This window comes from Xyrauchen texanus, chromosome 32 (assembly GCF_025860055.1).
Source record: "Xyrauchen texanus isolate HMW12.3.18 chromosome 32, RBS_HiC_50CHRs, whole genome shotgun sequence".
Classification (NCBI taxonomy): Eukaryota; Metazoa; Chordata; class Actinopteri; order Cypriniformes; family Catostomidae; genus Xyrauchen; species Xyrauchen texanus.
Window position 1 is genome coordinate 37,882,560 of NC_068307.1, and position 134,582 is coordinate 38,017,141.

Genomic DNA, 134,582 nt, shown 5'->3' on the forward strand with positions numbered 1-134,582 from the left:
AAACTGTTTAGCTGTTCAAACAGCTAATGTATGAATTACCTTTAGAGTTACATTTAATTAATTTTGATCAGTTAGGCTGCCACCAAGAGCAATGCAAGGACAAATCAGACTTGAAATTTTTGAACTTTATTATTGTTTGTGCATTTTACATGATATTATTGACAGAACCTTCAATAAAAATGAAAAATAAAAATAGTCTCTTCTGGAGTTATTGTCCATTCAGTCCATCTCTTCAGTCATATGTACCCAATTATGTCATTACAGACAATAGGCATTCTGCTCCCCGATTGCATGAGTGCTGTGAACTGATGGAAATCTGTGTCTAATTCATTCAAGCCTGTGTGTGACTTAAAGAAGAATGGTGTTTTATGCTGCACATCAACGTGACAAGAAAGTCTTTTGGGGACTCCAAACGATTTGCTCAGATTTGTAACATCTGACGACTTCCGTTGTTCATCAGCACTTTGCGAAATTCTGGCTATCCTCCGTTTAACGTTAACCAAGAAGTCTTTAGCAAAACTGCGCCCTGAACTGTGCTTCTGTTCAGTCTGTTCTGTGCATTCTGGTAAGTCCATCCAGTTCTGAATAAGATCAGCAAAGCTGTTGTCTCCTAGCACTATCGGCTGACGGTTACGACCGCGGGTAAGCAAAGATGTTGTCCAGTCGTCAGGGTCACTTACTGCCTCAAAAGACGTCCATTTTTCCAGGCAAGCATCGGAGGTAGATTTGGGACGAACTCGGGTGTTGGGCACCTGGTTAGTCCGAAGACACGCGGAGGAAGAGACGCGGACGTTTCTGGTACGCCGCAACACCACTCCCTCATCCTGCCAAGAGGCCTCGGAATAACCCGAATCAAACTCCAGACTCCGCTCGCTGCTCGGGGAGCTAACAGCTGATGGGCCACCAGCAGAGTCCTCCTCCTCCAGAGAGCTAGATAGACAACAGGCAGAGTCGTAGCTGCTAGCCTCACTAGCATCGCTGATCCTCAGTCGCGCTCGACGTTCCCTCTGTGCTATTAGCTGTTTGCATGCACGCAGCCTCACTGGAGGCCCGACAGGGCGTGCTGCGCAGCTTCGCCGCAAATTCTTTAGATCCTGCAGTGATCGCATCATATAATGCATCTGTTCCCGCAGGCAGTCACCTGATTCCTGCAGACACAACTGCAAAGAGAAAGAAAGACAATGTGAGAGTCAAGTCAATCAGATGATGAAAAATCTCTGCCAACCTAGAAGCAGAAATATGGAAAATTATATTTTTGCAATTATGTTTTTGTGCCTGGACACATTTATTGAATAGATCAACTTGCTTTTTTCTTACAGGTGAAGTGTCATTTTTGAACCACTAGAATCACCAAAAAATCTGATTAACAGGTAGTCCTACAGCAAACTCACACCACTAGTCGACCAATGATGCTGTGTCGGGCTGATTGGGATGCTCAAAAAGAAAAAGAAAACGAGGAATGTTTTGATAGCACCACCATGTTTACACTTTTTCCGGGAATCACATATGGCTTATTTATAATTGTCTATGCAAAGTAAGCTGGTATAGAAGAAAATTACACCACAAAATTACACACATCACCTTTAAGCAACATTTTGTTTATCTATTAAAATCAGAATATATACGTACACCTATATAAAAACTGGGTCACACTCCCTGCAATGCATTTCCCCATGTTGACAAATCACACTCTATTGACAAGTTTAGACTTGCACTATATCTATTAGAGAGGGCACGGCTGTATTTGTCTGGAAAACCACTCTATTCTATGTAGAGGACAACCAAACAACAGCTGAATACATGTCATGTGGCCACACTCACACCCACCTATCAAAGAAGACAGATGAATACTACTTGCACATGAAATTCAGTTAGTATAAACCTGTTACTAACCACACCTGGGGTACATCCTTTCAGAGAGTAATTACCACACCTTTTATACATGCTGTTGAACACATGTATATATCCTTGTACATTGGTAATTTCCCCTAACGCACATGCAAAACACTTAAACATATTTATATACACTAGTCCTGTCTAAAATACAGCAACAGTCCCTGTAGGAATGTTCTTTTTGCATATCGGTATCTTTTAATAATCAAAATAATTATGACCACTGATTGTGTAGTAAAATAAGTGGAGCAGACGGTAGACCAGAGGAGTTCAATTTCAACAGAAATAATCTATGAAAAAGTCAAAAAATCTGACTGGTTCATAGACATTAAAATGGAAGCCAAACTCCCCTAAAGTTAAACAGACTGCTTGGTTTTAAAAGAATCTACATTTTATATTCAGGATTTTTCAGATTTTTTTTTTCAGAGTCTAAGATTACCATCTTAAAAGAGCTCACTATAAGTAAACACTACTCCCTAACTCTTAAAAATGCTTCTGGCATGCTGGACACTTCAGTAGTTTAAAACTAAGGAGTGCACTCAAATGCAAAAATGCATTTAAAATATTAATAACTCATTTCTAACAACACCGTCACAATAATACTAAGTGACTACTCTAGTAACATTAGTCAAAGTGTGTAATACTTGTACTTTGCGTATTTATTTTCCAAACTGTGAATGCCAACACCAAAATCCAAACTTTGAAACCTTTTGTAAGACAGATGCAAGTCTTGCATGCAAAGTTATTAGCATATTTGTTGAAACTTGTTCCCAATTAGATAAAAATGTTCAAAAACACAAAGTCTGTGCATCAGATGCATTCAGCAATAGTAACCTTCACACAGGGGGTAGTGCCGGGCATGGAGTGCAGATGCCAAACCATTTGCTGAAATTTCAGCAACAGACATTTCTCCTCAATGTCAAATTCATTGCAGCACATTACATAAAGTGATATCCAATCAGTGCACAGTTGTACTGAATCAGCAATCTATCTTAACTAACTAAACAAATCCTATAAAATAGACTGGAGAAGCGATTTGGGAGCATGCTTACCATGATTTAAAATTGATGACAGTCAAGTCCAGTAATTTTAAATACTCCTGAAATAGAAATAAATGTAATATTATTAAATTGCGTTTTGAAAAATAAGTACATATATCCATAAACATCGTATGTATTTTGCACTTGATTAATGAAGAAAATACAATACAAATATTTTTTTAACTGAAATCTATTGCAATGCAAGTAATCAGACGTTAAACCAAGCGTTGCACTTACATTTGTTGTGATGGAATAAACCAATGCAATCCCAGCAGTTTTGGTGCAGATGTGGATCGTGTGACTCGAGTCAAAAAATTGTAAGCCCTCACTTCAGAGTGCAGTACATTAGTGCGTCTTTTTCATTCCAGCGTGCGCGTCTTAGCCAATCACACCGCGGCATCGCAGCGCCATCCAATCAAAACGTCGCAGAGGCAACCAATGAGAGCTCACTTGAAATCTGGGCGCTCTTCCCTCCGTATTTTAGAGCTCCTTGGTTCCCTCCCTCTCTCAAATTAAATTTATGATGCCACAGTTTAGAATCACATTAAATAAAATGATATCTGTACTATCTATACTGAAACTTTTTACTTTTCATTTCAACATCAACGTTGAGCTGCTTTATGAAAAGTGCTCAGTAAACAGTTTGTTATTATAATTTTTATGATAAAATTACCAGTGCGATATATTTTACACCCAAAGATTATGTTACAAGCTCTTTCTGAATTGAAAGGTGAAGGAACAGAAGAAAAATGTGTGAAATGTTGTTGTTGATGGCATTTGCACAATACAACAGTAGGCTACAACGTTTATTTTATGGCTTACATGTGAGAACATTTGACTATAAAGGTCATATTTAAGCAAAACACCTAAATCTATATAGTTAGGCAGAACTAGCCTACCGGTTTATTAAGATGATTTAATCCATTTCTCCTTCAGTTCCTTGTTTTGGCATCCTATTTTATATTCTCATTTTCGAATGCACTTTTTTTTATTATTATTAAGGTATGTTAAACGTTTTACAGCTTTTCCACAGGCGAAGACCTACTTTATATACTTACCCTGTGGTCAATTTTGACGACTGTTCAAGCAGGTAACACGGAGAGTTTCTCGGCCTGTTGTGCAGTGCCCTCTGGCGCCTGGTGGAAATTTTGCTCTTTTGAGTTGTTCTTTAAAAGAAATGTGTTTAAAATGCATTCGGGGAAGATTACTTTAAACGAATCATCAGTATATAGTTTTCTCAGAAACCTCTACGCTAAAAATGTACATGTGTTTTTAACAGAAGTACAAAAATAGTGTCAAATCGCACTGTTTATAACTGTCTCAGTCTGGACCAAAAAAACAAAACGTAAAATGGCCACTTTGAGGTTGTCAAACTTAAAATGTCCACAGTTAACTTAACGAACTACACGTGTGGTTTCTCTGTAAGAGACCTGTGTGGACTTATAAAATGAATAAATTACATAATAAATTATTTCATACATTCACTGAAAACAGATATGGTACCAGTTGGTTAAAAGTATAGCAAACATTTAGTAAAAGTTAGTTCTGAGAAAAGTCTGCATCATTTGTTTGACATATGACATTTTCTTAATACAATGAAATGACTGTAACACATTTTAAGCATGGCTTGAGTGTTCAAATGCTTTTACTGGTCACTTAAGGTGTTTATTGTAATTAGGATACATTCTTCCCATTCCCATTTATGTTCACATTCATTTTTTGAATGCCCACCCTAATTTGGGGCACATTCGGTTTGATAAGAGGTGTGTAGACTATCAGGTCCACACAAAAACATGACTGGACAATAATGTTGATCCTTTTGTGATTCAAAGTTGAAAGGTGGCAATCACATTTACATAGAGGGAAAGGTGTGAGCTCTTACCTAAACACAATACAAAAAGGATGGCCACTCCATTCAGGTTATTTAAGAGATATTCCTGAAGCATTCAAATGTAATGTATGACGTGGTAAGTACATCTACAGCACTTAAGCGTCAATAACCCAGGCATGCCTTAGAGGCCTCTTTATTTGCCTTCACCAAAGAGAAATAACTCAATATACTGTAAACTACCGTACAGCTTAAAGTTATCGGTTATTGTAAGTGATGATAGTAACCTACAGTACAGGTCTAGAATCAGTTGCTGTTCAGTTGTTTGTAGTGCTGGTAATTCACACTCCCATTCACATTAAAGTAAATATTTTTTATGATTGATTGTTGTTATCTTTACAGTGTATCATCATGGATTAATCCTAAAGTTGAAACTTTGACATATTTATTTGCTAATTTGAGTACTTTTTTCAAGTAAATAAAATAAGTACATTTTACTTAACGTTTTTGTTTCCAACATTCTGGAATAATTAATGCGCTTGCATGGTTTCACTATTTGCAAGTTTATGTAATATTTTTTTTAACATTTGTTAACTTGTTTTGTTAAGTCTAAAGTTAATTGTCTAATCAAAACTACCATTCATGATCAAAACACATTGTTTGCTTATTACTGTCAATATGTCAATAACGCAAGGTGATGTTATACTACATAAGCTTGGGTGTGGAAGGCTTCCATATGGTATGTGGTACACATGTTTTCCCAACATGAATATGATAGATTAAAATGTACATGAAATAAAGTGCATTATTTGAAATAAAATGTATAAAGGAAATTAACATTAACCAAGATTAATAAGTGCTACCCAGTACAGTATAGAAAATATATGCAGTTATTATTATTAATGCTGTTTATCCCTTATACTCTGTTCATTAATGGGTGCATTCTCATAGTTTATCCTAACCATGTAATTTTGTAATTTTTGTAGACATATATAACTTGAAATGTACTCATTTAAAAAGCAGGGTTTTTTAATCTTGTATACAATAAATTGCTAAACTACACCATTAATTTTCATATAAAATAAGAACATTTTATATTGCATTCACTTCAGTGAAGATCTACAGATCTCAATTTAATTCAGAGAAATTACTGTATGAAAACTCTATAATGCATTAGTGGCAAATAGCTGCTATCTGCTGGAAAGAAAGAAAAAACATTTAAACATTTTTAAATGACATGAAATTACAACTATAACCACCATATGTCTGCAGAGGCCCCCTCATTTTTTAGATCTTATCACAAGTTATGTATTTGGATATACATTTAGACATTATCAAAGACATTTAAAAACATTTTGTCAAAGTTCAGCATTTGTTTGTTTTGAGGCATTTTGAAGTGTCCATTTTTACAATGATGCCACATTATGATTACAGACCATGGTGTTACAAAAAGAAGACTTAGAGTAAGATTTTTGTTACCTATCATTTATTTCAAACATCCCAGTTCAATAACTCTACAGAGTAAATTAACACAAAATATCAATAAATCCAACAGCAACAAACAAAAATGAACAGGAATGAACAGCGAAGATGTAGCTCCCACCCCTTAAGGCCACTGGCCACTTTACACATAAATAGATGTACACCTTTACATCTACTTAGTCATGCGATTATCTAATCAGCAAATCATGTGGCAGCAGTGTAATTTATTAAATCATGCAGATATGGGTCAGGAGCTTCAGTTACTATTCACATCAACCATCAGAATGGGGAAACATTTTTATCTCAATGATTTTGACCGTGGCATGATTGTTGGTGCCAGATGGGCTGGTTTGAGAATTTCTTTAACTGCTGATCTCCTGGTATTTTCATGCACAAGAGTTTCTAGTAAAAAGAGAATGGTGCTAAAAACAAAAAACATCTAGCGAGTTGTAGTTCTGTGGGCAAAAACAGCTTGTTAATGATAGAGGTCAGAGGAGAACTGGTCCAAGCTGACACGAAGGTGACAGTAACACAAATAGCCACACGTTACAACAGTTCTATGTAGAAAAGTATTGCTGAACATAGAAACATTGAGGTGGATGGGCTACAGCAGCAGAATACCCCTCTTGTACCACTACTGTCAGTTTAGAACAGGAAACTGAGGCTACAGTGGGCACAGGCTCACCAAAACTTGACATTAGATGATTGGAAAAATATCGCCTGGTCTGAAAAATATGGATTTCTGCTGAGGTACACAAATGGTAGGCCCACTGCAGCCTCTGTTTTCAGTTCTTGGCTGAAAGAAGTGGAACCCAATGTGATTATCTGCTGTTGTAGCACATCTGCCTCAAGGTTTGACAAGTTGTGCATTCTGAGATGCTATTCTACTCACTACAATTGTACAGAGGGGTAATCTGAGATACCGTAGCCTTTCTGTTAGCTCGAAACAGTCTGGCCATTCTCCGTTGACCTCTTTCATCAACAAGGCATTTTCATCCACAGAACTGCTGCTCACTGGTTGCTGTTTGTTTTTCGCACCATTCTCTATACAATCTAGAGACTGTTGCACATCAAAATCCCAGACTGTCTGCAGTTACAGTAATACTCAAACCAGCCCGTCTGGCACTTGCAGTCATGCCATGGTCGAAATCACTGAGATCACATTTTGTCCCCATTCTGATAGTTGATGTGAACATTAACAGAAGCTGCTGACCCATATCTGCATGATTTTACACATTACACCTCTGCCTAATAAAGCGGCCTGTGAGTGTACTTCCAGAGCAGTTTCTATTTGTTCTTCTTTCAGGGGTAAAAAGAAGTTCTAAACAGCCGAGCAACAGTACACTGCTGAGGGAGGCATTTAGAGGAGCATTAAATATAGATATGCTCAATAAAACCTTAACTAATGAGACACTAAAATTAGTTATCAATGACTTTATGCCTCATTCTATGAATAGAATTCACACGAGGTCAGAAAAAGAAGTTGTTTTAACCACTCAATGATTATTTAAAGTAATATATATATGCAGATAAAACATTTTAAATTTTCTTGTTTACATTGTGAATTCATAACGCTAATGCGCTAACACACCATACATGAACATAATATGCACCAATTACACTGTCATTGTAATTTATGATGACACTGATACTTCTGCAAAGATGAGTGTATAAAAGTGTTAATGTGCAGAATAAAGATAAATGAATGATGATGGGCATATCTTACTTTGGGCAGATGTGTGAATGGCTTTCGCTGCAGAAGGCCCATGAATGAATGGGCACATTATAGTATTTGAGTAGATTTTATTCCTTTTGTAGACTATTTAAACAAAAGAAAAATTGCATGACATGGTCTTGAAAATGTCTCTAAGCACACTATTGTGAAGATGTAGGTACATTTGCACCAGCTCGCTAATAACTCTACACACAGGTGTGCTCATGTTGACTGTAGTAATGATTAGTCCATTTTGAACTAAAGTGCCATGCATAGACCGTGTTACGTGAACTGCTGACTCAGGTGCAAGCAAGCTACTGCGTGCTTAAAGCTATAAAATGCATCGGGGAAGGTGACCCTCCGGAGACCACATCCTGCCCAGACTGGAGGGAGGTGACATGTGGCCAATACATCACATGGGTTGTCAAGCCACATGTGGAAGTGGCGCGGTGGTAGGTCCTACATGAGCTCTACAAACACAGGGACTGGGGGCAGAGGGACTGCCCAAGGGAGACTCTGGTCCGCTGCCCTACCCCAGAGAGTGACAGAAGGGGAATGTCTAGGTTACTAGTGTAACCCCTATTCCCTGATGGAGGGAACGAGACGTTGTGTCCCCCTTGCCACAACACTGTACCTAGCCGCTGTAAAGGCTGAACCTTGTTCTCGGCTCCTCAGTGCAGAACCTGACTGAACAAAGGCACATCCTGCCTTTTATACCCGTATGTCCAGGGGCAGGTCATGCAAATTCTCTTCGCCAATTTGGCATTGACCTTTTTCATATTCAGAGGTATCCGAGGCTCCCGAAAGAAGCCCCTTGTTTCACTATAATCGACACAACGTCCCATTCCCTCCGTCAGGGAACGGGGGTTACACTAGTAACCTAGACGTTTCACGGGTTATGCAGGAGATGTCCTATGACTACCTTGTGACTGAAAACCTTAAAATGAATGGTGTGCATGACACAGAATTATCACCACTTATCAAAAGGGAAGGTCTGGTTGATCTAATTTTATTAGATCATTAGGTGCTTTAAAGATTCCCTTCCTATAGTAGCATAGTTTGCTGCAATGGCTGACAAACTGGTTTTGCTCCAAAATGAAGCTGTAAACTATGATTGTTAATATTTGAGGTGAATAAAATATTATAAAAGTGAAAAAAGCGTGCTGTCATTTGTTTACATTAGTAGTGGTTGTCATTTGTCAAACAAACAGCTACTCAAAGAGTCTTTTCAAGCACATAATATGTATGTAGCAAACAGCCTAATTGTCACCAAAGTACCACAATAACATTTCACAGCTTGTATATTCACAGCCATCATATCTAAACGTTAGCTTCCAGTGCACGCAGCCACGTCTACTTATTAGGTGCAGAAGCAGTTTTCATTCAAACAGCAACTCAAACAGACTTTTCAGGCATATAATACGTTTGTTTTCTGAAACAGACACAAAACAGATCACAAAAGCACCACGACAACTGTTTAAAACCTGTATACTAGCAGTAAAAACATGCTGATCGAGTGTAAGTATCCGATGCACGTAGTTAAGTCTGTTTACATTAGTGCTTGTCACACACACACACACACACGTTGGTGCGGCAATCCTTATGGGGACTCTCCATAGACATAATTATCTAATAATACTAACCCTCCAAAAACCTTTTGCATTTTTACATTTAAAAAAAATAAAAATTTTTTTTAAGTGATTTGAATTATGGGTACACTAGAAACGTTCTCCTAAACCTCATTTATAGCATAACACCCTTGTAATTACCAGTGTGTAACCTAAAAAAGTCCTTGTAAACCACTAGAAACCCCCCACACACACACACACACTATGTCTGAGAAGTCAAACAGTGCATGTAGGCAAACCTGACTGCTGATATTAACTGTTCATTTGTTTTTAACAGCTATAAAAATGAAATAAATAAAACAAATACAGTACAGCAGACATAATCCATTTGTTCACCTGTTTGCTATATTATATACAGTATTTAATTTTTTCACTTGCTTTTTAACTGTGCTTAATGTGGGTTGCTTATTTTATTATGTGTTATTGTATTTTCTACATTCTGTATGTATATGATCTGTTTATGCTACAATGTGAAGCACTTTGGTCAACATGTGTTGTTTTTAAATATGCCATAGAAATAAAATTGATTGATTGATTTACTGAATTAGTTTTGTTTTTATGACAAGAAATAAAACATTTTCTTTACAAAAAATACTAGTCTACTGGCTGTGCAGTGTCACATGCAAAATAACTCACTCCATGGGGCACTGCAGGGGAATTTAGACCATACTCATGAAAGGTTAAATTTGAAGCATTATAATTACATTTCCATTGTAATTTAAAAAACAATTCTCTTTATTTGTATCGTTTGTCAAGGCTATTGTACTACTTGCAACTATAAAAAGCATCCCAATGCTACAACAATAGTGTGACAGCCTTGAGCTGTACAGTCTCATCAAAGTCATGCAGAGAAAACCAAGAATGTGTCATAGGATATGAAGACGGAATATGTAGCAATAATGCTTTGAGCATTTTTTTTCGTAGTATGGCATAACTTACTAAACCACAATTTTAAATTCCTTAGTATGTGTTGATGTAAATGGTCTGCATTTATATAGTGCCTTTTTAACATTAGCGGTGTTCAAAGCGCTTTACACTGTGACTCATTCACCCATTCACACACACATTCACACACCAATGACGGCAGAGCTGCCATGCAAGGTGCTAGCCTGCAATTGGGAGCAACTTGGCGTTCAGTGTCTTGCCCAAGGACACTTCGGCATGTGGAGCTGTGTGGGCCGGGATTCGAGCCACCAACCCCGCAATTAGTGGACAACCTGGGATATATTCTATCCCACCTGGCACAAGGGAGGAGACAAAGTGGTTAGATTAAACAAGTAAAGGAGTCTGTAACGAGTTTATTAAGATGGGCAAGGAGGCGGGAACCAGCTGAACAGTCAATGTAAAACTTTAATAACAAACTCAAACTCAACATAAAATGCTAATCAAACAAAGGCTCACACACAGCTTTGTGCCTCTCTCTCTCTCTCTCTCTCTCTCTCTCTCTCTCTCTGGTGTCCATGGCTCCTCCTTTTATCTCTCTCCACTGATTGGGCAACTTTGCGCCAGCGTGAATCCTCGCCCCCCGGCCAAACCCTCCACTTCACATAGTCATAAATCAAGGAATTCCTCCAAGATTTCCTACTTGAACTTGAGGGTATGCACAATATGCTTACAGCAGTTCCCATTTTAATCAAACACTGTATAAACAGACAAACATTAATCCCAATTTCATCTCTCCATTCTTTTGGAAGATACACAACCAGAAAATAGGGTAGCAGGAGAAACCTTGTCTGTACCAAAGATAATGCAATGGATGACAGGATAAACTCACAGGCATCTGCTTGTGTCAGAGAGGCAAAGATTTAAAATATCTGTTAAATTTGGCCACTGCTGTCTACAGCACATGCAGAGCCACACTGTGTGTTTACCCAGTTGTTGGGTCGAATTGTATTATGTATGGGAGTTAATATAAGCATAAATAGAATAGATCAATCCAATGAACTTAGAACTTGTAAGCAAGCACAATTGTACAATTTTGCATCTGTCCGTGCTGTTTATCTGTTGTTTTCCTATGTAAACATGGGCAGTAAACAGATATCTTTGACTGTTGTAAAATGTCTTGCTGTTGATCAACTTTTCATGCATGTGAGCACATTTTTTAGACACAATGACACATAAAAAAAAACGTAAAAGGTTAAAAACTCGAATCGAAACACCTGTGGTCTGTTCTGGTCATTGCGCTTCATCTAGCTTTTTGTAGCGAAAGGGCGAGTTCGATGTGAACGGCCCCTCTTTCTTTGGTCCTCTGATTCGACAACAAAGATGGGCATGTGAAACTTTCAGGAATTAAGCATTATGGGGGTCTTTTTTATTTTAAATTTAAATATACGTATTGTATAAATGCAATTTTGTAATACTGTATAGGAGATTTACTCATTTAAATGTTACCTTTTAAATCTTATATATCTATATTTATCTCTCTCTCTCTCTCTCTCTCTCTCTGTATATATATATATATATATATATATATATATATATATATATATATATATACACTCACCTAAAGGATTATTAGGAACACCATACTACTACTGTGTTTGACCCCTTTCAGCCTTCAGAACTGCCTTAATTCTACATGGCATTGATTCAACAAGGTGCTGAAAGTATTCTTTAGAAATGTTGGCCCATATTGATAGGATAGCATCTTGCAGTTGATGGAGATTTGTGGGATGCACATCCAGGGCACGAAGCTCCTGTTCCACCACATCCCAAAGATGCTCTATTGGGTTGAGATCTGGTGACTGTGGGGGCCATTTTAGTACAGTGAACTCATTGTCATGTTCAAGAAACCAATTTGAAATGATTCGAGCTTTGTGACATGGTGCATTATCCTGCTGGAAGTAGCCATCAGAGGATGGGTACATGGTGGCCATAAAGGGATGGACATGGTCAGAAACAATGCTCAGGTAGGCCGTGGCATTTAAACGATGCCCAATTGGCACTAAGGGGCCTAAAGTGTGCCAAGAAAACATCCCCCACACCATTACACCACCACCACCAGCCTGCACAGTGGTAACAAGGCATGATGGATCCATGTTCTCATTCGGTTTACGCCAAATTCTGACTCTACCATCGGAATGTCTCAACAGAAATCGAGACTCATCAGACCAGACAACATTTTTCCAGTCTTCAACTGTCCAATTTTGGTGAGCTCTTGCAAATTGTAGCCTCTTTTTCCTATTTGTAGTGGAGATGAGTGGTACCCGGTGGGGTCTTCTGCTGTTGTAGCCCATCCGCCTCAAGGTTGTGCGTGTTGTGGCTTCACCTCGATTGTAACCAGTAGTTATTTCAGGCAAAGTTGCTCTTCTATCAGCTTGAATCAGTCGGCCCATTCTCCTCTGACCTCTAGCATCAACAAGGCATTTTCGCCCACAGGACTGCCGCATACTGGATGTTTTTCCCTTTTCACACCATTCTTTGTAAACCCTTGTGCGTGAAAATCCCAGTAACTGAGCAGATTGTGAAATACTCAGACCGGCCCGTCTGGCACCAACAACCATGCCAAGCTCAAAATTGCTTAAATCACCTTTCTTTCCCATTCTGACATTCAGTTTGGAGTTCTGGAGATTGTCTTGACCAGGACCACACCCCTAATTGCATTGAAGCAACTGCCATGTGATTGGTTAATTAGATAATTGCATTAATGAGAAATTGAACAGGTGTTCCTAATAATCCTTTAGGTGAGTGTATATATATATATATATATATATATATATAGTTTGAACTAGTCTGGCCATTCTCTGTTGACCTCTCTCATCAACAAGAATACCTGTTGACCTCTTTTGCATCCACATAACTGCCCCTCACTGGATTTGTTTTTGTTTTTGGCACCATTCTGAGTAAATTCCAGAGATTGTTGTGCGTGAAAATCCCAGGAGATCAGCAGTTACAGAAATACTCAAACCAGCCCATCTGGCACCATGGCTGATGGCTTATACCATGCCAGGATCTCGTGAGTAAGCTGTAGAGACCTATGGGATTTCATGCCGCCCTGGTGGTTCAGGTGAAACACTGTTGAGGTATTGTTGGACCGAACGAGAACATGGCGGCCTGCCAGGACTGGCATGAATACTTTAGAGCCATGATGACTGCACATAGTTCCAGCAGGTTGATTTATTCTGTGGCCTGGGTCGGTGTCCAGCGCCCGCAAATACCCCTCTGATTCCATGTTGCCCCCACACCCTGTGAGGGAAGCGTCGGTCATGACCAATGACATGAAGGGGTGTACCTGGTCTGCAACAATATTTAGGTAGGTGGCACGTGTCAAATTGACATCCAAATGAATGGTCGGACCCAGGGTTTCCCAGAAGAACATTGCCCAGAGCATCACCCTCCCTCCACCAGCTTGTCGTCTTCCTACAATGCATCCGGGTGCCATCACTTTCCCTGGTAAATAGTGCACATGTACACAGCCGTCCACGTGATGTAAAAGAAAACAGGACTCATAGGACCAGGCGATCTTCTTCTACTGCTCCAAGGTCCAGATCCGATGCTCGTGTGCCAATTGTAGGCGCTTTCAATGGTGGACAGGGGTCATCATGGATATTCTGACCAGTCTGCGGCTACGCAGCAGGGTGCCATGCACTGTGTGTTATGACACATTCCTCTCATAACCATTATTACATTTTTCTCTGACTTTTGCCACAGTAAACCTTCTGTCGGTTTGGACAAGACAGGATAGCCTTTGATGCCCTTGCGCATCGATGAGCCTTGGGTGCCCAGCACCCTGTCACTGGTCTGTGGCTTGGCCCTCCTCAAATTTGCTTGCTTGATATTTTCACATGCATATTATCTTTTGATTCACCATAAATTTTTTGCCAGAAGTTTGCAGCTCTTCGCCAGTAGTGGTGAACCTCTGGCAAACCTTTGGCAACAATTTGCCACAAGTTTGCCACAAATCTCATTTGCATATGAAAATGATCAGTGGCTGTAACGTAGTTCGATGGAAAGGAGGCAAGAACCGGCTTGTCAATATAAATAATATTTTTTATATAAAACACACACATGACGGACATGTCCGTAAACTATCTCTCTCTCTTGCACAATCCTCCGCAGTCGAAATTTATCCCTTTTGGAGGCTTGATTAGCCTGATAAGGGCATACACCGGGTGTGTATGATCACGACCCAGCCCCGCCCTCCGCCCTGCCACAGTGGCGAATTTGCAGCAAGTCTGCAGTAAATTTGTCATGAACTCTCGATTTTGGTAAGGGTAGCCTGAAGCAAATGACATATAGAGATACAGAATTGTTTAAGTGTACAGTACAGACAAACAGCATACTGTATAAAAATACCAGCGATCACTAGGGAAATACAGACATACCATATATTTTCGTAATCGTCTATTTATTTCACATCTCTCTTCTGTCTAAATGTTATTATTGCACGGGTGGGTTTTGGAGACAAAAAAAAAATCAAACTTGCATTATAATACCCTATAATGCTATAAAAAATGCATCAGTCAAATATAAAAAACTAAAATGTATAAACATTTATTTAAACATTTCTATGAACGGCCTGGGTGTGATAGGCCAATGAAATGGCATCCACCACCCAGTGGGAGAGCCTCTGTTTGGATACAGCGTTCCCTTTCCGCTGTCCACCAAAGCAGACAAAGAGTTGCTCAGAACATCTAAAGCTCTGCATGTGGTCCAAGTAGGTACGCAAAGCACGTACCGGACACAGCAATGAAGGGGCTGGGTCTGCCTCCTCCCAGGGCAGTGCTAACTACCTGGTGTCTGAAGGGTGTGGTAGGAACCTTGGGCACGTAACCCGGTTGCGGTCTTAGGATCACATGTGTGTCTGCCGGACCGAAATCCAGGCATATGTCACTAACAGAGAACGCTTGCAGGTCTCCAACCCTCTTGATGGAGGCGAGTGCGATCAGCAGGGCAGTCTTTAGAGAGAGGGGGTCTCTGAAGGCCTGCAAGGACCACTGAGAGATCCCAGGAGGGGAACAGGCTTGGCCGGGAAGGATTTAACCTCCGGGCACCTCTTAGGAACCAGATGATTAAGTCGTGCTTACCCAAAGACTTGCCGTCTACTGCGTCACGGTGGGCCGCGATAGCAGCAACATACACCTTCAAGGTGAAAGGGGACAGCCTCCCCTCCATCCTCTCCTGCAGGAATTAGAGCACTGACCTAACTGCGCACCTCTGTGGGTCTTCAGCCCGGGAAGAACACCAATTCACGAACAAGTTCCACTTCAGGGTGTAAAATTGCCTGGTAGAGGGGGCTCTGGCTTGGCTGATCGTGTCTACGACAGCAGGTGGTAGACCAGCTAGATCCCGTACAGGGGCCAGATGTGGAGGTTCCAGAGGTCTGGATGCAGATGCCAGAGCGTGCCCCATCCCTGAGAAAGAAGGTCTTACCTCAGGGGAATTCGCCAGGGTGGGGCTGTCGCGAGGAGTACGAGGTCCGAGAACCAGTCCCGGGTGGGCCAGTAGGGAGCCACTAGGGTGACTTATTCCTCGTCCTCCCTGACCTTGTACAGCACCTGTGCAAGAAGGCTCACTGGGGGAAATGCGTACTTGCGCAGCCCTGAGGGCCAGCTGTGTGCCAGCGCGTCTGCCCCGAGGGGAGCCTTTGTTCGGGCATACCACAGTGGGAGGTCTCTCGGGAGGCAAACAGGTCTACCTGGGCTTTGCTGAAATGTTTCCAAATCAGCTGAACCACTGGCTTTGGCCGTCAGTGAAGACATTGTCCTACAGGCCTTGGAGGGGAGTACAGGGTGACCCCGCCAGGTGGTAGGGTTTTCGGGACACAGGTGGAGTGCAACGGCCCTGTCCACCTGGGGAATCACCATGTACCCGTGGGCCGCTCTGCCGTCGAAGGTAGCAGGTGCATCCTGAATTTTCGGTTTCAGTTTCAGCCCAGAATTTTCATTTCGATGCATCACTACATGTGAGGAGATGGATGTCACATCCAGGTTATAAAATCTCGCAAATGTGTTTTGTGAGGACCATCCTGCTGTCAAACATATTTCCTGTAAGGGCACACCGTTTGTCCACACCCATGATGAGGCCAAGCCTCTGGTTGAATGCGCTTTGACACTAATAGGGCAATTTACACCCTGTGATTTGTAAGTGATCACATAAACATAACACCGGTTAGGACCCAACTTTTTAAGTGGCTATCCCCAAAATGAATAACTGCTCCATCACCTAAGATGCATAGTCTTTGGCAAAATGAAAATTGTGTGTCCAATATGTCACACATAAATCGTCTCGGGTTACATGTGTAACCCTTGTTCCCTGAAAAAAAGCGGAACGAGATGCTGCGCTTTTGCTAAGCGCTACGGGGAACAATCCTGCATTGTGAACAGCTGTGAATTTGTGTGTAACACGTCAATGAACATTGACCTGAATTTATAGTCTCGGCTGGTGATGATCATTAGATGCACCTGTGGCCAGGCTATAAAATAGAGGCGTCACCAGCATGTCGACAGATACCTTTTTCTGAAGAGCAGTCCTGGGACGTCCCAGTGCGGCAAAAAAGCGCAGCATCTCGTTCCGCTTTTTTCAGGGAACAAGGGTTACACATGTAACCCGAGACGTTCCCTTTACAAAAAGCTTCACTATGATGCTGCGTTCCCCGTAGCTAAGCGTTCCCCGTAGCTAAGCGCTACGGGGAACGCAATACCCACGCCGCCACACTGGGGCTGTCCGGACCCCTACGGTTGTGAAGTGTGCTCACAAAAACGCGAGAGGTCTCAGACATGAGCTTGATGTCGACTCAAGGACGTAAGAGCCCGGAGTAACAGAAACATCTAGCCCATAAAGTTCGATGAACGTGTGCAGAAAGGACCAGCCTGCCGCATCACGAACGTGTTCAGGCATGAGCCTGCCATAAAAAACTGAAGAATGTGCATGGAGAAGACCAGCCTGCTGCATCACAAACTTGTTCAGGCATGAGCTTGGGATGTCGACTCAAGGACGTAAGAGCCCGGAGTAGCATGAACATCCAAACTATAAAATCTGATGAATGTGTGCGGAGAGGACCACCCTGCCGCATCACAAACCTGCTGCAGAGGGACCCCTCTAGCCAAGGCTTTAGAGGCGGCGACCCCTCTGGTGGAGTGAACACTGACACCTACTGGCGAAGCTTGACCGCGTGCCTCATAGGCCAGGGCAATAGCATCCCTCACCCAATGTGACATAGTCTGCTTGGTAGTGGCTGCCCTCCTGTTGCGGCCCCCAAAGCAGACAAATAATTGCCCTGACTTACGCCACTGGCTAGTGCGGTGGACATAAGTCTGAAGGGCACGGACTGGGCAGAGTCTGTGAAGACTTTCCTGCTCCGGCGTTAAAAACGGCGGGGAGCAGAAGGCTTCCAGAGTGACTGGGTGTAGAGTTGAAAAAGGCACCTTAGGAAGGTAGTCAGGATGAGGATGCAGGATAGCTTTGGCCATACCTGGGGCAAACTCTAAACAGGCCGGCAAAACAGACAGAGCCTGTAGATCCCCAATTCTCTTAAGAGAGGTAATCGCCACAAGAAAAACCAGCTTGAGAATCAGAAGTCTGTCAGACGCTGGGGTTTTAACCAGACCCTCCAGGACTATTGCTAAGTCCCATGAGGGAGTTTTGGTCCTAACAGGAGGCCTCAGTCGCCTGGCTCCAAGAATGAAGCGAGCGAGGAGAGGGTGCCTCCCCAAAGGCAACCCGTCCATCAAGGTGTGGCAAGCCGAAATAGCGGCCACATAAACCCTGAGATTAGCGGGGCATATGCCTGCTGACAGTTTTTCCTGCAGAAAGTCCAGAACTGAAACAATTTGGCAGTTAACTGGATCTGCACCATGTAAACTGCACCACTTTTCGAAGACACCCCATTTATTGGTGTAGATTCTTCTGGTGGAGGGGCCCTAGTACTAAGAATGGTCTCGATAACTTTAGGCGACAGCCCTGTGTCCTTCAGTTGGTACCCTTCAGGGGCCAAACATGAAGTTTCCACAATTCGGGCCGGGGATGAAATATCGTCCCCTGTGCCTGAGACAGAAGGTCCCTCCTGTCCGGAATCGCCCAAGGTGAGCCGTCGAGGAGAGATATCATTTCTGAGAACCAAATCTGTTCGGCCAGCGAGGCGCTATCAGTAAGAGGCAAGACCCTTGCTGGCAAACTCTGGCTAAGACTCCCGGGAGCAGAGAAACCAGGGGAAATGCATACAGACACATTCTGGGCCATGTATTCGCCATCGCGTCCAGACCCAGGGGGGGCTGGGTGACTCAGAGGGAAGTAGAGGGGACATTGCACAGTCTCTTGAGAGGCGAACTTCTGCTCTGTAAAATCTCTCCCAAATTTGTTGTACTACCTCGGGGTGGAGTTTCCACTCGCCCCTCTGTATGTTTTGTCTGGACAGAAAATCTGCTCCCACATTTAGGCGTCCAGGGATATAAATTGCCCTGAGTGACAGGAGCTTTCCACAGTAGGCATGCCTGCTCCAGTCTTACGGTAGTGGGAACCACGCCATTGAAACGCGGAGGGCAGCGAGCGAATTGAATTCTGTAGCCTCTTTCTACTGTCTTTAGAACCCACAGAGAAATACCTGGCAGAAGTTTCCACGCTGCCAGGTTCTCTGAGATGGGTACTAATTTCAACACTTCCTGTTGAGGGGGTGTTGAGTGTTCCATGTCCTGGATTAAGGCAGGAAGCAACGGTACACCCAACTCTTTGTTGGAAGCCTCTATCACCCGAAACACCAAAAGCGGCAGGAGTGAAGAGGTTTCGTGAGGGTATTGGGAGGTCCGAAGTGGATGATACATGCGCCCCTTCCCGAAGGGAACTACCCTCACAAGGTTGGGTACAAGACCATCAGGGCTTCTTTCTTTTAGAAATTACAGCCCTGAGGACTTTCTTGGGCGGCTGCTGAGGGTGACGAGCCTGTCGCCAGTCCCTACGTGGGGGAGCACGACTCGCCACACTCTGTTTTTGAGCCTCTCTCCTAGCAGAATCGGGGCGAGACTGGGTGGCTGACGGCCCCGCCCCCTGATATATATAATAATCTCTTTCAGAGCAGAGAGAGAAAGGAAAGAAAGTTCTGCGCACTGCCTAACAATTTCTACCTCCTAACAAAAGGGAAGACATTTTTTTAGCAGGTTTGTGAGACACACAGCACAGTATGCTCTGAATGAAAAATATCTGTCGACACGCTGGTAACGCCTCTATTTTATAGCCTGGCCACAGGTGCATCTAATGATCATCACCAGCCGAGGCTATAAATTCAGGTCAATGTTCATTGACGTGTTACACACAAATTCACAGCTGTTCACAATGCAGGATTGTTCCCCGTAGCACTTAGAAAAAGCGTCATAGTGAAGCGTTTTGTAAAGGGAACTCTATACTCTTAACCAAAATGCTTGTATATTAGCACATCCCCAAAATACATGTATGGTGTGCCTGTGTTATGATTGGCACCACCAGCAGTAGGGTGTGTCTTTAAGACCCAACCTATACAATCTAGAGGGCGTCCAGTAGAACCGATGCAAAATATTAAATTGCATCAGATGGACCCTTGCATCTCTATATGCAGACTTGATACATTTTAGGATCCTAGCGCACACTCCCTCCTCCAATACCAGGTTTAAATCCTTCTCCCATAATCTCTTGAGAGAAGATGAAGCTCCATCCCCCAGACTCTGAATTAACAGGGAGTAATACACATATGCTTCATGACCTTTCCCAAAAGCAGTAATCACTATTTCCAGAGTATCTGCCACTTTAGGCGGGTGTACACTACTCCCAAAATGTAGTGTAAAATCTAAAAATGTTGAACCAAATTATCAAAAGATCTCAGTACGCAGTACTACAAAATAAATCAGTACCAAGTGAAGTAACCCCCCACCCCCCACCCCCCAAATCCACTCTAACCAACAGAAAGGAGACTTATTAATATGTAAAATAGGGTTCAGCAATATGCTTGAGGCAACATTTATATAAATGTCTGAATTAAAATCTTTTGTCCAAACCACATACAAATGCGAGATAACAGGGTGTGACTTAACTTCTGCAGTTAGTTTGATCGAAAGGCTTGGCTAATGCAATGGCGAAATAGGGGCAAGGACTTCTTGTTCAATACAAAACCAGGGAAGGATTCTTTCAGGTGGAAGTGACCAATGGGCCAAATGTCTAAGACTGAAAGCATAATAATAAAACAAAATCTTGGGTAGGCCTAGCCCACCTTTGTCAATCGGTCTATGTAACTTATTGAAATGTAACATGGGACTATAACCATTCCAAATAAAGTACTTTTTGCTTGAAATAAGAGAGGGGAACATCTACAGGGAGGGGCTGTAGCAGGTAGTTACATTTTGGAATACAATTAATTTTAATAACATTAAACTTCCCAATCATAGATAAATGTAATGAAGCCCACATGTCCACATTGCTCGAAAACCTTTTTATAAAAGGGTCAAAATTAACTCTGACTAAATCACATCAATTTGGGCCATTGATAGGCGCCCTACTGAAAAGCTGTTACTGGGCAGTACACTGTCAGAGCCAAAGCTTCAGATTTAGACCAAATAACTCAGTATACTGAAAATGTATAAAAGGAATTAATAATTCTGTGGAAGCAAGGCATAGATCTAGTAGGGTCAGAGACGAATTATAAAATATCATCTGCACAAAGCAAAAGCTTATGCGTCACACCTCCTGCCACCACCCCTGAAAAATCATTTTCCCTTCTTATTGCGGCTACTAATGGTTTCAGGGCAAGACAGAACAATAATGCTGAAAGAGGGCAACCCTGCCAGGTGTACCTATCCAGAGTAAAATAATCTGAAATTAATACCTTTGTTTGTACCGCATCTACAGGGTGTGTATAAAGTAACTTAATCCATCCAATAAAAGTATTTCCAAACCCATATATTTCCAAAATCTACATTCTACCATATCAAACGCCTTTTCGGGGTCAAGTGAGATGGCAGCGACCATTCGCTATTGACCACATGATATTGATGAAACTTATCAGAAGAGCTATGGCCCCGAATAAACCCCAACTGATCTATATGTATAAGAGATGTCATGACTTAATCGGTTAGCCAGAATATTTATAAAATTTTATCTGGATCAGGGAAATTGGATGGTAACTTTTACAATCGCTTGGATCTTTGTCCTTTTTGAGAATCAGGCTGAACCCGGCTTGTGTCATGGTTGGGGGAAGCTTTCCATTCTTTAATGATTCCGTAAGGGCCACAAGGCCTTTATTACCTCATCAAGCTCCTCCAAGGTTATCTCAGAATCAAGATAATTTTTCTGCTCTGTTGTCAATGTAGGGAGTTCTAATGGTTCCACAAATTTTCTAATATCTTCATCAATAGACGAAGACGTGGAACTATAAAGAACAAATCTAAAATAAAATTTTGACCTCCGCCATTGATATTTAAAGAGTTCTATACTTTTTAAATATCAATGGCCAAGGTAAAAAATTCACCACCAGCAGATTTAACTGAGGAAATGGTAGAAAAAGACTCTCTCTACTTTATAAATCTAGCTAAAATCGTCCCTGCTTTATCCCCTGACTCAAAGTATGACTGTCTTGCCCTGAATAACCAAAACTCCACTTTCCTCAACAAAATAGTTTTAGATCTGTATTTCAAACGGGTTAATTCTCTGAGGTCATCAGACCACATTCGGTGCTTCAGCTCTGCCTCTGCACTTTTAATATTCCCTTCCAACTCCACGAGTTCTCGTGCTTGACAAAGATATTTACACATCATGTGAACTGTCAATGTTCCCTTAGGGGGCTTACTCACTTTTGCTTCACTATGATCAAGGACTGAATCCATCAATAGATTAAAGTCTCCTCACAATATTATATCATGAGGAGTGCCTTGCAACATCCCTTCAAGATCTATAAAAAAAGCCCTGATCGTCAGCATTAGGTGTGTAAATATTAGCCAGTGTTGTTCCTCCAAAAAACAAACTCTAGCCGCTAGACAGAACCAGCACAAAAGAAAACAAAACAGGTGTCCAGGTTCCTCAGACGGTCTAGTGTATATTTAACTGAGTCAAGTTGACTCAGAGGCCACATAAGAAACACGCTATGATTTCCTCTGTCCATCAACTCTATAAAAGACATCGCTTGTTATAGGCATGTAGATATTTTGCATTCATCCTTATCACTGGCCGGGATCTTCAGTGTAAAAGCGATCTTCCATCAATGCAAAAGTTTCTTGAAAGAGGAGTGTTATTCCACAAAACAAACTCCAGCCGCTAGGCGGAACAACACAAAAAGAAACAAAAATGGTGCCCAGCTTCCTCAGACAGCCAGAGTAAGTACAGTGAGTCAATCCACTCAAATAAGAAATACCAAATGGCTTACTCACTCCAATGTTTTTATAAAGGTGTCACGAACACGGGTGAAGGCGCCTCCTCCTCGAGCCTCCGGAGATCGCATTCACCCGAATACTAATTACTCACCCCAGCTGTTGCTCATTACCTCACCCTATTTAATCACGCCAGTTTGTTCCCTCCTTGCGAAGTCTTGTTTAGCCCCGGCGACATTTCCAAGCATTATTAGTTACCTCTCTAGTTTACCCGTGTACCGACCTAGCTTCTCTCCGTTCCTGTTTGTTAGCCTCCTGCCCTGATACTCTAGCCTGCCTTACTACGTTTGTTTCCTGCCCGCCCTGATCATTAGCCTGTCCCTGATTACGCTTCAGCCTCTCTGCCTAACTCTGTTTGCCTGTCCCAGACCATTGCCTGTACGACCTGAGCTTGCCTTTCCAATAAAGCCGCATATGGATCCTAACCAACCTGAGTCTTCATTACAGAAGACTTCGCCCCTCGATCCAGCGGTGATCACCCGCCTATCGGAGGAACTCTCTGCGCAGGCGAACCAGCTCTCCGCGCAACAGCTCCAGCTCGGGCGCCTCGCTTCAGCCATCGAGGAGATAATGCGCACCGTACAGGCTGCACTCCAACCCGCGCCGGCTTCCGCGACTGCACCCGCAGCTCCTCAAGCTAGCCAAGCGTCAGTCGGCGATTCACTTCCCCAAGCAGCTGCCAGCCCACGACCCGCCTTCCCGGAAAAATTAGACGGCACACCCTCGAAGTGCAGAGGCTTCGTTATGCAGTGCACCATTTTCCTCACACAACAACCGACGGTATACCCGACTGATCAGAGCAAAATTCTCTTCGTCAGCTCCGTTCTGACGGGCCGCGCTCGACTGGGCGACCGCGGTGTGGCACAATCAGGGCTTCACACAATTCTCCTTTGACTCGTTCATGCAGAACCTGATCGACGTCTTTGATCACCCTGAATGTGGCAAGAGCGCTGGTGAGCAACTTCTGGCTCTCCGCCAGGGAAATCGCACAGCGGCGGATTACGCACTCACCTTCCGCACCCTCACAACGCAAACCGGCTGGCTTGAGTGCACCCTAAAACTCCTCTTCCGTCAGGGACTGAGCGCGGATCTGCAATCTGAGCTGGCGTGTCGCGATGAGGGGACCACCTTGGAGCAGTTCATCTCGCTGGCTATCCGTGTCGACAACCTCATCCGCTCCCGACGACCAGCTAGGTGGCTCCCGCAGCCCGCTCCGGCACCTCAGCGCCAAGCGGCTCCAGAACCCATGCAATTAGACCGCGTCCACCTCACTCCGGAGGAGAGAGAACGCCGCCTCTCCAACCGCCTCTGTCTCTACTGTGGCCAGGCCGGGCATATCCGCTCCAACTGCCCGACGCGTCCGCCTGAACGACAACAACCAGGGGTGAGTTTGTTCCTTTCTTCCACCCTAACCAGTTCCAGCCTGAAAGTTCCCATTTCACTCTGCTACCAATCATATAGCTTAAATGTCCATGCTATGATCGATTCTGGTGCGGCTGGTAATTTCATTGATGAGAACTTTTGTAAGAAACATGGTATTCCCCTGACTGTGTGTGAACCTCCCTTGGCAGTGGCGGCCCTAGACGGACGGCCCCTGGGTACCGGTAAAGTGTGCAACACCACTACCGACATCCGCCTGCAGGTAGGAGTGCTGCACACCGAGACCATCCGTCTGCACCTCGTCACCTCCCCTCACTACCCGGTAATCCTCGGCCTCCCCTGGCTCCGTCTTCATGACCCACGAATCTCCTGGCGGCACAGTCAAATCACACAGTGGGGCACTGACTGCACAGCGAGGTGTCTGAAAACAATCCACCCCTTAACCGTGGGAACCACCAATGTCCAGAAGGCTCCTGACGACTCCGCTCAGATACCCCCCATGTACGCTGACCTGAGCGAGGCCTTCAGCAAGGCCAAGGCCTCCCAACTTCCGCCCCACCGACCTAGCGATTGTGCCATCGATCACAAACCGGGAGCCACACCACCCCAAGGCTGAATCTTTCCCCTGTCAGAACCCGAATCCTTGGCCATGAAGTCTTACATCGAGGAGGAACTGGCCAAGGGGTTCATCCGGCCCTCCACGTCCCCGGCAGCTGCCGGATTCTTCTTCGTGGGCAAGAAGGACGGCTCCCTTCGCCCGTGCATCGACTACCGCGGCCTCAATGACGTCACCATAAAATTCAGATACCCCCTGCCACTCGTGCCCGCTGCTCTGGAGCAATTAAGAAGCGCAAAGATCTACACCAAGCTGGACCTGCGCTCCGCCTATAACCTGGTGCGTGATTCGGGAGGAGACGAGTGGAAGACTGCCTTTTCCACCACCTCCGGCCATTATGAATATCTGGTGATGCCGTTCGGTTTGTCTAACAGTCCCTCGGTGTTCCAGTCCTTCGTCAATGATGTGTTCAGAGACCTGCTCAACCGTTATCTTATCGTTTACATCGATGACATTCTAATCTACTCTGACTCCCTTGAGGAACACATCACACATGTCCGAACCGTCCTCAAACGCCTGATCCAGCACCAGTTGTACGCCAAGGCCGAGAAGTATGAGTTCCACCTGAAGTCGGTAGCCTTCCTGGGGTATATCATCAGCCCAGATGGAGTGGCCATGGATGACCGCAAGGTACGAGCTATCCTGGAATGGCCTCAGCCCGCCACGGTGAAGGAGCTCCAACGCTTCCTGGGGTTCGCGAACTTCTACCGCCGGTTCATCCGTAACTTCAGCACAGTTGCTTCCCCTCTTACCGCCATGCTGAAGAAAGGTGGAAACAAACTCCACTGGCCAGCTGAAGCCCTCCAGGCCTTCACCCAACTCAAAGCACGCTTCACCACTGCGCCCATCCTGCACCACCCCAATCCTGACCTCCCCTTCGTGGTAGAGGTGGACGCCTCGAACACTGGAATTGGGGCCATCCTCTCCCAGCGCCAAGGAAACCCACCTAAGCTGTTTCCCTGCGCCTACTATTCCCGCAAACTCACTCCCGCCGAGCAAAATTATGATGTTGGTAACCGGGAGCTTCTGGCCATAAAAGTAGCCCTGGAGGAATGGCGTCACTGGCTGGAGGGGGCCAGGCAGCCATTCCAGGTCTTGACGGATCACCGAAATCTTGAGTACCTCCGCTCCGCCAAGAGGCTCAACCCCAGACAGGCCCGATGGGCCCTGTTCTTCACTCGCTTTGACTTCAACATCTCCTACCTCCCGGGTTCCAAGAACACCAAGGCCGACTCCCTCTCACGTCAACACGAGACCACAGCCCAAAACCACACCGCCGAACCCATCGTATCGCCCGCGCTCTTCCTAGCCCCCGTCCAGTGGGACCTAATGTCAGACATCTCCCAGGCTCAAGTCTCAGTCCCATCTCCTCCTGAGTGCCCTGCGGGTCGGACCTTCGTACCCCCCAGCCTCCGGGAGAGGGTACTCAGCTGGGTGCACGACTCCTCAAGTTCCGGCCACCCCGGAATCACAGCTACCACCCGCCTCCTGAGTAACCGCTTCTGGGTGGGGACCCTACCCGAGGATACTGCCGACTTCGTCAAGAGGTGCCCAGCCTGCAACCTAGCGAAGTCCCCTAAACAACCACAGGCCGGCCTGCTCCAACCTCTCCCCATTCCACATCGTCCTTGGTCACATATCGCCGTGGACTTCGTAACCGACCTACCCAACTCCCAGGGGCACACCACCATCCTCACGGTCATAGATCGGTTCTCCAAGGCTTGCCGCTTGATACCTCTACCCAAGCTCCCCACTGCCCTCGAAACCGCCGAACACCTGTTCCAGTACGTGTTCCGCTTCTACGGTCTGCCCGAAGAGATTGTCTCGGACCGGGGGACCCAGTTCACCTCCAGGGTCTGGAAGGCTTTCTGCCGTCTCCTAAACATCAACCTCTGCCTCACCTCCGGTTACCACCCCCAGTCCAATGGACAGACGGAGAGACTAAACCAAGAAATTGTCAGGTTCCTGCGCACGTACTGTCACAACAACCAGTCGGACTGGAGTAGATTCCTTCCATGGGCTGAGTACGCCCAGAACTCCTTGCTCAAACCGTCCACCAAACTGACCCCCTTCCAATGCATCCTGGGGTACCAGCCCCCTCTCTTCCCTTGGTCCGGAGAACCCTCGGAGGTCCCCGCCGTTAACGACTGGCTGCAGCGCAGCAAAGCAGTTTGGGACCAGGCCCACGTCCACTTACAGCGGGCCGTGGACCGCACTAAGTCACAAGCCGACCGTCACCGCCATCCCGGACCCGACTACGCCCCAGGCCAATGGGTTTGGCTCTCCACCCGAGACCTCCGCCTCCGCCAGCCCTGCAGAAAGCTCGGCCCTAGGTATGTTGGCCCCTTCAAAATCCTAAAAAAAATTAACCCTGTTACCTTCCGTCTCAAACTCCCCACTAATTACCGAATCTCTCCCTCTTTTCATGTCTCCCTACTGAAACCGGCCGACGACCCGGGGGCCGAAGAGGAAGCCACTCTCAGACCCCCTCCCCTGATCGTGGGCGGCGAGGAGGCCTTCCTGGTGTGAAGGCTACTCGACTCCAGGCGCCACCGAGGTCAGATGCAGTACCTGGTTGACTGGGAGGGGTACGGCCCGGAAGAAAGGTCCTGGGTCAGCACCAACGACATCCTCGACCCTAACCTCATTACAGAGTACCATCGGACCAACCCGGAGAGACCGGCCCCTCGACCTCGGGGGAGACCTCGGCGTGGGTCGCATCTTCGCGTCAGGAGCCGCTCACAGGAGGGGGGCTCTGTCATGAACACGGGTGAAGGCGCCTCCTCCTCGAGCCTCCGGAGATCGCATTCACCCGAATACTAATTACTCACCCCAGCTGTTGCTCATTACCTCACCCTATTTAATCACGCCAGTTTGTTCCCTCCTTGCGAAGTCTTGTTTAGCCCCGGCGACATTTCCAAGCATTATTAGTTACCTCTCTAATTTACCCGTGTACCGACCTAGCTTCTCTCCGTTCCTGTTTGTTAGCCTCCTGCCCTGATACTCTAGCCTGCCTTACTACGTTTGTTTGCTGCCCGCCCTGATCATTAGCCTGTCCCTGATTACGCTTCAGCCTCTCTGCCTAACTCTGTTTGCCTGTCCCAGACCATTGCCTGTACGACCTGAGCTTGCCGTTCCACTAAAGCCGCATATGGATCCTAACCAACCTGAGTCTTCATTACAAAAGGACAGTGCTTGATTGAGGCATGAAAATACTTTGCAGCCATGCTTAGTATTTATATTCAGTTTGGCAAGGAACATCAGTGCAAAAGCAATCTTCCTTGATGCAAGAGTTTCTTGCATTCCTTGAATCGATCACATTTCTCTTGTTGATCTCGCAAAGTCTGGGAACAAGAAAATTTAGCAATTCTTCCAAGAAAGCTTTCCTTTGCTATTTGACTCGCATAACACAAGATCTATATCGGATGATCTCAGGAATTTGGCCCTGGATTGATAGAGGCCTGTCCCGCTCAGTGGTTCTCTGTGATCTGGGACTCTGTGTTTCCAGTTTATGACCTGTTATGCCAAGCAGACTCGGGAAGAGCTTGTCTAGGAATTTCATCATATCTCTGCCCTCCTTATGCTCAGGAATTCCAACAATTCTGATGTTATACCTGTGGCTCCTATTCTCAAGATTTTCAAACTTTTCAAGAACATGTTCCAAATCCATTTTGGTCGCCGGCGGATTATCAAATAATTCCCTTTCCGATGACTCCAGATAATCAATCCGCTTCTCAGCATCTGCCACTCTTGTAATCAACTCAGAGAATTTTGTTTCCATCGCCATAATCGATCAATGTATTACAGCTAGATCTTCCAAGTCAGCAACAACCTTCATCAGCATCACAAACATGTTGGACATTTGACGCTGTCCGGTGTTTCTATACAAATTATGCAAGACAGAATTACATAACAGAAAATAATCTGTAAATCAAACTCCAGCCATTCAGCAGAATAAACACAAAGAACGTGAAGATTAATTCACAAAACTGTATCAAAGGTGTGTTCCTCCACAAAGAAAGCTCCAGATGCTAGCGGAACAGCACCAAAAAATTCATAAACATTTTCGTTCAGTTTCCTTGGGCAGTCAGACCAACGTTCAGTGAGCTGGCTGTTTCATAATTGCAGCAGATGACCTAATCTTTCCAATATCCTGCAAAAAATACTCCACATAACAAACTCCAGCCAACAGGAGCATCAAGCACAAAGAACGAGCAGATTCATCCACAAATGTCCCGAAAAGTGCACAATGCAGTGAAGTTAAAACTGAGCAAATGTTTCAGCACTGCACTGTGCACTTTTTTCTCACTATGGAAATTTTGATACAATAAAGATGGATAATTTTTGATAGTCGATGTGTTGATTGTGTGAGTAGGATGCGTTTCATACAAGATCTGGCAACTGGACAACCTTGGAATAATATATTGATGTGATTATTCATATTACGATGTTTGGGTCATGCAAGCTACGGGAGTTTCCTGGGAGAAATAACAAAACGGCAGGGGGGGCGGGAGATTGGTGTGAAATATGGGAGACTCCTGGGAAAAACAGGAGCGTTGACAGGTATGATTACACATCTATGTATTTCTACATTTCTTTGTCTATATGATAATGAGGGGGTGGGTTTTCTACTTCAGGCTGCAAAGTGAAGCTTGGAGGCTACAGTGAAATATTGTGGTTGAGTCAGCTAGGTCAAAAAGGGAATGAATGATCTCTATTGAATGAATGACACTGTAAAGAGATAAATGGAAAGGAGGAGGCGAGAACCGGCTTGACAATATAAATAATATTTTAATTAACAACTTAAAACAAGGACACAAACACACACGTCGGACATGTCCGTAAACGATCTCTCTCTCTCTCGCACGATCCTCTGCAGTCGACCTTTATCCCTCTCAGGAGGCTTGATTAGCCTAATACGGGACCGGGTGTGTAGGATCACGACCCGGCCCGCCCTCCGCCCTGCCACAGACATATAGGTCACTCTAAAAAAATCTCTATTTGTTACTTTGGCGGACTGAGTTGTCTCTTTTTAGCCTTCATTCTTGGTGTCATTTCATAAGTACTGGGGCAACATCCAGCGGTGCAGTAACCATTATGATAGCATATACATGACAGTGGATATATGATGGATTTTTTTTTTACTTAAAATTCGTAGCATTTTTGCACTATCACACTTTTTAAGAAAATTCAATTTAAGGTCATAATAATTGAATTTAATGTTAAAGATCATTTAACTTAAAAAATAAATACTTAAAATACTTAAAAAAAATAACCCACACCATATGATTAGACAAATACTGGATAGTTCTTTTAAAGTAATATTTAAGCTAAACTAAACTAGTAAACCTTTATATCTATATATCTATATATCTATATATATATATATATATATATATATCTATATATATATATATATATATATATATATATATATATATATATATAACTGTGTGTGTGTGTGTGTTCATTCATGCACGTAACCCTCCCCAACGCCCCCAGAAAAGGTGACATATACAGACTTTAGGTTCCCAGCACCCCTGAGGGGGGAACAGGTGTTACATGTCTAGCATGGGAGCAAGCCCGACAGCCGCTGCCTTTCCTCTCTCTATGTCTCTCGCATAGAGTGTGAAGCGGCTGGGGGAAGGCGTCTTTCCCGATCCTATTCTTTCAGGGGGAAAAGACCCTGCCAGAGGGCGTGCTGTCATTGTAGACTGAGAAAAGAGATGCTCTGAACTGGGGCAAGCTTGCTCTTTTCCCAGTTGACCTGAACCCTAGGCGGCAGAGGTGCCTGGGCACCTGGTCCCTGTAACTCTCGAGTGTGAGCCAGAATGAGCCAGTCGTCGAGGTAATTGAGTATGCGGATGCCCACTTCCCATAGCGGGGAAAGGGCTGCTTCTGCGACCTTGGTGAAGACACGAGGGGACAAGGACAGGAGGACTTTGTACTGATACGCCTGGCTGTCGAACGAGAACCGTAGAAAGGGTCGGTGTTGAGGCAAGATGGAGACATGGAAGTACGCATCTTTGGGTCTACCACAGAAAACCAATCTAGCTGTCGAATGCAGGTTATAATCCGTCTATTCATGTGCATTTTAAACGGAAGTTTGTGTAAGGCCTGGTTGAGATCTCGCAAGTCCAAGATTGGTCGTAACCCACCACCTTTCTTGGGTACGATGAAGTAAGGGCTGTATAAACCTGAGAGCTGGGCCCGGGTTGAGCTGGGCCCGGGTTGAGGCGGAGCTGCATGTTGTTTGACCGCAGGGGGACGCTCTCTGCAGGCGGGGCGTGAGGTGCGCTGGTTTGGCGACGCCACGGCATGATGTGAGAAATCATCTGTCTGCCTTTTCACCGCCGATAACTGCTGGGCAAAGTCGTCGACATTGTTGTCAAAGAGGCCAAGCTGGGAGACGGGAGCATTGAGAAAGCGTGCCTTGTCAACGTCACGCATCTCAACCGCAACCACTCCTGGACCACGAGGGTGGCCATCGCCCACCTCGTGGTTCAGGAGTTCCTGCAGCAGTCGGGGTTGGGACTACCAGGTATAGATCTTTAAAGTGCCTTGGCTTGGTGGACCGGAAGGAGAGCCATGGTATGCAGGGCGGAGGCGGTCTCCATGTGATTGCTGCCCAGGCACATGAGGTAGCGTCAGTGGCCATGGTCTTGGAGAGATATCGACCGCATCCAAGAATTACACAGAGGCGGAAGGGTATCTTTAAAAAGACGCATCCTGAAAAGGATGTTCATTGCCTGTCTGTGCATTGCTCTTTTATGAGTGAAAACTCAAACTCTTTTAGAGAAATTAAACTCTTTTAATGAGGGGAAAACACTCTTTCAGACAATGACGCTCAAGATGGCGCCGGACTCAAGATGCTCAAGATGGCACATATGGACTCAAGATGGCGCCGAGTATGGCTTCTGCTTGCGAGCTCCAACACAACACTGCAGTTTATTGTTTGTTTTGTTTAAATGTTTTAGTTTTTTTGTCTTGTATGTTGTCTGCTTTATTGTATATGACAGACAAACGTTTTTTGACATTGGTTCTGCAATTACACGCCGAAAACCGGACTTCAAATTCCTCAATGCCGACCCGCTGTTTACAAACACGCCAGTGGAGTCCTTTGTCTTTGCCTTTGTCGAGGAAACGCAGAAGGAAAAGGGGAAAAAGAGCCGGCGTTCTCTTCAGAGTAAGACGTCACGCTAATTGACCCCCGCTACCCAGTATACTACTGGTATATGTTCAGTCTCTGGACAACAATCTCTGCAAGCTGAGAGCGCGGATCTCTTTCCTCTCAGGTAAAAGCAGAGGTGGTGGTGTATGTTTTATGATCAACAAATTCTGGTGTGATCAGAGGAACATACATTTTATCAAGTCTTTCTACTCTCCTGATCTGGAATATCTCATGCTTCTGTGACGCACCTTGAGGCCGCGTTCATTGTTAACATTGTTGACTTTAACAAAGCCAATTTTAAAACAATCGCACCAAAATACCACCAACACATCAGCTTCAACACATGAGGGGACCGGGTTTTGGACCATTGCTATTCTCCTTTCCGGGATGGCTACAAATCCCTCCCTCGCCCACCATTTGGCAAATCAGACCACTCTTCCCTTCTGCTTCTGCCCGCTTACAGGCAGAAACTGAAATGGGAAGCACCCACCCTCAGAACGATCCAGTGCTGGTCAGACCAATCAGACTCTATGCTACAAGACAGTTTTGATTACGCGGACTGAGAGATGTTCCGGTCCACCTCTGATGATGACATCGAGGTTTACTCTGATAGCGTAACGTGTTTCATCAGGAAGTGCGTAGAGGACATTGTGCCATCCAAAACAATACGGATCAAAGGGAATAAAAACTCTGCCGTGAACACCGCTGCCCCTCTCCCGGATAAGCTTAATAAATTTTATGCTCATTTCGAGGACAACAACACCGCCCTCGTGGAGAGAGCACTCGCGGTCGGCGCTTCAGAGGTAGGTTCACTCTCCGTCTCTATTGCGAATATAACCCGATCCTTCTGACGGGTTAACATCCGTAAAGCCATGGGTCCAGACGGCATACCGGGCTGCGTCATCATAGTGTGCACGAACCAACTGGCTGGTGTTTTTACGGACATTTTCAACCTGTCCCTCTCCCTGTCTGTAGTCCCCACATGCTTCAAAACGTCAACCATTGTGCCTGTACCAAAGCAACCCAAAATCACTTGCCTAAATGACTGGTGTCCTGTTGCTCTGACCCCCATCATCAGCAAATGCTTTGAGAGGTTAATCAGATATCACATCTGCTCTGTGCTGCCCACCTCTCTGGACCCATTGCAGTTTGCCTACCACAAGAACCGCTCCTCTGATGATGCCATTGCATCTACACTGCAATATCTATACTGCTCTCTCCCACCTGGAAAAAAGGAACACATATTTGAGAATGTTGTTTGTAGACTACAGCTCAGCATGTAACACCATAGTGCCCTCCAAGCTTGAGGAGAAAATCCGGGCTCTGAGCTTAAACAGCTTGCTGTGCAGCTGGATCCTGTACCTCCTGTCAGGTGGTTTGAATGGGCAGCAACATCTCCTCATCACTGACCCTCAACACTGGAGCCACTCAGGGCTGTGTTCTCAGCCCACTCCTGTATTCCCTATACACACATGACTGTGTGGCAACACATAGCTCCAATGCCATCATTAAGTTTGCTGATGATACGACGGTGGTATGTCTGATCACTGACAATATTGAAACAGCCTATAGAGAGGAGGTGCACACTCTGACACGCTGGTTTCAGGAGCACAACCTCTCCCTCAACGTCAGTAAGACCAAGGAGCTTATAGTGGACTTCAGGAGGAAAGACAGAGAACACAGCCCCATCACCATTAATGGAGCACCAGTGGAGAGAGTCAGCAGCTTCATGTTCCTTGGTGTCCACATCACTGAGGAACTCACATGGTCCATCCACACTGAGGCCGTTGTGAAGAAGGCTCACCAGCGCCTCTTCTTCCTGAGACGGCTGAGGAAGTTTGGAATGGACCACCACATCCTCACACGGTTCTACAACAGTACTGTAGAGAGCATCCTGACTGGCTGCATCACTGCCTGGTACGGCAATAGCACCGCCCACAACCGCAAAGCCCTGCAAAGGGTGGTGCGAAGTGCCAGACACATCATCGGAGGTAAGATTCCCTCCCTCCAGGAGGACCAGATTTTTTATTTGAACATACATTTTGGGTACATTTATGCATTACATTTACATTTATGCATTTGGCAGATGCTTTTATCCAAAGCGACTTACAGAGGCCTTATTACAGGGACAATCCCCATGGAGCATCCTGGAGTTAAGTGCCTTGCTCAAGGACACAATGGTGGTGGCTGTGGGGATCGAACCAGTGATCTTCTGATTACCAGTTTACCAGTTATGTGGTTTAGACCACTACACCACCACCACTCTATGGTGGGTATGAATTGGAATATGATATTTTAATCATGGTGGGCTATAACAGGGTTGGCATTTAGTGGATAAATAAGCCACTACGTAGTCTGTTACTGATATCTAGGAAACATATTTGTAAACTAATTGTGGCAGTGCGGAGGGCGGGGCCGGGTTGTGATTATACAAGCCTCCGAGAGGGATAAAGGCTGCTGGCAGACGGTGGTGCAACAGGAGAGAAATAGTTTATGGACATGTCCGTCATGTGTGTGTTTGTGTCGTTTGTTTAAGTTATTCATTAAACTTTTATTTATAGTCAAGCCGGTTCTCGCCTCCTCCTTTCCATTTACACTCCTTTACACTCTCCCCAGGTGGACCACCGTCTGCCATTGGCATTTATCCCTCTCATAGGCTTAATTAGCCTGATAAGGGACTGGGTGTGTATAATCACAACCCGGCCCTGCCCTCCACCCTGCCACACTAATATTTATGATTTTATTTCAGTTAACATAAATACTGTATATTGAAATTTTGAAATTATATTAATTTCCCATATATCTTCCCATAATAGGTTGGACATATTATGCTTGACCACGTTTGATTTTGCAGCATGGTTGATGTCAACCTCCAGTGTGTGTGATGTAATTTCCTAACATATATCTACAATGAAAGGTAAGCTCAATAAATCAAGGGACACAAAAAAAAACTCCACTATCAGTGTTAAAATTACACATTTACCACAAATGAAAACATGTTAGTGAGAGAATGTAACACTAAACTCTTAACCGTATGTGGGGAAAAATAGAAATCCAATGATTTAGTATTTATTATTGTCAAAGATGTTTGTCGTGCAGATTTTGAAACATGAGGAAGTGACACATTGCAATAGAAAAGGACTTCAAAATGTAACTTTTAAGCCCAAAGAATTAACATTATAAAAATACTTTGTTCTTTTTAGCAAGCCTATCAAAATTGTAATCGGGTAAAATAAAATATATAAATACCACACACACTTGTAATGGGGACTTAAATGACACAGAATTGTAGGAAAGACCCATATTTACAGGAGCTTTTGTGCGAGATGCACCTTTACATAGAAAAACAGCACAGACGGACGTACAAACGCATTCAGTGTGAACGTCCCCTAGTAAACTTAAAATGAAAAACTCTTTAATACAAAGACCAGGAAGAAGAGGGAAAGGGAGAGAAAAGGCTTTACATAAAAATTTTGTATTTCTCATTGGTTTTGTGTCATTGTTTTGGCAGTAAATGGTGTGTATCATAAGGAAAATGTAAGAAAATCATGTTAAGTGTTTTAACTAAACCTGTACTACTGTACTTTTATTTAATTAATGCAGTAATGTATTTTTTCTTACCTCTCTCTCTCGCTCTCTCTTCCAGAACGAGCAATAAATGTTATGGCATGTCATGAATAGGTGCGTTTACTGGTGTTTTAAAATCCCAATGGTGGAAAACAATGAACATGCACTCGAATGCTAGATGATTTTGACAAAATGATCTTGCTACTTATAGAAAACATGACAGGAGATGTCTACTGATTGTCGCTGATCTTTCCCTCAGTCATTTCTGTCAATTTTTTTCCTGTAGATTTGTATAAGTGTATTGTTCACAATGGTCATTTGGCATTTGTATCCTGGATACTTCAACCTTCAGAAACCCCAAAGAAAATGCTCCCCGAGAAAAATATAAACTTTTCATCGATTGCCTATACATGATCGTGAGTGATTGAAGCTCTGTCTTATCGCGCTGAACCTGGATATCAGTACACCCCTACATTCTCTCAAATATTGGAGGGTGTGCAGTGAACATTTTACCCCTGAGGATTTCAGACCATAGGGTCGATATCTGAATTCATAGGCTGTGCCCATGCTGTTTTTCTAGCAAACTGAGGTATGTGTGAAAGCTCTGTAGTATCACACCTCCATCGGGCTCCTCTCCTCATCACCCGATTTCTAATTCACCACACCTACACTCAATTCACTCACTCATCACTGCCTGCATAAATAACTCACCTTAACACCACTTCACTGTCAAGTCTTACACAAAGGAATCACAGTGTTTATTTACCTGTCTGTATTTGCTCTTGATCTTCCTCGATATGTTTAGTGCTTTCTCTGCTGTTTTGCCTGTTACCACTTCTTCAGTTTGTGAAGCTTCTCTTCTGTGTGATATCACCTATACCATTGATCTCACTGTATAAACCCTGTGAATCTCAGTTAACGCTCTCACACTTGGTTTCACTAACTACAACTTGTGTGGCTTTAATTCCTGACAGTCATTTAGCCTATGTATTTCTGCTAAAGAAAAAGCACAATAGATAACGCAAAGGCATTGCTCCGAAATAAAGGATGGTTATTTACTGCATTAATGTTTTTTTTTTTATTATTACTTGGTATTTTATTTTATGTTGTTTTGGACTGTTTTGGTTTGTGAACGCTTGGTCTGTTGTCTGTGCAAGTTTCTGTTGTAAACAATGATACATTTCCTGACTCCTCCTCCACGTGATGCATGATTTTACCAACAATCTTGCATCATACCTCTTATGAGCGCTTGTCACAGAGATGTATGGAAGCAAACATTTGTAGTTAAAATTATATAAGTATTGTTTTGTTTCTAAAAATAATAAATCGTTTGGATTCAGAAGCACTTTATTTATCTTTAAAGGGCACCTATTATGGCATTTAAAATGTTCCTATTGTTTTGGGAGTCCCCAACAACAGTTTTACATGCATGCAATGACAAAAAACACTTTTGTTGTCTTATAATATGCATTTATGTTTAACTGATTTGCTCACCAACTCCCAAATGATTCGTCCAACGACTCATTTTTCCAAACCCCTCCTTCGCGTGACGCTAATCTGCGGTTATTGGTCAGATGACCCAGTCAGTTGTGATTGGTATACTCTGTGCAGAGTTTGTCGGAAACAGAATGCCCATCACTGCTTTGTAGTAAAACAATCTAAATCAGAGAAGGAATTTGAGTTGCTTTATGTTAGCGATCATAGCCCAAAGTTCGGTGGTAAACACCCAATCAGTTATTGTTTGCGTTAGCCCAACGCATAAACATATTGGTAAAGCACTGCATTACTACAAGTTATTGCTCTATTCTTTATGACAACTCCAATAACATCAACAAACATTTCACACATTTCAAAAAAATTGACATTGGAGACCTAGAAGCTGCGCTGAGCGTAACGTACACAACACACACAAATACTTATTAAGCATGCTATAAAACACATAAAAGCAACAATTATTAATAATACTTACAGGCTGTGATTCGGAGGAGGAAGCTGATCCAAATAAACTTGGTACTGAACCTTCCTTCAGTATCAACCGGCTCGCGAATCCACACTTGAAAGCATTCATGTTCGTAAAGCAATCATCATTAAAATGACGCGAACACAGCACAAGGTTCGGGCTATACTTGTGTGGTATAGTTGTAAATATAAACTCTAGCCACTGATTCTTCACATGCTCGTCCCTGGGCAATGAAAAAAAGGTCGCTTTTGATATGCACTTCAGAACACAGCGTCTTGTTGTCGACATGACGTTTTCAAGTTTTCCCTTGTGTCTGCGCGCGCATTGAGTGGGCGCGGCCAATTTGATAATTTTTCGTCTTGACATCACAACGAAAAGGAAAATGACTCATTGGAAAAACGATTCATTACATTGACTCAGAGTCGACTCCTACATTTGAGAGACAATAACTTTTTTTACGGTGAACTTTCATATATAAAACTTTGCAGGATGTTTTTGTTCACTTAAATCTATGTTACACACTACATGAAAGGTAATTTTCAAAATTCCATAATAGGTGCCCTTTAAATTTAGTTGGGTGGATTGTTTTGATGCACCCTAAATATGCATTTTCGACCGTCAAAAAGTAGATTCACTTGCATTGTTTAAAGGAGGAGGCCTGAAATGAAATCCAAAAAATCTTAAATTCTGTTTTGATGAAGAAAGAAACTCAAATTCAGGCCATCTTGGATGGCCTGAATTTGAGTAAATTATCAGCCAATTTTCATTTTTGGGTGAACTATTCCTTTCATTATGGGACGATTCCTTATTTTACAAGACATATTTTGGTAATTGATTTTACCTGATACTAGCGGAAAGGTGACTATCTCTCTCTGTCTCCACTCACTGTCATAAATTCCCTCAGTCGATGTTGGTGGTGATAATGGTTTTCAGGGGCGGGGAATGTAGAATTCAAGTGATAATGTACCAATTACAACAAAGAATCTCCAGTTTCACAAAACAACATCCAATTAGTTAGGGAATCTAACAAGACAGAAGATTATGGACTTATGAAGCAGAAAAACAAATGGGTATACCAAGGGTATATACAAATATTGATCATTAGAAGTCATTATACGCAAACAGCCCTGGGAAAAAAGTAAGCATATAGCATAGATGTGCTTATGGCCCAGACTACACCACTGGTCTGTAGTCATTAAGTCCTTTGATCTTGGGTTTCTTTGGGATAGGGATAATGTTGGAGCGTTTGAAGCAGCAGGGAACTTCACACTGCTCTAGAGATCTGTTGAAGACCTGTGTGAAGATGGGGGCCAGCTGGTCAGCATAAGCTTTTAAATAGATAGGTGAAACGCCATCGGGGCCAGATGCTTTCTTTGTCTTGTTTCTGGAAGACCCAGCACACATCCTCTTAACAGATCCCACTCTAATCTCCTTTGACTGTACAATATTTTATCCCCACTTCTGTAAGCATCCTCCATGGCCTGACGAAGCTGCCTGAGTTTTTCTGTAAATCGTGGTTTGTCGTTGTTGAACGTTAAATAAGTCCTAGTAGGAATGCACATTGTATCGGTGTGCACATCCAGATTGGTGTCTGCAGCATCAAATACACTCCAATCAGTGCAGTCAAAGCAGGCCTTTAGTTCCAGCTCTGCTTCATTGGTCAAACTCTTTACAGTCCTTACTAAAGGCTTAGCAGATTTAAGTTTCTGCCAGTAGGTCAGACGAAGTTGAACCAATCAGTATGTCCCAAAGCTGCTCTAGGGACAGAGCGATATGTATCATTTAATGTTGTGTAGCAGTGATCCAGTATATTTCTGTCTCTGGTGGGGCATGTAATGGGTTGTCTGTATTTTGGTAGTTCACAGGTGAGATTGGCTCTGTTAAAATCACTTAGTATAATATTTAATTGAGTTTTGTTGTTCCGTGTCTGTGATCTAATCAGCCAGCTGTTGCATAGCTGTGCTCACACACACTTGTGGAGGAATATAAACACTCACCAAAATAAACGAGGAAAACTCCCGTGGTGAGTAGAAAGGCTTACAGTTAATAAAGAGCATTTCTAAATTAGGACAGAACATCTTCTTTGATGTTGTTACAACTGTACATCGACTTTCATTGATGTAAATGCATATTCCACTGCCTCCCATTTTCCCAGATAAATCCACGATGCAATCCACTCTGAACAGCTGAAAGCCCGGCACTGTCACACAATGTAAAGCACTGTCCGGAATGGCTTCACTCAGCCAAGTTTCTGTGAAGCACAAGGCAGCAGAGTTTGAAAAGACCTTGTTTGTACAGGTGAGGAGATGTAGTTTGTACGTTTTGTTAGGAAGAGAGCAGAGATTTGCCAGATGAATTCTCGGCAGCGCTGTTCAAAAGCCACACTGTCGGAGCTTGACCAGTGCGCCGGTTCGCTTCCCTCACTTGAGTCTGAATTTTTCTTTATAAAAATGTAAAAGTCTGAATTAAACATTTTTATATTTCCTTAAAATTAGAATCTACTAAAAACAATTCACATAGCAACAGTGAAGCATTAAAATACTGTATGCTTTATATACGTATAAATAGACTTTCCTTTCCACCCATACCATGATCACAAACATTTATGAAAATTTATTATGAAAGGCTCCTAACATGCTGATTAATGAAGCTAAATCTAGACGGAAAACACATTAACTTGTCCTGACACAAACCTGGTCCCTGGCCCCCCATGTACCCCCACCCACAGACCTTAGAATAAGGCCACAATGGCTTCAGTTTTTAAACTGTTTTTAGTTGACTTTACAGATGAAGGGCAGGTTCAGTGAGAGCCTGAACTTTCTAATATTGCCACATTCGGACCTCCATACCGATGCGGTGCCTGGCGAAAGGATAAACAAGGCTTCGAACCGTTGTGGAGCGTCGCGTGAAGCGAGCTAACAAGAAAGTTTCTGAGAATCGTCATAAAATGACTAAACCAAAGAATTCTATTGGGTGAGGAGACAGCAACTCGTCCTCTGATTGGCTTACTGCGGTCTGTGGGTTGACACCGTTCCTTCCGTTCATCATGTTTGGTTGAGTTGTGTGAGAGTTCATGACAGACTTGAAGAAGCGTGAAAAACTCGCGCCTTCACACATTATGAGTGGTAAGTTATTTTAAACTTAATGTATTTTTCACTCAACTTCGTGTGTTCATCGGAAATATGATTATTATTTAGATAAACCGCTGTTTGCCCAACTGTATTTGGTGGGTTTTAAACGTGACATTTATCTTGATCAAACATCGTCATAGACTCTCTTAAAAGAAAAACTCAGTCATGTTGTTCATGCTCTCCTGATGGTAATCATATATAAGAATAAATAATCATTTTATAATCCCTCCTGAATGATTTGGCTGATATCGTAATCAATTTAGCAGATTTTTCTGAAGTAAATGAGAGTAAGCTTGAGTTTGTTTGCTGAGTTGTGGGACTTCTTTTCAGCGACCTACATCGAGGTATATAACACAAGTCCACAGACAGCAGTTTTAAGATCAATAAAGTCAGAGAATTATTGTGATTATTATGCGAATGAATATTAATGCTCGTCGAGTCTTAAATAATGTAGCCACTAAACGCGTGTTAGGACACTTCAGCTAATGTTACTCTGCTAAACTCGTTTCATATGTAAACGCACACAATATAAACACAGTGCAAGACTAACGCTTATTAAATTCGTTTATAATAAGTTATGGTAAGTTTATGGGTGGTTTATTGTAAGTTCAGTGTGTTTGTGTGTTAGATCCACAGCAGTGTGAAATGGCCGCGCTTGTGGAAAACGACACGAACTTAATTCAGAAGAGAAACACCAACACAACTCAAGTGAGTACTCCCTTATTTCACTACATTTATAACTTTTAACAAACTTTGGTTAACTTAACAGTTTGGATTGTCTTTGTTTCTCACGAAATCTTGCAAATGCCATAGACTCTGTAAGAAGGGTGTCGTTTTACACATTTATCAGTGCAACTACTAAAGATGAGTTAAGTGTGTCTGTCAAGCTAAAGTCATCATATAGTTTAATTTATTTTAAAGTAATTTGTTGTAGTTTTTGCACATGCAAGTTGTGTACATGTGGTTTAATTATTAAGGGCTGGTGTGACTGTGAATACTGTCACTTCCTGCTGGGAGGGAAATGGGTGGGGTCAGCTATTAAATCCTATACTGTAAATACAACACAACTAAATGCCTTTGCACACCAAAGGCACATTTTCTCTGCAAGTTCTTACCACAACGAAGATTTTAATAGAAATAATGGATATCTATATAGCCATTCACACCTGAAGCAAACATTCAAGCTCAGACAAAGCAAGGTGTTTTTTTTTTACTTATTTTATTTTTTACGGTGAGAATGTCAGTAAGTTTTTTTTCTTCACTCCCCGGCGAAATGCCCGGACAAATAAAATATGAGCTTTGGATCACTTGTCAGGAGCCTCTTCAGTTACCAAAACCAGCACAACTGGTGGGCTAAAGCAGTGTTTCCCAGCCTTTTTTGCCATAAGAAACATACTCCACGCAAGTATGTGAATGCAGATTCAATCACTTGGCCAACACATGGTCCAGTTGAACATGCTTTAAGCAGGGCTACAGACTGCAACTAAGATGATCACAAATGCAACCAAAAATAATTGATTGCAAGAATTTAAAATAGTTGTGAACAAATGACACTTTTGAACCGGGTCTTTTTCATGAATCACCTGAAAATAACTTTTAATATTAGAAAAGACTGAGGCAGTATTTCAAAACAATATATATATATTTATATACGTGTGTGTGTGTGTGTGTGTGTGTGTGAGAGATTAATCTTTTGACAATTAGGACTTGTGTTGTCACTGTACCAAAATTTCAGTAGTGTGCACTGATACCTGTGAAATGTTATGGTTTTCGATACCACAGCAAAAATATGCTGAAATTATTATGTGCTATTTAACACACAAGTTTATTTATTTTTAATTAATTAATATTTATTTTTAAGGTGCTATATGCAATATTATTGTTGTATTAAATCATAAAATGACCATAATATTAGAGAATTGGGAAACGTGCTATGCCAGTGTATTCTACTTTGAAGTTTCCATTCCGGGCCAAATTTCTGTTTATGTTTTGGCCTGTGTGATCCCGCCCACTGCCCACTCACCAATAGTATTTGGACTCCAGCGCGTTGCCAGATTTGAACAAATTTGCAGCCAGCAAATGAACTGGATCAGAGATAACAGATTCCACCCGACCTAAATAGCCTTGCCGTCCATCTAAAATCACCATGACCAGAGGTATAGTTAAACAAGAATAAATATTGGAAATACCATTGGAAGATGGGGATGGCTTAAAGCCCAGAAATCCTTTAAAACAGATGCTGAGTTGGCTAATTAGTGTCAGCTTCGAGTGGCAGACAACTCTCCAATATTTTGAATTTGGACTGCAAAAAGGTGTCTCATCAATAATTTCGTAAAACTTTTAACAATTGAAAATAACTTTTCAACATGTCATTGCATTTTTTCCCAAATGTTTTTTAGACTTGCTTGTGAAATTGATTATTGTTATTATTACAGTGAATATTACATTTAACTATTTGATTTCAGGCATCTAGATTTTATTTTGATCGTGCTTTTATTATAATGTGTACTTTTTTGCCAGATGCTTCACTTTTCCCGATAAACAGTTTGTCACGGCGCAGTGATCATTGAAGACTTTTAAGTCATGTCTGAAATCTCATCTCTTTTCACTGGCCTTTAAGTCTGACAAATGAATTGTAGGACACCTACAAATGTAGGAAAGAAATTTGTATTTTAGACTGTGTAGCACCAGCTCTGCGTAAGGTCTCACGCACTTTGGTCAACTCTGGTTTAAATATGATGTAAATAAAACTGAGCTGAGATTAAAGCGCAAATGCTGTGATTTTTAATTATATAAATATATATTTTACATGTGCTGCATGGTTTACAAAGCATAAGTGCTCTGCTCTGTCCTCGTACAACGTGAATGATTCTCAATGTCTGTGTTGTTTCTGGTGTATGAACGGACGACTTTAAAGTACGTAGCTTGTCCACAGTAAGATTGCTGCCTTTAGCGGTTTAATAAATCACACTAGGACATGTCACGATTTTAATTTGATTAATTGTCAATTTCAGTGTACAAGGAGTAACTGCACGCATTCAATATTAGCCTGTGAGCATTTTTTCAGTCATACTGCGCACTGGTACCAGCCAGAGATTGTAGTCGGAACTGCAGAAACTGGCATCGTTACATCTTTTTAATTTTGTATCTACTTAGTACGAAAGTACTAGTACTTTTGACAACACTATTTAGGACAATTGAGGGCCTTGTATAGAGCTGTTGGAAAAAAATCATTTCAGCAATGCCTCGTGATTCATACTCCGTATCGATTCTGATTCTTTTGAGAAACTATACTGAATCGTTTGAGTTCAGTTTAAATCACAGCATAGCAGTGGTGCGCGCCAGAGACAGATGTGGAAACAAAGACGCGAGTTAAGTGCATACACTAAGGTGCACACGACTGTTTGCAGACCAGCTGTATCAAACGCATGACCATTTGTGCCCGAATGAAACTACAATCCCGACATTCTTTCACAAACACACGCAACGGGAGAGTGAATAATCATGATAAGAAGCCAACAAACAACATGAAAGATGAGCTCGCACCCACCAGTAGAAGAAAATAATTTTGAGGCAGCGGTTCAGGAGATGTTTGTGATGTTTTCGTGATGCCTTTGTCTACCCATGCACGCTCCATTCCATTGGCTTTTGTCATTGCCGGTCACTCGTTTGTCAGGACTAGGGCTGGGTATCGTTCAAAATGTTTTGATACCGATACCTTGACTTCGATACCGGTTCCTAAACGATACTACTTTTTTTTTTTTATATACCAATTTTATGAAATCCATTTTAACAAGATTACAAACATTACCTCCAAAAAAACTTTGGTTTTATTTTTTCAGTTTGTTGACTTTTTTTTTTACAGACTCAAAAGACTCATCTCCTGAGCCTTCTGGTCTCCTCGTTAAACTTGATCAGTTACTGTCAACCTAAAAGCATTTTTAGCGTCGATTTGGCTAGCTATCTATAGCCATACATCCAAATAATATCTAACATTACGTAGGTCCCAGTTTATAGGACCATGTCAGTGTGCACAGAAACATTAATTTAACGTACATAACCATGTACCACTACAAGTTAGCTGATTTTGTTTGTTTTGTTTGCTAAACGTTAACCTTACCTGTCGGTGTCCCAGTCATAGCGCCACTGCATTCATTTTCGTTTATGTCTGTTCAGTGTGCAAGTTATGTTATTCTGGAGGCATAAGGTGTCAAGCAATTGTAAATGTCAAGTACACATTTTGCAGCAAATAATAAATACGAATATTAAAATAAATGAATATAGCCTACAAACTGAAAGCACTGTAAATCTCTATCAGAATGTTTTATGATGTACTATATTTTGTGTTCACATTTTTGTGGCGGGCATAATTAGTTTAATTACATGTGCAGAATTAGTGAAATACAGTGGAATATATAGCAAGATCAAGCCTCTATATACTTCTAGAATTTTTTTTTAGTCCTCTCTGTGCAGGAATATTCTGAACAGATTTACTCTATATGAAGTATTTAAACCTCTATACAGCATTAAAACATTTTTGGAATAAAGTATTAACCAGATAATTACCAATTATAAATGTGGTCAACTTAAAGTTGAGCTCCACTATAAAATCATCACTTTGGTCAGGAGTTAAACTACGTGCACAGGTTGGTTTATAAATCCTTACGTGTGAATTGTGTGAAACCTTTATCGTAAATGTGATCCGACATTTCAAGAAGTGGAAAATATGTATGATATAGTTAATACTCTTTACAAGCTTAGATTTCTAAGCAGCACACAATTAACAGATACTGTAAACGAGAATGTTGAGAATGTGGCCATCTGAACTTAATCACAGTGCTGATTTTCATTCATATGGTTTACACTAGTAATATTGGCTTCACAGAATCCTCATTGCTTTGTAATTTTCTGTAGGTTTATTAAAAATATCGCATTATGTCTGTGCTTGTTGGATGATCAGTCTTCCGAATATTGTTTCTATTATTCTGATGAATCCTTTACTCATTTTGAAGTCATTATTCGTGCCTTTATGAGTAAAGTATTCAGCTTTGGGCAGCTCCCTAATATGCATACTATACTTTGTCATTATCTGTAATGTAGATTCTGAAGAGCAGTACTAAATAAAATATATCTTGTCTCATATTTATATAAATTATGAAAGGGGTGTGAACATTTGAGGAAAAAAAGGAATGCAAACTTATCTAATTATCAACTACTTATTGTTTATTAAACCTCCAATTCATGGTTTATCAACTGTCTTTGGTTTACTATCTTGTTTCTGAACAGCAACCTAGGCTAAATCTAGCAATTCTGTGATTTGGCGACTAAAAACAGCCATTTTGACTTTTTCAGTATAGGAGCCAATGGCTCCAAAGTCCCTTTTTTTATTTTATTTATTTATTTTTTGTCTGGAGCACTGTTTAAGGCTCAAATGCCCGTTTATCAACACAAAACCAATAGGGGTGTAAGTATTTCATCTGACTTTGATTTGATTACGATTTTTTAACCAACAATTATGATCAGGGTTTGAAATTAACTTTTTGGCTCTCCGGCCACTGTAGCTAGTAGTGTTCCAAGGTTACTACCCAGGGCTTGACCATAAGGATGGCCTTGGTCCAGCATGAAAGACGCTCGGGACATTAGATGGGATTGTCACTGGACCGATCAAACAAAGAGAATTATAAGTGCATCGATATTGGAGTGGTTGTGGCGTAGTGGGCTAAAGTACATAACTGTTAATCAGAAGGTTGCTGGTTCGATACCTACAGCCACCACCATTGTGTCCTTAAGGATTGTCCCTGTAATAAGTGCACTAAGTCGCTTTGGATAAAAGCATCTGCCAAATGCATAAATGTAAATTATAGATTCGTCAACACAGCATATCACGGTGTCATTCGAACATTGACTTGGTAAAAAGTTGATGAGGGATCTCAGTACCACACAGATGTTGCATGTTGGATGTAAGCATTATTTAGTAATACATCTCTGTCAGTGTCATTAAAACGGCTTCAAAGTTCTGACATAGAAATTGTATAAGAATGAATGCAGTTTGGGTGTAATAAGAGCAATCGGAGCTTCAGACCATTTACATAAAGGCTTGCCACAGTACAAGAAGCGATAGAATAACCATCAAAATGTGTAGTTGTTTAAAAAAATTATATAAGTATAAAATGTCACCCCGTCTGTGAAACCCTGGCTAAAGTCGCATGATCTAATTATGAGATTAAGAGCGCCAAAGCAGTCATGGCCAAAAAAATTATATATATAAAATAGGTAATGTGTGTTTATTGCTGTAAATTATATATTATAGCAAGGGATTTGAGATACAAAACTCAAATTTTAATTTATAACATGATAAATATTGAAATTAATAATTTTATTGACACTGTGTTTTATAATTTTGTGCAAAACAATTCCAGACATGTGCTTCCAAACCATTTATTTCAATCATTTCTGGGTTTATTATGGTGCAAAAACATTCGGTTCAGGAACTTCTTTAGTACCATTAGAAAGTTTAAATGGTAGTGATGCACGGAAATGAAAATAAAAATATATACTAGATTTAAAATGTTTATTTTATATATATATATATATATATATATATATACAATTTTATTAATATTATACTTTTTAATTAATTTCATGAATTTAATGATTCTGAATTGAAAAAATACAAACTAATAAAATTATCACACAGTATTCTCACCGAATCTCCTTCACTTCTCCAGCAAAATAAAAGACAAGTGTCTTTTAATGTCTCCAAAGCTTGAGGATCTTGAATTCTTTGACATTGTCTTCCTAGAACAATTAAGCTTCAGAGTGTATCGAATCTAACCGGTTTATGGCATAAAAAGTATTAACTTGCAAAGTGCGCAGAGCTCGCCATTCACATGTCCGAACCTTGCATGGTGTCACATGACTCCCAGTATTGTCTTTTAAATATATATATATATATTTTTTTAAATGAACGTATATTTTATGGTAACTTCTCGTTAACCAATTAAAGTTATTATTTTTTTTTACTGTAGCATTTTTACAGTCTTTAGCCATTAAGCCATTGAAGGGGAGTATTCACACCTACAACAGGCATCTACACACTCATATTATCACACCTACACTTGTAATGTAAATGTGGCTAAAAAAAATGACAATTCACAATGAATACGAAGATATATGCGTAATGTATTCTGATCACTTTATCATATTTAGGCCTACCTTTTAAGATGCACTAAATTTATCTTTTGTTTTACAAAACATTTAACTATGATAGTGTCACATACCTTTACAAACATCAGTTAGGCTGCATACCATTAACCTGTTAACCTTTGCCAGTGCGCCAGCGCACTGAAGAGTTTTTTTCCCCCACTAGTTTCATGTTTATGAATAGATTTAACGTGAAAGAATATCATTAATCTTGGCAAACTATATATCATTTTAAAGGTGTAAGCCTCAAGCATCGATGATAGAGCTCTGTTTTTCGATGAAAAGCTTATAACGAATGTATTTCTTGCATTTATGTAAGCAGTACAGATCAAAACACACGTAATCAAAAACGGAGTACATACCAGTAGTGTCGTAATAACGAGCCACACACGCATCCACTGCTAAAAGTTCCAGATTGAATGGAAAGGTGAGAGTCCACTGAATAACATCCCATAGAGCATTTTTAGTCCAAAGAAACAATAACGTTGTAACATCGATGGTTGTTCCTTTGTTTACATCGAGTTTCTTCAGGGTGAAGTATCATACTTGTCGGTTATGCAATAAAATGATGCATAAAAACAGACTCCCGGTAGCCGAACGTTATATGTGTGTGTTGCTTAGAGTGTAATGAACAAATTAAGACCGCACACACACACACACAAATACAAAGATAGGCAATATATAGGTCAAAATATCCAAACACTGCGGTCAGTTTTTTGACGTCATGATATGCTGATCCTATTATTTTGTCTTTACAACGAAAGCCAATGAAAGAATTGAAATTATATGACTGATAGAAAATGTAGCCAAGCAGTGCACGATTCCAACGATACCCGGGAAGATTAAATTCCTTGCGAACAAGATGTTTTTTTATTTATTTGAATCAGCCACTCTCTATTGAGGAGCTAACCTGCGACGTAGGCTGTGACCACACCCCCGTCATTTGACAACAAACAAGCCATAGTAAAAAGACGGAAAACATCTGTTTTCGCGTCTTACTTACTGGACGGATTATCTCATCAAATGGATCGTCAAAAGAAGTTTTTTTTCTGCTGAAGATGTTTTATTTGAGATCACTCGAAGCAGCGATGACGAAATTGAGGAGAGTGAAGACATCGCCGAGGGTGATGATATGCTTGAGGACGGAAAAGATGGTCCAATTTTACATCGGTGAGTTCCTATGTAACATGCACACATTATACGTGTGTGTGTGTGTGTGTGTGTGTGTGTGTGTGTGTGTGTGTGTGTGTGAGAGAGAGAGAGATAGAGAGAGAGAGAGAGAGAGAGTGTGTGTGTGTGTTTGTTTTCCCATTTGATTTATAAGGTAAATGCATTGTGGTCTGAAAAGATAATGCTACTTTATATGTATTTATTTATTTATCTATTTATATTTGTATTTATTGGATAATTGTACAGGTGTTTAGTTGTTTCTGTCATTTTGTCCTAGCACACACACACTATATATCTATATAATGTATGTGTGCTAGGAAAAAAAAAACAGAAACAACTAAACACCTGTACAATTGTCCTATACAGTATAAATATAAATAGACTTGACATTTTTTCTGTATTTTTTCCTAGCACACACACAATATATATATATATAGTGTGTTTGTGCTAGGAAAAATTACAGAAATAACTAAACAACTTTACAATTGTCCAATATATACAAATAGAAATAAATAGAAATAAAGTAGCATCATCTTTTCAGACCACAATGCATTTACCTTATAAAACAAATGGCCTGTCTGATGGCTGGCCATCAGTGTGATTGTTGGTTCTATGTCTGACCATCCATATGAATGCTGTCTGTATCACTGGCCATGCTGTCTAAACGACTGCCCATCAGTTTGATTGTTGATTGAATGGCCAGCCACATAAAAACTATACAGAATTATTTACTTGACATGCGGTGCTAATTATCTTTCCATTCTTTCCCATGCAACAGCCATCAAGTTGAATCTTCAGATGAAGAGTGGCATCCAAGCACCAGCCAACCAGTAGAAAAGAGATGCAAGCTCTCAAATTCTTCAAGATCTGCACTTGCTGTTTTAGACCTGAATCGACCAGTAAAAGGGAGAGGCAAAAAGAGCAGCAGAAAAACCAAGTCCATACCCGCTGTGTCCCCAAGCACCCCTAAAGAAAAGTGGAACTGTTCAACTGACGAGGACGTTTGGCATGACCAGCACTGACTAAACAGGACTTAGCATTTTGCCAGAGACAACAGCATTTTTGAATTTTTTTCTTTGCCTTTTCTGTTGCAAAAGAAATTCAGTTATTTTTTATACATTTATTTTTTAAATATTTCATAATATTTTACTTATATTTTTATTGTTCTGTTGTGCAAATAAATCACTTATATAAAGTCTTATGGTTGTGTGGATTATTTTATAATTGAAAAAGCATGGAACAGTGTATATGATGACTAAAATAGCTTGCAGTACCCTTCATAACATTTGGTCATTAGGTTGCTTTTTGAGGTATCCAAGGAGGCTTCTTGGTACCTGGACATAGTCTTGGAAAAAATATTGCAGAAATCTCATTTTTCATAATATCTTCCTCAAATGTGAAATATAAACTGATGAGACTTGTGGCTTTCAATCAATTACCTAACTGGATTCCTCCAGGTTTGTTTTCATTTATTTTTTCATAAAATAATGAAATGTTACTTGCAGTACAAATTATCTTCAAGACACTTTAAATTCTATAAATTTTTGTCTGTGTAAGTTTTTTCAACTTTTACATTTGGGTAATAAACTCCAAAGTGTCTTCTTTTTAAATATGTCTAAATTGTGCATGTAGAGCAAATTGTTCAGTAACTACAATTATTTTAGTTTGGGGATGTCATTTCTGGGGATGTGCCTCGGGCAGGGGAGGGAGAAAGGGAACTGACATAGTCTTGGAAAAAAGCTTGCAGGAACCCCATTTTTCATTATATCTTCCTCAAATTTGAAATATAAACTGATGAGACTTGTGGCTTTCAATTATTTACCTAATTGGATTCCTCCAGGTCTATTTTTATATATTTATACATGAAATAATAAAACATTTTTTGAAGTTCACATTATTTATGAGGCACTTCAACTTTTATAACTTTTTATTTGTTTGAGCATTATCAACTCTGATTGATTGTTGGTAGAGTGCCAAGTGTCTTCTTTCCAAAGAGACCTTAATTGTGCCTGTGGTACACTGTTCTCAGGAGCTATATTATTTTAATTCAGGTATGTCATTTTCAGCTGTGAGCCCCTGAGTGGGGGTGCAGGTTAACAGGTTAACCTAGGCAAATTATAAACAAGTGTACATATTTAAAAATCCATCACAATTAAACTTTTAAGTGCTTTGTATTTTAGACATTTAAATTAATATAGTTGAACACTGAACAATTCTTTCCATAAGCTGTTTTTTTTTTAACCTAAATAAAATAGAAATGTCTGGACCGTTTGTATAAAAAATGCCAGCGGTCTGCACCGACAATGTCATGCAGAGATAACTTGAAAAGTTTTGGAGGTTAAGATAAAATCCAGTATAGAGAGTCTTCAAGTTTGAGGACGTATCTTTATTTCCACCAGTCATCTCTCTGCTTACTTGTTTAGAGTTTGATTGGATGATTACTGATTTGAATATGAATGGATAGTCCTATAGTTAAAAAAAGGAACTGTTACAAACTTTTGATCTCATTTTCAATGCTACCATTATCTATAACCCATGCTTAATCCAAGAATTGTTCTGTAAAATGTGAAATTATTTAATAAATTAAACATTCTCCGCATCCATGATCGCGCAGACGCAGCGATCGGCCGAAACCACTCAAGCGATGTAAGATGAATTAGTCTTTCTGAGTTGTAAAACAAATAAATCAGGTTTAAAATAAGTCACTTTAAAATATTTTATTCCAAGCAAAAATATTTGAAAATCGAAATATCCTAAAAAAAGTATGCTTAACATCTTAGCAAGTATTAAGCAACATCAACTTACAGTGTTTGACATGCCTGTGTGGAAAATAGAAAAAGTAAATATTTGAAATATCACTGTAAGAGTTCTTCTCACTAGGCAGTTCAGGTCAGTCACTTTTAATGTCTCCACAATATAATATACACAGCTTCCACGTTATACATATACAATACAGCACTGAGCCTTCAGCTCCGCACATATCTCTCTCTCCCCATGGAGGCCCTCTGGCTGCTTTTTATGCCGCTCTCCCCATGCTCACTGAAATTAGAGACAGGTGTTAGACATAATTTAGCTCAGGTGTAAGCGCCCTTACCGCTTTTCTCTCCCGGACGGGCGCTTGACCACGCCCCCGCTGCCACAATCACAAATATTGTGAGAAACATATGAAATGTATTTAAATTCTGATAAGCCTTTCTGCGTGGTGCTGCACGATTTCGCATTGTTGGTTTGCGTTCTCAAAGGCCGCATCTGTATATACAGCTCTGTAAGAAATTTAGAGACCACTGCAAAATTATCTAATCATAGGTATGTGTTTGAGTAACATGAACATTTTTGTTTTATTCTATAAATACTGACAACATTTCTCCCAATTTCCAAATAAAAATATTGTCATTTAGAGTAGGGCTGGGATAAACGATTATTTTTGAAACGATTAATCTAGCGATTATTTTTTCGATGCATCGATTAATCTAACGATTCATTTTTTTCCCAGTCCGATTCGATTTCGATTAATCGACTTGTGACAACACCGGTAATACTGGTTTCATCGGGGTGGGGGTGTATAAAATGTAAAAAAAAAACATTTGCCGGGAGTTTGATTGACTGGCGATCTGATCAATCAATCATAATACGCCATTTTTGTCCGACAAAGTAGTCAGGAGAGAGAAGATTAACTTCAGTGGATTTGAATTTGAATAATGGATTGTAGGCTACTGTACTGAAATCTTCGGTTAAAACAACAGTCCTTCTGATGTAGGCTACATTCATGTTTGGCCTATTTGATGCTATAAATTAACCAAGGAAAAGATGATCGGTTCACGAGCAGCTTTAACTGAGGCAATCTGTCACGACACATTAAAGAGCCACAAAATAGTAGGCCTATTTATGGTTTAATTTTCTTTGAATGACCAAATTTGAAAGTTGAGACTTTATTAAATGTTACCTGCTTGGTCCTGTCTGTCAGCGCGTTGTCAGTGTCCTCTATGTATTTTTCACGACATTCATAGCTATAAGCGCATTATTAATAGCTATAAGCGAAAACTTTAGGTGTCAACAATGTATTATAGCCTACTCCAATATCGAGTGCAAAGTGGGGAGTTGAAAAAAAACTTACGGTGCTCTGTCATCTGCAGCTGCAACCGGGTGGTGCCTCTTAAGGTGCTGGTGCATTGCCGTGGTGCTAGAATGGAAGGCCATCTCCATTTTGCAAAGACAACATATCACGGAATTGTTTCCTTTTAAATTAAAGAATTCCCATACTTTAGAGGAACGAGTGCATGCCGCCTTGCACTTCTGATAGTCTGAGGAGCCACTCGTCGCCGGCACCGCCATCTTTGTTTTGGGTCCGACGAATCGACGCGCATATTTTGCGTCGACGTATTTTTTCGTCGACGCGTTGTCCCAGCCCTAATTTAGAGCATTTATTTGCAGAAAATGACAACTGGTCAAAAACAGATGATGCTGTGTTTTCAGGCCTTGAAAAATGCAAAGAAATCAAGTTCATATTCATTTTTAAACTATACATGTTTTAACTTGGGAAGAGTTCAGGAATCAATATTTGGTGGAATAACCCTGATTTCCAATCACAGCTTTCGTGCGTCTTGGCATCTTCTGTCTACCAGTCTTTAACATTGCTGTTGGTTATGCCACTCCGATTGCACAAATTCAAGCAGCTCAGCTTTGTTTGATGGCTTGTGACAATCCATCTTCCTCTTGATCACATTGCAGAGGTGTTCAATAGGGTTCAGGTCTGGAGATTGGGCTGGCCATGACAGGGTCTTGATCCGGTGGTCCTCCATCCACACCTTGATTAACCTGGCTGTGTGGCATGGTGAATTGTCCTGCTGGAAAATGCAATCCTCAGAGTTGGGGAGCATTGAGAGAGCAGAAGGAAGCAAGTTTTCTGTAATGACCAAGAACATTTGCCTTTAGACGAATGTTAAAGTAAAGTGAAACTGGAACACTTTGCGTTCACTGTAAAATACTTGTTGATTTTTGCAAGAGTTTGGCGTGAACCTCTCTTCAAGAGCAGCTCCGAGTGTGGTCCGTGGTGCAGGTCAGAGTTCGGTTGAATGAGACACAAACAAAGCATTTATATATTCACTTTAAATTCCCATATTTTAAGTAAAATGTGATTAGAATTTAGAAAGTGCACAATAATTGCTGTTATCTCGAATTACCACGATCACATGATTTAATAATAGCAGATTGAAAGAAAAAGATTAAATAAAGATGTGAGCTACGAAGAAAAAAAGTATTATGATTGCGTTCTTCAAATAAGAATAACAGTGATCTTTAAAATGTTTCTTTCTGTAGGACTCACAGCAGCCATCACCGTTAGCAATGCTGGCTGCCACCTGCAGTCGTATAGATGAAAACGATGCCGTGGAGCAGCAGGCGCGACAAAGCCAAGATGCTCAGATTGATCTGCAGCAGTCACATCTGTCACACGGCACTAACGGCTGGCAAATCATCCCCACTGGCATGCAGGCCGTGACCAGCTCTAGCAGTGTAGCCTCGCCTATGATGGGCTCGGACGATAAAAGCAGACAGACAACTAGTGCTGCTGTACAACCGCAGTTTGTAATGACATCCTCACAAAACCTACAAAGTCAACAATTGCTCACCACGCTCTCTGGTGTGATGCCAAATATCCAATATCAGGTTATCCCACAGTTTCAGACCATAGATGGACACCAGCTCCAATTTAATTCTGCACTTCAAGATGTGTCCGCTGCAACGACTGGACAGTTTCATCTTGTGTCCTCTCCCAATGGCAGCCAGCAGCTCATTGCGGCCTCCTCCAACCGAGCTGCTGGCTCTGGAAACATCTTAACTGTTCCAAGCCTGTTTCAACAAGCTATACCTCTACAAAACATCAGTCTGGGAAATACTATGCTGCCCAATCAGACGCAGTTCCTTGCCAATATGCCTGTTCCACTAAATGCCAATATTGCCTTGCTGCCTGTGGGATCTGGTGCTTCTGCTGGAGCTGGAAGTGATGCAAATGCTGGAGGAACGTTAGGAACTTCTCAACAGCTGCTCCAGAATGTCTCATCTTCAGCCGCGACCATGTACGGCACCACCTCCATCAGCACGCAGATGGCTGCTGGCAATGCAACCCAGAGCAACAAAGGTGAAGCGGGGAAACCTTTCCAGAATATGTCTGATAACAGAGATGGACAGAAACCAGGTCAAACTCAGATCCTCATCCAGCCACAGCAGGTCTTGCAGACCATTCAGCCCAGTGCCATCTCGGCTGGCGGTCAGGTGTTCGCAACGCAGACGCTGTCACAGGACGGATTGCAGAATGTTCAGATCCAGACCATTGCAAACGGTAGTCCTATCCTGATTAGAACCGTTGGTCCAAACGGGCAGGTGAGCTGGCAGACCCTTCAGCTGCAGAGTCCCGCTAACACACAAATCACGCTGGCACAGCTGCCACAGCTGACACAGACTGGGACCTCAGGAAACTTGCAACTGTCTGGTCTACAAACCATCAACCTAAACACACTTGGCAACTCAGGGCTGCAAATGCATCAGCTGCAGGGTGTTCCCATCACCATCACCAATGCTACAGGTTAGTCTTTTCTCATACTGAGAACATCTGTTTTCCTCTTGTTGTCTGAAAGGAATATTCGAGGTTCAATACAAGTTAAGCGCAATCAACAGCATTTGTACCATAATGTTGATTTTCCACAAAAAAAGCCGCCCGTTTTTTTTTTATCAAATTTCTTAAAATCGAGGTTACAGTCGGGCACTTGTAGGTAAATGGGCCAATTTTTGTAGGTAGACATATAAAGGTTATTTTATTAAAGCACATTGTTCTATTAATACTTGAGCTGTAAAGCTGTTTAAATGTATGTTTTTATGGTGGTTTTAGGGTTTAAATTTACGTTTTAGGGTTTACTAGGTCTGGGGGATATATAGAATATTAACAATATAATCGAGATAATTTTGCTGACTGTAAAATTGACCAATATCATTAATATCTTTATGATTTTAATGTGCTTTCATTTGGCCATTAAGTTTCATAAAGGGCACATTAGTAGACTATTTTCACAATCCTACAGGGCGGTACAGTTAAACAAAATAACATCAAAATGGCAAATTGTTCATTGTGATTATTAATCCACAAAAGGCTGTGATTTAAAGACAGATAAACATGGTCTGTGTGTGATTCAGAACAAACCAGTGACATGCTGATCTGTGCACCCGCATGGCGGCGCTCTCAGATCAGTTCACGTGCGTTGTGAAATCAAAGTAATGCAGGTTCAAGCATTCGCGCAATTCCAAACGTTAGTAACAGTTACAAGTTATTATACAAAGCTACAAACGCGGCACAGAATAACAGAAAAGGTGGAGATTACAGCGTTTCAGGATATGCAGAACATTGTAAACTGTCAAATACACTGCCTTTTTCGGTGTCATAATAAAAGCTACAGGTGAAGATTAAGTAAACCGGACAGAGATATATTACTTTTGTATAACACAAATCGAATAATTCAGCATTATATTATAACAGTCATCCTGACGTGTCCCACTCAAATCATTTTGTATTATGCTATTTTCTGAAACTGGGGTTTCAAAAATAAGTCTGTGAAGTAGCTTTGCACAGTAAAAACATTTGAATGTAAATAATGCTTTTTTTATTAAACTACTATGTATCATTGTGTATGAAATATAAATATAAAGTGCATATCAATGAAAATGATTGAATTTCATTCTCCTTTGTGTTTATTTAATGAAAAACTAATTCGATTTTTATTTAATGTCTTCAAAATATTTAATTTACGATACAATGATCTAAACATTTTGTACCATAACAATTCTTTAATAACTCTATCGCTTCTGTTTTTAATCACCAAAGCTGTTATATCTCTCATCTCCACCTCTCTAGAGCTCCATCTGACATATACAGGTATTCTCTCTGCCTTCTGAATTAGTCAATTATTTTGATTTATATTATACCAAACAATAATAATATGATTATATATATTTATATATATTTAAGTCAGAAACAATTTATCTGAAATCTCTGTTACACTTTGTATGAAAGAGATAAGTGCATGTGAGGCAGAGAAACTGCTACCCTCCCGAACACCACTGGGCTGATCATTTTTCCAATGGAATTCTGTGGTCAAATATGGTACTGCAATGAGCCCTCATTGCAATGGGGCAGAAATGAGTCTGCCCATAATGAAGTATCAAACCAAAGGTAACTTTAGTATTAGTATGTGCCAGCAGTCTTACAGATTGCAAACATGGCGGCTGCTATTGATAAACGTGTGTAACAGTGTATATTTTCTATTGCAAATTCAGTCAAATTGGCCATCAAACAACTTGGTCCTGACAAGCCAGAAATAAAAAATGGTTTGAAAATCAAAAGACAAGAGCAGGTAATAAGACATTGTTTTGTTTATTCTATAAACTACTGACAACATGTCTCCCAAATTCCAAATAAAAATATTGTCATTTAGAGCATTTATTTGCAGAAAATTATAACTGGTCAAAATAACAAAAACGATGCAGTGTTTTCAGACCTCTAATAATGCAAAGAAAACAAAATCATATTCATTTATAAACCACACAGTACTAATGTTTTAACTTAGGAAGAGTTCAGAAATCAATATTTGGTGGAATGATCCTGATTTTCAATCACAGTTTTCATGTGTCTTTGCATGTGAAACTGGGAAGATCCTGCGTATGTTCAGTACTAACACAGTAATGGCATGATGTTTCATGCACACAGCGCTTTCATCACAGTGGCCATATTTGTGACCATTAGCGTAAAGAAGCAACAGCGGTAAATTCAGATCCTTGAAACGTCATCAGAAAAGCATCCAAATGTTGCTTTTGATACAAGTGCCAGGAAAAGTGTGTACAGATCTGAAGTCAGCAGAAATGTTGTCAGATTTGACTTTTGCCTGATATTTAAATCTATTTAATGCATGATTCATCTCTGGACGGCGGCGAGTCTGACGTGTGACCGGCAAGCACACACATCCAGCGGAACATCACTGTAAACAGCTCTCATTAAGGAGTTACAAATGTTTGTGTTGTTTTCTGCTCCGACTGGGTCACAATATAACAAAACGTCTGTGATGATCCCGCATGTATGAATGTAAGATCTGCTTTTAGCTCAAGAAAACAAAGCAACCGATGCAAGCAAAGTTGTTTAATTACCATTGTGTTTTATTTATGTTGTCATGCATATGCTGTTTCTTTTGTAGTGTGGTTAATTAAAAAAATATCCAGCATTTTCCATATCAACTTGCTGTGTAAATATTTTTACATTGTAGTCCGGTGGCATGAATAAATTCTGTGCTACAAAATCTTATGTGTTGTTTAATGACCAACGTTTGGACAGCCGTGGCCAAAAGTATTGGCAGTGAAATACAGTGCATCTGGAAAGTATTCACAGCCCTTCACTTTTTCCACAATTTGTTATGTTACAGCCTTATTCCAAAATTGATTAAATTCATTATTTTCCTCAAAATTATACAAACATAATGACAACGTGAAAGAAGTTTGTTTAAAAGTTATTGAAAATTATTGAAAATGTATTAAATAAAAAACGAAAAAAAAAAAAAAATCACATACACCGTACGTAAGTATTCACAGCCTTTGCTCAGTACTTTGTTGAAGCACCTTTTGCACCAATTACAGCCTCAAGTCTTATTGTGTATGATGGTACAAGCTTGACACACCTATTTTTGGGCAGTTTCTTTGGGCAGTTTCTTCTTTGCAGGATCTCTCAAGCTCCATCAGGTTGGATGGGCGCGTCGGTGCATAGCCATTTTCAGATCTCTACAGGGATGTTCAATCAGGTTCAAGTCTGGGCTCTGGCTGGGCCACTCAAGGACATTCACAGAGTTGTCCCTTAGCCACTCCTTTGTTATCTTAGCTGTGTGCTTAGGGTTGTTGTCCTGTTGGAAGTTGAACCTTCACCCCAGTCTGGAGCAGGATTTCACCAAGGATGTCTCTGTACATGGCTGCATTCATCTTTCCCTCGATCCTGACTAGTCCCAGTTCCTGCTGCTGAAAAACATCCCCACAGCATGATGCTGCCACCACCATGCTTCACTGTAGGGATGGTATTGGCCAGGTGATGAGCGGTGCTTTGTTTCCTCCAGACATGATGCTTGCCATTCAGGCCAAGTAGTTCAATCTTTGTTTCATCAGACCAGAGAATTGTGTTGCTCATGGTCAGAGTCCTTCAGGTGCCTTTTGGCTGTCATGTGCCTTTTAATGAGGAGTGGCTTCCGTCTGGCCACTCTACCATACAGGACTGATTGGTGGAGTGCTGCAGAGATGGTTGTTCTTCTGGAAGGTTCTCTTCTCTCCACAGAGAAACACTGGAGCTCTGTCAGAGTGAATTTCAATATAATGATCTCCGTGCCATTTCATTATCACACTTTTCTTGTGACTTGGTGCTCCATTATGCTGGAAAATGCACGGATCATCACTAAATTGCTCCTGGAGCGTTGGGAGAAGTCGCTTTTGCTGGACGTTTTGATACCATTGTTTATTTATGGCTGTGTTTTGGGCAGAATTGTGAGGGAGCCCTCTCCCTTGGATGAAAAGTAACCCCACACATGGATGGTCTCAGGATGCTTCGCTGTTGGCATGACACAGGACTCATGGTAGCGTTCACCTTTTCTTCTCTGGACTATCAATTTTCCTGATGTCCCAAACAGTCGGAAGGGGGCTTCATCAGAGAAAATATCTTTGCACCAGTTTTCTGCTGTCCAATCCAAGTCTTCGCCTCTCTGTGCATGCAGATGCACTCACACCAACCTGCTGCCAATATTGAGCAAGCCCTGCGCTACTGGTGACACGATTCCGTAGCTGACTCCTCAGGTGGAGACGTCCTGGCGCTTGCTGGACACTCTGGGATGTCCTGAAGACTTCTTCACTGCAGTTGAACCTCTCTCCTTGAAGTTCTTGATGCTCTAGTAAATGGTTCTTTCATGTGCAATATTCTTTGCAGTAATTTTCTTGCATGTGAGGCCATTTTGATACAAAGCGATGATGGCTGCACGTCTTTCTTGAGAGGTAACATTGCTAACAAGAACACAATAATTGGAAGTGCGTGCTTCCCTCCTTTTATAGCAATCAGTCTGCTTATAATCCAATCAGAATGACTTTCACCTGACTAGTACTCATTCACAATTTCCCAGTTGGTGCTTATATGATTATTGAAATTATGTTAGCTGGTAATTTTTGGCCAGAGCCAAAAAACAGTGAAATTTGAGTTTTTGCGATCTTGGTTAATTTTTTTTGGCCAATGAAGCTTTTTGCAATTATTTAAAATGCATCTGATCACTCTGCACCATAAGCTAGAAACAGTGTGAATCAACACCACTACAACTGAAGCAGAAAACTTTGATATAAAAAATGTGTCACTGCCAATGCTTTTGGCCACGGCTGTATACTGTATAGCCTACATTTTAAATAAATACTGTATTTTGATGTTATAATGCTTTTTATGCAATGTTACAATCATCACACATGTACCCGGTCAAGGTATTATACATTTAGGTGTTTAATTACTGCTCTGATAAGTAAATGGCAGTATCACATTATTAAGCTTTATAAATAGAAATAAAAGCAGACTTTTGTCACATCCCACAGCTCTGCACACAGAAGGTATGTGGAGTTTTGGTCATATACTGTACTGTATATGGCAACGAGGTCATTTAACCGTTAAAGAGAACTGACATCTTGGCTCATTTCAAAGGTGGTATATCTCAAAGCTGAATATTTTTATTGTTGCTGGAAAATTTGTAGGTAGTATATTTGAACATTTTGAATAAATTTTTTGTTATTTGTGTTGTACTGATTATTAAAACCACAAGCCGTCATGTGTAACGTCCTCAGTAGAGAAGTCCGAAATAATTGTGTGCTCAAAGACGTGTGAACACCCCTTCAAACGGTGAGGGAATGCTGTATAATTGTGCAGTGTACACACATCACAATATTAATTCCATTTTGATGCTTGATACATATAAATTATCACATCAACTTTCACTTTATGTAGCGTTCATGTAAACTGTATTTTTGGAATCATAGATCGGAATGATTTCGTACACAAAACCGATTTTATTTGTATTTTATTTTTTCCAGTCTGGAGAGATTACGTGGTAATCTTTGGTGCTCGTGTGGTCGCAGTTCTCGTCGCGTGAGGATTTACGAGTAGAGCCGAGCAGCTCACGACCTCACGATATTGTTTAAACCAGTCTAAAAATGTGTGCGCTGTCGGCTTGAATTCATGAGGGGTGTGTGTGTGTGCAGTTGAATGAGCCGATTTGGCAATCTACCTGAAGTTGACCAATCAGGAGAAGCTTGTGTCAGGTGCAATAAAGGACTCCTAGGGTTGATAGTTCTACCCTGTCAATCAACCGCTGTGCTAAAACAAGATTTTTTATCTTCTGTGAGCGGCTTTAAAGTGCATTTACATGGACAAGTCCTTCTTGGATCTTCTTCTGAATGTCTGCTATCAACATGCAAGCAGTGACACAGATGAAAGGAAGTAGCCTACATCTAAAGCTGAATAGTTCAGGTATCCCACTCCACTAAAATAACTAAATTCTGCACTAAACCTCAGGTTTGTGCTTAAATTAAATCCAAGTATAACCGACAGAAATGGTGCGCAAGTTTTCCCGCACTTTTTAATCTTGTTCATTTTGTGCACTTTATTATAATGCAGTAACTGGCAGCAGCAACACACTGATATTATGATTGTATGTAGTCATAATCACACAGCCTCTCTTTGAAATCTGAATCAATCAAATGTTGGACAGCATTTGTAATAGCCATATTTAATATGCTAATGCAGCTTCTGGCCATGCCAGTCTTTATTTCTTCTTTTTTTATCGCAAGCTATTAGGAAGTAATGTCGTCCTCTTATGAAAAATAGTGCTAAAATTAATGTGATTGCTCTGTAATTCACCAATTCTGAAAGATTATAAGATAAACTGACTCGAAACTTTTACTGTTTAATACAGTAAAACAATCTGTCTTCTCCATATTTCTAACTGTTTCAAAATGCAGTTGTAAAAATAGCTATTTCTTCTGTTCTTCTGCTATTTCCAAATTGGTGCAATTTTGCAAGTGACCTTAGAATGTTCCTTTTTCCATGGTTTTTACTTTTATTTTAAAGTTTGACAATTGTGCTCAAGATGCAAGGCCAATTAGATATTATGGGCCACAGCCCAAAACTTATTTATATTTTCAGAATGATTTTGAAATATGAAAATTCTTTAAATAACTTTTTGTCTGGAGGGTGTTATGATGTATACCAATTTGTGTGCAAATCAAGAAAAAAAAACTGCCTAGGATGATTTTGAAAAAGCAGGTTTTTAAAAAATATTTGTGATTTAAAAAAAAAAAAAATTATAATTATTGCGGGAATGGAAATCCTTGTGGCCATATCATCGGGGGCACTGGTTGATTCAGAGAAGCTAAAATGTGTATTGTAGCCTATACAGTTCTGGAGTTATGAGCAAAAACACAAATTTGCTAATTATACCGCCACCGTGTGTCCGATTGTCACAATTTTATATGTGGCTTTGAGTTGACTCCCTGCTTATGTGTAGTAATTTCCATAACCCTCTGCCAGAGTTATAAGGTTCTGAAATTTGATTGGCCATTGGCATACTTTTTTGTTAATTTGTTGAATTGATTTTTTTCTTTTTTAAGAATATGTTTGCATTTTAACCAAAACTTTGTGCTGCAGAGATGGTTGTTCTTCTGGAAGGTTCTCTTCTCTCCACAGAGAAACGCTGGAGCTCTGTCAGAGTGACCATTGGGTTCTTGGTCACCTCGCTGACTAAGGCCCTTCTCCTCTGATCGCTTTGTTTGGCCGGGCAGCCAGCAAATTGAACTTTGTCACTCAAACGACTGTAATGCCAGTTTATTAGCACCCCCTAGGGTTGGGATTGTACAAAACTTTGCTGATATCTTCTAAATGTCCTGTTGACTGTGTATGGAGTTTGGTTGAGTAGATATTTAGCAATTACTCATTGCGTTAAACTGAAGGAATTTTATCAATATCTTCTGAATGATTTGAAATGTCAATTATTTTGATACATTTTTGTTGGGGGGGGGGCTGTAAATTGTGTATACCAAATTGTGTGTTGATCGGACAAATGTTCTAGGAGTTTTTCAAAACGTTTAAAATGGCGGAAAAACAGGACTCAAGGAATCAGAGGAAAAAATATTTTGATTCTAGCCCTTATGGTTGCAAAGACTCAAAACGTACAAGTGTTTATTAGAGCACCACTTAGGGTCAGATGGGTGTGCATTTGTGTGCCTGAGTTTGGGATCATCCTGCCAAGTTTGTTGTCTCCATGACTTGCGGTCTCTGACACCCAGACACATTTAGGGCAGAAAAAAATATGAAGAAAATCAGTACAATTACAATAGGGTTCCAGCAGCTTCGCCGAATAAATGTCTTGTAGAAGATTTGGATTGATTTTAGGTTAAGTTTTAAAAATCATTGACCAGAAAACGGTGTCTGGGACAAAAACAATAAATATGGGCAAGTGTAGCAGAGGACTGCTTGCATCTCGTGCAGGTTGTCAATAGAAGTATACATCTTTGCCAACCTAGCCTTAGACGGATAAAATTTGGTAGAAGACCCATTAACCCATTCGCTTGGTCTCATGCATCTCTTTGTCTGTCAGGTGGACATTAAGATCTTGCTGCCAAGTGACTCTGTGCATTAATAGAAGCTGTTAACAATGATGGAAGTTTGATGTACATTACAGAGATGGTACCTTTCTGAGCTGGACTGTCTGGTCAATTGGATTTGGTTCAGGAAGGGAAGGAAATTATGTGAAATTCTTGCATGTAAAATCATGGACCTGCAGATATCTGAAAAAACGAGTCTTTGGTATATTACATTTCGATTCTAATTCTGCAATAATAGAACGTTCCCTTCTACAAAGAGGTCTTTGAATGATGCAATGCCTTTTTTGCCATAAGCATGCATGGTGGCAGGGAAATCCTAGTGAATTTCGACCCAGATCTGAACAAAATTCAATACCATAGTGTATAATGAGTCACGACCGATTGGTAAATATGAGAATAGAAGGGCTGGAAGTGAAAACGAGAGCAAGCTGAGGATTCTATATGGACTAAATCAGGTATATAATTAGTATTATGTGAATCTCGTCAATATGCTAAAGTACTTAAATTACAAGCCCAGTTATGCTATTGGAAGTGTGGAAGAGCCATTTGGGATTCTGTAAGATTTTTGTGTGTATATGTATGTGTGTGTGTGTGTGTGTGTGTGTGTGTGTGTGTGTGTATATATATATATATATATATATATCCGCCTCTGCTTATTCCACAACGATAAATGCTTCTGAAATGTATATGTGTGTGTATATGTATACAGTAGGGTTGTGCCGATGGACGATATCATCGTCCATCGTGATGGCTGACCAGCATCACGATGTAGAATCACCATCGTGATGCCACGCCCCCTTTTGCGAGTCTCGCTAGTGTGACACACTAATCCTAGTCTCTTCTATAGTTAACCTAAAAACTTTGCAGGGATTGCTCTGTAAATTAAATTGAGAATATAGCTAATGCATATATGCTATTTTAAATACTGTAGTATATGCCAGAGACGTGACGTGTTAGTCTGTGAAAATACCGTGTTAGGCAGGCTTCACAAATATTGATCTTGACATTGTTAGCTTCTTGTCTTTTTTTTACATGTCTTACACTGTACATTTAGATTAAAATATTTTATTTTAAGCCTTTATTAATTATTAGTAGTTGTAGTGTCTCAGAACATCTTGCTCATTGTCACATAGCTCTTGTATACACTGAAGCTGCAGTTAAAAGATAAACCCAGACCAGCGAACGTCAAATAACTTTTGTCTGGTTAATACTTTTAAAGAAAAATTTCCTTGGCCATAAATCTATAATGTCAAATCAAATGAAAGAAACAAGTTGAATATGAATAACACACATTTATTAAAACATAGAAGAACAACAAATAAAGAACAAGAAAACGGGAACAACACTCAGACCGAAACTCGGCATTAACATTTCACTTATAATTAGCAGCACAATTAACTTCAGCACAGGCTACAAAATAAATTATGTTATTGAAATATTGTAAAGTGGTCATATGAACTACACAAATGAACGTTTAAAAAATAATAGCCTATGCAAAATCGAATAGCTCCGCAACGGATGGCGAAAAATGCGTAAAGATGTCTAATATCTTTCACCATAGACCATGTTTATATTTCGATGTTTCTGGCCAGAAATACCAACATATTCACTTTATCTGGTTTTAATAAGCTGCGGATTGGAGTAACTACACTACCCGCTGTGCTGAAGACCCGCTCTGATGGAGTACTGGTAGGACATATGCACAGATATTTCCGCGCTAACCTTGCAATGAACGGAAACATTTTGTCGTCCTCTTTCCCATCAATGGCCATTTCCTGCAGGTACATGGTCATTTCTGCCTCGACCTTTTGCTCATCAGTGAGCGTGGCTGTGGCTGCTCTCTTCGCAAGAAGGCTGCCCAAAGACGACTTTTTTTTCTTAGGCGCAATATATTAAAAAGCCCGGATGAGTAGGCTACTAATTAGTTGGGCTAGTAAAATAATGAAATTATAGTTTTTCAGTAGAAAAAAAATAACTATGTAAAGAGATATATTAAAATAAAAAGTGCTTAAAAGTGCACAACTCTTCTTAAGTGGAAGAAATATTTTTCCCCCTTACGTGCAACCTATTGGAAAGCGCGGATTAGTCAGTTGGGATAGTAAAATAACGAAATTATAGTTTTTAAGTGGAAAATAGTATTTATGTAAAGAGATATATTAAAATAAAAAGTGCACAACTCTTAAGTGAAAGCTAAATAAAAATGCTTCACGTGTCGTGCAACCTACTGATAAAGCGCCAACGAGTCATTAGCTGGGTTAGTAAAATAACGAAATTATAATTTGTCATATCTTTTTTTTAAATTATATGAAATTATATGAAGTCATATATCTCAGTCTGGTTCAGTTGAATTCACAATCATGGGGAAGACTGCTGACCTGACAGTTGTGCAGAAAACCATCATTGACACCCTCCACAAGGAGGGAAAGCCTCAAAAGGTAATTGCAAAAGAAGTTGGATGTTCTCAAAGTGCTGTATCAAAGCACATTAATAGAAAGTTAAGTGGAAGGGAAAAGTGTGGAAGAAAAAGTTGCACAAGCAGCAGGGATGACCGTAGCCTGGAGAGGATTGTCAGGAAAAGGCCATTCAAATGTGTGGGGGAGCTTCACAAGGAGTGGACTGAGGCTTCAAATGTCGTATTCCTCTTGTCAAGCCGCTCCTGAACAACAAACAACGTCAGAAGCGTCTTACCTGGGCTAAAGAAAAAAAGAACTGGTGTCTTGCTCAGTGGTCCAAAGTCCTCTTTTCTGATGAGAGCAAATTTTGCATGTCATTTGGAAACCAAGGTCCCAGAGTCTGGAGGAAGAATGGAGAGGCACACAATTCAAGATGCTTGAAGTCCAGTGTGAAGTTTCCACAGTCTGTGTTGGTTTGGGGAGCCATGTCATCGGCTGGTGTTGGTCCACTGTGCTTTATTAAGTCCAGAGTCAACGCAGCCGTCTACCGGGACATTTTAGAGCACTTCATGCTTCCTTCAGCAGACAAGCTTTATGGAGATGCTGACTTCATTTTCCAGCAGGACTTGGCACCTGCCCACACTGCCAAAAGTACCAAAACCTGGTTCAATGACCATGGTATTACTGTGCTTGATTGGCCAGCAAACTCGCCTGACCTGAGCATTGCCAAGAGAAAGATGAGAGACATGAGACCAAACAATGCAGAAGAGCTGAAGGCTGCTATTGAAGCATCTTGGTCTTCCATAACACCTCAGCAGTGCCACAGGCTGATAGCATCCATGCCACGCTGCATTGAGGCAGTAATTAATGCAAAAGGGGCCCAAACCAAGTACTGAGTACATATGCATGATTATACTTTTCAGAGGGCTGACATTTCTGTATTTAAAATCCTTTTGTTTTATTGATTTCATGTAATATTCTAATTTTCTGAGATTCTGAATTTGGGGTTTTCATAAGCTGTAAGCCATAATCATAAAAATTATATCAAATAAAGGCTTGAAATATCTTACTTTGCTTGTAATGAGTCTATATAATATATTAGTTTCACCTTTTAAGTTGAATTACTGAAATGAATGAACTTTTGCACGATATTCTAATTTTTCGAGTTTCACCTGTATATATACTCACCTAAAGGATTATTAGAACACCTGTTCAATTTCTCATTAATGCAATTATCTAATCAACCAATCACATGGCAGTTGCTTCAATGCATTTAGGGGTGTGGTCCTGGTCAAGACAATCTCCTGAACTCCAAACTGAATGTCAGAATGGGAAAGAAAGGTGATTTAAGCAATTTTGAGCGTTGCATGGTTGTTGGTGCCAGACGGGCTGGTCTGAGTATTTCACAATCTGCTCAGTTACTGGGATTTTCACGCACAACCATTTCTAGGGTTTACAAAGAATGGTGTGAAAAGGGAAAAACATCCAGTATGCGGCAGTCCTGTGGGTGAAAATGCCTTGTTGATGCTAGAGGTCAGAGGAGAATGATCCAAATGATTCAAGCTGATAGAAGAGCAACTTTGCCTGAAATAACCACTCGTTACAACCGAGGTATGCAGCAAAGCATTTGTGAAGCCACAACATGCACAACCTTGAGGCGGATGGGCTACAACAGCAGAAGACCCCACCGGGTACCACTCATCTCCACTACAAATAGGAAAAAGAGGCTACAATTTGCAAGAGCTCACCAAAATTGGACAGTTGAAGACTGGAAAAATGTTGCCTGATCTGATGAGTCTCGATTTCTGTTGAGACATTCAGATGGTAGAGTCAGAATTTGGCATAAAAAGAATGAGAACATGGATCCATCATGCCTTGTTACCACTGTGCAGGCTGGTGGTGGTGGTGTAATGGGGATGTTTTCTTGGCACACTTTAGGCCCCTTAGTGCCAAAATTGGGCATCGTTTAAATGCCACGGCCTACCTGTGCATTGTTTCTGACCATGTCCATCCCTTTATGGCCACCATGTACCCATCCTCTGATGGCTACTTCCAGCAGGATAATGCACCATGTCACAAAGCTCGAATCATTTCAAATTGGTTTCTTGAACATGACAATGAGTTCACTGTACTAAAATGGCCCCCACAGTCACCAGATCTCAACCCAATAGAGCATCTTTGGGATGTGGTGGAACGGGAGCTTCATGCCCTGGATGTGCATCCCACAAATCTCAATCAACTGCAAGATGCTATCCTATCAATATGGGCCAACATTTCTAAAGAATGCTTTCAGCACCTTGTTGAATCAATGCCACGTAGAATTAAGGCAGTTCTGAAGGCTGAAAGGGGTCAAACACAGTATTAGTATGGTGTTCCTAATAATCCTTTAGGTGAGTGTATATATGTATGTGTGTGTGTGTGTGTGTATATATATATATATATATATATATATATATATATATATATATATATATATATAATCTCCATGGAAAAAAAAAAGTACATTTCAGAAGCATTTATCGTTGTGGAATAAGCGAAGGCGGAGCTCTTTAAAGGAAACATCCCGGCGTTACATCTTAACACAAGAACTACCGGAATTCTATAACTACTTGAATGGCCATAGGTGTCATTCTGACTGTTCATACTAGACTGTACCAAATGTCATTTTGTTCATGCCATATTTATTTTTGAAGCTTCTATTGAGGTTTTAGAATGCAGCTTCTAATGTCTGTCGTCATGTTTTATGACGTCATCACCCTAAAAAAGTTTAAAATCACCGAACAAAATCCTCAATTTGAATAAAATAGAATAATATGGATTAAATGGATCCCGGATCGCCAAGCGAACGCAGATAGGCCTACATAATACGATCTTTTTTGTAATATATAATAGTGCTAGACTAATATATATATATATATATAAGCTGCTAGACTGCCCCGGAATGTGCATGCCTCGCTCTGTGTCCAGCAAGTTCTTTTCACCACAGTGAAAATGTTTTTGAAAGTCTAAACGCCAACAAACATGAAGTCCGAATATTTCGTTAGATAAAAACATGTTGTGAATTTTGGAACTTATTACATCTATCTTTTTTCAAAACATGTTGACTTTTGGACTTCACAACGCTCTGGAGTTATTGGAAATGTTTGGACAACAAGAATCGGAAACAATCCTATGCGGCGACCACTGGAATCAAAATCCATGAATAAATGAATCTGTTATATTAATAATAAACACCAGGACACGAAATTTAAATTCTAATGAATGTGAAAATGTATTGGTTCATCGACAACCACAGAACTTGCTATTGTAGCTAATTACAGATACAATTGTATTATTTATATTCTGTTTTCTTTGTAAAATAAAAACAAATCAATACAATAGCTTATAAATACATCACCAAAGTGTATTTCAATGCATAGTAAAATCCTCAGACGTGTATGAAATACCTATAGGCCTAACCCAAAATGGCCAAACCGGTTAATAAAGAATATGAACATTCGCTAAACTGCTGGAAAACAAACTGATTTAGAAAGCAATATTTGTTTTACTGTGAGCAAACATATCATGCTGTAAAACTATAATGAAAATATTATGCTGTAAAATCGTTATGCACGAATTCTCCTAAAAGTGGGCTCACTTGAACAAGGCATCTGGTTGTTTTGGGGGCAAACACCGCACATCATTCACTGACTTTTGTGGATCGATTACTCTGTCAACACAGGTACTCTCTACCTTCCATGTGCAGCTCACACACACTACCTTTTGACATTTGTCACAAGTGTCCTTAGTTTTGTTTTTCTTGCAGTTTCTCCACACTTGGCACTGTCTTCTCCTCTCCATCATCAGCTGCTCCTGCCTGGGTCCTTGCACCGTCAGATGTGTGGCTTTTGCTCTCATATGGCCGTAGCGAAGTTCGCATTATGAAGTTCCTACATGACATTCCCACATTTGTGCATTTCTTGAACATGATGGAAGCATTTATCGCAGCCAGGTCAATGATATTATAAAACACAGCCAGTGGCCATCTACATGTGGGTGCTTTGATCTAGCACACTTCTGTTGTAGTATGTGACTGTCTCTGGTTTAGCCTTTTGGACACTTGTGATGCCAACAGCTGTGTGGACAGTGCTTTCCTTCTTTTGCATTGATAGACTGTGAGCGTTGCATTGTCACTAATCAGCACCTCCATGGTGAACAGCGGCCTTTGTTCCTTTACGTAGCAAACGCTGAAATGCGTGCGGTCAAAATGACCGTTATGGCCATTCAAGGTAGAAACACTCATAACTCTTTTGGAAATTTTAATAAAATAACAATGTTAGAATAAAATATACATACATTTAAGAGTAAGTCATGGTTATATGGGTTTTATTTCAACAAAGTTATTACATTGCAAAATTTAAAAACAGTCAAAATGACCGCCGTGGTAGTTCTAGTGTTAAATGCAGTAACATTTTATGCGTTATAGCTTTATTAATGTTCAAATAATACAGAAGCAGATCATGTTAATAACTATAAACTCAGAAACTGGCATTTCTCTGCGTGGTCTGTGCCTCTTCTATAAGTTGTGCGAGTGTCCCGATCTAATGGGGAGTGATTGAAACTGCACCCGGCTGAGAGAGACTCTGCCTCGGGGACGCTCATCCCTCGAGCGCACGCGCTTAATGCAGCTAGATTAGAAATTATTGAATCACAATATCTATATATATGTCCATATGCATTTCTTATCATGAAGAAAAATGGCAAAATGCAGCTTTATTAATAATAGAGCACTTTGCACATTAGTTTGGAAATTGTTTTTTATTAATTCTATTGTGGCTTGTTTATTTAGGCTTTGTTTTTTAGGACTTGGTAAAAATGTAAAGTAAATGTTGCAAAAGTTGAAGCAAATCTTATATAAGTGTTCAAAAATACTTCAAGCATACATTGTTCAGTTTTGTTATAATTAAAAAAATAATATATTTCAATTAAAGTGTTGCTCAATGGCATATTTTTGTTCTTAGTTCTGCTGCTAATGTTTTGTAGACTTTGTTATTAAAAGAGTATTGTTTAGTAACCTGTTTTAGTTTTTTGCTTTGGTTTTGGATCCTCTTTTCCCCACTTGTGAGTAAACATGAGGTGCGTGTTTCTAAGGTGCCTTTTAGATCATAACATTTTTTCCTTTCTAAATTTAGTTTTATTAATCAGCATGTTCCAAGCCTTTAATAATAAACAAATAGATTTTGTTCTAATTTTGTGAAATTATTCAGATTTCATCGTCTTTGACAAGGATGAAAGACAAAACGATTACTAGTTTGTAGCCTAGCTTTTCCTCACTTTAATGAAAATAAAAAAATGGTCCATCCAGACTTTTAAGTTTTCAAAAGTTTCTCTCTGGAGGTACCCCTGAACCCCATACAGTATCATTCCTAAGTCAGAAGGGCTTATATGCCCCCATACTTTGATATCTGTATGTAAATATAATTTTAATGTATATATATATATATATATATATATATATATATATATATATATATATATATTTATACACCTACCTTCATTATGATTCAAAATGAACAGATCATCTTATAATATTCGTATCAACTGCCCTCAATTGATAAACTATAAAATATTGTAATATTTTCATAGAAGATCCCTCAGACATCACTGCATTGGCTGTGTCTGGGCCCCCAATGCAGTTTTGTAAAGACTTATTTAGTTTAGGATTTTTTCTCTTCTTTTTTTGAAATTTAGTTTTTTACAAATGTTCTCATCAGTCCACAGGACATGGTTCCAGTAATCCATGTCCTTAGTCTGCTTGTCTTCAGCAAACGTTCTTGTGCATCATCTTTAGAAGAGGCTTCCTTCTGGGACGACAGCCATGCAGACCAATTTGATGCAGTGTGCGGCGCATGGTCTGAGCACTGACAGGCTGACCCCCCCACCCCTTCAACCTCTACAGCAATGCTGGCAGCACTCATATGGTTATTTCCCAAAGACAACCTCTGGATGTGACGCTGAGCTCAACTTCTTTGGTCGACCATGGCGAGGCCTGTTCTGAGTGGAACTGTCCTGTTATACCGCTGTATGGTCTTGACCATCGTGTTGCAGCTCAGTGTCAGCAATCTTCTAGGCCTAGGCCATCTTTATGTAGAGCAACAATTACTAACAAGTCACATGACACCGGGGAGAGAAAATGGCTAATTGGGCCCAATTTGGAAATTTTCATTTAGGGGTGTACTCACTTTTGTTGCCAGCGGTTTAGACATTAATGGCTGTGTGTTTAGTTATTTTGAGGGGACAGCAAATTTACGCTGTTATACAAGCTGTACACTCACTACTTTACATTGTAGCAAAGTGTCATTTCTTCAGTGTTATCACATGAAACGGTATAATCAAATATTTACAAAAATGAGAGGGGTGTTCACTCTTGGAAAGGTTTAGTTTATATCCGGAAGGACTGCTAAAATGCTTGAACACATAACATGAAGTGAATTATGTGGATCTGAGATGCAAAAGAGCAGGTCATCTGCATATAGTGATAATTTATGCTCTGTCCTCTCTAATAATTCCCTGAACAACTGATTTTGTTCTTGTATGATAGTACTACAATCCTACAAAATAACTAAAGATTCAGTCGCTACTGTGAAAAGTAGAGGACATTTGGGGCATCCCTGTCTATTTCCCCTTTGTAGTGGAAAATAATGTGAACTAAGGCCATTAGTGACCACAGATGAAGGGGGAGAATCATACAGAAGTTTTAAACATGCTAGGAACTTTTTGGACAAAATAGTAGAGTTAAGTTTTTCAAAGTTGAGCGGCTTCTCTAGTTCTGTTTGGTCATCTACAGTGAGGTAAAAAAGTATTTGATTAAAAGTAAATGATCAGTCTATAATTTTAATGATAGGTTAATTTGAATGGTGAGAGGCAGAATAACAACAAACAAAATCCAGGAAACCGCATGTCAAAAATTTTATAAATTGAATTGCATTTTGAGGGAAATTTGACCCTTCTGTAAAACATCACTTAGTACTTGGTGGTAAAACTCTTGTTGGCAATCACAGAGATCAGACATTTTGTTGTAGTTGGCCACCAGGTTTGCACATCTCAGGAGGGATTTTGTCCCACTCCTCTTTGCAGATCTTCTCCAAATCATTAAGGTTTCGAGGCTGACATTTGGCAACTCGAACCTTCAGCCCCCTCCACAGATTTTCTATGGGATTAAGGTCTGGAGACTGGCTAGGCCACTCCAGGACCTTAATGTGCTTCATCTTGAGCCACTTGCCTAGGCCGTGTGTTTTGGGTTATTGTCATGCTGGGATACCCATCCAAGACCCATTTTCAATGCCCTGGCTGAGGGAAGGAGGTTCTCACCCAAGATTTGACTGTACATGGCCCCGTCCATCGTCCCTTTGATGCGGTGAAGTTGTCCTGTCCCCTTAGCAGAAAAACACCCCCAAAGCATAATGTTTCCAACTCGATATGTTTGACGTGGGGATTGTGTTCTTGGGGTCATAGGCAGCATTCCTCCTCCTCCAAACAAGGCGAGTTGAGTTGATGCCAAAAAGCTTGATTTTGGTCTCATCTGACCACAACACTTTAACCCAGTTTTCCTCTGAATCATTCAGATGTTCATTGGCAAACTTCAGACGGGCCTGTACATGTGCTTTCTTGAGCAGGGGGACCTCGCGGGCGCTGCAGGATTACAGTCCTTCACGGCGTAGAGTGCTACCAATTGTTTTCTTGGTGACTATGGCCCCAGCTGCCTTAAGATCATTGACAAGATCCTCCCGTGTAGTTCTGGGCTGATTCCTGACCCTTCTCATGATCATTGCAACTCCACGTGGTGAGATAATGCATGCAGCCCCAGACCGAGGGAGATTAACAGTTCTTTTGTGTTACCTTCTCACCAAGCTGCTTGGCGATGGTCTTGTAGCCCATTCCAGCCTTGTGTAGATCTACAATCTTGTCCCTGACATCCTTGGACAGCTCTTTTTGGTCTTGGCCATGGTGGAGAGTTTGGATTCTGATTGATTGATTGCTTCTGTGAACAGGTGTCTTTTATACAGGTAACAAGCTGAAATTAGGAGCACTCCCTTTAAGAGTGTGCTCCTAATCTCAGCTCGTTACCTGTATAAAAGACACCTGAGAGCCAGAAATCTCTGATTGAGAGGGGGTCGAATACTTATTTCCCTCATTAAAATGCAATTCAATTTATAACATTTTTGACATGCATTTTTCTGGATTTTTTTGTTATTCTGTCTCTCACTGTTCAAATTAACCTACCATTAAAATTATAGACTGATCATTTCTTTGTCATTGTGCAATGTACAAAATCAGCAGGGGATCAAATACTTTTTTCCCCTCACTGTAAATGAATTTGGGGCATTGTTATAGAGTCAAAGGAGTCAAGCTCTGTTGGATCATGCATATTTTCTGATGAATAGGGAATTATAAAATTGTTTATAAATGGTTTTGATTTCCAATTCATCATTTGAGATTACACCATCATCCTTAACCCTTTCCCCGCCAAACACAGAATTTTCCGTGTTTTATGAAAAAACGCTTCCCCGCCAAACACGGAATTTTCCGGGTTTACGTGTTTTAGGTGTTATATGGTAAGGAAGACCCCTGCACATGTTTTGAAAGAGTATGCAACTCTTTGATCAAAGAAACAGACTGCGATCGTCTCAAACATGAAGTGGAGTATGAGAAGCTCAAAATATCAGACATAAACATGCCTTTTTCTCAGCTTTTTGTCTGAAATGTTGTTTTTTGACAACCTACCTCTGTTCAAGTCGCAATAAAAAAAGAACAAATGAAGATAAAATAAAATCGTTTTTTTTGTCTAAAAGCAGAGGCCCAGATCTTTATTTTGATATATAGCATCTTCATATATTCATGGAAGAAAATATTCTGCGGGCCATTAAAATTTAGCGAAAATCGTCAAAAACCCTGGTGGTGGCTGGAAGCTTTTTTTTAAAAACGCTGGTGGGGAAAGAGTTAAGGATAGATGTTATTAGATTAGAGAGTGAAGACTGTCTTATTTGTTGTGCAAGAAGTTTTCCGGCCTTATCTGAATGTTCATATAATTTATAACGAGATTGAAGTAATTGCTTTGTCATTTGTTCAGTTGTTCTTCTGTCAATATCTGTTTGCTTCCAATGTTACTAGTCTATCCTTTGGTTCAGACATATGGTTACAATGGTCTCATTACAAATGCCATTGTTAAATCTATGGACACTATAGAAGAACAATGGTGTTTTGTTTGCCTTCAGAAATTCTAATACATGGCTGCAGTTTAATCAGTAGGAGCCTGATTAAAGGAATCTGTAAAGAAGACCCAACTTAGTCATACTGTCGGAATATTTCAATTTAGCCCTATAAAAATTAGCTTTAATTTTTTCCACATTACTGTTAATATCCTAATTTTAATCTGCAACCCAACCTCATAATAAATGCTGTACTTTCAAATGTGAATGTCAATGCACATAACATTCAGCATAATTATTGGTAGTACTGAGTGTTCTCTCAGATGTAGGCGCAGCAGCATATGATAGTTGTTTAATCTGATTTATTAGGTCTTTGAAGTGCTGCTTTTGGTTTTACTCTCCCAAGAAGAAATTATTTCCTCCCTCAAATAGGCTTTTAAGGTGTCCCAAAGTTTAGCTTTGATAATATCTTGGTGTCATTAAGTGACAGATTTTTTTATTTTTTTTTAATATCAATGAAATTCACAAAGTATAGACTAGAAACAGTGGTGTTATCAAAGTGGCATGTTTTCAGAGTAGGTGTCTTTGGGAAACCTAACTTCAATACTACAGGGCTGAAATTATGATTGGGCAATATATACAGTCTACAATAGAAGTTAAGTTAATTGTCTACTAAAAATAAATAGATTCGGGAGTATGTTTGATGTACTGAAGAAAAGAATGTAAACTGTTTGAAATTAGGATGCAAGAAACACCATGGGTCAGAAAACTTGTTTTTATAGGAATAGCAGATTTTTTTTGACTAATGGTCAAGAGTGGGATGTAACACAATTAAAGCCGCCTCTGTGTATTCAGATTTGTTAGATTGGTCAGAAAAGATTTCATAAATGACACATTGTCCCAGTGTTATAGAACATTATACAGTATAATGAGCCAGACACAATGACATCTCTCTCCCTTTTATTAAGCTTGAATCTCACTCATAATGAACTGCGTGTTCTAGCCAATGAGAATTGCTGCTTCTCTAGATTTAGATTGAAAATCTTAGTGGTATAACCCCAGCCCATGATTTACGTTGTTTAAATTGGTCAGATGATACAAGATGATTTTATTTATTTTTTTTTTAAGAAATGCTGTTAAAATCAAAATAGTTTAAATGGATAATTGTCTTGATGCATTTTATAATCGGATAGGTCTCATTCAAATTCCAGATCAAGAAGTTCAGTGCAACTGACTTGCTATACAGCGGGTTATCTAAAGCACCATTGTCTGAAATTATGAGATCTGAAATTGAGTCAACTGTGTACCCTACAGCTTAAGTACACACATCAAACAGGTACCATGTCTCCTCCCACCATGCAACTTCCCAAACAAGAAGCAAGGGAACACCACTCTTGTAACTGACTGAGCATTTACAAATGTATTGAACTTCCTCTGAGCACTCAGTTGAGAATATCGTGAAATTAATGAATAATAGTTCCACAAAAAAAAACAATGTACAATTTTTAGTCAATTATGGGCAACAATGTAGTAGGGCCCTATGATTTCCACATTGCTGAAAACAGACGGAAATGCATTGATAAAAGTGATTTTATAGTTAACTATAATAAAAAAAAACAATGTCACAGAATTTTACATATTTGGGATGAAATTATGTATAAACGCACAATTAATCAAATTGAAATCATGATATGTCCTAGTGTGATTAAACCACATTAGGCTGAGATTTAAATGAACAAATAGCCTATACAGGCTGCATATTCTTCAATAGAAAGTGAATGTGAGAAGCCACTGTTTCTACATTAACCGCATGATTACATCATGTGCACTCTTTGTGTGTATTAAGAGCAGATTGTTTTATTCTATGTGAACTGCAGCACATAGATAATATATATTTATTAGGGCTGTCAATCGATTAAAATTTTATCAAATTAATTACATGGTGTTCCAATTATTTAATCACACATACAAATATTTGCTGAGAAAGCCCCTCATATAACCATAATTATTATATTATAAGGTATTCAGATAATTAAAATGCATTGCATTCTTGTGGCAGTAGAGTTAATCAATGATAAGGCAATACAAAAAGTGGCTTTAGAATACAATGTATTGTTTACTACCATATTATTGAACATAAGCCAATCATTGGCATGCAGTTCACAGAAATCCATTTCACAAGTGAATTTGTCAATCAGTTTGAGATTTATTATGAGGGCTTGTTTAAGGACCCATCGATGTACACCTGTGTCAGACATGCTTTTGTAGCGTCTCTGGTGCGCTGCGTCATAAACAAAATTAAGTCAATGAAATAAGGCCATATAACACGTACGAAACATTTGTCCACAAGCCTTTTGAGAACTGGATCTTGTAGCATAGAGTTTTTGCTACAAAATGATGTGAAAACCATCCTGATCACTCATTCATACAAAACAATATTGTAATTGAACTTTTGTAAGACACTTTTAGTGTTAGAAAGGTCATATGCGAGGAGGCGAGAATGATCAAGAATATGGATTGTAATTCTCACCTGAGACAAAAGACCCCTCCCCTGGGCCCATCAGCATCATTACTGCAGTCTTCAGTGTCACATGATCCTTCAGAAATCATTATAAGATTGTGATTTTCTAATATTGGCATATTTAAAGTGCTTTTTACTCATTTAACCTGAACACAGATTTGCAAGCACAAGCATTGTTGATGATAATGAGGCAGCATAAACACTAGATAAAATATAATCTAAACATATTATTTTTATATCATATTTGTATCATACAGCGTACAATTTAAATTCCTGCTTTAGCCAAAACAACATTTGCATGTAACTAAACTTGCTTATTAGGATATATTTCAAATGTCAATACTCTGAATCCTGGCTGGCAAGTCTGTAAACAGTCCCACTAGTAAAATATGTACATGTTTATATAAAATGGCATGTCAACTAATTAAAATTAAATGACTTGTCCGAAATTGTATCCTCGACTGAATCAAGTCACTCTTCAAAATACAAATGTTCATCGGGGTCCCGCTCTTCTTCTGAGGAAAATGTTAACTCTTCGTCACGATCCAGGAGTTTTCTCACATGTGTATCGTGCTGTCTTTCGGGGCCTCAGTTACCATTTGCATTAATCGCCTCAGCACATTACCGTATGAATGGTGCGCTCTGCTGGTGGGTGGGATCACATTAGAGATAAATTAACTGAGCCAGGAAAACTGTACATCGCTTTGTTTCATACAGATTACATTGCAGGAGAATATTTGTTTTAAATTTGAATTGATTTAAAAATAGACAGTTTAAGCTTTCTTTAGACATATTCTTCATGTTTGTGTGATACGTATTCAAAGAGTTTCAGTTAATTTTTGTGACTCATTTCAGATATATGTTCGTAAACACAGAGACTGCTTACAGCTCAACCGTTTTATTTTCTTACAAAAGCACAAGGTTTTGTTGTTATTGTGAATGTACACAAATAAAAGTAGACCATTTATAGTCTCTAATCTGTGATAAGTCACTTATAGTCACTTATCTCAGATAAGTGTCTTACACTGTAATGACGAAAATATCCAGCAGGACGAACCGGTGCGTCCGTCGACCCCAGAGGGTTAACTAGACATGTGAAGTAAAATGTACAGTAAAATGTCATATTTAATGTGTAGTAGTAGTAATAATGATGTTAATAATAATTGATCATTAATAAGTACATTATATGTAAGCAATATCATAATATATAGAGTTTCATCACTGCTTTTGTTTAAACTGTAATGCTCTACTGTGCATTACTGTATTTGACCATAATAATATAATACAAATAAAACACACACACAAAAAAACTTTCCAATTTTGGGTTTTGGATAGTGCGGTGAAGATCAGTATAGCTCTTCATTTAATAAAAATTAATGCAATGGTATATTAAAAAGTAATTGTTCCGTTTTCATTTTATTACATTTCTATTAGTTAATTTGATTCGTTTTTTTAAATGATAAAATGTAATTAAACTTTAAAACCTGGAATTCAAATGGAATTATAAAATGGAAAACACAGAATTTGTGGAAACATGAAAATAAAAAATGAAAATTATTTCATAGGGCCGAAATATAGTAATCTTATGTTAACTCAAAACCAGATATGTTTCGTGAAACAATCTAACCTTTTAACAAATTGTTTATCCGTTAGGTCTGGGAAACTTTATAGATTTTCTGATGCATCGTGATCTCCATTTAAACAATCTTGATATCGATTCTTAAATTCATAGATCGATGTTTCACTATGTGGCAACCCTCTATAATGCAATTAAATTACTCATATGCGACCAAATCTCATGTTAGGCGGAAAAAAATGTCTATGATTACCCACTGGTAAATGTACAGATTTCACTCACCAGTGATTTGAGTAGTATAGTAGATAAGTTTTTAGCATTGTTTTTAGTCCTTTTCACTGTTTGTTGAAAGTAAAAAGTTTGGTTTAACTTGTTCTGTGTGTCCAAATACGAGATCCATGGATCCATTTGTCATTAAATAATGTCTCTTTTAATACCGTTTCTGTTCTTTACAGTCAGTTGTTGAACTAATTCAAAAGAAATGTATGATTCTATTCACACATGAATGCATTGTTACACACATCTTTATATATGGTTACTGACTGATGTCTCTTAAAGATACAGTACCAATTAAGCACATGTTCTACATATAAATACATGTAAATATTAAACAATAAATATGTAAGAAAAAAATATATGCAATTTCAACACATTAATTGATGGAATAGACTGAATTTGAGCATTTTTCAATAGCTAAAATGTGACCAATTTGATGAAAAATTAATGATATATCTAATTTGTAAAATTAATATTGTCAAATGGTACTTGGAAGGTATGCCTAGAAGGTTCCTTTTATAATTGGATAAAATTTACTTTATAAATGAGAATTTATTTGCTATTTAAGCAAAAGCAGAAATGTACCCATATTAATCGATATTGAGATCGGAATCAAATGGAATCGAAATCTAATCAGGAAATCTTTATCCAAACCAACCCTAATATCCATTGTTGGTTTGATGTGTCTCTTAAAAGCCTTCTGCATCCGATGGTGATTTAAACAAATAGTATTGTCAAAAGTGAGGAGCGATTCAGCTGGGGTGATGTAGGCTAGAGGAAATCCCAGCCTGCTTGAGCTTGGATTTCACTGGGTTCAAGGCAGCTTTTCTATGGCTTAACTTGGCACTCATGTTTGGAAAAATATGAACTCATGCACCATAAGTAAGCTCACTGTATTTCCTGGAGGTTTAGAAAATTCTGGCCTTGTCTATAAAGTAATTTAGGCAAACGGTGCGGTTAAGGTCTCTGTTGCAGGGTATCAGAACTGGAACGTGATGAGCACTATCCAGCACTATTGATTTTTGTTCCAGCAAATTATCACCTAGCACCTCTCTGAAAAATCTGGACATGAAGTCTGGTGGCCTGCCATTCTCTGCACCCTCAGGTGTACCATTTATTCTTAAATTTTGGAGATGACTTCTATATGACAAATCCTGTTGTTGCTGTTATAGCTTTCAAATCTGAGCTTTCAGACTAACAATTGTTGATTCCATTGCCTCTATTGAGTTGTGCTTATAGCTGAGCTATGTTTCTATATCTGCCATGGTGATAGACTACGTAGCCTGAATGGAGCGGAATTCCCCCGTGACTTGTTGTTAGGGTATCAATTTTGGTCTTTGTATCTGTCCATAATGTTTCGATGATCAGTCCTATTTCAGAGCGATAACTCGCCATCTCCCTTTTGATGGTATCTTTCAGCTGAGAATGTAAACTGTCCTCTAGTTTAGAGAAGTGTCTTCATGGTTGCTAATGTTACTAACAATAGTGGCGGCTTCCATGCTAGCTTGCCTCAGGTTGGGGCTTTGCCGTTGATTTCTAATCTGACTTGTCATTTTATAAGGAATCAACAGTCAAAGGAGGTATAAAGTGTTAAAGATAAAACTATCCCATTTTTTATGATATGAATGACTTATGACCTGGCTCTGTTGAATTTACAGTGTGAAACAAAGCGTTCCAAGTGTAGTCCAATTCCTGAAAGAATGTCTCATATGAGCCTGTCCTTTTTGAATCTACAGCACAAAACAGTGTGCTTCTGGTCTAGTCCATTATAGTATTAATCTAACACTGATGTGCAAGTTATGAATGTCCAACTTGAAATTAAATAAGAACTGTAGAAGTACAACATTAGACAACAGAACAGTCTAAATTGTCTCTGGAACTGTAACTGTCATGTTATTTTAGACCTCTGAGACTTTAATCAAGCAGTGCAGTTACTGACTAGTTCATATGAAAGTGTTTAATTTGAACCCTCATGGGTTGACGGATGTGCTGGATTTTCCTCATAACAGCGGAAACAATTTAAAATACTCTGTCATTTTTGGGCATGCAGATAAGTGTAATGCTGAGTTTACACGATTTTAAGCCCGATTTTCGCTCGCCTACTGATTTGTGGAGATCGGTGGAAAAATTCTGAGCTCGCTCCTGTGAGCGAGCGCAATGTATCAATTATCAAAGTGTGATTTGAGAGAAGCGCTGACGCATCGCCGATGTCGGCGAGATATTTAGAATGTTAAATATCTGGACCTGTCTGCGATTTTACAATCGGTCAATGTGAAATATGTTTTGACTGAATACAACAGCAGCGTTGACCTACAGCCAATGAGAGGGCAAGAAACGGGGCATGGGAAATTTCAGTGGGAGGAGTCCTTATGTACCTGCAACAGAACATCAACTAACATGGCTGTGATATCAAAAGTCTCATTGGACTGATGAAATGGAGGAAAAATTTGTGGAACATTGGCAGTATCTATTTGATGTTTCATCTGAACTCTACCACAACCGGGTGTAGAGGAGTTGGAGAGAAATTGCCAATTCTTTTGGACAGTCGGGTAATCAAATAGGTAGATTTTTCAGTAGGATGAACTTTTTTATATTGTGACCTATAACATATGATCATGCATTTGTTTTCGTATCTCGTATCACTTCTCGCGTGTATTCTGTTGTGAAATGTAATTTGGAGTCCAGGCAAGGTTGTCAGGGATTCATCAATAGTGAAATGTTTTGTAATATGTTAACCCCTGTCGCTGATTCGTCGTGTAATTTGAAAACGCTGTGACATCCATGACAAGACGGGACAGTTGTATAATATGAACAGTATCACGATCCGACGTCTTTGAAAGTCGTGTAGTGTGTAGGAGGCATAATAAATCATTAAAAACTATAAAGGGTCTACCTTTACTTGTGTACACTCACAATAACAACACAATATTGTGCTTTTGTAAAATAAAGGAAATAAACAGGGTGTGCTTTCAGCCGTCTCTGTCTCCGCTAGCATCTTTCTGAAAGGCGCCACAAAAATGAATTTAAATGAATATATATATTTTGAAATGCAATTTATTCCTGTGATTTGAAGCTGCATTATCAGCAGCTTTTCACCAGTGTCACATGATCCTTCGGAAGTCATTCTAATATGCTGATTTGCTGCTCAAGAAACGTTTATTATTATTATCAATGTTCAAAACAGTTTTGTAAAAAAAATGCATTATTCTTTGATGAATATAAAGTTCAAAATAACACCAATTATTAAAATGGAAAGATTTTGTAACATTATACACTACTGTTCAAAAGTTTGGGGTCAGTGAGAATTTCTATTATTGGAAAGAAATTAATACATTTATTCAGCAAGGATACATTATATTGGTCAAAAGTGATAGTAAAGACATTTATAATGTTACAAAAGCTTTCTATTTCAGATAAATTCTGTTATTTTGAACTTTATATTCATCAAAGAATCCTGAAAAAAAGTATATATGCCCTATATCAGATATTACATTTTATTCTGTTCCCAGGGAAGGGGTCTTTGTCTCCTCAGGTGTGAATCACATCAATATTGATGATCATTCACGCCTCCTTACATATGGCCTTTCTAACACTAAAAGTGTCTTACACAAGTTAAATGACTATATTGTTTTGTATAAATTAGTGATTAGGATGGTTTTCACATCATTTTGTTCAAAAACTCGAGGCTACAAGACCCAGTTCTCAAATGTATTGTGAACAAATGTTTAGTATGAAATAAGGCCATATAACAGAGTTACTTAATATTTGTATTTTTTTCAAAAGCCATGCATAAATGTTATTTTCTCAAAAATAACAAATAGGATGTACATGTTGCTCACATATTATTGTAGCCCAGTTGGTGCTGAATACAGTGTTGTCAGACTTAAGCCATTAATGTTTTTAAGCAACTAAACAAAAGCACATGTCAAGGCATCAAAACTTCTCATTGCCCAAAAACACCCTCAGACCCCAGAGGGTTAAAGATACATGAGTTTTGTAATACAAGCAGTTTAATTATAATAATAAATAAATGACTAATTGCGTATGCCATCACATTTTTGTTTTAGAATATTTTATTTTAAATATAGCCTAATTAGGATCAATTATTGAATTGGATTAAAGTGTCTCTAAAAAAGTCAGCAAACACCTTTTTCAATTTGTTTTTAAACTTTCTAATGTATTATATCTGCTCTATGAAAATCTTAAAGGATCTGATTATTTTGTAACAGAATGCAGAGGACAGTAAATCCAATAAGAATTGCATTTCTCATTTTCAAATATTTCTTCCTCAAAAGTACTAAAATAATGAATTAAATTGTTACTTGTTTGACAGCTTGAATGAAATACCTATTTAAAACTACATACCGAGAAATTGCTTGATAATCGTTGCCATTTCTAATCAAGAAATTGCATATATGTTGCCATTTCTATTGTACCCCAGTTTCACTAACCGTGTGTGTGTGTGATCACGACTGGCCTCAGTAAATGGTATATCGCCCTCTAGTGGTCTCCCAACACTATTACAAGTGACTGTTAAGCAGATGGCCAACTGAGTGAATGGGAAAGCACAAAAATGCGTCTTTCACTTTTAAAATATCGATGCTTCAAATATATATTGACAAAATAATGTGCTGATCATTTATTGATATTTTATGATATCCCTAATAACATTGGATTATTCACACAAGCAAGCTCACAGATAGGTAAAACATTTGTTGTAAAAGAAGCAATTAGTTTTTTAGAAAATTGCCTAAGGTAAAGCAGATATAAGTATTTAGCTATTTGGGGCTTACAGTAGCAGTGATATAAAAGAGACATTTTTCTTTGTCTATCAGAAATCATATTTTTTCACTTGATTCTTATTGATTCTTTTGAAAATCTTGCGAACTGTGGTATTAGGGTAACAAAATAATCTGCTTCAGATGAGAAGAACGATAGCGGTAAGAGTATAATTTTATTTGCTTGTATGGCCACTGAAAAGTTTTCAGTGTCATGAAAAACCCTACTGGATGGGCCCCTTAAAAAGATACTGTATGTGGATGTAATGTAGAGTGATTGTTCTGCAGGTGATGTGGATGGTACTGTGCCAGACAGTCTGGAGGACAGCAGTGTGCTAGATGAGAATGTAGAGAGCAGCCCGACACCCGCCAGCAGACGCACACGGAGGGAAGCCTGCACCTGCCCATACTGCAAAGATGGAGAGGGACGGTATGCTATACAAATGCAGAAACATTGCTACATATGGGTCAGTGGTATAATGCTATCTTGGTCTGGATCTATAGTTATTCAAAAAAACACTTATAATGTAAATAACACTAAATAATTAATTGAATACACCACAAAATCTATTTAAAGCTGAATTTTATATTTTTAATATATATATTGGCATAAGTAGTTTGAAATGTTTTCAGTTATATCTTAACCAATTGAAACAGTAATTTATTGAAGCAGTGAAACAATTTTGTTTTCAATTTTATATATATATATATATATATATATATATATATATATATATATATATATATATATATATATATATATATATATATATATATTTGAAACCTGTGTCTGTGTGTGTTTTTAAATCAGATATTTTTAAATTATGAATAGACACATTTTGTTCATCAAGTTGCAAAACACCCATAAAGTATTCTGATAACTATCTTTATTGCATTACAACTAGGGATGGGATGATATATCACAACTAAACCAAAATGATGGACCATATAGAGACAACTCGATATTTTGACATTTGCAACATTGCTTTGTGTTGTGTGAACATAAATTAAATGACCTGTCAAACGTCATAACCTCTCTACAGCTTGATTTTACCCATTTTACTACACACCGTTTACAGGGTTTGCTAAATGTCCTTGAAATGCTTAAACTGGAATACCTGGAAAATCACCTTGTTTTGTTGAGAGGTGCTCGAGTTTAAAACAACATTTATTCAGTGTAACGTGTGTCCATCTAGGGCTGTCAATTGGGCAGAGAAACTAAATTCAAACTTTTACCTTAAATATTTTAAAAATTCAAATTTTAAAGTAATTGATTGTTTTTAATGAACGTTTCCTTAGTCCACAAGAGGGTGCATTGAATACAGAAACCATACAGCACCGTGTTATGTTATTGAAAGTACATTCCTGGCTGTTATAAAAAGGGCATTCCATTTTCAACTAATGTGCATCAAATAAAGTTTTAGGTGGTCAGTGTTATCAAATGTTAAGTCAAAAGTAAAAGGAGTTGGAAAACTGTTCACTTGGTGTTACACTTGCATTGATGCCATAGTATACTACCCCAGACTAAAATTTATAATAATTCATTACAGTTGTATGTAAGGTACCAACATTCCCAGAAAGCAGTGGTATACGGCTGAACTTGAAGCGGTTCAGACTATTAGCACAGGCCAGGGGCTGTTCAAACAGACAGAACACAATAGAATGGAACAAAATGTGAGGTTGAACACCTTTCCTGACAAAGCTTTTAAAAAACTCATAGCTTAATCTGAGAAACACTTTTAAGAGAGTAAGATACAATGCTCAAAGACCTCCACCTACTGTAAGGGACTGTTCACACCAAACTCATTTGCAAACATCCATTTGTTTTTCTATGTAAACATTCGCTAGACAAACTTCTTTTTGTTTCACTTTGTTTGTGCTTTGTTAAACTGTATTTGTTTTACTGTGACTACATTTTTTAGCACAATGCAATCAATCTGAAGTCACTGTCGATTCTTGGCACACATCCAAAATTTGAATGCACAGTTTTAGCATTCGAATGTGCATTCTTTTTCTTAAATTCACAGAATATTCTAATTTAGAGTTTTGATTTGACATCCCTATGTCCATCAAAGATTAAATCCATGCACTCAACTTTCATTGAATAATGTCTTTTTAATATTCTTTCCGTTCTTTACAGTCAGATAAAGTAAAAAGAAATATTAATTTTAATCACAAATAGATACGCTACAAAAAAGTAGACTTGAGACTTTTCTCTCAAACCAGCACACTGTGCAAGCCTGTTTGATGCGCTTTGAAACTCTTAAAGTGACAGTACCCTTTTTTGTGCTTGTAATACAATGAATGTGAAGTCAATGTTATTACTTGTGAATTGTACACATTATTTCAAACATTGATTGCTCATATCATTATTATTTATACATTTTCATGACAAAAGTAATTAATAGAATGTATAATTGTTATATTTTTAAAGTTGTTATTTATAATAATCACCAAAAAAAAAAAAAATACACTAACAATTTTTTCAGGACATGTTTTGTTCAGTTCTTTTGCTTGTTCTGCACCTGATCAGCCTGAATGATCACTATTTTTGAAGACTTATTTGTTTGATCTTTTCTTAAAGAGAAAGGAATACGATACACTCTTATTTAATTATTTATATTGTTTATTAAAGAACTTTATTAATTATAAAATGTTAATTTTAATGAAATTATAATGTGTCTTTTGCACAAATATATAAAAAATATATATTCTGTCAAGATTATATTGAATTGTGAACCTCATATCGTTTATCGAACCAAATTGTGAGAATCATATTGTCCCATCCTTAATTAAAAACTTAAATTCAATATAGAACATAAATTATATACCCACTCTGACAAGGCAGAAAACTGGTTTGGACAACTGCTTGATAATTATAGCAATTCTAAGAGTGAATGACAATATCTGGTTAATAGTTCATCACAAGAGTCTCCGGACATGCCTGTGTAAAAAGAGAAATATTTTAAGTATCTTGAATATTTTAACAGGATTGTTCTACGGGCGCAACAATGATGTCAAAATTTGCGTAACTTAAATATTGACGCCCTCCATTTCAAAACACATTTGCCTATTTCTTGTAATTTGCTGGGATGTTCGGAAATATAACTTCACCCGAGAGGTCTTCCGAGATAAAATAATAATCTACAATATAGCTGGAATCAACAATTGTCAAGGTCAAGCATTTAAACAGCAGAGTAAACAGTTTTGCAGCATAATCGGAGTCCAAAATCACAATTTTAAATCAAGTAGTTTTTAATCATTTGTAGATTTAACCCTTTTTTTTAATGGCTTTTGACCACTAGGTGGCACCATCCTGAACCTTCACATGGCGATTCAGGACAATGACCATTGAGTAAAATACCAAGTTTCATTTCAATAGGCCAAAGCATTGGCAAAATATTGCATGAAATCACTGCAAATTCATTGATGCGTTATTCAAGAATCATTTTGTCTATCGAAAAGCTTTTGATAACTTTCTGTATCGAGTGTCCCCAGATGATACACGCCAAACTTACTGCAAAACGGATGTACGGACTAGGAGATAAAAAAAGTAGGTTTTCAATTACGTTAAAAATGGCTGACTGGAAATGTGGCCGACCATCAATGGATATGTGCAAAATTTCAGGCAAATCGGATATACGGCCTTAGGGGAGTTAAAAAAAATAAATAAAAAATTGTTGTTTCTGGAAAACAAATTATTGCACAAAAACTATTCAGGTGAAAATTGAAACCATGGTATGTATTTGACTGCATGAGCCAGAATCAGAGTCAGAGGAAAGAGAATTTGACAGATATTTTGAAAACCACTTTGTGATTTTGCCAGGTTACAAAATCACAAAGTTCACATGAAATATAATGCATCCAAAAGCATTACTTCGAGAACTTCGGGACTTCCATGCACCACCTGATGCCTATTGTGTGAGGTGAAACAAATGTTCAAACAAATTCAAAGAAGCCTGCTTGAACAATGCTGTGTGATTTCACATGATGTTCATGTAAAAACGCTTGAAATAATGTGTTTTTTAAAGACCGTAATTTTTTAGTTGACTCTGAACATTAAGCAGAGATACGAGAAACTGTTTGAGCATCATAAGCTTTAGACTGCAGTTGAACCATGCAGTCCCATTTGTAACGGTGTTCTCTGACCTGCTTTGATTTATAGCAGTGACCCCAGTAAAAAGAAGCAGCACATCTGTCATATCCCCGGCTGTGGGAAGGTCTATGGGAAGACATCACACTTACGAGCTCACTTGCGCTGGCACACTGGAGAAAGACCTTTCGTTTGCTCTTGGTCCTTCTGTGGGAAACGTTTCACACGCTCTGATGAGCTGCAACGACACAAGAGAACACACACAGGTGAGACACTTGTATCATATATTGATTTTGTATGTTTCTGATTAATAAAATCTCTTGGATCTTTAACTTTGATTTCCTTTGTAGTCTAACTGGATGTCTAACTGAGCTTGTGTGAATAAAATTAAACTTGTATTTTACATGGACTATGGACCCTTTCAGAGACCTGTTATGGTGCATTTCCACCTTATTTATTTATTTTTTCTCCCCAATTTGGAATGCCCAATTCCCAATGCGCACTATGTTCTCGTGGTTGTGTAGTGATTCGCCTCAATTTGGGTGGTGGAGCACAAATCTCAGTTGCCTCCACGTCCGAGACAGTCAATTCGCACATCTTATCACGTGGCTTGTTGAGCGTATTACCGTGGAGACGGTTTTTTTTTCTCCACTTTTTCTTATGTTGCAGTCTTATGCTAAAATGCTTTAAATAATTTTTATTACCACATCACTCTACACTCAATACCCCATAATGACAAAGCAAAAAACTGATTTTTGATATCTTTGCAAAAGTATTAAAAAGAAAAAACGGAAATATCACATTGACATAAGTATTCAGACCCTTTGCTATTACACTTGAAATTAACAGGTACATCCCATTTCTTTGGATAAGCTTCTAATGTTTCCTCACCTTTATTTGCCACCTGTGGCAAATTCAATTGATTGGACATGATTTGAAAAGGCACACACCTATCTATATAAGGTATACAGCTGAAAATCAATTTCAGAGCACAATTCAAGCAATGAGTTCCAAGAAACTGCCAGCAGAGCTCAGACACAGGATTGTGTCAAGGCACAGATCTGGGGAAGGCTACAAAATGTTTTTGGCTGCATTTGAAGGTTCCCAAGAGCACATTGGCCTCCATAATTCTTAAATGGAAGAAGTTTGGAACAACCAGGAGTCTTCCTCGAGTTGGCCTCCTGGCCAAACTCCACAATCGGGGTAGAAGGGCCTTGGTAAGAGAGGTGACCAAGGATGCAATGGTCACTCTGGTTAAGCTCCAGAGATCATGTGTGGAGATGGGAGAAACTTGCAGAAGGACATTTACAACCATTACTGCAACACTCCACCGATCTGGGCTTTATGGCAGAGTGGCCAGAAGGAAGCCTCTCCTCAGTGCAAAAAAGCACCTAAAAGACACTCAGACTGCGAGGAACAAGTTTCTTTGGTTTGATGAAATGAAGATTTAACTGTTTGGCCTCAATTCCTAGCATCATATCTGGAGGACAGCACCACTCATCATCACCTGCATAATACCATCCCATCGGTGAAGCATCATGCTGTGTGGTGCAAGGACTGCGTGTCTGGTCAGGGTTGAAGGAAAGCTAAACGCAGCAAAATACAGAGATATCCTTAATGAAAACCTGATCCAGAGCACTCAGGACCTCAGACTGGGCTGAAGGTTCACCTTCCAACAGGACAATGATCCTAAGCACACAGCCATGACAAAACTCAAAACTGGCTTAGGGACTACTGAATGTCCTTGAGTGGCCCATCCAGAGCCCGGACTTGAACCCAATTGAACATCTCTGGAGAGACCTGAAAATGGCTGTCCATCGACGGTCCCCATCCAACCTGACAACTTGAAAGGATCTGCAGAGAAGAATGGCAGAAAATCCCCACATCCAGGTGTGCAAAGCTTGTCGCATCAGACCAAAAAATACTTGAGGGTGTAATTGCTGCCAAAGGTGCTAAAACTAAGTACTGATTTAAGGGTCTGAATACTTGTCAATGTGATATACATTTTTTAAATTTGCAAAGTTATCAAACATCTGTTCTTTGCTTTGTCATAAAGGGGTATGGAGTGTAGATTGATGTGTAAAAAAAATATATATATATATATATATATATAAGCATTTTAGCATGAGGCTGCAACAAAAAAATTAAGGGGTCTGAATACTTTCTGAATGCACTGTATTATTAGGAGTATAGTCACCAAAAATTTTCAAATATTTAAAGTGGTATAAGACCCTGTTTTAGTTCAGTTCAGAGAATGTGAGTTGTGTGGAGTGCCAACAATTTCACTACCACTCTCAAAGCATTCTATAATCACTACTCTCCAGGTTGTCTATTTCCCGCTCCCCTTTCCCTCCCCGCGCACTGATTAGAGAAACCTTGCTCCATGTCCACTCCATGGCAAAATTTGTGCCTAATTACCGCTTCAGTGTAAATTTGCTTTTAAAATGTCACAAACCTCAGGGCAGAGCATGTATTTGATATAAATAAACACTACTTGGAGAGCAGCTTCAATGTGGTTTATTGGAAACCTAACATAAATCCAAGTCTATATTAAATTATTTATATTACCTTACTTTTGATACATGTCGGCAATGTTCTCTGGATTAAATAAATTGTCAAATTCTTTTTTTTTAATTATTATTATTATTCTTTTTTTTACAAAAAATACCTCAAGAAGTTGGTTGAGAAAATGTCAAGAGTACATGTATGCAAATTCTAGGCAAAGGGTGACTATTTTGAAGATGCTAAAATATAATAGTTTTGTTATATTTGATTTGTTTAGTCACATCATAATTCCATTTATGTTATTCCATAGTTTTGATGACTATTGTTATTATAAAATGTGAAAAAAAAAAATATGTACAGATTTTGCTGTTTCGGAAGGAAATTGGTACTTAAATTCACCAAAGTGGAATTCAACCGATCACAAAGTATAGTCAGCACCTATGAATGGTGCTGACTATACTTGTACTGAAAAACAGCACCATTCTATTTGAAAAGTCATTTTTGATCAAATCTAGTCAGGCCCCTTTTCCAGCAGCCATCACTCCAACACCTTATCCTTGAGTAATCATGCTAAATTGTTAATTTGGTACTAGAAAATCTCTTGCCATTATATCAAGCACAGTTGAAAGCTAGTTAGTTCGTTATCTTATTTCCAACCCTATTATTAAAAGTAGAGGTTATATTATTTATAATTTAAAATTATTATTTTTATCTATGTCTTAGTGTGATTGTTAAACTGCAAAAAGCTGTGCTTTAAATATATCTGCTTATCTTAGGTGAGAAATCACTGTCAAATACACAGAAATCGAAAGATCTTCAATAAGTTTGATATACCTGGATTTGTGAAATTAAAGAGATCATGCTGAAATGTATTACAGCTCTATAGTTAAATTTGATATTCAGTGTAGTAATAATATTCCAGTAGTAATTATGTGGGTTGAGTTTGTCAAAGAGAAACTTTGTTGTTGGCTTGACAAAGAATTGTGTGAAAGTTTAAAATGGTTGTAATAGCTTGAAGATTTTACAAGATAGAAAGACTTGGGAAACATTTGTTTTTACACCTAGAAAGAATTTTACTATGCACTGCACATAAAAAAAAGTCATTAAAAACTGAGTGCGATAACAATCCAGACAGCATAACGAAAGTGTGAATAGTCTTGTATCAATCTAATCTTCTTTGATATAAAATGATTGACCGCAACAAATGTCATTATTATTTAGTAAAAGTCTAAAAATGATCTCTGTAATCGGCTACAATAAGTTAAAATACTCGCAATATGAAGCTTGCAGAATGGCGGAGCATTGCTGTCCCATTGAGTGAGGCTTCCTCTGTGTGCAAAGTGTTTCAATACCATTTACATCCAGCGACTGTACAGTGATTTTCAAGTGAGGAATACAACATCAAAAGTGATTCATGTAGAGCTTAAACAACAGAAGATGAAGTTAGGGATGGTTTGTTGCAGTTAGGTACAGAGTTGTTAGCCCTATCTGCTGTGTGACCAGAAATCACAGAACACTACAAAGCTCTAAAAGCAGTACTGACCCGGTTTCACTGTATACCACGGTTTGAAAATTGATGGTTATCATACCATGTACATTTGCTTATCTACGGTATTGAGAAAAAAATTCAACCGGACGGAGATTCTCACATGCGCATCTCCTTTCCTCCTTGTCTGCCTGTCAGACTCGTCAACTTGCGTCTCACGCACACACAAACATGCAGCAGAGAAAATGTCAGAGAGAAGCAAGGCGAGGGGGTCTGACATCTGTGTGTGTGTGTGTGATAGTTAAAGCAGATTTTATCCACTGGTCTATTCGGACTGGGTCACGGACAGCAGGAAAAGAACAATGCCATGGGTCTCCCATTGAAGATATTTCGGCAGCCGCACAAGTGATTGACTATGTAGGACTGCCGAGGCAGATTTATTGATAATCTCGCAAACAGCTAAAACTTCACATCTGCATTTTCGCGAGTGCATCGAGCTCGCGCTAATGATCTGCTCTTCTCACTGCCACGTGCGTTCAACAACTGGGCTTCCCTCGATATTGCGGAGTGCAGACATCAAAACTGATGCGACCAATTTCAATTCTAGTGAGACTTCTAGTTTAAATTGTTGCGTAGATTGACAATTCGAACCTCTCAACAGTAGCAGCCCTGACATGCCAAACAGCACTGAGGAGGAAAAGAGCAACTGTGCTATGTGCCAAAAAAAGATTTTACATGAGTAAAATCTTAGTAAACTCTTAAAGTAACTGTTATATTTTATAGTTTTATTTGAGATAATCTAAAGGTAGAATCTATTTGACCTCATTTTATATCAACACTGGCAGTTGTAGTTAAAGTTTCAAAATGTGTTTCAGCTAATATTTATTTTTCATAAATACTGTTATTATTACTATTATTTTAAGACTAGCACACTGACCTAACCATGGTAATGAGGAGCCTTTCCTTCTGTGTAATGTGTGTATAAATATTTAATATTAGTCAACAAACGGGATAATAATGGGCCCATATAAGTAAATATGCTCTTCAAATTTTAAAAGGAGGAGAGAAAACTTCCTGTTAGTTTTGACATCAACAACAAAAATACTGTCACTTGATTCATGTCCTTGTACTGGAAAACCATGAACAAAACTATGCAACATAAAAGGAAATGCAACCCAGGATACATTAAATACAGGTTATGTTTAATCTATGGCAGGTCGACACTTGATTTCCAATGTAAAATCTGTCCTGAAGCAAAACCAGTTGAGAACCACTGAGTTAAAGTTCACTTTAAGTATGCTATGCTAACATGTAAACTAGCATGCTTTAGTTATATAACATGTTATAGTTACATGCTATTTTTTTTATCATGTTAATAAATGTTTATTATAATTCTGTAAGCTTTCTTATTTTTTCCTATTTTTTTTTCAAAAGGGAGACTTTTTTTTTTACACATACTTAATTATAATAGTGTTTGCTCAAAAATAAATTAATCAAATAACCCTTCTGTTTTCACTGTTTTCATTATAGTAATTGTGTAATACCGTATACTGTGAAACCGTGATATTTTCTGAGACTATCATACCGTTGCAACCCTAATTGCGAGTGCTGGTCAGCTTTGGCTTGTGAATATTCACCCTTATTGTGATTGATATAACTTGAAATACATCTTTGTAAACCCCTTTGAATTTTTACTGGATGAAGCAACTTAACTTGAAAGACATCTTTGTAAACCACTTTTATTTTTACTGGATGAAGCAACTGCTCAGTGTCTCAGTTTGTGATATTGTCCTGTGTCATCTGCAGAAATGTTACATCAAGTATACTCAGATTTGTGTTTGCATGTTTATTTGTCCCCTCTGTGTCTAACTGTACTGTAGAATTACTACTGTAGCGCTCTTGGGGCCTTACATTTCGTTCACACTTAATTCATACACATTTCTCAAACAAAACAAAATGTATTTATCTGAATCAGAATTACAGCATGTTTGAAAGTTTAAATTTGCAAATGTTTAGAATTGCCAAAAACTCACCCTCAAGTGACTGAAATGTTAGGCTTCGAGGGCTGAGCAAGTGCTCATTCATTAGGGTAGCAGTGTGTATGTGATTGTCCATGATGCTGAAAAAGATCATTCATGAATCAAAGCATTATCGGCCGATTTACAGATTTAAGACAAAGATCATCTGGTGGCCAGTCGATCGGTACACCCCTAGCTTGATCCACGACATTTGAAATGTTACAACTGACATCTGCACAGACCATTAAGCAAATAAAAAGGTGAACTTGAACAAAGTTATGTGGTGATCACAATGTGTAACTTGCGCTGTGATTGCACTGTTTTCTTACAAAATTGATACACATAATGCAAAATCCTATAGTCCAAAACATTAGGAATTCTGAATACAGCAACTTGAAAAGGTAGCTCATACTTAATTATATTCATCACATGCTATTATTGCAGAAGCTCATGTTTTCACAACAAGGACAGTTGTATTTTAATTGTATCTTTTATATGCTTTATACATTTTAAATTAATAAATTTTTGTAATAAATTGGTAATAGTAATGTTGGAATATTTGATTAAAGTTTGGTCTGTTACAGTTTGGCATGCGTTTTTGTCATTTTGCACATTATCAACTATATGCCAGAGTGAATCTTACTAAAATGAATGAATATGATGTAATGTTGACTGAATTTAAAGGACATTTTCATTAAAAGACTAAAGCTTAAAACTAAAAAATGAACACATTTTAACTCTGATAGCAATCAAAACAGCCTGAAGATCTGTGCTGAGTTTGATGGATGTAGCTTGAAAGGTCTTGGAGGAGTTACTATTAAAGTATTTGGTCTCATAAGTAAAAACAGAATAAGCTGTGTTGGTTTGACAAATATTTGAACAGCGAATGCTTCCATTTGACCAACCACAATCAAGTATTTCATTTATTTGCAGTGGCTCACTTAATTTCAATGTGTACTCTAAGTATTCATCTTTCTTGTGTGTGTTTGCAGGGGAAAAGAAGTTCCCATGCCCAGAGTGTCCCAAACGTTTCATGCGTAGCGACCACCTGTCCAAACACCTCAAGACCCATTTCAATAAGAAAAGTTCTTCTGGTGCTGCAAGCACCAATGACAACACCGGTACCACTGTGGCCGCCACTGACAGCTGTACTGCAGGCGACGCTACGACCGATCCTCAAACTCTCATTAACGTGGACACGCTGTCATCAGAGGGGTTTGCGCGGTTAGCCTCCAGCGGCATCAGTGTCTTGCAAGTCACAGATCTGCACTCCATTAATCTGAACAACAATGGTTATTAATGAACACTGAGTGTTTAATGTGAATGCACTGCAGATTGTTGGCATTACAACATCTGGTAAAACACAGAGCTGCCTGCGATTGACAGCCAAGAGGGATGCTTTCAGAGGGGATAGAATGGGATGTAATTTATCTCAAAGGTGTTTGTTACCTCATTCTTGCTGATACTCCTGCCTCTCACTTCTTTGCATCCCCTCCATGTGTATTTTGAATCCTTTGAGCTTTCCTTTTCCCTCATTTACTGATGCCTTGAACTGAAATCATGTTGTGCTCATGAATTTTTCAGTCAGTGGTCCTCTTGTAGTCCAGAAGAGATAATAAATTGGGTTAAAACAGGACAAGTGGGAAACGTATATTACATAGTTGTATTTTTTTAATCTTTAATAGTGTACCCAAAAGCCATCATGCTCCCATGTACTGAACACAGTAAAAAAAAAAAGAAAAAGAATTGTAACAAAAAATTTGAAACATTTTGCTTTGTTTTTGTACATAAGTTATATTTGTCCTAAGTATGGAACCATGCAAATTCTGAAATTGTCTTTGTTTTGCGAATGTGTATATGAATTAAGTCTTAAACTTAAATGTCACCATTTTTATATTATGTAGGTGTTCTATAACTTGCTTTATAGTTGTTGTTTTTTTTTGTATTGCTTTAGTCCTGATATACAATACACATATAAGTTACAGTAAATACATACTGTTGATTAATGCTAAATGTCCCTGTTTTCTTGGTCACTATGGTATTATCAAGCAGTAAATTATTGGGAATGATTTTCACCAGTAAAAATCAAAATGCCTTAAAGTCTGCTTTTAACAGGGGTATCTTATGACTTTGAATTAAAACCATAGCTTTACACTTTCTATAATATGTTAACTCAGGTGCAATGTTACTCTTTTGGTGTTAAGCATTTATAATTTTTAAATTAAAAATAACTACATAAATACCTTTTGGTAATTGTTATTTAAGCTTTGCTTTCTCTACTTTTAAATTGTTTGAAGTGGTATTTCTGTGTACAGAAATGAGTGATCGCCACTAAATGAAAAAGTATTCACATTGAAAAGATGCATGGGTTTAGACAACATTCAATTATAGTAAATTGAATTTTGAAAAAAATAGGTTTTCCACAAATTTTACAACAAATGAAATGCTAGTTAAAGATGCACTACACATGCAATGTTTTTCAATTTGACGGAGTTAAGTGGGGCTTTTCTTGTGCTCAGGGTGTTTAAGAAGCTTTAAAACAGACAAGCAAACTACACCATTCAAGATCAAACATCATGCAAATTAAAGAGACCACAGCAGTCCAAATTAACAGCATGCTTGAGATGTTATGGATGTCCTTCCCATTAAAAATGTCCTGAAACCAATGCTGCAATCAGTGTGAGGCATGACCGTACAGCAGGCACCAACAACAGAAGTAACTTCCAAGACCCAGCCCTGGAGGAGCTATAGATTTAGCAGAAAATATTACTGTATTACAAAATTATTTTTTTGAAAAGGAAAGCTGTAGCAGGTAGTGTGTTCATACCATTTACATTATATTTTACAATGACAATAATAATAATAGAATACATTTGTATAGCACCTTTCATCAAGTGCATTTCAAAGTGATTTTACATTTAGAGAGTAAAAAGTAAAACATTAATTTACACAAGTAAAAAAAAAAAAAAAGCCAGGAAAAATCCTTGAAAAGGCCTTTATTTACTAGGTCGCTTTAATGACTTCTACCTGTATCACTTAGGATGGACTTGACATAAAATGAGCTAATGCCAACTACCAGCCAGACAACAATATATGCTTCACTGACCACTACCTGCATCATCAATTTATCTTATGATTGAATTGAAAGAATAAACTACTTTCAATTGTGGCCCATGCCAGGCAGACAACGATTGACACACTGTCAACCACCATCTTCAGCCTCTTAAAATGGAATTTACAGACCAAGAACTAATCCCAATTAAAGCCTGCCTACATCCCAGTAGTCAATTTTGGATAGACTACAAAGACTCAGATATCAAATAGATAATAGTTTTGAATATTGCTTTACTGTCATTAAAAAATTAATGCACTTAATCTATTCAATAAACACATGATTGTGGTACACATACTATATAGATAATAATTCTATAATAGACAATATCATGATGATAATAATATTGGCATGTATAAATTTATTGTAAAGCAAAGGACTGGCTCCCCCAGCTGAGTCTGGTTTCTCTCATGGATTGTGTACTCCACTGACTAACATCTTTTGGAGTACTATGAATCATGACAATTATAGCAGAAAATGCCTGAGAGCTTCCTGTTTCCAAATTCACTTTTTAGAGTTGGGCACTGAAGCATTCTTGTAATGCTTTCAAATACAAATTAAATTGCCCAGTGTCAATCTTCCATTAAATATTTCATGGGAATTTGGACTAAACAAGGTAGTGGATTCAGTCACATATGGACCACAGAGCATTTTGTGCTGGAGCGTTCGGCCTCCACAAGAACTCTGCATTGCTCCTCTCTTTGACATTTGTGTAAACAGTATGCACAGATAAATGTTATGGTAGCCAAAATACTTCAGTTGGGTGAGCATTAGGTTGAAGATCCAAAGGTCTCTGGCTCAATCTTGGGTTTAGCAGAGGTGACCAGCGACCAGCGGGTACCTTGCACTCACCAGTTGTGAGCCTGTTGCCTCTCTGACTGCTTGCTTCAGGATGACTTTGTACTCTGCACCCAGTAGGGCATACAAATGTTGGTTGGGTCCATCACGTAATGGTTAGCACTTAGTTGCACGGCCCATCAACATACGCTTGAATATGTTGGCACCACAGCTTATATTAGGCCCCTTTAATTGGTCCCTGTGACTATGAGGGGCCCCCAGCCCTCTTATGGCACTTTTCCACTGCACGTTACGGTTCCACTTGACTCTTCTCGCTTTACCCTTCTGAGCTTGCTTTTCCACTACTGTTTGTTGCCGCCTCAACGTGGCTGGGATTATAGGCTGATCGTCAAAGTTGTGCTGCCTCTACTGCCGTGACATCATCTTAAACGCAACACAAACAATAACACTACCACTAGCTGTTAGCTACTAGCTCATTGTACTGCATAAAGTAGTTGTTGCATGGTGATTTTACACAAGAGTAATAGTTAAATTGGCCTGGTTGTTTTAGAAGCAAGCTTTCCAGTAGCTGGTCAACTAAATAAAGTGAAGCTTTCAAGCAGAGTATAGAGCCGTGGCTGAGTCCAGGGCACTCTCCCTCCCATTGCTCGCCATTCTAGATAGCGTTCATTTGGTTGAACCACTTCTACTTTTCCTTGATGGTTCTGTAGTTACTTTTAAAAATTTGTTTTTTTACTTTTCCCTACACTGTTGGTAGGTTAGTCGCTAATGAGAGGAATGTCTGCACCTCGTTTATTGACCACGACATGGTTTTGACCAAGCGACTTCTTACCCTTCGAAATTCGCATGAACGTGTTGATTTCCCATGTCGTAAATCCAGTGACGCTGGTAGTGACGATTCTTTCTACAGGCTTTTGACGTCACATTTAGTATCAGCTCGACTCACTTGGAACCTTGACCAAGGTGTTACTAAAAAAAGTATCAGGTAATACCCACAGTGGAAAACCCCCAAAAAGTGAGCAGAGTCGAGTCAAGTTGTACTTCGCAGTGTAAAAGGACCCATTATAGGACCCTTTTGCCTCACTGTTTCAAATTACATTTTTTGAGCCACAATTTTTAAACATCAATATAGTGTTTGTTGTATAAAAAACACATGATAATAATTTTATATATATATATAAATATATATATATTTTTATTATTCATATTGTATTTGATGTGTTCAATTGTAATGTCATACATTTCTATAGACCAGTTGTTCTCAAAGTGTGGGGAGTTATTGCATGGGGGGCATGGAAGACTGACCCATCCTTAAATCTTGTTCACTTCCACACATTCAAACAAAATAGTGAAAATACACATAAGAACCGATGTGTGCAATATATTTTCCTGACACGTGCATCCTGCGTGCACTGCTTTTGATAGCCCTAAGAGTTGATGTCAGGTGTGCTCATGTAAACAAGGTAATTCTTATGTGCATGCCAGTTTCAAATGAATGACGAGGTGAATTAACACTTACATTTTTTTCTTGTTTCAAAGGGGGAGTGACCTGAAAAAATGGAGAACCACTGCTATAGTCATGGCTAAACTCTCTGAAAAGCCCAGAGTGTCCTTTTAAGATACACCAAGATTTAGTACTGTGGCAAGTATGGGCTAAGAGAAACTAAAAAATAACAAAAAGTCATAAAAATAACAAAGATGAATTGTTGGGTCTCAGGAAGATAATGACCTATAACCTCATGTGACCCTGCGTACACATGCATGGATGTTGTATTTTGGCTTTGTTCTAAGCGACGCATAATTTCAATTCATTTAAACTGACTGATCTCAGTTCATGTGACAAAACAACATGGTGCCAATCACAGCGGAGTTTGTCTTTAAGAGAAACGCCAACATAACTACATTTGGTTAAAAACCTAATTAAGTTATTACATTGAAACCTGTTTGACTCAACAGATTAGAGTTTCTAGTTTCATCTGATGTGCCATTTTTTTTTACATTTGAGTGATTTATAGCGAAATGCCACACTGCTAAACACAATGTACACTAATTCGTACTTTTGCAAATTTCTTCCTTAGAAATCCTATGTTTACAGTGCATTATCACATTGAGAATCAACTGGTTCATTCTAAAGCTGAGAAATGTTGCAGGCTTTATATGGAGTTAAGAATGAAAATAAGGTGCATTTCGAACTGTTCTGAGACGAGTGAAGACAGTCAGCTGTTGCTTTTTTTAAAACACATTTACTTTTATGACACTATCATTTAGGACTGTGTCGAACTGTCGAAACAATCAAATATTGATATATTGAGATATAAATATATATATACACACCTACATATATACACTCACCTAAAGGATTATTAGGAACACCATACTAATACTGTGTTTGACCCCCTTTCTCCTTCAGAACTGCCTTAATTCAATGTGGCATTGATTCAACAAGGTGCTGAAAGCATTCTTTATAAATGTTGGCCCATATTGATAGGATAGCATCTTGCAGTTGATGGAGATTTGTGGGATGCACATCCAGGGCACGAAGCTCCCGTTCCACCACATCCCAAAGATGCTCTATTGGGTTGAGATCTGGTGACTGTGGGGGCCATTTTAGTACAGTGAACTCATTGTCATGTTCAAGAAACCAATTTGAAATGATTCGAGCTTTGTGACATGGTGCATTATCCTGCTGGAAGTAGCCATCAGAGGATGGGTACATGGTGGCCATAAAGGGATGGACATGGTCAGAAACAATGCTCAGGTAGGCTGTGGCATTTAAACGATGCCCAATTGGCACTAAGGGGCCTAAAGTGTGCCAAGAAAACATCCCCCACACCATTACACCACCACCACCAGCCTGCACAGTGGTAACAAGGCATGATGGATCCATGTTCTCATTCAGTTTACGCCAAATTCTGACTCTATCATCTGAATGTCTCAACAGAAATCGAGACTCATCAGACCAGGCAACATTTTTCCAGTCTTCAACTGTCCAATTTTGGTGAGCTCTTGCAAATTGTAGCCTCTTTTTCCTATTTGTAGTGGAGATGAGTGGTACCCGGTGGGGTCTTCTGCTGTTGTAGCCCATCCGCCTCAAGGTTGTGCGTGTTGTGGCTTCACAAATGCTTTGCTGCATACCTCGGTTGTAACGAGTGGTTATTTCAGGCAAAGTTGCTCTTCTATCAGCTTGAATCAGTCGGCCCATTCTCCTCTGACCTCTAGCATCAACAAGGCATTTTCACCCACAGGACTGCCGCATACTGGATGTTTTTCCCTTTTCACACCATTCTTTGTAAACCCTAGAAATGGTTGTGCGTGAAAATCCCAGTAACTGAGCAGATTGTGAAATACTCAGACCGGCCTGTCTGGCACCAACAACCATGCCACGCTCAAAATTGCTTAAATCACCTTTCTTTCCCATTCTGACATTCAATTTGGAGTTCAGGAGATTGTCTTGACTAGGACCACACTCCTAAATGCACTGAAGCAACTACCATGTGATTGGTTGATTAGATAATTGCATTAATGAGAAATTGAACAGGTGTTCCTAATAATCCTTTAGGTGAGTGTATATCTACAATACTTATTGTATTGTTTTGTATATTGTGTATTGTATATTGTGTGTATTGTTTACTGTACATTGTATATAATTATTGTGTTGTGTAAGTATGTGTACATTTTATTTGTAAATTGTTTTGTGTAAGTATGTTGTTTACTGTAATTGGTATATGTCTCGTCACTGTCATGACTGCTATGTTGCTCGGACCTGCACACAAGAATTTCACCTACTGTTGCACTTGTGTACATGGTAGTGTGACAATAAAGTGATTTGATTTGATTTGATATATATATATATATATATATATATATATATATATATATATATATATATATCAATTTGTGTATTCATATCATGTCCAGCATTTAAATAAAGAAGAAGCAGGTCGTCTAAATAAGTGGCGTGCCTCAGTGCAGTAAGAGACTAAAACATTCTCTCACGGACACGCTGTGCCTAACTTATCAAAGATGAAAATATTAAATGTTAAATGTACTGAAATGTGTTTAATAGCACAATTTGAAGAGCACCTCAGCATATGTCTCTCCTGTAAGAGAGACCCCAGTTCCTGGAGGGAAAATCAGATGCCATGTTGCTCAAATACACAATGTTAGTGTGGCAGGGTGGAGGGTGGGGCCGGGTCGTGATCATACACACCCTGTCCCTTATCAGGCAAATTAAGCCTCCGAGAGGGATAAAGGCTGATGACAGACGGTGGTGTGACGAGAGAGAGATTGTGTGTGTTTGTCTTTTAAGTTTATCATTAAACTATTATTTAAATTGTCAAGCTGGTTCTCACCTCCTCCTTTCCATTGATCCCTTTACAGTTAGGTCCTATTTGTTACTTTAAAAACTGCCAAAAGTGCAATTTGTTAGGTACAATTAGACAGTATGTTGCCATAGAGGGCCGTAGCAAGATCATCTGGGCCCCCTGTCTGTATATTGCTCTAGACCCCTTTCCTATTAAAACATACAGTGTAGAATTTGTTGTGGGGCCCCCTGCACCTTTGGGCCCCTAGAATCATTACCTTACACCCCACTAGCTACAGCCATGTTGCCATATACCATACTATATAAAGAGTTAATATTTAGCCAACATATCTGATCGAGAACCGCTCAAGATCATGGTTTATTCACATGGCTAAAAGTTACACACTTCTCATACAAAACAAAATATCAACTGTACCTAAACTCTCCCATAAATCACAATGAAATGTTTGATTCATATTTCTCCTTGTCGGTGTGAGATGGAAGGAAACTTATTTTGTCTTATTTTATTTTTTTTTACATAAAATATATTATTTAAATAATGTGTTAACATTTATTTTGTTTTATTTGTATAAAGAACTAAACAAACACTAAATTAAAGGATGTACAAACACAAATAAAATTGGATCTCGTTTCAAAACACAATAATAATAACATAAAAATTTTATATGCAAAATTAGAAAGTAAAACAAGGTCTTAATGCAATAGAAATGTGACTTTCTTAGTATTCATTGATGTTTAATGCAGCACGAGATATCGAGGGTTGGGCCGTTCAGAGTTCGCGCGACACGATGACATCACCACGGTGATAGGTGTGCTCGCTAAATGCGGAAACGAGCGTCAGTGCCTTAGATTTCCCAGCAAGCAGGTATGTCGTCTTTACATTATTGTTATTTGAAATATTTAATGTATGAAGCTGTTTAAATCTTTTATGTTTTAGATAAATAAAATCGTGTGTGATTGTGCAAGTATGCATTACTTTGTGCAAGAAACATACATTATAACTAAACAATATGTCAGAATGGATAGTACTGTATTAGTAGGCCTACTGACATGTATCACAAAAAGCTGTTGTTTATCCAGGGTGTTTTCCTGTGCTGCACCCACATATTTCCAGATGATATGGAGAAATAAGTGCAGAGTCTTAAAACATCTTTAGATATTAATTTAAAATGTAAACGCCTTTAGATGAATTTAGATTAAAAAGTTTAATGTAATTTTATATATGCAAGCCTTTTTAATTTGTGCTTGTGTATCCTACAATATCATTTGAACCATGTCATTATTTGCCCAGGTGGAAACCGACTCTGTCCGGACCCCTTAATATGAGGGCTTGGTCAGACCTACAACTTCTCATGTTTAGGCTAATGTTAAAGTTAGGCTTGACTAATTTAACAGCTACTAGGCGGAAACAATAGTATGCATGTTTGTTTCTCTCTGGATAACAAGCCAGTTGCTAATATATAGCTAGGCGCTAACTAATTCGCTCACACTTTATTACAACGTACGACTGCGTGGCGTTTCATCTTGAACTTAATATTTAAATAATCATTATACCACATTGCCATCATTAATTACAGGACTATGTATTTGATGCAAAAAAAAAAATGTGTTGCAACTTTTCTGGCAGATGTTTTACACAAAGGGAAGCCGACTTCAACCAAAAATCCTTCTGCATTTTTATGGAACCCAGAATACTTCGGATTATTATGTTAAATTCACATATAACGCGAAGAAAATGTTCGCCTGGCAATGTAACACAAACTCGCCAGTATCCCCCCTTCTCTTCCGGAAAAGGACAGGAGGAGGGGCTTCTATGACTTGGTTCATAATAAAGTACAACCAATAGATGGAATCAAGTAGGTGTGCATATTTTCAGAACTTTCCAGGTAGTCCAACTTCTGCTCCTCTTTCCTCCTTTTTTCGTCCGGTCTCTGTACATGTTTGACGTTGTGTCATACAATTCCGGGTGCCCACAGCCGACACACCACAACAATTTTTTCATACATTTTTCCAGATTTCTTCTGCTACTACGTCTGTACGTCAGTGACAATCTCAATCCTGATAGGCTTTTACGACAACGCGTCATTGCGGATTTTTCACTCGAGTTGAAAAATGAAGTGATTTTGAATGTTCGAGTGCACTATTCACTTCATGGCGGTGCGAATTTGTGTCTATTCACATCTTTGCATTGACTTTGTATGCAATTGCACTGCGCGAAACACTCGCTTCGCGTTGTATATGAACTCACCATTAGAAGGCGAATAAAGCATTCTCCTTCTGCCTCCGTCGCTTTTTTTTTTTTTTTACATCAGAATACACATGTTCATTTGTGCCACATATATTCAGTGTTCTGAATCTTGGTTCATTGATGGTGAAAAAACTACTGTGTGATCAGAAAAATCAAAACAGTTTAGCTAAAAGGGATTTTGATGTGCACACGATAACAATATTGTGCACGTTAATTACTGTGATATATCATACTACTGAATACCGTCACATGTAACACACCTATGTTAAACTGATAGAGCATTGGACTTTGACAAAGAAAACTGGGGTATGAGTCCAGCAAAGCACACAAGTCAACACATGAGCCAATAGTGTTATAGAAGCATGATGTGGTTGCTAGAGAATTTTCATCTCACATTTGCTTTTATTATACTATCAGTTTGGTTTAGGGTAGGGTAGTATTGTTCGCCACACATTTACTTTAATGACATTATCTATTCGGTTTAAGTGTAGGATTTAGGGTAGGGATGTTTTTTAAATTATTATTATTATTTAAAATTAGAAGTTTTTAAGGTTAATGTTCTGTCATCTTCCATTTGTTTTTATGACACTATTAGTTAGGTTTATGTTAAAGGGTAAAGTTAGGGAGGTAGGTTTTGTTTATTTAAAACTCCATATAGCATTAACCTTAACCTAATCTTTTTGGGATAACATTTAACTTACTTTTTGCACACACTCAGTGTATGTTTCAATTCAAAACCGCAGCAAAATATATAATGAACAACACGATACGTGTAATGAACAGAATAATGTACAGATTTTGCTGTTTCGGAAGGAAATTGGTACTTTAATTCACCAAAGTGGCATTGAACTGATCACAAAGTATAATCGGGACATTACTGATGTAAAAAAAACTTGTCAACTTCAAAAAAGTCATTTTTGATCAAATCTAGTAAGGCCCCATTTCCAGCAGCCATCACTCAACAAATTATCCTTGATTAATCATGCTATATTGCAAATTTTGTACTAGAAACTCACTTGCCATTATATAAAACACTTCTGAAAGCTGTTTGGTTCATTAAATGAAGCTTAACATCGTTTTTGCGTTTATTTCTGATTTGCCACAGTATCCAAAAGACTGGCATGTCTTAAGGTCAATATTAGGTCAAAATGGCAAAAAAGAAACTGCTAGAAACTAGCAGAAACTCGTCAGTTAATCATTGTTTTGAGGATTGATAGCTATATACACAATACTTGAAATTGCCAAAACAAACAAAGGTGTGCACTGTAGTCTTCAAAGACAAAGGACAACTGGCTCTAACAAGGACAGAAAGAGATGTGGAAGGCCAGATGCACAACTAAACAAGAGGATAAGTACTATACAGAGTCTATAGTTTGAGAAATCGATGCCTCACATGTCCTCAGCTGACAGCTTCATTGAATTCTACCTGCTCAACACCAGTTTCATGTACAACAGTAAAGAGAAGACTCAGGGGTGCAGGTCTTATGGGAAGAATTGCAAAGAAAAAGCCACTTTTGAAACAGAAAAACAAAAAGTAAATGTTCGAGTGGGCGAAGAAACACAGACATTGGACAACAGATAATTGGAAAAGAGTGTTATGGATCCTAACCCCATTGAGCTCTTGTGGGATCAGCTAGACCAGGGGTGTCAAACTCCGTTCCTGGAGGGCCACAGTCCAGCAGAGTTTAGCTCCAACACTAATTAAACACACCTGAAGCAGCTAATTAAGGTCTTCTGCAGTGCTTGAAGATTACAAGGAGGCATTTGAGAAGGGCTGGAACTAAACTCTGGATGGCTTCGGCCCTCCAGGAACTGAGTTTGACACCCCTGAGCTAGACTGTAAGGTGCGTGAGAAGTGCCTGACAAGACAGACACATCTATGGCAAGTGCTACAGGAAGCGTGGGGTGAAATGTCACCTGAGAATCTGGACAAACTGACAGCTAGAATGCCAAGGATCTGCAAAGCTTTCATTGCTGCACATGGGGGATTTTTTTTGAATGAGAACTCTTTGAAGTAGTTTTTTTTTTTTTTCTCAGTTAATGTCTGGACTATACATTGTTATTAGTTGAATGGAGCTTTGGTGAATAAAGTACCAATTTCTTTTCATAAGAGCAAAATCTTTACATTATTCCAAACGTGTGTGTGTGTGTGTGTGTGTGTGTGTGTGTGTGTGTGTGTATATATATATATATATATATATATATACACACACACACACACAGATACAGTGCATCCGGAAAGTATTCACAGCGCTTCACTTTTTCCACATTTTGTTATGTTACAGCATTATTCAAAAATTTATTAAATTCATTATTTTCTTCAAAATTCTACAAATAATACCCCATAATGACAACGTGAAAGAAGTTTGTTTGAAGTCTTTGCAAATTTATTAAAAATAAAAAAATCACGTGTACATAAGTATTCACAGCCTTTGCCATGACACTCAAAATTGAGCTCAGGTGCATCCTGTTTCCACTGATCATCCTTGAGATGTTTCTACAACTTGATTGGAGTCAACCTGTGGTAAATTCAGTTGATTGGACATGATTTGGAAAGGCACACACCTGTCTATATAAGGTCCCACAGTTAACAGTGCATGTCAGAGCACAAACCAAGCCATGAAGTCCAAGGAATTGTCTGTACACCTCTGAGACAGGATTGTATCGAGGCACAGATCTGTGGAAGGGTTCAGAAACATTGCTGCAGCATTGAAGGTCCCAATGAGCACAGTGGGCTCCATCTGTAAATGAGAAGTTTGGAACCACCAGGACTCTTCCTGGAGCTGGCCACCTGGCCAAACTGAGCGATCAGGGGAGAAGGGAGGTGACCAAGAACCCGATGATCACTCTGACAGAGCTCCAGCATTTATCTGTGGAGAGAGAACTTTCCAGAAGTACAACCATCTCTGCAGCACTCCGCCAATCAGGCCTGTATGGTAGAGTGGCCAGACGGAAGCCACTCCTCAGTAAAAGGCACATGACAGCCTGCCTAGAGTTTGCCAAAAGGCACCTGAAGGACTCTCAAAATTCTCTGGTCTGATGAAACAAATATTGAACTCTTTGGCCTGAATGGCAAGCATGTCTGGAGGAATCCAGGCACCGCTCATCACCTGGCCAATACCATCCCTACAGTGAAGTATGGTGGTGGCAGCATCATGCTGTGGGCATGTTTTTCAGTGGCAGTAACTGGAGACTAGTCAGGATTGGGGGAAAGATGAAAGCAGCAATGTACAGAGACATCCTTGATGAAAACCTGCTCCAGAGTGCTCTGAACCTCAGACTGGGGTGAAGGTTCATCTTCCAACAGGACAACAACCCTAAGCACACAGCCAAGATAACAAAGGAGTGGCTACGGGACAACTCTGTGAACGTCCTTGAGTGGCCTAGCCAGAGCCCAGACTTGAACCTGATAGAACATCTCTGGAGTGATCTGAAAATGGCTGTGCACCTACGCTGCCCAAAAATAGGTGTGCCAAGCTTGTAGCATCATACACAAAAAGATTTAAAATTGGTGCCAAAGGTGCTTCATCAAAGTATTGAGCAAAGTCTGTGAATACCTATGTACATTTTTATTTTTTTTTAATTTTTTACTTTTAATAAATTTGCAAAGATTTCAAACAAACTTCTTTCACAATGTCATTATGTGGTATTGTTTGTAGAATTGAGGAAAATTATGAATTTTAATCCATTTTGGAATAAGGCTGTAACATAACTAAATGTGGAAAAAGTGAAGCGCTGTGAATACTTTCGTGTGTGTGTGTGTGTGTGTGTGTGTGTGTGTGTGTGGCTCTGGAAAATAGACCACTGCAAAGTTATCAGTTTCTCTGGATTTACTATTTATAGGTATGTGAAATTTGTTTTATTCTATAAAGAATAATTCTCCAAATTTCTAAATACAAAATATTGTCATTTAGAGCATTTATTTGCTAAATAAATGACAACTGGTTAAAATAACTAGTGGTTTCAGACCTTGAATAATGTTTTAACTTCAGAAGAGTTTAGAAATCAATATTTGGTGGAATAACCCTGATTTTCAATCACAGCTTTCATGCGTCTTGGCGTGCTCTTTACCAGTCTTTCCTATTGCTGTTGGGTGACTTTATGCCACTCCTGGTGCAAATATTCAAGCATCTCTGCTTTGTTTGATGGCTTGTGGCCATCCATCTTCCTCTTGTTCATTATCTGTGTTGATCTGGGGATGCTTCAGCAAGGCTGGAATTGGGCAGATTTGTCTTTGTGAAGGACACATGAATCAAGCCACGTACAAGGTTATCCTGGAAGAAAACTTCCTCCTGCTCTAACAATGTTCCCCAACTCTGAGGATTGGTGTTTCCAGCAGGACAATGCTCCATGCCACACAGCCAGGTCAATCAAGGTGTAGATGGTGGACCACCGGATCAAGACCTTGTCATGGCCAGCCCAATCTCCAGGCCTGAACCCCTTTGAAAACCTCTGGAATGTGATCAAGAGGAAGATGTATGGCCACAAGCCAATAAACAAAGCCATGCTGCTTGAATTTGTGTGCCAGGAGTGGCATAAAGTCACCCAACAGCAATGTGAAAGACTGTTAGAGAGCATGCCAAGACGCATGAAAGCTGTGATTGAAAATCAGGGTTATTCCACCAAATATTGATTTCTGAACTAATACATTAATTAAAACATTAGTATTGTGGTGTTTAAAAATTAATATTTAAATAACTTGTTTTCTTTGCATTATCCGAGATCTGAAAACACTGCATCTTTTTGCAATCTAAAATTGCAATATTTTTATTTGGGAGAAATGTTGTCAGTACTTTGTTTTTTTTTTTTTTTTTTTTTAAGTTTACTCAAACTGAAAACGTAAATCCAGAGAAACTGATAATTTTGCATTGCTTTCTTAATTTTCCTTACTTAATAGTTTTTCCATATATATGTATGAGATCATATATTAAACCTCTGATTAATGGGTTATCAGCTGTCTTCTGCTTTCTATTTACTTCTGAACAACTAATAGAAAGCAAAACAAAGTAGACGGCTGATAATTTTGCAGTGGTTTCTTAATTTTTTCCACAGCGAGAGAGATATATATATATATATATATATATATGAAATCGTATATATTAAGCCTCTGATTAATAGGTTATCAGCTGTATTTCTTCTGCATTCTATTTGTTTCTGAACAACAATCTAAATTGAGCAATTCTATGATTTGGCAACTAAAAACAGCCATTTGGCTCCTTAATGTTTAATTTAAGGAGCCAATGGCTCCAAGTCATTTTTTAGTCTGGAGCCCTGCTTTGACTTTCTCTGTCGATGATTTAAATCAGCTTCTGAAGCATCCATCCCTCTGCATAGTCTAGTCACGTTGCACAACTAACTAAATGCAGAGTCAGTGATTATTTAAATGTAACCTCTAGAGAGTGCCGTTATAGTGTAGAACAATACAGCGCCAGGAATTAAACAAACAAAAAATCTGAATTGATATTTTCTGATTGACGATAGTTAAACACAACTTTCGGCCCTGATTAATCTTTAAATCCAATATATCGGTCGACCTCTAATGTACAGTGGCAAGAAAAAGTATGTGAGTCCTTTGGAATTAGCAGGTTTTCTGCATTAATTGTTCATAAAATGTGATCTCACCTTAATTAAAGTCACAAGTATAGACAAATCACAATGTGCTTAAGCTAACAACACACAAAAAATTATAATCTGTCATGTCTTTATTGAACATATCCCATTAAACATTCAAATTGCTGTTGAAAAAGTAAGTGAACCCCTTGTCTAAAGACGTCAACAAAAGCTAATTAGAGTTTGGAGATTGGAGGTGTGGGTTAGAGCTACTTTGACTTATAAAAACACTAATATTTTGAGTTTGCTATTCACAAGAAGCATCTGCTGACGTGGACCATGCCTCACAAAAAAGACATCTCAAAAGACCTACGATCAAGAATTGTTGCTTTGCATGAAGATGAAAGGGCAACAAAGTTATCTCGAAGAGCTTGGATGTTCATCTGTCCACTTATAGGCAAATTGTCTATAAATGGAGTCGATTAAGTACTGTGACTGTTCTCAAAGGGCACACCGCAGAATGCTCAATGAGTTAAAAAAAAGAAGCCTAGAGTGACCGTTAAAGACTTGAAGGAATCATTGGAATTGGTTAACATCTCTGTTCATGAGTCTTTTATTATGTAAAACATTAAACCAGTATGGTGTCCATGGCAGCACACCATGAAGGAAGCCACAGCTTTCAAACAAAAACATTGCTGCGACCCTGAATTTTTCCAAAGACCAACTTGACACTCCACAACTCTACTGGGAAAATGTTTTATAGACCGATGTCTTGTTTGGGAAGTATGCGCAGCACTACTTATTGTGTAGAAAGTGCACCATATACCAACATGAAAAAATGATCACAAAGGTGAAGTTTGTTGGAGTGAGCATCATGATTTGGGGCTGCGTTTGGGCCTGGACCACTTTCAATCATTAAGGGAAAATGTAAATTCCAAAGTTTATCAAGAAATCCTACAGGATAATATTTGGTTGGCTGTGTGCCAGCTGAACCTCAGTAGTAGTTGGGTGATGCAGCAGGACAATGACCTTCAATGAAATATCGAAGTAGATCCACTAAAGAATGGCTTCAGAAAAAGAAAGTACACCTTTTGGAGTGACCCAGTCAGAGCCCAAACCTTAACCCAATAGAGATTTTGTGTAGAATGGCCTCAAGAGAGCCATCCTAAGAATATGTCTGAGCTGAAGCAGTTCTGTAAGGAAAAGTGGTCTAAAATTCCTTCGGAACGTTGTGCAGGTCTTATACACAGCTGGGATCGACCAGATTTTAAATCCAAGGGTTCACTTACTTTTCCACAGCACTGTAAATGTTTAATGGGATGTGTTCAATAAAGACATTAAATATTATAATTGTTTTTGTGTTGTTAGCTTAAAGGAATTCAATTTTAATTATCTTTTATTCACCCATATGCCATCCCAAGGAGCTCTGTCAGGTCCTTATCATGCAAGTAAATGGGTGTAAAAAAAAAATTCAACTGGATGCAAATTATTGATCTCCTTACATCTATAAATTTAAGTAGTTAAAGTTCAGCTATTTAAAATCTTGCTTGTGTATATTTTTCCTTTCATTGCAGGTCAATTGGACAAGACAAACATGTGGCCGAATCAAGGTGACCATTGTTTTCAGTTTTCTCTGAAACTGTATTTATTATCATTTATTATATGTGTATTGATTTTTGCACCAACATTTGTTCTTCAGACCACATTTTATTCCACATTTTAATGTTTATGTGATTGAATGAGATGGGTAGGGCTGACCCAGTCTCTGTTGGTGACCTAGGCAAGATTGCCCCCACCAATTGCATTTATATTTTAGGAAGGGGTCCCTAGCAAGGGGACCGTCATATTTGGGGGTCCTCAGCATCAACAAGTTTCATAATGATCAGGCATATGATTTCAACCTGGTGATTGATAAAACAGTTGAAAAGGTACCATAAGCATACTGTGCATTGAAGGAGTCATCTCTAGAGACCAGAATATCAAAGATTTGTGGATGAACTCTTGAGTTGTTCGGGCAAAGAACTGTTGTAACTGCATAAAAATGTGCTTCAAACCACTCCAAACACCTAAGCAATACAGTACCCATCCACATTTTCTGCTGCCTTTGTTCCTGAAGTAGCCTTTTTCACATTTAATTCTTCCACAGAGATTTCATAAAGTACTTCATAAATGAGGTCTAAGCCATGAACCAAACCATCCAGCTCCGAGGTGTATCACAACATTACAAACTTTGATTTGAAGCAATGAATGAAAAAGACAAAGTACTGTACAAGACTGTGTATTTACTTTCGTGATGGAATGAAGCATCCCATGAAGAATTGTGATCTATAAAAATGAAAACAGGAAAAAAAGACTATATATATATATTTACAAATACATACATTTGTATCTCACGTGGACTGAGACTTCAACAGAGGCATATCCAATTGATTAACAACTTTGAAGCTCATGGTATAGTAGGTCTGTTTATAAGTTATCATCAAAAATCTAGTTATTTTAAATTTATTAAAGGGGTCATGCCATGAGGAATTACATTTTCCTTGATATTTTGACATATAAGAGGTCTTTCTTCTATAAAAAAAATATATCGGGCCGCTTTTAAAAGATTCAAGTTACAACTCTGAAGAGGAGAAGCTATTCTCTGTCATTCAACTTCTGCCTCTTGCTGTTTTGAGCACAAACATGTCATAGAAGCGTTCTTTCACCCATCTGCACTATTTTTAATTTTTCTTGTATGTAAACATTCCCTCCAATGGCCCTTATCTATTATGTCCTCCTAATAATCCCCATCCCTGAATTGGCTACATCACTCTACTCTCCTCTCCATCAATAGCTGGTGTGTGGTGAACATACTGGTGCACTATGGCTGCCGTTGCATCATCTAGGTGGATGCTGCACACTGGTGGTGGTTGAGGAGATTCCCCCTATACTATGTAAAGCACTATGTTGCACTAGTGCCTAGAAAAGCACGTAAATGTATGGAATTATTATTAATTAATTATTATTAACTGTTATTGAAGGATGTGGCAGTTAAAAATACTTTGACCAATGCAAAACAGTAAGTAAACGGTTCTATTCATGAATATTTCAAATGCCTTGACTGTTTGATAGGTTATGATGCTGACATCCAGTTTATACCAGGCATGCCCATTGACGCAACGTGACACAGCGGATTGAGGCTGTCTACACGGGGCGCATCGACGCAAACTTACTAAACCATTTATTTGTATTGTTGGCAGTAGTAGCACCAGCGTGTGCAGTGCAAAATGGAATCTCTGAAATTTTGTTTTATAATGTTGAGGAGTCTGTTCATACTCTTCAGAATGAGTTTAAAAAATTTCTGAATTTGAGGGGCTGCACGATGTTAGCCAATCAGAACAGTGGGCATATACATTAAAGTTTAATGAGGCACTTATGCCAAAACTGAACGTTTCAAACAGAGGACCAGAGACAGGGTGGAAAATGATCCATATTTAATGCAAAAAACAAACCAAAAAAGACATTACTAACATAAAAAGAGCATTTCATGACCCCTTGAAGTTATCAAAAATGAATGGGATTTTTACATCAGGAACCTGACTGTTGCACTCTATTGCATAGCAACGCCTTGGCAATCACCCACAACACCCTAGCATCATAGCAAACCTTTTTTTTGCACTGGAAGCACTATTCACATTTTCTTCTAACTTTTGTCTAATGGCGCCACAATTGCCTTGAATTTAATAAAAAAAAATGCCCCTGTTCCATAAGACCATGTTATCAGTAAAAACAGAAACATGTAATATCTTCATTATCAAAATCTTTTATCACAGTCAGTGTTCAGAATCATAGCAAGTATAAGTCTATATTATTAAACACTTGTATCTTATTAAATAACAAAACAAATCTCACAAAGTAATTCAAAAGTATTTCAAAATGTACATTCATATTAGTTATTTGTCAACAGTTTCCTCTGTATCACTCTATGATAGAAAAACAGCAGTATACGAAGCACATACAATCATCCAAGAAAATTTTAGATTTTTTTTTCTGCAAGAAAATGTGTTATGATTACTCTATGCATGTGGATATTCAGTCTTAATGGTGTACTTAATCATGTTTTACTCTTTTTAAGAAGTCTTCTTCCTAAAGAAATTAATTGTACTTTTGACAAATCTGTTTAAAATGATGTGTACTCCACTGAGATGAAGAGTTTAGTCATATCAGTAGCGTAATAAAAGCTGTTTTATTTTACATAGAGCAGATTGCCTCATGGGGTGCACATATTAAGATGACCAGCTGACTATCTATAAAAAGTATTGTTCATTGTTAGTTCATGCTATCTAATATATTTATTCATGTTAATGTAGAACCTTATTTTATTATTATTATATATGGACCTTATTGTCCATCACATATTTGTTTTGCTTTGATGTGCAGGACCTCCAGTTCAGCCGCCCAATCCTGCATTTCCTCCACCTCAATACCCCTCATATCCAGCCATGCCCATCCCAGCTCACCCACCCGGACAGAACCCTGTCTACCCACCAGGCACGAATCACCCCATGACCATGCCTTACATGACCCCAAACCAACATCCCTTTCCTCCAGCTGCCCCTGGTCCGCATGCACCATTTCCTGGTGTAGGATACCCTTGTCCTGTCCCGGAGATTGGAGGACACCCAGCAGGTATGAGTGTGCCTGGTCATACGAAACACAAGAAGATGAAGAAGATGAAGAAAGGCAAGAAGGCTCATAAAGTTAACAAGGAACACAAACACATGAAGCATGGCAAGGTAAGAGGATGAATGTTGAGTTACTCACGTTACTTGTTCAGGTTAGAGGTCTGCATGGGTCTTAAAATGTAAACCAAACTTTACCCGAGACTGTTGTCTTACCTTTCTCCAAGCAAGTATTGTTGCAATAGGCTGTATTTTATGTTAGCATCATAGACAACATTCGCAACAATAAACATTCACAATTTTAAGAAGGCACTGGGGCCATCAGCACACTAGATTAGAAGGGAAAAAACACTGGCGTACCATTTGTCAAGCCCTGAAACTTTGCTTGGTGCAGAAAAATCTTGAATTATTTGTAACTATGTAACGTTCACATGAAGATTCATCATGTTGAATATTTGTGACACCTGTGCTAAAAACAAGCTAGAGGCAGTGCATTGAATGGAAAATAACACATGTTTTTGAAACTTGTAAAACTTGACATTGTGTCTAAAAAAATTTGGTTGTCCTGCACGAGTCACTGAAGAAACAACGAGACACAGTGCAACAGTCAAAGACGTCTGACGAGCATATGTTTACATAGAAAAGCAATGGAAAAAGAGTTTGGTGTGAACGGCCCCTAACTTGTTTGTTCACACATGTCTGTGAAGGTGCACGTGCGAAACAAGTTAGGTTGGCCTGACCTGTTTATTTTTTCATTAACTACAAACCCAAACCCGAAGTCATACTTGAAATACGTATCCGAAACTAACCCGGAACCCAGTGTCCCGTCGTGCCCGGGTTGGGTTGCAGACCTTTAGTTCACGTGGATGAACTCATGAGAGACATCAACTGTGTAGAAATGATAACTCTTAAATATAATTTCTGCACCACTAGGGTTACCATACAGAACTGCAAAAATACTGACTGTTCTCAGCAACATGATCATGCATAAAATATTCCACTGATGTTTAGGTATGGGCTTTGAGTTAGGGCGTATGGTTAATAAAATATGCCTTACTGTTGACTGTATTGCATCCTGTACAACAACAAAAAAAACAACTAACTTTTGGTGCCACTCTGTGGACATTTCACCCGGAATGTGGAGCTCACGAATGCAAATACATTCAACAACACTTCCAGCTTTAGCCACTGTGGCCAGTGATTCAAATTTCGGTAAGCACAGGCGTTTTTCAGCAACTTAAAAAACAAATTGACCGTCACAGAATTAACAAGGAGATCAGTCTGGTTTTCAGACAGGTTTGCTGAACACCCTCTATTCTTCCATTGAATAAAGGGATAGTTCACCCAAAAATGAAAATTCTCTCATCATTTACTCACCCCCATGCCATCCCAGGTGTTGTATGACTTTCTTTCTTCATTGGAACAGAAAAATATAAAAATATCTTTGCTCAGTAGGTCCTTAAAATGCAAGTGGATGGTGAAAAAAAGAAGCGATTATTTATAGTTAAAAAGTACTTAAATATGTATCTTTTTCACAGCAAATGTGACTGTTTCCCTTTAGAAGACATTAATTTAACCAGTGGAGTCATATGAATGACATTTTTGCTGACTGTTCTTTTTAGAACTTCAAAGGCTGGATCACCATCCACTTGCATTTTAAAGACCTACTGAGCTAAGATATTTTTCTTCAAATGTGGTCTGATGAAGAAAGTCGTACACACCTGGAATGGTTTGAGGGAGAGTAAATGATGAGAGATCAATTTTCATTTTTGGGTGAACTAACCCTTTAACAATCCGATAGTCCAGCCCTAGCTAACAACATTGGTTGAGTCAGTATTGCTGGTCAGGACACATAAACGGAGCAATGTTTTGATAACACCACAGAGTCTGTGTTTACACTTTTCAGGGAATCAACTTAGCAATGAATTACTTTGGCCACGTCGACACAAATACATTTTTGTTTGAAAACTCATCTTTTTCTCTACGTTTTGGCCTTCCATCCACACTGAGTTGGCGTTTTAGATAGCAAAAACTGGGTTTTTCAAAAACCCATCTTCACGTAGTAGTGTGGATGGGGAAGACGGAGATATCTGAAAATCATGAGGTATTTGTTGTCATGTGATCCATTCAACCCAAAACAATCAAGATGGCAGCCCACATTGTAGCGGCGTTATTGTGCCTGTTATTCACTTTGAGAGCATCGATAAAGATAAATGTTACTTTTCTCAATGCAGTCCTTCATAGGCTAAGCAAAGTTTGATCAGAATTGCTGTCCGGCGACTAGTGTTGTCACTGTACCAAAGTCTTAGTAGTCGGTACCGATACCAGTGACATTTCACGGTTATCGATACCAATTTCGATACCACAGCAAAAATATGCTAATATGATAATGTGCTAATGTTTAATCATTATTATTTTTCAGAACTCCACATTTTTAAGTTTAATTAAATGTAATCTTCAAAATGGTGTCTAATCAATTAATTCTTAAAACTTTTAACAAGTGAAAATGGAACGTTTCAATGTCATTTTAATTTTTTTTCAACAGCAGTCTTGCTTGTTGATATATTCCTTTTATTATTATTATTATTATTACAGTGAATATTACATTTTACTATACAGTTGTTATATATTTCTGTCACAATTTCTTCATTTTCAGGCATCTAGCTTTTATTTTTAATCGTGCTTTTAATATGATGAGTGACTTTTGGCAGAAGCTTCACTTTTCCTGATAAACAGTTTGTCACGGCACAGTGTGATCATTGAAGACTTTTATGTCACGTCTGAAATCTCATCTCTTTTCACTGGCCTTTGAGTCTGACAAATGAAATGTATGACACAGTTTTGGAGTGTTTGGTGGATTGGTGGTTTTGGAGGATTTTAGATTATTGGTGTATGTGGTCATTTTGAAATGTTATGTTTTAAATGATACTCTGTAGTTTTAAATGCTTTATAAATAAAGTTGAGTTGAGATTAAAGCGCACATGCTGTGATTTAATAATATAAATATGTAGTTTACTTGTGCTGCATGGTTCATAGTAGATTAGTGCTCTTCTCTGTCATTTGATACAACGCGAATGATTCTCAATGTCTGTGGATTTGCCATTGTATGAGCGGTCTGATTTATACATTCAAAGTACGCAGCTCATCCACACTAAGATTGCGGATATTAGTGGTTTAATAAATCACACTAGGACATGTCATGATTTTAATTTGATAAATTTTCCATTTCAATGTAAAAGGAGAAATGGAGCACGTGTTTAAAATAAGCCTGTGAGCATTTTAAAGCAGTCATGTGTCAGTCTGCTGGTACCAGATTGAGTCGGTGCTCTGTACTACTGGTATTACAGAAACACTGGTATCGTAACATCTTTTTTTATTTTAGTGTCGACTTGGTACCGAAATACCAGCATTTTTGACAACTACTGCAATGGAAAAACGAGGACAAATGCATTTCAGAATGTACATGGAACTGCGATGTTTCATATGTGCAGTAAGGGGATTTAAGTTTTAGTGTGGACGAGCAACTTTTGGAAAATGCTTGAAAATAGCAGTGTCGATAGCACTTCGAAAACTAAACAAATGTATCTGGATAAATGTGGACATAGCCTTATAAATTAACTTTGCATATTAAACAAATATTTATATTATTGGCCAAGCTGAAGATGCAACACGTTTTATACAGTGTATAACAGTGTCCAAGCTCTGTCTCTCTACCTCCAATGGGTCTTTGGCCTGAAAAAGGCTGAACTGCCCTGAATTAGAGTGATGAAAATTTAACTGTCAATGTGGCTGGACTTCATTAACTCCTTTGAGTAATTACAGTGATGTTGAAGTGGATCATCACTGAAACCTTTTTTTTTTTTTTTGCAGCATTCCTCTTCGAGCAGTAGCAGCAGCAGTGATTCTGACTGAAGATGATGATGCTTTTATGCACTGATTATTTTCCTCCACTCAATAAATAGATTTATGTCTAATTTCCAAATGTCTGTGCAGATAACTGACCAAGTGACCATCCGCATTAAAATGGATAATCGTGGGGATGTGAAGTACCAGAGTAATTGTACACCATAATAATAGTTAAATACACTGATCATTCACAGCGTTAAAACCACCTGCATAATATTGTGTAGGTCCCTCTCGTGTTGCCAAAACAGCGCCAACCCGCATCTCAGAATAGCATACTGAGATTATATTCTTCTCACCACAATTGTACAGCGCTACCGTAGACTTTGTAATTTCAAATCTTAGTGGTTCTAGATGGGCTGTTTGATTGTTTGTGTAACTACTGATCTCCTGGGATTTTCACACACAACAGTCTCTAGAATTCATTCCAAATGGTGCCTAAAACAAAAAAACTTCCAGTGAGTGGCAGAAATGTGGATGCAAATGCCTTGTTGATGAGAGAGGTCAACAGAGAATGGCCAGACTGGTTCGAACTGACAAAGTCTATGGTAACTCGGATAACTGCTCTGTACATTGTATTGTGGTGTGAAGAATAACATCTCAGAATGTGGGTGGGCACTGTTTTGGTGGCACAAGGGGGACCTACACAATATTAGACAGGTGGTTTTAATGTTGTGGCTGATCGGTGTATTGTACTTTCAGTGTAGAGTGTAATTGACTACAGTACAACAGTCACCAAAACATTCTTTGACCTAAAGTCAAAGTCAATTATAAGTTGGATAAATTTGACTCAGTTTTGAACAACTATATTATATGTCAGACATTTGCTTCAATTTGTGAATTGTGATTTAAATATATTTCTTTCCTTTTTATGCATCAAAGTTACTTCATTGAGAAAGATTCTTCACTCTCTTGATTTCATAAATTTCTTCAGATGATACTTTTGGGTTATTTTGAATCCGCACTTATATTTTAAAGCTGAAGTGTGTAATTTCTGTGCCTCTAGCACCAACAGAACAGAAATGTATATTTTTAAAGCTTCTCTAAATATTCCCCTGTCTGCTGCAAATCAAACAAGGATAGTCCCGCCCCAGTTTCATGCTATTGGTTGAGTCAGTGTTGATGTGTTGGGCTGGATGGGCCACTGCACAAGATTTTTTTATAGTGCCACAAAGACACAGGGCTCTATTTTTGACCACTCTAAGAGCAGTGCAACACACAATGACTGTGCTCTTTGTCTTATCTAATTTTAATGAGAGCACTAAATCTGTGCAGTTTCTGTGCCAGCGCAAATCGCAAGTGGGTGGGGGTGTTTGTGCTATCTGTGGGAGTGTTTGCGCTGTCTGTGGGTGTATTGTATGTTAATGAAGTGGCGCAAAGCACAATTTGCTGTTTTCCTGAAAAATGGGTCTTTGTGCTAAGATGTTTTAGAAGCACATCTATTCTTGGTGCCAATTCCAAAATCAGTACTTGCATTATTATAGTCAGGAGGTTCCACTAGCATGTGGTAATGTTAATGTCCAAACTCTGAAAATACAGTGAAACGTTATATTACGTCACTGTCATAGAAATATGCCTGACATTCAACAAGTCCATATTTCTATTCTTATAATTCATTGCATTAAGCCAGTTTATATTAGGCCTTCTCACTTTTATGGAGTTGCTGTCTTTGTTTATTTCTTTCACTGGTTCTTGATAGGGAATGGAGTGGACTATATAATAGGATGCTGACAGTCCATAGAAGAACCACAGAATTAAATGTGTAAATGTCCCATCCCATTAGCGCTTTGCGAGCACAATTTTGCCAAACCCACTTGTGCCTAGACTTAACTCATGCTTGCACGAAAATACCAAAACTTGATGGCCATGCCCACCTATTTCACATGTATGATGAATCGCACAGTGCTGTGCAGAAGGCGTAGCAATGCTAAAATATGGCCCACAGTTTTTATAGTTGTCGAGAAAATCAACATACAGTACAAATGGCTTATAGTTGTTTCTGCATAATAAGCTAGGATAGGAGAGTATTTTAACTTTGAAAAGGTTACACACTACAGCTTTAACATCACAATTTATGAAGAAATTGATTTTACAATCTATAAAATAGTTCTGAAATTAATCCTGTAATTTATGTAGCCTTTCTAAGTGAATGTGATTAATCAAGTGATTAACTTAAAATGCAATTTAACACATTTCAACTTGTTAATTGTGTAATATGTTTAATCTAAGTTGTATAATGTATCATGGCTAATAATGAGAAAGCACTGACATGTTTTCAATAAATCAATTTTCAACCTTATGACACCCTGGTGCTTGGTTTTTATGTTTTTGTCTGCTCTGTGTTTTAAATGCTGCCTTCAAGTGGACCTAGGAAGCTTGTACCTCCAAATTGGTCATTCGTTATTATGACATGTCAAGCATTTTAAGTGTAAACAAAGTACAGAAGAAGCCAAACTCAAACAAATACACAACAAACAATGACAAAAGCTCTTTTTTTGTTGTACTGGTAAATAAACATTAAACAAGTGGATAACCCACATCACTTATACACAACATATATGATTTATTAATGCATGGTATCTAAAAAAATATATTAATGAATTGGCTTAAAACAAACTGCAAAGGGTGAATCATTAGTTGACTGTTTTATATATATATATATATAAAATTATTATTATTATTATTCATTTTTTTTTTATTTATTTATTTATTTATTTTTTTAAAATAAATTACAGAAGTTAAAATAACTGGCAAAATCACCGGTTTCCATCATCTTTTATGTCGATACTGCCTTTACAGAGTTCCAACTTGGAAACTCATGTTTCATCTAGAATTCCGACTTTCCCATTTGTAAATACAACTTTGCTGGGTCATTCATGTGCTTGGAACTCATAATTACACCACTGAAGAGCACATCATAATCAGTTAAGGAAGGAAGGAACTTTGTAAACATAAGTAATCTGGCACCATTAAAGGGAGAGTGCTCTTAAAAATGAAAATTCTCTCATCTTTTACTCACCCTCATGCCATCCAAGATGTTTAAACTTTCTTCAGCAGAACACAAATTAAGACTTTTAGAAGAATATATCAGCTCTGTAGTTCCTTGCAATGCAAGTGAATGGTGATCAGATCTTTGTAGCTCCAAAATCACATAAAAGAAACATAAAAGTAATCCAAATTACTCCTGTGGTTAAATCTATATCTTTAGAAGTAATATGATAGGTGTGAGTGAGAAGCAAATCCAAATTTAAGTACTTTAAATCTCCACTTTCACTTTTCCATCTGAAAGCCACACGTGGTGCATGTTCAGATTCACTTTCACATCTGAAAGTGAAAGTGGAAATTTAGAGTAAAATGCTACATATTACTGTAGTAAAACCAACTATAGTAACACAGATATGATTTGACAGAAATGTTATGAATTAATTAAAAAAAATATAAAAGGTGCAAATTACAAAGTTTTAGGTAGATATATTTTAAATGTTAAGACTACTGTTTTTTCCATAACAAAATTAATAGCTTTAGTATTGATAAGACATGGTCAAAGCTGTGGTGATTCTTACAACTTTTGAAAAAAAGTCAAATCAAGGGCTTCAAAGCAGGGACCTCTATGAATTATGGGCCAAGCTATCCGTTTTTCACCTGTTTAAAATCTGTTCTATTCTAATGCTCTTGTAGGAGGAAAAGATCTGGTTTTGTTTGCCTTCAGACATTCCAATGATTAAGAGATGACTAAAATCAACATTTAAACACAAAAATAAAAATTTTCCATTATAAAAAAAGTCCAAACTCACTAAAATGACAATATCAAACATTCTAATGTATGTGTTCATTTAATGTATTGCTATTTCTATTAAATGCAATGCAAGGTATTTTCAGGGTTAAAGGCCCCGAGGGGGTTGTAATAATATTGTGTAGATACAGGGACAATAGTTATAGGACAACATTTGTCAATTTAGGCAAATTATTTTTAGACAGCAAGATGCTTTTTTGAGTAAAATATTAAGATAATACCTATTCAAAATAACTACTTCAGAAAGGGTTAACTTTTCCCTTGAATTTCAATCCCATTTGGCATTTTAAAACATCTCAAGTATTCTATAAACAAATTAATCTCCATTGTGATTGGATCAGTCAATGTGGGCCCACTTTGAACATTCTTAGTTACAAATATATTCGCCCTACAACAGGGACAGATTTAGGGGCAGTCGCTGGGTAGGTGCACGTGCATGTTTAGATTTCTAAAAACAAAAAAAATGTATGACAGTTTTATCAATGGAGTAGGTATGCCTGTTAATGTATCAGAATCTGGGGTGAAAATTTCATCAAAATGTTGGGGGGGACAATAAACATATCAATTTTATTTATTTCTTAAACAATTATTTTAAGAATATATCATTATATTATTTACAATACACATATTTTAATGATATTTTAGGGGGACAACCCTCAGATAGGGGGTCCTGACCCCCACCTCCCGCAATTTCCCCCTATGATTAGAATATTAGGCGTAATAATTAGTCTTAAGTCAATCATTTACCAATAACTAGTCTAGTCATAAAATTAGATTAAATTATTTAGTATTCATTATCATTTTCCAAAATATGCTAAAGATGAAAATATATTTGGTAGGATAATATGAACTATACAGGAAAATTTAAAAGGTTTCATTCACTGATTCAAAAATGTGATTTTGGAAAATAAATTCATTCTTTAATGCACAATGCATTGTGTTGAACAGAAGAATGCACAACTGTAAGAAGATTCAACATTTTACTTAACATTATTTGTATTTACACAGATGAGCCAAAACATTATGAACACCTGCCTATTATGATTTTGGTCCTCCACGTGCTGCCAAAACAGCACTGACCTGCCGAGGTATGGACTCTACAAGACCCCTGAAGGTGTTCTGTGGTATTTGGCACCAAGAGGTTAGCAGCAGTTCCTGTAGATTGCGAGGTTTAGCAGCTGTGGATCGGACTTGGTCCAGATAAAGCAGGCTTATAGTTGTTTCTGCATAATAAGCTAGGGTAGGAGAGTGATTTAACTTTGAAAAGATTACACACTACAGCTTTAACATTTGTGTCATTTCATATCCTAAAACAATATATTGTAGATCAAATTTAATGATGAGTAACTTATGAAGAAATTGATTTTCCAATTCAAAATCTATAAAATAGTTCCCTGTCAAAAAGCTACACTTTGATGCTGTGCTGATTTAGCGCTTTGAGAACAACTTTAGGGGTGACCAGCTGTGAATATGTGTGCAACACGTCAATGAAATTGTAGCAGGGCTATAAATAGATGCGTCACAGGTGCATCGTCAGATCTTTTGTCTTCAGATCATTCTGTGTGTGTTGTGCTTCTTGACTGTCAGAACTTTCTACTTTCCTCTGTTAGGAGTTAGAATTGTTAGGCAGTGCGCAGAAACCTTTCTCTTTCTCTTTTCTTTAAAAAAAAAAGAAGAAGAAAGAATGACTGATAAACAAGGCAAGCGGTGTGTGTTCCCATGTTTACGCTGTATGGCTGAAACGGACACACACCAGTTTTGTTTTGTGTGTTTGGGGAAGAGCATACTGCTCTTGCGTAGGGGCGGGGCAGGTGCGAGCATTGTGATTTGTTTATAGTCAAAATGCTCCGCACTCGTCTCGCTTACTTCCAAGAGCCAGCACCCATTCTTTCATCGTGGGGCTCTCGCATAGATCTGGCTGAGGAGTGAGAGACGAGTCCGTCCCTATCGCTCGCTCTCTGCCCAGATCTAGCTGATCCTGCTCGTAAGCCTGAAGCGCACTTCGGTGCCTCTTCGTTTCACAAGGGGGACGCTGAACCTCTGAACATTCCACGCACAATAATAAAGCGGCTGAGGAATTACTCGAGGTGGTTACTGGGGCTGTGGCCAGGCGACAGTTAGACTGGCCACATGAACAAGAAACGCTCCAAACTAGAAGACAGATTTCTGTCTGGTGACCAAGGGAAGGGAACGCCTCATCGGTCCCTTCCTTTCTTTGATGACCTCCATGACGAGCTCTCTCGTTCATGGAGGAAACCTTATACTTCCCGAGTGTTCGTGCCCTCGACGTCGGCATATTCGACTAGCGTGGGTGCCGAGGCATGGGGGTATTCAGTGGTGCCGCCGGTAGAAGAGACACTTGCGGGTTATCTCTCGCCTGGCTCGGCATCATCACTAAAGAGACCCACTCTCCCCACAAAGCCATGCAGGACCACCTCCATGCTTGTGGGGAAGGCTTATCAGGCAGCAGGTCAGGCTGGTGCTGCCCTGCACACTATGGCAGTGTTACAGGTGAACCAGGCTGATCTGTTGAATGACCTGAGTGCGGGCACCACGGTCGACGAAGAGGCTTTCTCTGAGCTTCGTTGAGCCACGGATCTGTCTCTCCGCGCGACCAAGCAGACAGCTTGCGCCATTGGCCGGCCTATGTGTGCTTTAGTCAGCACGGAGAGACACTTATGGCTCAACCTGTCGGGCATCTGGCTTATTTGGTGATGCTATTAATATAGTTATAACCTGGTTCCAGGAGGCAAAGACTCATTTCCTTCCTCGCCACATTCAGGGGGAGGGGCCGTCAGCCACCCAGCCCCACCCATGTCCTTCTAGAAGGGAGGCACAAAAACAAAGTGTGGCGAGTCATGCTCCCCCCGTACAGACTGGGGGCCGGATCATAGCCCTCAGCAGCCCCCAAAGCAAGACCTCTGGGCAGTCATTTCTGAGAAGAAAAAAACCCTGCAGGTCTTGCGCCCAGCCTTGTGGGGGTAGCCCCCCTCAGGTAGGGGCGTGTGAAGCATTCACCTGTACCTTCCGATACCCCCACGAAACCTCTCCATTCCCGCCACCTCTGGTGTTTTGGATGTTAGAGGTTTTCAGCTAAATTTTGGGTGTTCCGTTGCTTCCTGCCTTAGTCCAGGACACGGAATACTCGACATCCCCTCAACCGGAAGTGTCAAAATGTATACCCATCTCAGAGAACCTGGCAGTGAGGAAGCTACTGCCAGGTGTTTCTATATGGGTTCTAAGAACAGTAGAAAAAGGCTACAGAATTAAATTTGATCGCCGTCCTCCATGTTTCAATGGTGTGGTCTCCACTACCGTGAAACCGGAAACCAGAGAAAGAGTCAGGTTACTACAGCAGATACTTCCTGGTTCCCAAGAAGGGTGGGGGGTTGCATCTGATTTTAGACCTTTGAGGCTTGAATCGATCAATCAGGGAGTTGAAGTTATAGAGGCTAACTGTAAAGATGATCGTGTCTCAAATCCAGCATCACGATTAGTTGGTCACGATCTATCTCATGGATGCATATTTTCATAAAGAAATTCTTCCACAACACAGGAAGTTCTTGAGGTTTGCTGTCGGGGGCGAAGCTTTCCAATATCGGGTTCTTCCATTCGGCCTATCCCTATCACCCCACACATTCATAAAATGCATGGATGCAGCACTGGCACCTTTGCAACTCCGGGGCATCCGCTTTCTGAATTACATAGATGACTGGCTGATACTAGCATAGTCACAAGAACTGGCAGTTCAGCACAGGGATATCGTCTTAGCTCATCTGGTTTCTCTGGGTCTGAGACTCAACATCAAAAAGAGTGTTCTCTCTCCCACTCAGGAAATTACCTATCTGGGCGTTGTATGGAATTCGATCATGATGCGGGCACAATTGTCTCCCGCTGGAATTGTGTCCATTCAGAACACCCTGAGCAAAGTCAGGCTAGGCCAAGGTTGCACTGTTCATCAGTATCAACAAATACTAGGTCTCATGGCATCTTTGTCCTCGGTGATCCCTTTGGTCCTTCTGCACATGAGACCATTTCAGTTGTGGCTCAAAGCCAGGGGATTTCATCCAAGGGCCAGTCCCCTAAGGCAGATAAGGCTTACGCGCCACGTGCCTTGTACCCTTTCTATGTGGTTCAGACCCCAGTTCCTTACTTTGGGTCTCACTCTAGGTGCGTCTTGCCGTCGCAAATTGCTAACGACAGAGGCCTCCCTGACGGGCTGGGATGCGGTCTTAAGTGGTCGTCCAGCTCAAGGGGAATGGGAGGGTCATCAGCTCGATTGGCACATCAACTGCCTCGAGTTGATGGTGGTATTTCTGGCTCTGAAATACTTCCTCCAGCATTTGAGAGGCTGCCATTTCCTGGTGCGGGTGGACAACACAGCAGTAGTCTCTTAAATAAACCATCAAGGAGGGCCACATTCACGCCAGCTCAACAGACTGGCAAGGCAGATTCTCCTTTGGGCCCAGGGAAAGCTCCTGTTAATCAGAGCAGTTTATATCCCTGGATGCCTGAATGTGGGAGCAGATTTACTGTCCAGGCAGTAAATACCGACGTGGGAGTGGAAACCACCCCAAGGTTGTTGAACAAATCTGGATGAGATTTTTCAGGGCAGAAGTGGACCTCTTTGCCTCTCAACAGACAGCGCAATGTCCCCTCTACTTCTCTCCGAGTCACCCAGCCCCCCTGGACGCAATGGCACATACATGGCCCAGAATGCTCCCTGGAGTCTTGGCCAGAGTTTGCCAGCAAGGGTCCTGCCTCTTACTGATAGCGCTGCGTTGGCCGAACAGGGTATGGTTCTTGGAGATAATGTTTCTCCTCGACGGCTCGCCTTGGGCAGGCGAGGAGGGACCTTCTGTCCCAGGTGCAGGGGACAATATTTCTTCCTCAGCCCGAGCTGTGGGAACTTCATGTTTTGCCCCTGAAGGTTACCAACTTAGGGACACTGGGTTTTCACCAGAAGCTATCGAGACCATTCTAAGTGCTAGGGCTCCCTCTACTAGAAGTTGTTACACCAATAAATGGGGTGTCTTTGAAAGATGGTGCAGTGCACATAATGCAGATCCAGTTAACTGCCAGATTGCTTCAGTTCTAGACTTTCTGCAGGAAAAATTGTCAGCAGACACATGTCCCACCACTCTCAGAGTTTACGTGGCCGCTCTATCGGCTTGCCACGCCTTGATTGACGGGGTGCCGTTGGGGAGACATCCTCTGCTCGCTTGCTTCGTTCATGGAGCCATGCGACTGAGACCTCCTGCTAGGACCAGGATCCCTTCATGGGAATTAGCAATAGTCCTTGAGGGTCTGGTTGAGACCAAAAACTTCTGACTCTCAAGATGGTTTTTCTTATGGCAATTACTAATCTAAAAAGAATTGGGGATCTACAGGCTCTGTCTGTCTTGCCAGCCTGCTTAGATTTTGCCCCAGGAATGGCTAAAGTTTTGCAGCCTCATCCTGACTACCTGCCTAAGGTTCCATTCTCGACTGTAAATCCGGTCACTCTCTAAGCCATTTACAATGCCGGAGCAGGAAAGACTTCACAGATTTTGTCCAGTCCGTCCAATTCAGAATTATGTCCACTGCATTAGCCAGTGGCGTAAGTCAGGGCAACTATTCGTTTGCCATGGGGGCCGGCGGCCGACACCAAGCAGACTATGTCGCATTGGGTGAGGGACGCTATTGCCCTGGCCTGCGAGGCGCGTGGTCAAGCTTCGCCAGTACGTATCAGGGCTCACTCTACCAGAGGGGTTGCCTCCTCTAAAGCCTTGGCTAGAGGTGTCCCTTTGCATCATGTTTGTGATGCGGCAGGCTGGTCCTCTCCGCACACATTCATAAGATTTTATAGTTTGGATGTTCATGCCACTCCGGGCTCTTATGTCCTTGCGTCAACATCACAAGCTTATGTCTGAGACCTCTCGCGCTCTTGTGAGCACAACTACACAACCGTAAGGGTCCGGACATCCACTGTGCGTGGGTATTCTCGTTCCCAAAGCTCTAAATCAGCGCAGCATCAAAGTGTAGCTTTTTGACAGGGAACGTCTCGGGTTACTTGACTGTAACCCCTGTTCCCTGATAAAAGCGGAACGAGATACTGCGCTTCATTGCCGCACTGGGATGCCCCAGTACTGCTCTTCAGACAAAATAGCTGACGATGCACCTGTGACGCATCTATTTATAGCCCTGCTACAGGTGCATCCAATGATGTCACCAGCAGAGGCTATAAATTCTTGTCAATTTCATTGATGTGTTGCACACATATTCACAGCTGGTCACACCTAAAGTTGTTCCCAAAGCGCTAAATCAGCGCGGCATCTCGTTCCACTTTTATCAGGGAACAGGGGTTGCAGTCAAGTAACCCGAGATTTTCTGAAACTCAATCAGATTGAGATCTGGAGAATTTGTGGGCCAGAGCAACACCTTGAACTCATCATCATGTTCCTCAACCCATTCCTGAACAATGTGTGCAGTGTGGCAGGGTGCATTATCCTGCTGAAAGAGGCCACTGCCATAATGGAATTCCATTGCCATAAAGGGGTGTACCTGGTCTACAACAATGTTGCCGTCGACGTGAATAGCTGCACCCAGTGTTTCCCAGCAGAACATTGACCAGTGCATCACACTCCCTCCACTGATTTGTCATCTTCCCACAGTGCATCCTGGTGTCATCACTTCCCTAGGTAAATGGCGCACAAGTACATTCAACTGATGAGTCTTGTTTTAAAAAAAAAAAAACAAGACTCATCGGACCCGGTTTGTGGTTTGTCCCTCCTCGTACCACTGTCGGTAGGCACTCAACACTGCTGACCAGGAGTGCTCATGAAAACACGTTGCATAATCATGAGGAAGGATTACACCAAGATGTAGATTGGCATGCAGGTGCCAAGGGACTTCATATAAATAAAATAGCCTACTACTCCTCTCGCTGTCGCTTGTGTGCTGGTGATTACCCCTCAGCATGATTTTGAAAAAGTTATGACATAAAATATGAAACATTTAAGATTCCACACAATTTCTTGATCACTAATCAAACTAGCATATTTTTGTACTCATCTTGTACAAAAGGACACATTTTTGGTTTGAAGCACTTCTTTTGCAAGATATCATCATTGGGTTTTGCACAAACCTTTCACTGTAACTGTTATGATTTGATCATATAATTTGTATTAAAAATAAATAAACGATTTTTTTTTGGTTGGGTGCTTGCCACAGAAGAAATAAAGGGCGCTGGATGTCAGTCTTTCAAGAAATACAGTACAAGTGCAATTGCTCATGACCAGTAGATGTCAGTAAGGCGCTTCGGTGTGTTGTAAGAGCTCAAGAGAAGAAAAATTAAGCACATGCGTGAACGTTGTGCGGTCATCATTGATGTTTTAGAACTTTATAATCTAACTTAATGCGCATCACCCGCTGCATTCTTAGCAGAATCACTCATCTGTTTAATAATAAACAACATTTGATCAGCATGAAGATCGGGACTCATAACGGCACGTTTCACTGTGATGAGGTTCTGGCGTGTTTCCTGCTGCGACAACTGCCGGAATATAAGGTACAAAACATTCATTATTATCTGACGCAAGATTCATTCATCTGTTGCAGTAATGTAATGTTCAAAACATTCAGTATTGAAATTACGTTCACAAGATTAGTTAAACAGCTTCAGGAATGGGTACATTTATTATGGAACATTATTACTGACATAAGATTCACTACAGCTGCAGAAAATAAGGTGCAGAAAAATAAGGTACAGAACATACATTTTAAACATTATTACTGACGCAAAAATGTATTAAACAGCTGCAGGAATACAAGGTACAAAACATTCATTATGAAACATTATTACTGACATGAGATTCACCGAAAGGAATATAAAATAAAATTTTTTCCTCATTAAAAAGTTTAACTCAAAGACATGAATTGTAATTTTGCATGTTTTTTAAGAAATCATGACCAATCACATTAAAATGAGGACTCCAGTCATATCAGTAACATTTATAAAAAGCTGTTTCTACATTAAGAAGTGCCACACAAGGGGGCCGCCATGTTAGAATTACATGACTAGCCGAATACTACTTAATCTCAGTAACCATCCTGTTATTTGAAACTTTAACTCATGGATTAAAGTAATCATGGCTGACTGTAAATACTACATTTCTACAGTGACATGTGAAACTGAAAACTATTGTTTAAAAATGATGCTGCATCCAAGCTGCTAGGTGTCAGTCCAAGATGACACAAAGACAAAAGTTACTGAGTGCACCTTTTAAATTATTTTATTTCAGGACGTTGAGGCAAAGGATGGTGGTCAGAACCCTTCTACATAGGGGAGCCTACAAGCTTAACATAATACGGCAGTCCCAGATGGGCTGGTTTGACTATTTCTGTAACTGCTGATCTCATGGGATTTTCATGCACAACAGTCTCTAGAAAATGCCTTGTGGATGAGAGAGGTAAACAGAGAATGGCCAGACTAGTTCAAACTGACAAAGTCTACGGTAACTCAGATAATCGCTCTGTACAATTGTGGTGAGAAGTGTAGTATTAATAATTATTATTAGACTATTATTGTTGTCTTTTTTTTGGATGAAATGTCATGCTCAGTCATTCACAAACTGAAGGAAAATTATAGATTGGCTTTGTTCTTATAATGCTTAAACTCTATAAAGTCTTTAGTAGATTTCGGTCGTGAACGACTCAAAATTATTTAATGTCTCATTCATAGCACATAAGATGCTCATTTAGTCACTTAATGGCATCTCTAGGATTGGACACTGAACTAATCAGTAAATGAAACTGAACAAATTTGTTCAACAGAAGCACACATTTTCTCACAGTTATGCAGTTAATTTGCAATACTTAAACTAGAATTAGAACTAGAACAAGATGCTTTTAGCTTAAATAAAATTTCCCCAGAAAACATCTTCATGGATCAGTGATTCTCAACTTTTTTTTTAATCAGTGATTGTCTCACATTTTTACTCCCACATCACTTGCGTATGTGACAAATTTCGTGAATCACTTTGTAGTGGTTTGCCTCTACATCGATCTTGATTGAAAATTCATATTTTTACCCAGTCCTAAATTTTAGTGGGCTAAAGCACTGAACTGGTAAGCAGAAGTTTGTTCGTTCGATCCCCACGGCCACCACCATTGTGTCCTTGAGCAAGGCACTTAACTCCAGGTTGCTCTGAGGGGATTGTCCCTGTAATAAGTGCACTGTAAGTCGCTTTGGATAAAAGCGTCTTCCAAATGCATTAACAAATGTAAATGTAGCACAGATTTGTATGGACTGCACAGATTCATTTTGTTATTGCATTGTCAATGATCATATTTTAATATGAAGTTTCTTACTAAAAGTAGTTTTTCAGATTCTTTTTAAATATCAAATGTCATGGCTTTAAAAGGACTTTTTCACCCAAAAATGCAAATTCTGTCATTATTTACTTAATACTGTATTATCATTATTTTCAGCAACCTTTTTTTCATGAAAGTGCCATTTTTATTTTTCACTGTTAATTCCAGTGCCAATCAGGAACATCAAACCTCATATTTGAGTCTTTCCATATTCTGTGATGTTTTATATAGTTCTTTTGAATAATATAATTTTTTTCTTTTGGTGTTTATTAGGATGCTGAAATTATCCGCAGCAGAGATTCATCAGTCCTGTCTGAATGTGATGTTGTGGTTGATGTGGGTGGAGAATATGATCCAAAACATCACCGTTATGATCATCATCAGAGGTATTAACAGATAGGATCGTAATCCGAGGTGAAGCAACTCCTGTTAAAGGGATCTTTCACCCAAAAACAGGAAAGTTTATTATTTTCTTACCCTCATGTCACTCTACACCGGTTTGACTGATTGTTTGTTACAGATCTTTTGTGGAGAGCTTCAGCACTTTGTGTCCAGAGAAGCGATGGGTGACTAAGTTGAGCTCAGCAGGTTTGATTTACCTTCATTTTGGCAAACGAGTTCTCACACACCTGACGCAGCTGAAATCAGATGACAAGAATCTAGAGGTGCTTTATGACAAGGTCAGTTTAACCTAAACTATTTTAACAAATGCTCTAGCCCAGACATGGGCAATATACGGCCCGTGGGTCAGATCAGGCCCTCCACATGGTTTAATGTGGCCCACGTCTCCTTTTTATTTTTTTCTTTCATTGGATATTTCAGTTAACTTGCATTGGGATCTAATGCGTCTCCACAAGAGTTTAACATACTCAGGGTTGTCAGATAAGAGACGAAACACCCCCAGTTTGAGATTTATACTTTCGCAAATTGGAAATATTCTGCCTAATGTTATACTTATTTTGTGCAATCTGGCAACCATGCACGCGAGTGCGCTATTTCGATCTCGCTTTTCCCTTTGAACAAACTTGGTGATCTGTAGTGCAATATTTTGCTCAAGGAAAAGTGTTATGCGGCTGCTCTGTGTCCATTCTTGAGGCTGCTTGTGATGTTTGGTGCTACTTTGCAGGTAAAGCTTCTCAGTGATTAAATTAAATATAAAAGTAGATCTCGGCATCATTGACATGCGAGCAAAAGCAAGCCAGAGACAAATATGTAAATGTATTTTTTATTTGTGCAATTTAGAAATGTTGAAGTCCCTTCGCACCTGTATGTTAATCTAACTCTTGCAGTAATCATTTATCATATTCATGCAGCCGGTGTTATTCTGTTGTGTGCTAAAAGTCAAACTATCGAGGAGACCCGCATCATGACCCTTTTAGCATGTATACAGGTAATGTTTTAGAAAAAAATAAGTAAACTTGCCGCTTTGCCCAAACATTAAAAGTTCTATAAAAAAATTTGTATTATCAAAACAGACCCCTGATGTAGAGATTGTTAAATTGAATAATAAATTAACAGGGAAGTAGAGATGGTAAAATAAATGTGTAAGCTCAGCCTTTATTCAGTTTTTTAATGCCTTATAGAAAAGTATTTACCTTTTGTAGAGCAATACAATACTTTTGGCAATTGCAGAATAGTCCCATTAGTCACAGATACACTTCAGAAAATTGAGTACACAACTGTTTCTGGGCTTAAAAAATAAAAAAACCAAATCAGTACAGAACATTGTATCTCAAAAGGAATACAATGTGGCCACCTATGCACTATTTAAAGCCTGATGTGACCCCTTTACCAAAATAGTTGCCCACCCCTGCTCTAGCCGTACAGGTCGGCAAACTTTTTGACATGAATCTATGTGATGTACTTTATGTATGTAAGCCTTTGTGTTTAAAAGTCCAGTTGTGAAAATTCTGTTTATTATACTGTATTTGTACGGTTTATTTTTCATTACAAATTATATTATCAGCATAACAGTTTGAGTGAAAACTTTGTGCAAAAACTGATTAACCATTTTATGCCAGCATGTTTTGTGAAGGTTACACAGAGAATCTTATGTGCTTCAGTGGAAGTTAGAAAACATTACCTTTTGTACAAAATGAGTTGACATGGTGAATGTCACAAATTTGCTTATTTGTATTGAGACCTAAAATTTTGTGGAATTTAATGTTTCTAGTTAATTTCATAATTTCAGCTTGTGATGTGG

At 39.3% G+C, this 134,582-nt stretch overlaps 4 protein-coding genes across 5 annotated transcripts in view; 3 read left to right on the forward strand and 1 right to left on the reverse strand.

Moving 5' to 3' along the window:
• Positions 1 to 118: 118 nt before the first annotated feature.
• Positions 119 to 3,262, reverse strand: inka1a (inka box actin regulator 1a). Its single transcript, XM_052101328.1, has 3 exons — positions 3,171 to 3,262; positions 2,946 to 2,992; positions 119 to 1,160 (listed from the first exon to the last, which is right to left on the reverse strand). The coding sequence occupies exons 2-3, from the start codon at positions 2,946 to 2,948 to the stop codon at positions 237 to 239; spliced, it is 927 nt and encodes a 308-aa protein (XP_051957288.1). The 5' UTR covers positions 2,949 to 2,992; positions 3,171 to 3,262; the 3' UTR covers positions 119 to 236.
• A 37,372-nt stretch (positions 3,263 to 40,634) lies between these two features.
• On the forward strand, positions 40,635 to 96,862 carry sp1 (sp1 transcription factor). The gene is made up of 6 exons (XM_052101316.1): positions 40,635 to 40,726; positions 41,361 to 41,440; positions 54,422 to 55,685; positions 84,823 to 84,964; positions 88,700 to 88,893; positions 95,629 to 96,862. The coding sequence occupies exons 1-6, from the start codon at positions 40,675 to 40,677 to the stop codon at positions 95,934 to 95,936; spliced, it is 2,040 nt and encodes a 679-aa protein (XP_051957276.1). The 5' UTR covers positions 40,635 to 40,674; the 3' UTR covers positions 95,937 to 96,862.
• Positions 96,863 to 103,657: 6,795 nt separating this feature from the next.
• prr13 (proline rich 13) lies at positions 103,658 to 121,531 on the forward strand. The gene is made up of 4 exons (XM_052101332.1): positions 103,658 to 103,735; positions 112,243 to 112,278; positions 115,088 to 115,443; positions 119,200 to 121,531. Exons 2-4 carry the CDS (start codon positions 112,263 to 112,265, stop codon positions 119,239 to 119,241), a joined length of 414 nt encoding a protein of 137 aa, XP_051957292.1. The 5' UTR covers positions 103,658 to 103,735; positions 112,243 to 112,262; the 3' UTR covers positions 119,242 to 121,531.
• Positions 121,532 to 130,356: 8,825 nt separating this feature from the next.
• Positions 130,357 to 134,582, forward strand: part of myg1 (myg1 exonuclease) — a 14,653-nt gene continuing 10,427 nt past the window's right edge. For both annotated transcript variants that reach the window (XM_052101325.1, XM_052101326.1), the window contains exons 1-3: positions 130,357 to 130,574; positions 132,653 to 132,765; positions 132,900 to 133,059. In XM_052101325.1, coding sequence (XP_051957285.1) covers positions 130,422 to 130,574; positions 132,653 to 132,765; positions 132,900 to 133,059 — 426 coding nt within the window. In that variant the 5' untranslated portion in view covers positions 130,357 to 130,421. The remainder of the gene's footprint in view (positions 130,575 to 132,652; positions 132,766 to 132,899; positions 133,060 to 134,582) is intronic.

Excerpts from the sequence above, each read along its gene's own strand:
- prr13 (XM_052101332.1), top strand. Across the intron at positions 115,444-119,199 it reads AACACATGAAGCATGGCAAG|CATTCCTCTTCGAGCAGTAG; the intron begins GTAAGAGGATGA and ends TTTTTTTTGCAG.
- sp1 (XM_052101316.1), top strand. The coding sequence starts at position 40,675 with ATGACAGACTTGAAGAAGCGTGAAAAACTCGCGCCTTCACACATTATG. Across the intron at positions 41,441-54,421 it reads GAAACACCAACACAACTCAA|GACTCACAGCAGCCATCACC; the intron begins GTGAGTACTCCC and ends TTCTTTCTGTAG. Across the intron at positions 84,965-88,699 it reads TGCAAAGATGGAGAGGGACG|CAGTGACCCCAGTAAAAAGA; the intron begins GTATGCTATACA and ends TTTGATTTATAG.